This window comes from Cyclospora cayetanensis, unplaced genomic scaffold (genome assembly GCF_002999335.1).
Source record: "Cyclospora cayetanensis isolate NF1_C8 unplaced genomic scaffold, CcayRef3 CcayRef3_contig_2, whole genome shotgun sequence".
NCBI classification, from domain to species: Eukaryota; Apicomplexa; class Conoidasida; order Eucoccidiorida; family Eimeriidae; genus Cyclospora; species Cyclospora cayetanensis.
In genome coordinates, this window is record NW_020312147.1 from 162,085 (window position 1) to 295,873 (window position 133,789).

Sequence of the window (133,789 nt, forward strand, 5' to 3'; positions counted from 1 at the left end):
ATGATTATTCGCAACTGTGCGTGTAAGCCGTGCTGCTATGGCAGTACAGACTGCTTTTTAATATCCAGCAAAGTGCCCCACAGGCCAAGAAAATCAAAACCTTCCCCTCGTTCTTCCACCTGTCCAAATCATACGCGTGGCTGATAAGAGGCCAGGTCGCTGGAGGGCAGACGATAAAGGAGAGAGTTGCTTCCACAACAAGCTGTTTTAATAACTTCTTCACTTTGTTCCTCTGCTGATGCAGTTGTCTCCGGTGTCTATGCAACCAACAAGTGCGCCTCGATACACCCCAATTAGTAGCTGCAATGGGGTAATGTGAATATATCAAATTAATCTTCGACCGATTGGCTGCACGCCGAGGGGGAGTAAAACTGCGTCCATATTTATTCCTTTATCTTGTCCCACTATTTCAGTAGCAATGACCACGTCCCTTTAGTACCACCTCTTGTAGAGCCCCTTGTTTGTTTGCGTGTCCCTGTCTCTCTTTGTCCTTCCCCACGGTTTTGTGCCTACACTGTGTCTCCGGTCCTTCAACCACCTCCCGCTATGCTTGCCATTCCATTTTTCTGCCCAATTCCAACTGGTGTACGTAAACTCTACGGTCTCAAGCTTTCGCCTGGTCTCGATTGTACTTCTCACGGTGCAAACCTGCTCCAAAACGTCCAAGTAATGATACTCTCCTAAGTGGCGGAATCCCTTCGTAGCACTACATTGAGCGTGCATATACTTGGTATTAGGCTGCATACTATGGATGCTCGAAGGTTGCAGCTTTGGAAAAACGCATCAATTCTCTACTCTAGGAGCAGAAAAAGGTATCTGCTCACACATAGAGCCCGAGAAAAATAAAAGCAGACGGCCCCAATAAGCGACAATTCCATACAAGGTGAATTCGTATCTGGGATCTTTTGAAGAATATGAAATACAGTAGAATTAAAATGGAAGACAGAAGCAGGTACAAGCATGCATTCCAAGACTAAATGGAACACGCCACAATAACTCACCGCTGTATGAATAAATAATGTGGAAGACTTCAATTTGCATGAATGAAACGGCAGTGTGCAACCCAACTCGAATGCAAGCACCGTGTGAATCTACCTCAGACCCTGGAAGACGAACGAAGAGACAGCCCTCGTCGCCTGGCTCTGCCTGTTCATTCTATCGTAATTGGGTAAAGATTTCTCAATAGCAGCCATCTTGTGCAGGCTGCCACCTCCTTAGATACCCTCTGACACGCCTGTGTATCCACCTGCCCGCAGTAAGAAATGACGATTCATCAACAAAAGTGCCCGTCTTGCAAACGCTACAAGACTGTCCACTGTCCGTGCTCTTTCCCTCTGCCTCACGGCCGAACAAGACAGCAAAGGTTTCACAAACAGCACAACACAAATAAGAATCTCGGCCGGCTCCTGAAGATAAAATACAGAATGGACAGGCCGGGAACAGCGATCCAAGACATCGATGACATGATGCCTATCCCGTTGTCACATGCAGTGTCCGTACTAACACTGCGGAGCAGTCTTTTCAAGACTTCGCTCTTACTAGACTTCGCCATGCGTCCAACTACTGCGTTTTCACTCATTTGACACTCGTACGTCGGGTGCAGAGAGCGTAACCTTTAGGGCATAATCGTCCGCTTCAGCTGCGGCTGCGGCCGCTGCTAGGTTTTAGTAGGTCGGGTGCTGCTCTCGCCACTTTAGCATACGGCTGATGCCAAACTGGGCAACCGAATCTGGCAAATTACCACCCATCATTAGCTGCTGCTGCTGCTGCTTCTCGTTGTAATCGCCCTTGTTAGTTGCTGGCACCCACTCTGTGCTGCTCAGTCCAATGGGCTCCTCAACCATCTGTGCACTGCTAACAGTTTCGGTGCTGCCAGTGCTTTCTAGTTCCCAGTGTCTCACCTTGGAGTGTTGCTGGTGCAGGGGGCTCAGCAAGGGTCCCTTGAGGAGACCCGTTGAATGCCCCTTCATTAGCTCTGGGTTGGCTGCCGTTTCTCGATGCAGGCGGATTTCTGAAGGTGACTGCTGAATGGGGATTTGCTGAAACACGCCGCACTGGGTTGCTAGTGACTCATCTGCAGCTTGCAAAACATGCAGGAGTGCAGCTGCCACGGCCTCCATGTTCCCAGGTAACGGGTGCAACCCCTGCTGAGGACGCTGCTGCTGCTGCCAGTAAATCCGGCAGCACTCAAAATCCGTTTGTTGTCCGATAAACGCTCCAGTATGCTGCTCTTCATGCGGGTGCAGCACCCGTGTCCTACCTCTGCTGCGCCTGGAGTGGTGCCGAACCCCCGGACCGTGAGCAGCAGAAGCTCCTGCTGCAGCAAGCACGCGTGCAGCCGCAGCTTCTGCTTCGTCAGACAACCCATAGTTCTCGGGCTGTTTTTCAGAGCACACTCTTGCTGGTCTGAAGGGAAGGTTTCCCGTGGTCTGGTGCCGTTGCAAGCGCTGCAGCAGTGTTTGCAAGAGTCGCTCTGACAAGCCATCCGAAGAGCAACGCGGTTGGAGCAACTGTTCGTCTTGCTCCGTCGTGAAGGCGTGGCCCTCTTTAATTCCGCTTGCCTCCAACAGTGCGGAGAAAGGAGGCGCTGGAGGCCGCTGATGCCCCGCTAAATGTGTAGCACGCGACTCAGCCTGTTGCAGTTGCTGCAGGAGCACCAGCAGCTGTTGTTGCTCCTCGAAACCGTCAAGTTCCTGCTTTGCACCAATCTTAGGGGACCTGCTTGTTGTTGTCTCTTTGAGAAAGTCCCGCACTCCGCTTTGCGTAGCTAAAGTTCTGAAGAAGAGTAATTCCCGGATGCCGTGCGCGTGGTTGCAAGTCTCGGGATGCAGGCAGCGCCCCACCAGCCAGTTCCGGCAGATATTCGTCTTAAAAAAAGCGGACGTGTGACGCAATTCTTCGCGACTATGCGCAAAAGAGCATCTATGGCCTGACACAAAAAACATGGTGTACCGGGACATACCAACCCATGACCTTTCTTACTGGAGCAGACACGGGCCCGCCATGGCTGCTGACGGTCCTCCACTACACCCACGCATAAATGACGCTGGCAACGGCTTGCACCTGCCACTAGAGCGACTCCGATGTCGGAGGTTGCTCACAGCGATGAGTACTGGTAGGTAGCTAGCCGCAACTGTCGGTAAAAAAGGTGGCTAATCAACTGCGCAGAAGGGATTCTTACCACGCGTGCAAGGCACCCCGGCCTTTACGAATGCGCACATTCGGGTTTTGTCGAGCCTCGGGGGAGGACGCAGCTCCTCCTCTTTGTGAGCAAAGCGGCACCTAGACCCCAAGCGGCACTGTCCTTTAGGCACATGAGGGCACATCTGCGTTTTGTAAAAGATAACACGGCGATCGGCGACAATGGTCCCTGTAAGCGGGATAGGAGCACCTGGCACCGCTTTTTCTGCACGCTTCTCTTGTTGCCAAACCTGATGATCATCATACTGCAGTAAAGCCCGAACAGGGGCCTCCATAGCAGTACTGGTGTCCAATGGCAGCTGTGGGGGGCAGAGCTGCAGCTGCTGTACGTGTTCCTCCCCCTGTAGATGCTGCTGGTGTTCCTTTGTGATGGACTGCTGCCCGAAGGCGCTTGCAGTTTGCTGTGGAGAGTTCGAACATGAAGCGTTGCCAATGGTCAAAAGGGGGCCCCCCGTGCGTCCTTCTGGAGGAGAGCGGTGCCCCCACTCCGGAAGAGCAGTGGGGCCAGTGAAGCTGGGATAGTTGATGCTGGGGTGTGTGTAGACTTGCTGCGAAGACTGCATCTGCGGCAGCCGCTGGCTTTGTCCGTCTTTGCGGGGTTGTGTCATAGCTGCTCCGCCGTCCCCTCCAAGGAGCCTCGCATCTTCGGCGGATGCGGATCCAGTGAAGGGGGTGGATCGCGAAACCCAGCCGCCAGTGTTCTCGTCAACATGGCCATTCGCGCCATCCAAAGACACTCTAGAGGACACTTTTGGGCAGGATGACCACGTGCCGGAGAGGGGGGGCCCCCAAGTCACCGCTGGGGTACCGTTGGGTGCCCTCGCGCAGCTGGTGGAACGCAGCGTCATGAACTGCCCTTCAGACTTTGTATGAGAACTCCCTTCGTCAGGAACGAAAAAGGCCCCGGAAATAGGCTGGAAACTGCGCATTCCGATTCCTGTCTTTGAAACCGGCCGACGAACCGAAGCACGCTCTACAACCCAGAAATGCAGTCGTGGCGGTACTTAGGCTGCTTGCCAGGAGTGAAGGTAGGCCCCGAGTCGTTTGACAGGATGCGCATGACGCAACAGTCTAACGAACGCGACCAACGTGGCAACCAGGGAGAACGAGCGAGCGTGAAGTTCACGCTGCTAGACAGCCGGTCGGCCTCTAATGCGGTCCAGCGGTAGAGCGCCTTCTGCGCGGAATTCCGAGATTACAGATCAACAAGTATAGCGACAGGGTCGTGGGTCCCAAGAATATGCAAGAGCAGGAAAAGGGATTCAGCTGGGTGCTTGTGGGAGGGCGCAAAGGGAGGTTCAGCCGTAGACCGCGTCGCCGATCTATCAAACGGGCCGGTGGATGCACAGCAAAGATGCAGCTCAAAGACTTGAAAGACAAGCTTCCAGGGACTGTGAGCGGTAGAGCACCCCCACTATGCCCTACACAAACGGCTTAGAAGAAAAAAAAGGTTCTTTGTCCTATATTGCTGCGCGATGAGGGGAGGCGCTCCCGGAGGCAGAGGAGCAACACAAGGACCGTCGAATAGCTTTGCAGCATGCATTCAAGCGAATAAAAACTAGAGTGATACAAACAATCAGACGAGCGAAAAGAGCTCACAAAATGGGTTTACGCTCAAAAGACCGTGGATGTCTGGTAGCACAAATGGACATCAACACTGAGAAAGACAGTCAGCAGGCAGGCGAAAGGAGACCACTCTGGAAACAGAAGGGCGGCAGGCACTCCCTTCTTCTACCGGCCGTAGAAATGGAAAGAATGAGAGCCTAACAAAGTCACTTTTCCAAGAAGCAAGACGCAGGCAAAGCTTGAGCGTCGATAAGAATTGAGTGCCCCCACTTGAGAACGAGACAAAACCCGGGAGGATCGATCCAGCCTGAGGGAAGGCACCAGTTGGAAGGACGCTCCATGCATTGCTGAGCCCCTAATACAGGCTTAAACTATTATCCAGCTGTGAGACTTTGCCTTGTAATCAATTGACACGAGAGGACCCCATGCACTGGCCGAGCACCCACCGCTCAGCAGCTAGCCGAAGCGGGGAGGCTCTTGGTCTCTTGCAAAAAAGAAAGAGCAGCTTATTCATTAGAAACCCGCCATTCGTGCCTTTAGCTGATCCAACGGACAGAGGAGGGAATATTTAGAGGAAAAGGGATAGATGCATTTCTTTCCACACGAGCCATTGGACGAATAAATAGAAGAACAGGCAGTCTGTAGCGCAATATAGTTCCCCAAGTAACACTCCGCTAACTTCTTGCTCTTGCATGTTAATCGCCATTTTATTTGGATCCAAGCTTAATTTATGTGTCTATCTACGTAGAAGGGCGGATTTCACCCCCAAAGTCGGCCCTCTATGCCACCCAATCCAGGGGTGAGGCGTGCACGCAGTAATGGATAGCAGTTTCGGCACAGAACCACGTGTGCACACGCTTAACCTTTTAGAATGAGCCTTTTAGCAATATGAGTATCTAGGCTTCATGACACAATTCTATCAAATGGTCTATCGTCTACATCTACTTGGTGCTGGATGTCCGCGAAGCTCTGTACAATTCCAGAGCACGTAATAAGCTGGTAGCGAGCGAAGACGTCGTTCGAGTAAATTTCTGGAGTCACTGGAAAGCGGCATGACAAAGCTTGTTGCCATGGCTCACATCCAGCATTAAATGCTAATATGGGGTTAGAAAGCCGTATCCTGAAAGTCTGCCAGTACAAGTGTGGCGGAGGAGGGTTTGATGTTTTTCCTCATCTGTAGCCATCAAGAGAGAAATCTATTAAGCTTCCTCTCTATTATGAAGGTGCATGGAACACTTCCCCCTTTCGGGGTATCTTTTGTTCCTGCAATCCCATCGTCGTCTCCCTTCCCCGAAACACTAGAATACAGCTTCGTTGTTCGTGCTTGCAGGAGCGTCTCCGCTGCTGAGGCTGAGTCTTCCAGCGTTGTCATTGCTAAACACGTTCAAGCGAATGTTCCATGCAGTGCAGCCGCAGGAGTCGTATTACAGTTCAATTAGTGACCCCTCTCCCACCCCAGCAAGCTATGCCGCAGCTTATTGCACCTGGAAGGCTCTGAAACGCCTTCATTCCTCTAAATATTATATTAGCCATGAGTCGTTCCAATCATTTCACCAATTTCAGTCCGTTAGACCAAACACACTCGTAGCTCGCAGTATAGTCATCACACCTGAGCAGTACGCGAGTAATAGATCTGCCAGCTAGTTGCAGCCTCGGCTGCCCCTTTAGATAGGCCCACTCTTTTGTGAACTGCCATTTTTTCAAGTACTCGCTCTAGCACATAGTCTCTCGCTTGCACTGCGCCTCTGCCATGAGCATGTGCAAACTGCAGGGTACGAATCTCGCTCCTTTGCATTAATAATTGGCTGCCTTTTTTATTGAACTTGCACCCTACTCACACCGACATATCCATGCCATCTTTTTTCCGGTCATCCAGCCAAATCCGCATGTACGCGGAGAAACAGCTTATCGAGGGCTGAGGGAAAGAGCTCTGGTTATCTTGAGTGAGCTCTGCTGGCTGCACAATGGGATGATGACCTCGAAGCGGCAGATGAGGAGAGTGTTGGAGTTGCTAGGGTTTGTCCACACCATTTGCGATCCTAAGGGGAAGATGCATGCAAAAGGAATCGGGGGAGGAGTCTCCTGAACAAGTACAGGCCATGAAGTAAAAGGGTTCCATACGGCAAGGACAGCACAGAATAACTGGGGGTTGCACGCTCTCACATGCGCCCCCTAGTAATATTCTAGAATTACTGACCGGAGGAGCACCGTCGAAAACCGGCACAGCTTTCATTTCGGACCAAGTGCGCTTCACGCATGCAAAGCGGGAGACACCCTACAGCTCGATCAGCACAGGTGGCCGCCATCGGACATCACCTTTCAACTGAGCAGAATGTACGTGAAGGCAATTCACTACCCCCAGCCATAATTGTCGCAGAATTAAGCGCATTAAACGGAAAAGGTAGGCCAAGAAAGTAGGTCTGTCTTGGTATTGCCCGTGATTCCGACTTGCTCTGCAAAGCCTAGCGTGCATAGGCCCAGGAGCGATGTTGGCACGTAACGTGTTCTCATGGGGTACATACGAAGAAGCCGCAACGTAGACTGGTCGGCAGTACCCAAATCTCACGTAATGAGCACATCTTATGGTCAAGAACACCATACGCCGCTAGACGCACATGAAATGCGCAAATTTAAAAGTTGCATCGAAGACACTCTACGGGAAAAACTGCTGTTGTTCACCGCGGACTCAAGTTCGTTTGTAATGTAATAATTAATGCCGTGAGCTGAGGATATAGTTGCACTCCCTGTCCGCATCAGCAGCCCCGGTTGCCACGCGGAACTGAAGAGGCCCGCTGTTGAGGTAGCTGTCTTTAAGCAGGAATTCCTTCTGCTGCATGTCGCAGTGAACTGCAGAAACTGCCACAGCCTGAGTCGGAGTGTTGAGCTGTAGGTCGAAGGCCCCAGCTGCAGCGCAAGCCGCAATGCCGTTTTCTGAAGTCCTGGTGGAAGCGGTCAGGCCGCAAGTCATCGCCGCGGCGGCCAGAGGCACCACGAGGGGGGCGAAAGAGGCAACTTGAGCTGTGGGGTTGCTGACGAAAACGGCAGAGCTGGAAAGCTGCTTCAGGCTAGGAGAAACAGCCAAGGTACCGCACATGAGACCCAGCGTGTACCCCAGGGCGCAGTCGTAGGCAGAGGGGAACGAACCCCTAACCTGTTGAGCAACAGGAAAGACAGGGACGTCGAGAGCGTCTAGCTGCAACGGTTGCACGAGCATTCACGCATATCATGAGCAACCTTTACGCTGTTCGGCACAGCCACCAAGGGTCAAGAGCGAACTACACAACGACTATTCGGCGTAACAAAACAAATGAGTGCGCCTCGTTGGGGAACCACTGAAACATGCGTCTTGTGGGATAAAGCATTACTTGGTCAGAGAGATCGAAGCAAATAGGAGAGAAACTGCCGCTAAACGATCCAGCAGCCTTGCGGTCCTTTAGGACTTTAGACACCTAAAAAAGGGCAAATTTCCCGAACTCAAATCAGCGCCGAATATGCCACAAGGGGGACCAGCAGCGAATCCACGTGTAACTGAACCACGACTGGAAATGCGTCTACTCATGGCAAAGGCCACCGCTCTCAACCACACAACAAATCATTCAACTGGGTAATCAAAATTTTTAAATGTTAACCGTTCATGATAAAGCATCATACCATGGCAGCAAGGCAATCGAGGATAGGGAAGCTTGCGGCCTTGACTGGGAAGTTGCATGGTGTTCTGAATGTTTTTGTAAGCTTCTCTTGGAAAGTTTGAGGAATTGTCTGGAAGACTGCAGCCTCATTTCCTGATAGAGCTGCGGCGTTTCCTCCGTTGACTGCCAACGCAATGGCCACGGACCTCAGCTGCATGCGCACGTTCAGAACGCTAACTTTGTCTGGTCTCTCGAAATGCACTGATCAATGCAATTAAAATCGTTGGGAAAATAGGACACTTGGAAACGTGAAGTGGAGTACCGCTTTGTTGGTTATGAACATGTCTTCGTTGAGAATCAGAACGCCGAAGTTCTTTTTTTGGGCACAGCGGGCTTCGACGCAAGTTGCGATTTTCTGCAACGAACAAAGAGGCACGTAGACGAAGCATACGACTTGAGTCACCGCAACGGCTAGATGAATGAGCACAAAACACCTATGCCCCTGGAATACACAGTACGTGGGCAAGCCACTGTTCGTGTGGACACTGCGCCTCTCCTGTGCCAGCAGGCTCCAAACAAGATCACAGCAAAGAGCATGCATTATCAAACTGGAATAAAAACGCTTGAGCAACTGACCTCGGCGACCTGCACGGGAGTGAGGTTGGCGCAAACCGTAGACAGAAGGCAGATGTTGGGATGGGTCTGAAGTGCCACTTCAGCCTCTGCGCCGCGTCCGCCGCCAACTTTGCAGAAATAGAAGTATTTTGCCGCACTATTGCTGTCCGTCATCAGGTTCCCTGAAGCATGCACAGCCAGGCACGTTGAGCGCACAACACCACGAACTTGGCTCCTGTTCCCACGTGACGCCCGTTGTCCGATATTGTTCGAGATAAGTGGAAGGACACGGCCCAATTAAAAAAAAAAGAACATGTGCTTTATGGACTAGGCTATAGGTGCGATCAAGCTAGGCTTCCTGGAGATGCCAAGGTTTTTCTGAGGTCGGGGTGTTGCGCATGGCAAGGGACAAGGCGTACCAACAAGCTCAGCTGCAGCCTTGGTTTGCGTGTCGAATCCTAGACCCAGAGCGCCGGATGCATCGCAGATGATATCTTGCGTCTTTTGGCATGCGATGCGCCTCTCATTTCCACAGTTGAAGCCTGGAACAGTAGCAGAAATGCGTTGCAGCTTTTCTAGGGAAGTCGTGGGGTCGAACATGCAGAAGTCGCTGCCTCCGCAGACACTCAGCACCTTGCATTTGTCACCGCGCTGCTCGAGCTGCTCAGCCAGAGTGGCGCAACCCGTGAAAGTGCCACCCAAGACTATCAGCACGTCAAGCCCGGCAGACTTGCACAAGGCTCCACCCTGCCGGAACACAAAACATCTCCAAGAGAGAAATTATGTACAAGTTGCTGAAGACATTCGGTGGGAATAGTGTTTTGCCCACGGTTTGCCTCCCAAAGCCATATTTTGTTGGATCTCCCTTTGAATACCCACGCACAAACACGCGCCGGCGATGGCCCCCATTCTTACATCGGCGAGGAGCTGCTGTTCCTCCAACACAGTGCGGCCCAACAAGGGAAGACCGTTCAGGTTTCTCTGCATCTCGAAATCTTTCTTGAATTGCAGCAAACTGGTGTTGAAGCCACCCTCTTTCCCCGCAACGCCAACCAAATCACCGCCTGCCGCGACGACCCTGAAAACCAAATTTTCGTCCGCAAAAGCCAACGCAATTTCCACAATGCGTGGCGTGAAGCATCCACAACGCGCCTACCACAAAACGTTCTCAGGCAACACGGTTTTTCACCAGGCGCGAACGTGCAAGCGCGTGTTTTGTAAGTGCCGCTCACTTTTCCATGATGCCGAGAGCGACGTTGGACAAGCCGGGAGTAGCTTCGCCAACGAGCACCAACCCCACCTTCGGACTCTCTGTGACTCCTGGAGAAACGGCGAAAAGGCCGCCTTGGGATGCTGCAGTCCGCGGAAATATCTGCCGCATTTGCTGCTGCTGCTGAGGCTGCAACAGCTCAACGACGCTAGCAGGGGTCAGCGTGACGTCGCCCTTCCGCAGCTGCTCGGGTGCCTCGATGGGTGCGGCCTCGCGCGCCTGTTGGAGAGGAGAGCGGAGGTGCTCCAGCAGGTCGAAGTACAGCCGGTATCCCTTCTGTACTTTGGCAGGGTCTCTAAAGGCTGCCAGAGCCGCTGCAGGCAACAGTTTCTCCAGTGGCGGAGGTCCTGTGAGCGTATACGGCAGCTGTGGCTGCTCTTCGTCAAGCTGCATAGGGCCAGGCACCCGGTAAAGATCCAGGATCTTCCAGGCCCCGCGAACCTGATTCCCCACATTAACGGATACACATAAGTACACAAACACGCAAACGTGCACACACAAATACATACATATACAAGTGCAGCGCAGAAGACCCTGCGGTGGGCAACCTCTGGCACGTTTCGACCTCCACCACACTCCTTCCGCCTCCAAACCCATGTCTCCACATGCCTGCTAGCTAGGTCGGCACAGAACCTAAAAGCCGCTCCCTTCGACGGCGAAGGGACGCGCATGCAGATCAAAATGGGCAGCAGGTGTGTCTTCAGGCCCCCCACTGCGGCCCCTGTAGCCAGTAGTGCAGACAGTCACTCTCAAAAGAGCGATCTACCTGTTCGAACGCCTTGAATAGCGGCTTTTCGATGTCGACGAGAAACTTCTTGATGACCGGCACATTGGCCTTCCCCTTGCGATTTTCCAGGTTCATCATTCGAGTCAGGGGGATTCCAGCTGGCTGCCAGCTCTTGATGTCGCTGCTGCAGCTCATGCCCTTCAGCACAGCCATGCAGCTGGTGGCCTGCGCGGCGCAAACCAACAGAACGCACACACGCGGAGGCCTGAAGGCTTCGCAGGTGACTTCAAAGGGGGCAGCACCGCATGCCGCACCTCCCAGCAGCACAGCAACCCTCGCTGCACCGAAGTGCTGGTGCTGCTTCAGGATAAATGTCTCCCGATGGAGAATGAAAATGCCACGCGAAGCACTCGTCAGCCCGCACGCGAGAAGAAGAAAAGCCCCTCAGAGGAGCGCGTTTTCGCCCGACGAAGGTGTCGCGCAATGCCGCAGCGCAGTCTCAAAAGACGCACTTTGTTTTGGATTAGGGCTGCAGCCACGTTGCCGAGACCATAGCAGTACGAGGCGTCGAAATCGCTGGGGAAGCCACTGCGGCCTTCATATCTGCGCCACAAAAATACACGCGGTGCTCGCGTCAGCCGCACGCCCCTAGCCGCCTACACCGTTGCCACGTGGCCTCTCTAGTCCTGCTGCCTCCTCCCCGATGTTTGCGCACCCCAGACGAGCCGGCTAAAAGCGGACTGAGCACGAAGACACTCGAAAACCTAGAGTAGCAAGTTGCTGGTCTAGAGAGGCGCAGAAGCACACTGTGCACGCCTGCTATACACCCTCGGGCTCGATGTATGACGCACCCCAGATACGTGCAGCGGCCTTGAAAGGTGTGCTGAAAGCTCCTGTTTTGCAGTTCCTTCATGGTTAGTTCGAGCAGCAGTTGTTCCGTGTGAATTAGCGCGACCTGAGGGCCCCCACAGAGAGCACACAACACGCGCAGGCGTGCAAAGCGTCGGTTGCACCTCGCATGGCGGTGCAGCCATCCCCGACCAGCCAATGCCACACGCGTTGAATGCTGCAACAGGCCTTCGGCAGTACGCTTAGCCAAGATTCCCAGAGCAGGCACTGGCAGTGCTCGCCACAGAGCCCTCGCTCTTCCCGCGCAACCAAGCGAGAAGCGCACAGGCAACTCGAGATCCAAGGTGACTGTAGAGGCTGGATGTCGCGAGCCAGTGGAAACCATGACTCCGTGTTTTCCCTCCCCCTCCCCCGCATGCCTGCTATTCTTCTGGCGGCATGGACGAAATTTCAGCCAGCGTTATCAAGGCTTCAAGGCAAGGCCCTCAAAACGTACGTCAAGGCTACTGAACAACAGCATCGACTCTGGAAGAATGGCCTCCTTAAATCGAAAAACAATCGTTGAGCTAAGCCTTTACCTGCACGTTGCCGTGGGGATCACGGTCGAGCAGCAGCTGCTGCTGGGTGTGGGCCGGCAGCATTTCCAGAACTGCACGGCTCTCCGGCGTAAGCTTCGCCTTATCGAATTCTCCGACCGCAACGATGGTGTTGATTTCTCCAATTAGCACTCCCACCTGTCCAAGTACACACCCACGACTCACAAGACATGTCAGCATTCCCGCCTCAATAATCGACCCGCACGTAAACCTGCTCCCTGTATCGTTTCCCAAGGCTCTTCTGAGAGTCTTAGCCGGACTGTGAGGCTTTGCTTCGCAGCTCCCACAAGACACGAAGCCGTGGTCTCTTCACAGCACATCCTGTGTAGTGTTATTTTTTTGTCGCAAGACTTTTATTGGGCGATTTTCCCCATTTCGTCTCGCTAGCCCTGTGACATGCGGCACAGGTTGTCTGCAGCACTCTATTTCCTCCGCACCTCTGGAATGAATTCAATGAGTCCTTCTGGCAGGAGGATAACCCCATACAGCTTTCCTATCTTTGCCCTGGCCTCGACGAGGTCGGCAGTCATCGCAACCAGCTGCTTGAGGCTCTGCTTTTTTGCGAGCACTTCCTCTCCAATAAAGGTCATGTTGGGGTGACACCGGAGGGCGCACTCCAGGGTTAGTAGAGATGCACTCCTGCCCATGAGCCGTACGAACTGGTAGACGTTGCCTGTACATTAGGCGGCGCAGCTCACGGAAAACTGCCAAAGATGCAGAACTGCCCCAACCTCCGAAGGCAGCACATGTCTCAAGCAAGCACATGCAAGCGCATCCAATCCGTCTGCAAGCGCCGATTGGGAAGAAAAATAGGAAGAGAGGCACCGGCCATAGCATGCGCAGGGGGCTCTTGCGGCAAAGCAACTCACGCTGCGTCATCGTTTGCATCATGAGGTTGCCGATCGAGCACGAGTACGTGCGGCAGGCAGTGTCGAACCCGAAGGAAATCTCCACAAAGTAATTCTTTAGATCTCCGTCTATGGTCTTAGGGCAGCCCACCACTTGAGTGGCGCTCCCGTGCGCTTTGAAATACTCCGCCAAGATAGCTGCATTCGTGTTCGAGTCGTCGCCTCCAATCACAACAAGGCCATCAAGCTGGAGCTTCTTGCAGACCTAAGGACGCACGGCACACGCAAAAGGCAACAGAACCACTCACAGCGAAGAATCTTCTGAATATGTTTCACCATGAAAAGAACGCCCCTCTTCAGAACCCGACGAACGACGCGTTTCTCGTATGCCGTTTTTTCGGGGAGCGACCAGGAAGCTGTCGAAACCCTCCCGCCTGCTTTCGCCGCTAGGCGCAGCGCATGTGCAGAGGTAGATACATATACCCAGGTGTACAGGCACATGATATATTCATGCACAATGTCACCCGCACTCACTTCAAGAGAAGCCTGCTTCTGCGCGTCCGTCTCGATCTTGTGGCGGCCACTCTTGATCATGTCGAAGCCGCCCATGTTTCTGTACTGGTCAATCGTCTCTCCATCAAGAACTCTGTATTCGCCACTGTATACCCCATGAGGGCCCCCCAAGAAGCCGTAGAGGACGGAGCTGGCATTCACGCGCTTGATGTAGTCGAATACCCCACATATGACATTGTGACCACCTGCCGCCTGCCCTCCACTGAGCACAACTCCAACCTTGAGAGGCTTGTTGGAGTCCGCAGTCGCAGATCCCGAAACGAGTTTCAAAAATGGTGTGTCGATGGTGTTTGGGAAGAGGTCGCGCAGGATCTGAGCGTCTTCGGCCGAGACAGAGAAAGGCGCATTCATCTGTTTGTCTTGCTCGTTCAAAAGCGACTCGCCCTCGACACGCACAGCGCTAAGAGCAGAAGCAGAAAACACTGCAGGAAGAGGAGGCACAAAGGCACGCCGTGCCAGCTGCGGCGCACACATTTAACCCACAAGCACAAAACCAAGGGAAGCACAGAAAGCATGACCGCTCTCCCGAGCCTCTCTCAAGCAAATGCCACCTTCCAGCGACACGCACATGCGCCTGAGTCCAAAAGGGTGCAAAAGAAACTGTCCAGCGTAAGCACCACTAGGGACGCGCCACTGGAAAGTGCCTATACACCGGCCGAAAAATATACACGCGCAAGCGGCCCCTCTCACAAACCTCTATGCGCCGATGATAAACCATCTAGATTCGAGCAATCGCCGATATCCCTTCAAAACCGCATATAGATCCCCATGGCCTACTTGCTTGGAAGAAGCTGTAGCCGTAGGCTCGGGGGGCCCCTTGGGAAGTGGAAGGGAGGACTGCGCAACTCCCGTCATTTTAACAACTGTGTTAGCAGGCCACACGCACACGAATTCTCCGCAAAAGTCCATGAAGCTCAAGTCCGACGCGACAGCGCGTCTTCCAGGCACACACTACAACGAAGAAGTAACGAGCGTCTCCTGTAAGGGGGAGCGGTGGGCGAAGGTACCGAGACCAAAAGGGGCAACTTGTTTAGGAGTTCACACTAAAGCACACGGTGACGAAGAGTATTTTAGGTGCTATGTGGGAGTATAAGACGAAAATGGGGAAGAAATGAGTAACCTTCTAGTGAGCAGAAGGGAAAGCGTCCGCCGGCCGTAGGCCTCACCGATGTACACAAGCAGAAGTACCCGTGTTGCTTATCCCTAATCCCAAATTCTTAACGCAAAGGATGGCGCGGAAACCGGCTTACGCGTAAATGCAAAAAGAAATATGCGACAACGTGTGCCGGGCGCAAAGATTCAACCTAGAGGGGAAGAGGTGTGTGGCTGAGGGCTGCTGCTGCCTGCCTGTAGTTCGGTTCTACGGCAGATCTCACGCGAGACAAAGCATTAAGGCACTAGTTTCTGGAAAATAGCGACAGGAACACAACGCGGCAAACAACGAGGGGAAGCCGCGAGAGAGCGCGTTTACTATCGGGAGGGGCGGAGCCCTTCACTGCCCCTCAGGAGAGACATTTGCCTGGAGTGCCGACACTGGCTGATCTCAAAGCCCCTAAAACAGCATAACTACAACATCAAACAAGATTCTGTGTTAAATAGTTGTGTTTATTGATTTTCTTATCAAAGGTCACCTCGCCTGAGCGGCAGTACACACCCCAGAAACCTGATGTGTGCCGACGGTGAATGCGCACTTGCCCGTCCTCTCTCTAGTACGGCCAAACGACTTAAAAGACACTTCTTCCATCCTCATGGACGTATTTGAGGCACGACTACGTCGGGGTACATTCAAAAAAAGGAGGATGACGCTTTAGAACCAGGGAGTCACGAGGCCTGGTAGCCCATACTTCTACCCTACGAATGCAGATCCGTGTGTTTTAAAAGGAGAGCCCTCAAGTGAGCTTTCAGAAGAGGATCCTCTAAAAGTGCCAAAAAGCCGGTCCCGGTTAACACGGGCTGGTGATACCTGCCTGCACATTGTGTGGGGTGTTGCATCGCTCTACCGTTCTCGCCACCTATGTCGTTCAGTATAGTGTAGCAAGCCAAGCTACAGTCAAACATTTCTACTATATATGCATTCGACTTTGGATCAAAAAAGAATCGACTACTTCGTTTATATGTGTTCTATAACTTATTTATTGCAGGATACTGTCAACACGATACGAGACGCAGTGTTGTACTCCTGCACCTGAGATGCTTTGTGCAGCTAACTATGACTGCTTGGAGTGCTAGAGGTCGTCGTATTTTGCACCCTAGCTGGCCCTTTATCATCGCGTCAGAACCTCTGAGGGTGGGGGAAGGGGAAGGACGGAGCACTTTTGAAAAAAATTCCAGTATCTCTCCAGTAGCTTTACATTGATCTTGGAGATAAGTTTCTCCCAAACGAATCCTTATATGGAGCGGTACAATCAGTAATACCGCTTAGTTTCGACACAGCTGTTCTCCATTCATCCACTGGCTGTGGATGCAGTGGAATATGAGGTGTTCCTACAAGAGTTTTCCTGTCTTGATCACAATATTGGGTCGTTCACTAATATTTTCTTCGACAACAGCATGGGGGGAAAGCCCTGTTAGAATGGAATTCGACGATGACACGACGCTTGGTGGGGCTGCAGAGGCCGGCCTGCAAGCTGATGTTTTAGCAGCAGCTCCACATATGGTGGAACGACATGACTTTTCAGCCGATTATATGTTTGTAGATGCGTCAACGAGATTCTGGCAGCTGCAAAGATGGGCATGTACTCGAAATTTGAATCGATGGATTTGAGATGCGCCTGGTTTGTACGTTCCCACTGAAGAGAACGGAGTGCTCCCTGCGGCATGCCTACCCGATGTAGCAGCACTTCAATGGGAATCCTATCCATAAAAAAATTGTAGGCCTATAGGGATTACTGCAGTTCAATCCTTCGCACATGTCCAGACTCATCGGTTGACGTCAAGATCAAGTCTGCAGTAAGCCTTGGGAAACTTGGGATACATACAGCAGAAGAATTTCACCTCGATCAAGTTACCGAGAAATGTGAGCCTTTTACTCGCAAAAGTCATAAGGTACACGTCTAGCCGAAACGTTAAAAAAGGTGGTTGTTGCATGAGTAGCAGCTTAGTGATTGAGCGACAGACCTGTGAAACCTTTAGAGATGGACTGCTCAAGGTTTCCCGAGCAAATGAGGGCAAGTCTTACGTTTGTGGGTGCAAAGGATGAGGTGTAAGTGTGGCTTAGAATTTAAGAACGTTAGCGTTCTGGCAACCGATCATAGGCTACAATTTAACGCGGTCAAGGGACGAAAGCTAGAGAGAATTGGTGATCCTATAGCAGCCCCCGAACAACAGGAATGAATCAAATAAGAGCACGCTGCCTGGCGGGCAGAGAGCACGCATGAGGAAGGCAGAAAGCCTTCACGCAGGCTGCCGCATAGTGCAGAAGGCCACAGAGGCCAGAGAGAAAACTGCGGACCCACCGCAGGTCTAGTCTGCGCTGACGCACGTACACTGTGTTGGTCGGAAACTGCTGGCGTGAGTTAACAACGGATGCGCAGTAGATCTTTATTCGAGGAGACGGCACAGAAGTGCACTCTGCCTATTCACATGCCTGCGCAGTTCCTAAAACGCACACTTGCCGAAGGAATTCAGAAGGCTGGAATCTGAAAACACGCAGCAGTCGGTTGCTAATTGAAATCGGAACCGGGTCGTATCAGCAGGCCCCTGACTTCTTTGCTGGACCCGTACACTATAACGTAAATCTAGATATGCCTAGGGATCCCAGAGGAAGAGGCTCATGGGGCCATAGTCACGCTCTCTGGACGTTCGTGGGCTAGAAAACACTAGAAATAAATCAGGGTTTCCCGAACATCGGTCATTTGATCTGTGGTGAGCGAAGTAGAGTCTTTGTTTGGACAAGGTGAGGAAGAGTCTTCATAGGGGCGGCTCAAAGTCACAGTAGCAGTTGGCGGTTCAAAGGATGCATACACTTTTACTGGCTCTAGAGAAACAGCAGGAATGGGCGAATATCAAGTATAAATTCGCGGATGAGCTAAATAGTGACGGGCTGCCAGCTGAGTTGCCACATGCGGGTCGTCCAGTGCACCGTTCCTAGCTAATGCCCGAGTCAGCTTCAATCCATGTATCGCACTGTCAGAAGCCCACACAGCACGACGAGGAGACTGAGCGGCAGCAGGATGACTTGATGAAAAAGGCAGAGGTCAGGAAGCAACCAGCGCTGTGGGGTATCACTCGGCGTGGATACTAGTAAAGGAGAAAGGTAGTGTAAGTGGGCTACGTTCAAGTCTGAGTGCAAGACCACTGTGACTCAAAGCTTTTTGACTTCTTGGATTGCCGAATTACATAATAGTCTACATGGATCAACGATTTTTTCGACATTTCACCCAACAATCGCATACTTGCAGATCCACTTTCACCCGTATGACAGGATTAAAGCGGTGGTCCATGCTTGCAATCACAAACTGACGTATAGCTGTGCGTCTTTTGGACTAAATTAAGCCTCAGGTGAACAACAACAAAGGGCTACTCGGAATGGAACGAGACCGCTTAAGAGCGGTGGAAAGCTATCGGCGGGAACACCGCTATCTTCAGCTGAAAGATTCAAGTGCATCTACAGCGCATACGTGAACTTCAGCCGTTGCTGGAAAAGAAGTGAGATATCATGGAGCATACGATGCTTTCTGGCTGATAAAATCGAATTCCTGGGACTCTCTGTTTAGCTGAAGGAATTTATCTACAACCGTCAAATTTTGAAGCAGTCACGGCGTGTCTTTTTTCTGTAGGCATCCGCAAAATCGTTGCAACGCATTGAGGACGTGCATCTTATCATTGATGTTTCGCTCAGGAATTTTCTGGGACTGCTGCGTTCCGGCTTATTTACTCGAGAAAACGCAGTGTAGGATCTGGACGGAGGAGGAGGATGCCGTAGCTCATACGCTGTCAGCCGCCTTACAACTCCTCCCGTACTGAGAATGTCCGGTTATGAGCGTCATTTCGTCTTCATAACTACTGCTAGTGACGAATCGGTGGGTGCTATTGTTCCCCAACAGGCTACGCCCTCGCCCTACACCTGTTTATCGCATGTCATTCTTACCACATCACCGAAGACGAGCAGAAAAGTCCGATGCGGGAAAAAAAGCTGCATGTGGTGTTGTGGGGCACGAAAAACAATTTCGGCACCACTGATTTAGGCGTTATTCCACTGGCACCATAAACAGTATGTCCAAATATTCCAGGTTATTGTCAACGTGCCCTGTGCACTCTTTTTTATGTGCAGGCGTACTCAGTTATGTTTTCACTTTGTTGCATGCATCAACCGTTACAAGGAAATCTATGAAATTAAAGACGCATTCTAGCCAACAACGAATGACGGACCAAACCAACACAATCGCGACGGCGCGATGGCTCGCTGTCGTCTGAGCACTAAGTCATTTTAGCTTGGTGCTACGGAAAAGGAGAAGTAAACTATTTTAAGGGAATCGAAAAACACGCTAGATCAGGACTGCCTCCGCGTCTCCTAATGCTTCATCTGCGTGCAGATAGAGCCGATGCACGCAGCATGGTGGTTTTTGAAGCTCCAGAGAGCATAGGTCATGTAGGTACTCAATAGCTGAGCGTGTTTCTGCATAAATTTGAGCTACAGAACACCTTGGCATCATGTGCATGCACATAGAGCCAGTGAACGTAGCATTGGGGATTTGAACGCTTCGAAAGTTAAAGGAAGAATGTAGATACAAAAAAATGAGAGCGCCAGTCATAAGTAAGTGTACAGGATACTTCCCATAAAGGAAAGCAAGTGTACGCTGTTGAATGACGATTACCCAATAATGAAGGGAATACAGTGCGTAGCAACTAGCCATGTTAATAAAATGCCGCGAATCCACATGCAGACAACGAAGCCAGCAACTCGTTTTGCGTAAACCACTTATTTTGGGGTTACCACTCGCTTTTCCTTCGAGACTCCCTTATTCTGTGTCTTTGATGCTCAACAATCAAAGAATTCAGCATTACTGTGGTCCCCTGGAGGATTTGCCTTCACTCGGGGCAAAGCTGGTGTATTGTTGAGGGAGTTCCAAAATCTGGTCAAGGTTCCAGTTGCAGGGGTTCTGTGGCACCACTGATGTTAGAAAAGTCGATCGAGTAAGCATTGCATTGATAAATGAAAGTATTGCAAATAGTACAAATCACCTGGGTGCAAAAGTCTTCGGTTGATCACCATCTGATGCACCTCGGAAAGCCTGCCTAGCCACCAAAACAAAATCTCCAGGCTCTGACACACAGCCAGCCTCCAATTACCACTATTTCGTTCTTCTCTTGTGTAAACCTTGAGCAAGCGTTTGTGTGCACAAGCTACAGGCTCTCCAAAATCCCTGCTGCTCTAAGAGTGGCTGTTGGGATCATCCAGTTGAGGTCGAGTCTGGAGAGGAGCTCCATAGTGTAGACCAAAGATGCGGCAGCGAAACGGATAAACGCGCCTACTGTTGCAATACAAGCCCCTTTAGCACACGGAAGAATATAACGCAAGCAATTGATTTTTTGCGAGCTCAGAGTCAGAAATACAGTAGTCGGTGCGCGTTGTCTGGCCATCTGCCACAAGGTGAACCACCGTCGTCATATTGTCGTGAATGTGTAGTCAGGTCACAAAGACACGGTATAACGCAGTGACTAACTTTGCAATCCTATCCGTAATTGTACCCCTGGTAAAGCTATGGAGCTCCCAGCCACGAGCGAAGAATAATAAGCGAATTTCTGATTCGTGAGAGAAATAAGCATAGTTCCTGAGTCTGCCGAGAAAAACGCTGATGTTATTTGACCCTTGATATCCCGCAGCCCAAACGTAAAGTTCACTCTCAGCCCAGTTCAAATCCTTCATGCAATCACAAGGCTTTGCAAAGCGGCGGCTTTGGGAGAACTTGGCGCCTTGCAGCGACCGGCAATCTGGGCGAAACGGTGCACACAATTCTGCCACGGTACGCATCCCAGGCCACAAAAACCATCTCGCGCGCTTTTCCGCGGTAGTGTGGACTCTAACATGGCCGAAGCAGCAAACCCATGGGATCTGTGTAAAGCGGCACCCAGAGCAAACTCGGACCGAACAAGCGCAGAGTACATCATGTGTATTAAATCACATCAGGCCATTCTCGAAGTGGTGGAGCTTCACCCCTCGGCCATTCTGGATTTTGACAGTGGTAGCACAGGCATGGGTGTAAAATGCAAAATGCTCACAGAATTTCTACGGAAACCGTGAATCATCACAATCAATAGCAGTTGGGCCCCAACGATATTGAAGTGCTGGGGCGCCTCAAAATCACGTCCGTGAACACGTTGATGGTCTTCGCATGCTTTGCTCGAACGTCGTTGTGCAGGAGGCACCCAAAAATGCGAGCATCTCTACAAATTAAAGAAATGACACTTGCGCCCCACTTGGCACCTAGTGCTCCGTAAGGTACGCCCGTCGGCGTCGCGTTCTATGCAGATTAGCACAGCCTCTGGTGGTCTTGACACCACCAAAGAAGAGCCGATGGAAGCAAATTGAAAGAACGACCCCGAATCCATTGTAAAAGGTTTCCTTGTTTCTTCTTTCTTACGTCGGACACCCTCCTCTCATTAGGGGCACTTACAGCCGGCGAAGCCCGTAAATCTCAAGATAATGGACGGAGGTGTAGAGGGGAGCATCAGAGAGAGCCAACTTATTTCAAGGAATTGTGGATAACGCTAGATGCGGCAGCGTTGCTACGAACCAGAAATTTCCTGCAACGAGACGCCGTTGCACTATATCTCTACAGTTGACTATTTGCGCATGAAGAATGACGGTCGTGTTCCCAAAGCGACGCATACACTGCAGAAAAAGTGCCAGTGCTCAAGTGGAAATACATTAGACGCATACGCATGTATTCTCAAGCTGGTGTGCTTAATAGGTTGATGTGTTCAGATGTGCCAAAAGAGCCTGATGGGAAAGTGCTTAAAGAAATGCGCTACTATCCCCTCCGCATCTTCGCCGATCGTACAAACACAATACGGAAGGAAGGACGCAATTTGGTCAACCAACACTTCTCCTTCGTATCCTCTAAGGTGGACCCACACTGCCCCACAAGTGGCCATTGGGATTTCGTACACCCCATTCATCGCAGCTCTTCGCATCTACACCAGCATTCTTTGCGGACAACGATAGCCTCACGCCATAGGGCTCGCGATTGGCCTTTCTACAACGACACGGCGCAGAAACTGCGTACTGTGTCACCAAACCTCTTCCTTCCTGGAAGCATTTCAAATTCATGAGCACTGACTGGGCGTGTGAGACCTCCATACCATCATGAGACCAACATTCCACAGCCTCTTGACAACTCGGAGGCGCCTCTCCTAACCTGGATCTGTGACAGGAGATGTCCCGCCATTCCTATCTTTCCCATGCTGATTTTAATAACCCGATGGAGAGAAGGAACGCCGAAAGACTGCGCAGCAGGTACGCGCTGCCATGTCAACCTTTGAAGACAGGGAATTGCACCCAGGTGCCGTCGACTGTACAGTGTATGACGTTTTTGTGAACAAACAGCTCTAAGGGTTTGTTCCGTTCGCGTGCCTCTAAAAAACCGTTGTGCAACAGACGGCGCATTGAAAGACATTAAGAGTTCAAGTTTGCAGTTGCCAGTCTGCGGTGTACAGACACCCTAAAAAACGCAGTGGCAACTGCCGAGCCGGAGGGGCTCGAGGAGGCTGGGTGGTGGCCTACAGCCCTGCAGGCCAACATTTTGTAGAATGCCTCTTCTAAATTCAGGCCTTACAAGCACTCCACGCCTTGGAGGTCTTTGGGGGCTGAGTAGAGCGCCACGAGGGAGGCCCCTGCAGCGGCCCCCCCGGAGGTTCCCATAAGGGGCGGCAGGGGGCCCCTTGGGTGCAGCGGCAGCAAGTCCCTCTTCACCGCCCGCAAGTCGGGCAGGGCGGGGCCGACGCGGCTAGGAGGGCCCTTTTCCAGTTGTTGCAAGATTCGTAACGCCCGCATCTCCGCCAAGATGTAGCACACAAGGGCACCGGAATAGGACCTAGGAGGCACACGCAGGCAGCTTCAAACGGGCGCCAGCATCATAGATCTCTGCGCGGCGGGGTGCGAAAACGAAGCAGAATGCATGCAAAGGGCCTCAAGGGCCCAATTCTGCGACCAAAGCCGGTTCAGCCGAAGAGCACGCCGTGGTGGCCGCCTCCACCCTCACAGGACTCTCCGTGCAATAAAACGCCCAAGGATGTGTGCGTGCCACTCAAGCGTGCACTAGAGGGCGCTAAGAAATGCGGATATAGGACGCAGAGCTAACCCCTCAATGTTGCGGAGGTAGTCGAGAGAGAAAATAGGGAACGAGTCATCCACCCGATAGGGGGCTACGCTGCAGCAACGAGCAGGCACGCAGAAAGCGCCAGAGAAAGTGAATAATGCCGTTGAGCCTTCTGCACATGTCCCCGCCCTTCGGTGCCAAGTAGCAAAGTTTAGACTCTCGGCCACACGGCCTAATCCCTTGTTGCATCTTCGCCAATGGCGCCTGCCGCACTCCTCAATGGCTGCCCGAATCGATTCTTCTAGACTTTGCGTGGTAGCCTTGGAGGCGTCCAGAGAATGAATCGCGAAATCAACCGCAGCAGTGACGAGGGCACCATTGGGGTGCAGCAAATCTACCAAGTCAAGTCCCAGTCCTCTGCGATTCAAGAAGCAAGCACACAGCACAGAGATCATGTGTAGCCCGTCCTTCTCTTGCTGCTGCTGCAGGCGGTGCCTCTGGCTGCTGAGGAGACGCCGGTGCTCCCCTCCTCGTAAAGCGTATGCCCCCTAAACTAGGAAATAAGACTCTTGCCCAGCCGCAGCGTAGGCCTTCCCTGCTTACGCTGCCTGCGAGAAGGTAAGGGGGGCCCCTGTCTCCCGGTGTTTAGAGAGGGCCATCAAGAACTGCGGGCGACGCAGAAGTTGCCTGGGAGCAGAATGCGCACACCCCGCCAAAAAGCGTCTTACTAAGGCGACCCAAAGAGCCCGCGGGGGTCGACAAACCCCCACAGCTAGCTGGTGCACCGAAAAAAACGAGGCGATATCGGCTTCACGCCAGCATAACGCGACTTTGCGGTACGGACTCGTGAACAAGCGCGAAGCTCTCATCAAAGTCGAGCAGCCGTTCCGCAACGAAGGCCTTCTGAAGCGCATCAGCACCCCACCCTCTCCACGAAGGCTCGTAGACGGCTAAGGGAGATTCGTGTTGTGTCTCGTAGGGGGAAGGGGGGAAGGGGCGTGTCCTCTCTTGGCAACATAACACGTGCGAACGCTGTGAGGCTGGTACACATGGACCGTGCCTGCAGGAATCCTCTTGCATTCCCCCTTTTCGACGCAGGCGAGAAAGGCCCCAGCTACCTGCCTGCCTACGCTGCCCCACGTTTTTCTGCCTTGTTGCGAGGGTGGCGACTCTCCCGTGCGTGCGTGAGAGCCTCACAGGGTCTTCCTGAAGCATCTCCTTGAAAGCGTGTCCAAGCTCGTGGACAAGAACCTTGAGCTGCATGCGCAAGCGGGCCCCATACCACTCCATGCGTGTAGCGAGGAGACACACGCAGGTTGGCAGCAGGCCACGCCCGTCTCAAGAAAGGTCCCCAACGTCACGCTTTTACACACACGCCTTGGCTCTACGCGCACGCACCGCGCACCTCTTGTACGTCCAGGAGTCTGGCTTGCATGGCCTTCGGAGGCGCTAGGTGTGCATGCACTGCGTGATGGAAAGGCCCCAACTTGACGTGGCATGGGTAGCCAGGCGCCCTTGGGGGCTTCAAGTGGTGAGACAGGCGGAGAGGGAAGAAGGGACTGTAATAGAGGAACCCCCGAAAGGCCTCCGTGCGATAAGGCAGCGCGGCTTTTTTCCCCCCCGAGCCACATGGAGGCGGCCACTTGCCGTAGGGACTGAACAAGTTTTCGACACGACGAACGAAGCCGATGGCAGCGTCTCGCTCGCCAGAGGAGGTGGGAGCTCTGCTCGCTGGAGCAGCGCCCTCGAGGCTTTCACCGGACGCCGAGTCGAACACTGCAAAGACTTCGCTCATGTAGGAGAAGCCGCTGAGCGACCTGCATGCATGCACGCACGCCAGGAGGCACCAACCCCACTAACGTACCTACAGGGAGGCCTCCTTGCCCCGAGTTCGGATGCCTGCGGCATATTAAGAGAGAGGCTATAAGGGGCACGCAAGGGGAAGAGCCTCGCCTATAAACAACACACCTGCCAAACCCCTTCCACGGCTTCTTTAGTAAAGGCTGAAGTGTTAAGCCATACGCCTCCGCTAAGAGAAGGGGCGCACGCTGCACTGCAATTGACTCGGGAAACCAGGCAGCAACCTCCAAATCACGCACGCCTCTCCCATACGCCTAAATACACACATATATACACATATATGTATACATACACCTATACACACATATATGTACACACCTACACACACATATGTATACACCTATACACACATATGTATACACCTACACACACATATGTGTACACCTACACACACATATGTGTACACCTACACACACATATGTATACACCTATACACACATATATGTACACACCTACACACACATATGTATACACCTATACACACATATGTATACACCTATACACACATATGTATACACCTACACACACATATGTATACACCTACACACATATGTATACACCTACACACACATATGTGTACACCTACACACACATATGTATACACCTATACACACATATGTATACACCTACACACACATATGCATACACCTATACACACACATAAATACGCCTCGCGCCTGCCCAAACGTGAAGGCTCCCAGCTGTCCCGACAGGGGAAGCCGCTTCGTATTTGGCGCGAGGCGGTTGCAGACGCAAACTGCGAGCTTCGCATTTTCAGAGCTCTCTTGGAATGCCGCGGAGAGTTTCCGAGGGAGCGTCTTACCCTTAGCGCTGCTGCTAGCCACTGATCCACGCTCAGACGCCCTTGTTGCTGCCCCTGTTGCTGTTGCTGTTGCTGCTGTTTGCGCAGCTCATCTCGGAGCTGCGGGGGGGCTCTATTGGCTGCTGCCTGCCCGATGGATCGCAGCATGCGCGGCACTTCTCTCCAGGAGGATCCCTCTGCAGTCTGTCTCTTGATGCGCATTTCTGCCCAGCAGGTGTAGCCGCACCGAGCTGCTAGCTGCTGCTTCTGCTGCAGCAGCTGCAGAAGCTGCTGCAGCACCAGCGTCTGCTGCGGCTTGCTGGTGGAGTTGCTCCGCAAACACACCCACTGCGCTGCCAAGTCATCGGCAAACGGCGCATGTTGTTGAAACGTTGCGCGCTTCGAACTCCCAGGATTCAGGCTTTGCAGGAGCGCCAGTACAGTCTCGTAGTTCGATCCTTCCTGAGGAACCCGCACACCCCCAGATCGATCTTCCTTGAAGAGCCGCCTGAACACGCCAGCACTAGGCCCCGAGAGGCGATCGGCAGGAATGACAAGTTCCCTGCACACAGACACACGCAGGTTCAGAGAGAGACGCAGGCATCTCTTTGAAGCTGCGCTTTAAAAGAGCAGACTGTGGTGTACCCCGCGCCAACTGAAGGCTCTCGGCATTCGGGGTTGGGAGTTTACGGGATGATCGTGGCCTTCGCGACTGCTTGGCGAAAGCGGGAAGATGCAAGATTGATGGCGAGCTGCTCCTTGGCTCGAAGCCCCCTCCTGCAGGTGTCAGCTGGAGCAGCAGTCGCCGCAGCTGCACGACTCCCTTCCTTCGGCTGCTGGAGCTGCATGGCAGCAAGTTGCTCTAAGAGGCCTTCGAGGGGGCGAAGAGCGAAACGTGCCAGCAAGAATGACGGCTTCAAAAATTCGCAGTACTGCAGCTTTTGCAGCAATTCGCGGGCGTGCATACTCCACTCCTCCACCCACTGCTGGTCTTCCTGTTTTTGTTGCTGCTTTTGTTGCTGCAGGCTGCGGCATGCTACTGCCGCTCGCATGGCCCTCGACGCCCTCACTGCTGAAATCCAATTGAAGTCATACGGAACCAGAGGACCCCGAAGAAAAGCCTGCTTGCGCTGTTCGATTATAGCGTCAGCGGGAGCTGTTGACGCGGGTTGCTGTGGCTTTGCTGATGAGGCCAGCTGCTCGAGCCCTTGTGTGGAGACTGCACCTGCTGAGATCCAGGGGTCTAAGAGCCGCTGCCTCCCCCTGAAGATGGCCATTGCGCCGTGAAGCGCCAAATACAGATGCTCGCGGATCGCCATTTCTCGCTCGCTATGGTTGGTGAGGGCTGCTGCAGGGGAGCTGCAGCACTGGCCCCTTAGGCTTCAACTTTTGCGGCTTAAATCGCATCTACGCAGCTTTCTTCCAAGAACGTCTGCAGTTGCTGCTCTGTGCGGGCTCTTGTGAGCGGGAAAGCCGAGCGCAAAAATGCTCCTTGGGGGGCCCCTTCACAAGGGCCCTTCCAGGGAACGCCTCAGCGGCCTTGCAAATAAAGAATATCGTGTCTCTATTTAGACTGGTTCGAAAAAGAGTAACATAAATGCAGCCACGCAAATGCAAACGGCAGCAGTTTTAATGAAGGATACCTATGCTCGGCGGGGGCACCTGTTCCACAGAGTGTCTGTACAGTGCGCAGGGGGCCCCGCGACTGTTGGGGGCCCCTTCCCTCCCCCCCTCCCCGAGTCGATCCCCAGAAAACGGAAGAAATAAAGGAACGGCCGGAGGAATTCTTGAGACATTTTTTTGCATCCCTGCTGATTCGAACGGCGCATGCGCAATCTCAACTCTCTACGCCCTCCGGTGGGGGCCCTACGCGAAGGGATATTTTTTGACGGAGTTTGGGATGCATGCGTTTACCGAGGCTCTCCTTACGCTGAACGGCAGCAGTTTACCTTCCACTGATCCTTCTCTCTGAGCGCCTTTGGGAGGTGCGAGAGAGGTGTTGGCGTGTGTGTTGCAACCGCAGCCACGCGCCACTGTGCAACTGTGCGCTCAGATTTTCCCCCGGGAAGCGTCGATCTCTCCATCCATTGACACCAGCGAGCTGCACACAGCGTCCGTAGGCTATGGAGGAGAGCACCGATGGGGGCAAGACCCCGAGGCTTCCGAAGTGTCTTCCTCCAGCAGAAGCAGCAGCAGCAAGAGAAGCAGCAGAAGCAGAAGCAGCAAGAGAAGCAGAAGCAGGAAGGGGGGAGGCAAGCCCTGTGAAGACTCCCCTTCGAGGCCGAGCACGAGCCATCGCACTTGCACGTGCGAAGGCGGAGGCTGCAGCAGCGGCAGCAGCTGCCGCAGCGCCAGCTGCATCTTTTCCTGCTGCCTCCGCTGTGGGGGAAGACATCCAGGGAGCTGCCGTCTTCACAGCAGCCGGGGAGGAGCCAGCGTCAGGGCCCTTTGCCACAGCGCGACGCCTTCCTGCCGAGTTCGCGACGGCTGCAGGGGTGCTTGGAGGGAAGCTGCAGCCTGTGCTGTCTCTCGGGTGTGACGAGGGTGTGCTGGAGGACGAAGTGGCAGCTTTCTTGGAGGAATGCTGCAGCAGCAGCAACAGCAGCGGGGAAGATCTCGTTGTAGTAGGAGCTACTGGAACGCTTGTAGGCAGGTATTCTAAGCGGCCTGTTTCCTTGCCCTTTGCCACGTCGTGTCTCCTCTCGTCAGACACCGCCCAGCTGCTCTTCGATGAGGGGTTGCCGCAGCAGCAGCAAGAGCAGCAGCTGCAGCATCTGCTGCAGCAGCTCCTCGGCGCTGAACGCAGGGCATACGGTGCGAGGCAGCTCTCCTCGCGTATTCAGATCGTCGACGTTCTACACGAAAGCCGCGCATCTCCCGCCGCTGCGGGGGAAGGCGTCGCTTCAGACAAGAGCGCGGGATTGAGGAGCGAGGAGGAGGGGTCTGGAGACGGCGTCTTGCAAGACAAGTCTCTGAACTCGCGTAAACTCATCTACAGCATGCAAGACGACGACGACCAGCCCCAGCAACACCAGTCCCCCCTTTGTCAGCATCGCCGAAGAGAGCGCGCTGTTCGTGTTACCCAGCAAGTCTTGCTTGGGCAGAAGCTGATATACAGGCCCCGTGCCTTACGCCACCTCCAAGTGTCGGTTTTCTCTGAGACAGCGCATCTCCTCACGCCTCTACGCGACTCCAACGCAGGCGGCTTGGCACGTGCCGGCAGCAGCGCTGCCCCTCCGGAGGAGGGGGGAGAAGGAGAACTGCCTCTACAGCTTGCCAGCGATCTCCAGCGATTCGGACTCATTCACGAGGCAGCAGCCGCAGCCGCAGCAGCAGCAGCAGCACGGGTGTCTGAGCGCAAGATCATCCGCTCCGAGTCTTGGCTGTTTTCGCCTTTCGCACGCGCGGAACAAGGCTCACCTCAGCAGGGCATGGTCTACCCGGAGTGGATAGTCGAGCTGAGACGGGAGATCGAAGAAGGCGACATAAATAGCCACCCAGAAGTGCTGTTGCAGCAGCTGCAGCATGCCGCTGCAGCCACCAGTACGGGGAGGGGCGCAGACGCAGATCTTCATGACGAGTCGCGTCGGGTGTCTGTACGGTTGTATGCGCCTGCGCGGTGTCTTCAGGTGCAGCAGCAGAAACAGCAGCACCAGCAGCAGCACTTGCTGCTGCAGCAACCCTCAGTCTTCAGCGCTCTTGTCTCCCTTTTCTTACACAATCTGAGAGCCGCCATCGCAGCGCCTTTAGAAGCAGCAGCAGCCGCTGCAGGCACCGGTGCATCAGGAACCAGAACTCTTCCGCTCTACTACCCAGGAGCCTTAGGCGACAACCAACAGGCTATACAGTCGTTCTACGAAAATAGAAAAATCACCGTTGCAGCAGAGTCGCCTATCACCGCTCTGCGACTCCACAACAATCAAGTGCGTCAGATTCGTTGCAGCAGAGCGAAGGGGGGACGAGCAAGGGAGGAGGAACGGGAAACAAGATTAGACCCTAGACTCAGGAATGCATGAGTGTTGCGTTTCTTGGACGCTCTCTTGAGCCGTCCCTGTTGGCCTTTTGCGTATATGTATGTACATGTATGTGTGTATATGTGTATGTGTATATCTGTGTGTATGTGTATATGCAAGTTTATGTATGGAAGTGCATGCATGTGAACGTATGTAGGTACAAACGTATGTGTATGCACAATTGTATTTGTATACGTATTTATATGTCAGTGTATGTATATCCATGTATAAGTGTGGGTATATACATGTACGCGTATGCAAGTACATGCATGTATATGCATGTGTATATACGTATTTATATGTACGTGGATGTAAACGCATGTGTATGTGTATATGTGCATGTGTATATGTGTATGTATACGTATGCATGTATGGCATATATACATATGTAAATATATATATGTGCTTGTTCCTCTACATCGGTCTTTTGATGGTATTTTTGGCACTGTCTCGCATCTCTTCATTCGCTTTTCCTGCTTCTGTATTTCAGGCGAAGCGCATGCTGATACAAATGGAGGTTTTTTTAGGCGCAAGAGTTTTGGATCTCGCTTGTGGTCACGCCCAAGACCTTCTCAAATTCGCGCAAGTTCGAGTTTCCAGGCTGCTTGGTAGGGGACTGCTGCTGGCAAAACTCGAGGCGAGAAAATCTAATTCGGCATTTTTTGTCAAAAGGCCTTAGCGGTGTGCTGGCGTATGAGACAGACAGCGGCACATTATAGCTGGCAGAGAAAAGGATTAGCTTGGGAGGCCAGCTGGTTGTCTGCTGAGGACGGTTGCTCTTAGCACTACGCCGTTTCCATTTGCTGCTTGTTGTTCTGTGCGGGTGTCGCTTGTTATGCTGATACATACATATCTACATATGTATCTACATATGTATATGTGCGCTACCTTCGTGTCCGTTCTAGACGCGTCTTTATATGCGTAGGTTGGCATCTGTCCATTCATTATGGAGCAATGCATTTGGCTGCTGCGGTCAGAGGAGTGTGTGTATATATATACGTCACACTGCACATGCACATGCACATGCACATATCCCTGCTGTGGTCGCTTTTGCCGTTCTCTGTGTACCTTCACAGGCATAGACTTTTCTCGAGATTCCATCTTAGAGGCCCGACATCGCGTGCGGGAGCGAAGCAGCGATCGTTTGCTGCAGCAGCTGCTGACTCCCCCAGAGTACCACGTGGGGAACGCCTTGGAGGAGAAAGCCTGGCAGTATGCTGCCAAGGAGGCATTCGATATCGTGTCTATTCAGCTGGCAATTCATTACATGGTGCCTTCGCAGCAGCAAGCAACAGACTTGCTCTCGCGGTGTGCTGGGAGGCTGGTGCCGGGGGGAAAGCTCATCGGCAGTACGATGTGTTGTAGGGAGATTGTGCGCTACGTTCTAGACTTGAAGCTCCTACAGCAGCCCTCACCAGATGCAGATGAAACCGACGAATTCGTCAGTGTTTGCCTCTCCCGGCTTGATGTAGCGCAGGGGCAGCGCGTATTTTGGGCAGGAAACAGCCTCTGCGCCCTCTTTTTCGAAGAGCAAACTCTCGCGCCTCTCCTACACCCCTTCAGGCTACCGACGGAGGAAGGTACTGTCTATGCACTAACAGGAGTCTCTCCGCCACTGTCCGTTGAACATTTGCTAATGAATGTAGACGCTGTTGCTAGCCAGGGGTGGTGCAGACAGGCTCTTCATTGAAAGTGACGCTCTTGGCAACAGCATCCTCCTGGCTCATGATTACCGTTGCTGCAGCTAGTCGTGCGGGTGCACGACTCCCAGCTGCTTGCTCTTCTCTCTCAGCGATAGCTTGTCACACGAGGTGACCCTGCACCAGAAGTGGCTTATTACTGGTATTAGTACTACTATTACTACCGCTCCCTCTTCGGCGCTGTGTCGGTGATGCTCTCCTTTGGTGTTATCCTACTTGCTTTATTGGTTCTCCATGCGGTGCAGTGGTAAAGGCAGTAGTAACAGCGATAGTAGTAGTAGTAGTGCTACTACTAACAGTAATACTAGTAATAGTTATACTGGGTCAGCCACCAGTGCAGGGGAGGCTGTGGCGGTAAGCTATACCTGAAATCAGCATACAACTGGGATTCCTTTGTGGCTCTTCTGCTTACTGTTTTCTGCCTGCCTCGTAGTCTGTCTGCCAACGGCACGTCGCTCTCAGTGCATCGCCACTCCATTCGGCCCCTTGGGTCCTTGCAGATGGTGCCTTTATTAGATTTTTAGCATATGTGTGTATGTATCTACACGTATATACATATAGGCGTATACACATATAAACATATGTATATATGCGTGTGTCTTATGGCTCTAGAAGCAACTCGAGGCTTGCGTATTCGGGACTGCGTGTCTGGTGCGGCGGTTTCCGAGTTGGCGTTGCATTTGCTGGAGGTCTTTTCGACTCGCTTCGGGATAAAATATCATTTTTGGCTGCGGACTGCAATAGACGCTGAGGAGTTCGTGTTTCCCTTCAAGGCCGTTAGGAACACTGCGAAGGAGCTAGGTCTCGAATGTTGCCTCTCGGTGTCCTTTCCGCGGCTACTAGATGCAGCAGCAAATCATCCGAAGTTGGGGGCTGACGCGAGAGCCTGGGTAAGAGGCCTCAGGAGCAGACGGGGGGCCCTTCTTGACAGGCAGCAGGCGGAAACGTTTGCTCTATATAAGGCGTTCTCTTTTAGAAAAATTGACCCGCATGCGCAGCAGCCGAACCACGCAGAAAATGCGATCGAGTAGGTCAGTCACAGGGGCATTGTGTCGCCGCCTGTCTCTACCATTGGCCGCTAGAGGAGCAGTCGGGTTTGATTGGAAGCATCAGTTCCCTGATGATGCTAGTGGCTGCCGCCTATGCGCCGCTGCTAGAGGCAAGCGCATCGCTGGGGATAGGCTGCCTCAACGCAGAAGCGCCTCGCCGCGTGTAGGTGCTCTTAAGGAAAGGAGCTGCGGAACGGCAGGCTCCTGGTTGTATCTCTTTGTCACTGTAGGGGGCCCCGCAGGCCCAGGTGCAGTTGCTTCTACATGCCATTTGAGGGCCACAGCTGCATCAGTACAGGTGCTGCGATGCTGCACATGGCTGGCACTGCTTAGAAGCGCTGAAAGTGCAAATACAGCGCGAGCTTGGAGTGTGGATGCACCTGACGCATAGCGCGCTGCAAATGCGTGCGTGGCTGTGGCATGGGAGCGACCTGCGGTTTCTCAGACTCAAGGTTGAACGAAGGGGGCTGGGTTTTAGGGGCTGCGTCTGCATGTAAAGCGGTCTAATGAGTGCGTAGATGTCTCTAGGGACTACGAGAGCGCACTGAGTTTTCTTTAGGAGTGGGCCTGGTTAGTGGAGGGGAGCAAATGAAGGATGCGGTCAGGCGGTGCCTGTAGGGATACGCTTCGTTGGAGGCAATACCACGCACCCTGGAGAACAGGCTAAACCGCGACGAATGTTAAGTGGAGGGCGTAAAGTTCGTAAATGCTACATGGCGCCTCTCGGGGCCTGTTTGCAGAATTGTCTAAGCCCTCAGCTTGCAGCGCGTGCCAGCGCCTTCCCTTGTTTACACGGCCAACAGGCCCACAGTGATCGCAAAGTAGCTGTGCTAGAGCTACCTTAAGACAGCTGCAGTAGGCATGGCTCCGCTAGGGAGCCTCACTTGTTACTAAAACTGCCTGCTCCCCGTGTGCGCCATGAAGCTTCACACAATCCTGTCAGCGAATACGCAGAAAATTCAGCCTTCTGGGTTGGGACGACAGTACCCTAAGGCCGTAACTTCTCTCCATATAAACATTGACCCCCAAAGCCTTTTAAACACTTTTTTTGGCTATGGCTACCAATACACCACGAGACCCCCTTTTCTTCGGGGGCCCCATGAGCAGACTCCCGCGGCCGCCTGACGAAGGGACACCTTCATGCGCAGGCAGCGAGATGTTTGGCAGCTGTTAAGGAACATCTGTGCGTTCAAAAGTCTTTTGTTGACGTGCTCTCACTCCTGTGTTGACCAACGACGACTCAGGTGTACAGACAGCTCGGACAACCGGGTGCTCTCTCCAGCGTCATAACGCACCCTGCGAACATCAGCAGTGTTGTTGGCTGTTTGTGGAGACTTCATGAGCACTTTTTGAACCAAAAGGCGTGCAGCACGGAGAGTTACATTCCAGGAAATTATCGCAATAGCCGCCGCTGCATTTGCACACCCAAGGTAGCGCGGGCTGCTGGTGCTCCTCCTCCTCCTGTTGCTGCTTTTTCTGGGGCCACATCGGGGGAGGCAACAGCACGACCCACATGCAGCACAGGAGCGCCCAGCTGCCGCTGCTGCTGTTGCTGCTTTCATCCCTTCGCTCAGCAGCGGCAGCCCATAATTCGTACCTCAGGTGGTATCAACAGCAGCAGCCACTCCGCCAGTCGCTGTTTGTGCCGCTCCGGAACCCACAAGCAGGAGAGCTTCGTCGGCCCAGAGCCTCAACTCTAGGCTTCCTACCAACACATCCGACAGTTTGTGGCGGGCCTGTACTGGGGGGACCACTCCGTTCCCTCCCTCCTTTTCGCATCCCTCCCTGCAAGGCGCCTTCCAGTCTCTGGGTACCCCTGCCCGCAACGCCTCCCGTAGGGGAGCTCGTCCTCCCTTGTGGAGGAGCTCGTGGTCTTTCTTTATGGGCCGTTCCAAAGAAGCGGACTTCACACGCCAAGACACGAAGCCGCCGAGCGTGCTGGAATAGAAGAGCTCCCAAAAATCACTACAAGGTGGGTGGGGATCGCGTGGACATCTTTTGAAGAGTGGAGCTGGAGCATCGTAGGCGACATTGCCATGCGCTTTTTCTCGAGCAGTTCTACGTGTTATCCGCGCGTTCTTTTCCTCGGGCGAAGCGCTCTTTGCGACTCTGTGTGTGTGTGTGTGTGTGTGTGTATGTGTGTGTGTGTGTGTGTTTGTGGTGTGCGCGACGCTTCAGTTCTCCTCCGTGGATCTCATAGGGCCTCACCTCTCCGGAGGCTTCGCTCTGACTGCCCGACGTACAGCCTGTGCGCAGTGGCTAGGTCTCTCTGGCTTTGCGCCTTCTCCGCAGCTGCTGCGCGAAGCTCCCAAGGCTTCTGCAGCTGCAGATGCAAAGGGTTCCCCCTTAGAGAGCCAGGAGCAGGGGCCCCCGGACGAGCCTTCTCAGGGGCCCCCAGAAGGGCCCCCGGAAGGGGCTTTTCAGTACCCCCTTAGCAGCAAGGGGCCACCACAAACCCTCAAATACAAGACAGAGGAGGGAGAAACAGGTCCTTCCTCCCCAGGATGACGCTATGAGGCCCTTGAAGACGCAGCAGAAACGGGCACAGACTGTGCAGCCTCCAGTGCCTCCGTTGCCGACCAGCGATGAGGGGCCCCTTGCGGTCCCTGGAGGGGGCCCTTCCCCCGCTCCCTTGACTGCGAAAGAACGTCGGGAGTTGCTGCTCGGAGGGGCACATCTGATGCTCGCTGAGGCGCCCCCCCGCTTTTCACGAGAGGAGATCAGAGGTCTCTTCTATGCGTTTGGAGCGCTTGTTGGCGAGGGGCTTAGCTTTCCAGGATCCTCGACGGCTGGCTGCTCTAGGCTACCCGCGGGATGCCGCAGCGGAGTCGGCAGTCAAGGAGACAAGAGAGTTTTCATCAAGATGCAGCGGCTAGGGGATGCCGCGTACGCCCAGCAGGTGCTGCAAGGCCGGACGGTCCGCGAAGCAGAGGCCCTCATCCGGGTGTATCGACAGCTCCTAGCGAGCAGGGGCCCCTCCGGGGCCCGTCCTTCTGCTGCCGCCGTGGTTTCCGCTGCTGCAGCAGAAGCCACAAACGCTGCCAATGCGGCCGCTGCTGCTGGGAATACAGCGGTAGCCACGGACGCTGCTGCACTCGCAGCCGCCTTGCAACGTAGCAAGGCAGCAGGCTCAAAAACGGCACTCAATGGCCAGCAAGAGTTCTATCTGAGTATTTCTCTCAGCAGAGAAGACCGCATCAAAGTTGCAGCCCTCCGAGGGCATAGCAGGGCCCTCCTTATGTTGCGTCAACAGCAACAGCAGCAACAGCAGCAACAACAGGATGAGTGGACAACTAGCAGCCTTGGTGAGAATCCTCTATTTGAGGTCGAGGATGCTGAGGAGCAGCCGCAGCCGTCGGCATCTTCCGACCCCAAAGCAGCAGCGGCGCCTTCATCCTCCCATGCAGATGCAACGGCCCCAAAAGAGGTGAAGCTGCTGCCTCTGAAGCGGCGTACTCTAGCAGTCAGTTCCACGTCGGCTCTCAAGAGAAGAGCCGTGCAGCAGCCCTCCTCGCGCAAGGTCCAGGAGCCGTCTCTCATGCTGCGGGAAGGCAGCAGTGGCAGCAGTGCCACTGGCAGCGTGAAGCCCGAGGCAGCTCCCTTGAGTGCTCCGTCGCATGTGAAGCGAAAACAACCGTCCGCTGGAGCAGAGAAGCTCCCCACGAAGGCGGCGAGCAGCAAAAACATAGCCAGCGAGAAGGTGGCCAACTCGCGGCAGCGGCAACAGGAAAGCAGGGCCTTGCTTGACCTTTTGAGTGGGGGCCCCCTAAATTTGAGACCTGCGACTGAAGGCAGTGGCAATGCGGATGAAGTGGAGAGGCAGCAACAGCAGGCGTAAGTATGCCCCCTTCTTGTAGTAGTGCTGCTGGGAGACCGTGCAGTGCTGTTGAAAGGTTGCGGTTAATACTGAGAAACGCTGAGGCTGTGGAGAGCATGCATGCCGGCATGTCTGCAAGCTCTCAAAGAGCGGCCTGCTTGGCCAGCTTCTCGAGGACGTGCGGCGGTGTTTTGTCGAATGGGTGGCTGCTTCTCGTCGTGCTATGTGTCGGATGGGCTGCTGTTGGGGTGTTGTTGCAGGAGGGTGTCAGAGCTGCTGGCCGCAGCAGCAGGAGCGACGGTTGGGGGGTTCATAGAGCAGCAGCAAAACGCGTGGGGCAACTACATAGTCCCCGCACTCCCTTGCCATATCCGGGCATCGGGGGGCCCTCCGGGGGCCCCCAACGGGGATTAGACTGAGCCGCCCACGGCGGCCGCTCTATTCTAGAGGGGTGGTGTTGAAGCGGGTGCCTTGTGTGCAGATGTGGGGTAAACGGGCGTCAGGTGGCCCTGTGGCTCGGAGTTTCAGATTATCGACACGATGGAAAGAGTTGCTAGTGGGCTCTCTTCGCTACGCCTACATAGGGCAGTATAAAAAATTGTAGACAGGGGGAAACGTTGGAAGAGAAGAGCGTGAAATATGTAAAAGGCAGATCGGCGAAGCGCCCATAAAGCACCTGCGCCAGCGGTGCTGCCTCGTGTGTTGCCCTCTCTGCGATATACTTTCCGATAATGCGCGTGGCAATGCTTACATAAAGGGGCAACACACGCAGGGGGAGTCCCTGCACGTACTGGGCAGTCACTTAGGCAACAGGCGTGGCTATCCTTGGCTCGGGGGATCACGCAGAAAAGGCCTCCTTGAGCTGCAGCAGCTGCGGAACCTCCGACGGGGACAAGCCCAAGCGCGAAGCACAGAGATCTGCCAAGCAGTCCATGTCCTATGCAGATGCAAACATGCGGGGATAGGCGCACGTAGACTTGCACACAACGCTATCGCACACCAGGAACGGGGTGTTGAGGGCAAGCAGCAGATGAGGACACATTTAGCGAGCGTCTAGGCAGCAGGGAGCAAGCGCTGGCTCTGCAGTCGCGTGTCTGTGGGAGGGCAAAACTCAACAGCGGCCGCATGAGGCTACGGCGAGCAGCACAGAACAACAAAGGGACACCGCAGAGGGGGTCCATAGAAACTGCACGCCCAGCGAGACCTGGGTGGCGAAGGCTTTCCACTGCCGATACCAAAAGAAAGAGCAAAGAGGAGAGCAGAATAAGCCGACGGAATCGACAGATGCACACGCATGTGTGTTTGTGCCTTACTAGTGTGAGTTGTCTCTTCACCTTGGCAGCCACCGAAAGTTCCTGACACAACAAAACACCCGAACGCAGGATGCTTGAGCCTCAAGGGGCAGCTGACTGCGGAGGCCGTGCACCCCGATGCCCCTACATGCACGTCGCAGTGAAGCGCACACCGGACTGTGTGAGAGTATTTTCGAACCAAAGACGCCACACAATGCTACGCATGCTTCGGTGAGGATGGGAGGGGAGGAAGGGTCCTCCCGAATGCAACCCGTCTATTGGTGCGTCTTGGGGGAGCAACGAGAGACGCTGTGCAGTACGTGAATGCAAGCGATCCGAGATCATCAAGAGACGCCGCCTGTGGGGGCCATGCGAGCCTATGCGTCCACGGACTGCCTGCCTACCTCCTCTGGAGCATGCCCCGCTGGCCTTTGCAGCCGCTGCAGCGCCTTGTCTTTGCGAGACTCCTCTTGCAGCAATTGCTGCGCTTCGCCAAGGCAGCGCGTGGCCAGGCGTTGTACTGACAGCACCACACACCTGTTGGTAAGGACCTGCGCATCGAATGGAAACGGCTCGCAGCGAGAGTGCCGCCCGCGATGAAGCGGAAGAGAACAAAGGACGTGGCAGGAAAGGACGGGAGAGGCAGTAAGCTGCACTTAGCAGGAGGCACTGTGATGCTGCGGACTCTTTGCATGAGCAAAGACGACGCGCAGCAACGGGAAAGCGCACTAGGTGTGGCAGCATGCGCTCTGCGGTGAGGGGCTGCATGAGCAACAGAGAATCCACACAGCCACGGCAGAGAGGCTAAATACGATAGTAGAAGGAGGCAGGGATTGCAGAAGAATCGGACGGACTTGCGGCATGCCTTGTTGCTTTGCCACCTCGCGAAATTCGGCAAGAGGTTCCACCAGGCAGCTCGCGTAAGCAGAGGCAGTCTGCGGAGCCTGAGGGCGCTCAACGAGCAAAAAGGAAATTAAACCCTCGATTTGCCGCGAACGCAGGCGTCAAGCACAGATTCGCAAAAAGCATGCAGCTAAACAGCTCACACAGATCTCTCAGGCTTCCCCAACGCGGCCAAAGTGTTGGCAAAGGGTGCTACTCATCAAAACACTTGCGCGTCTTGTGCAGGGAGGGCATGCATAAAATTTAACTTTTTCTACATAGGTATGCGCCGACAGGTAAATGTATATATACATAATATATATATATATATATATATATATATATATATATATAGACATAAAGCATAGAGCAATAGACACCTACAGAGAGACAAATAACGGCATGCAGATAGATGTGCGCAACACTAGAGACCTTCAGAGAGAGGCAAGGGCACTCTTACATGCACCCTCCTCAAAATGGAAGCCATACGGCTGCAGGAGGGGTGTACATACGGATGCGCACTGCACAGCAGCAGCTACATTGAAAGCGCGCACAATACGTTGGGGTCTTAAGCCAGCTAGCCAGAGAGCTCTCAAGATCGCCAAACGACGATCACTGCAAAGAGCGAAATGCGGGTTGGGGGGCGGAACGGTAGGGAAAGTAGAAAGTCTGCATCCATACATAGCTGGCTATGTGCAGCTAGCGAGGCTTGTTACCTGCCGAACGACAAGCCGGAACTTGGCGGGAAGGGCACGGAGGGCGGCGAGAGGCAAAGCGCACTGAGTAGCTAGCAGTCCTACAAGCAAATCTTCCTGCAAGGAAGCAACCGTGCACACTCCCATGTGTGTGTTTTATTTCTTGAAGAGCGGCTTCAGGTTGCCCTCCAGCAAAACGCGGCAAGACAGGTGGCATGCACAGCTGATAAGGGTAAAAGGCATACTGCCACATCTAAACCCGTGCGTTTGTACTCTGCCACATGGATATCCGAATGCATTGATGCACAAAAGCGGTTAGGCAATTAGGCCCGCTCCTGGGGTCCTTGAGGAAATTATGCAGGGTTGTGGATGCATCTGTGTGAGGATGTACTAATAGGACGCTGTGTGTGTGTGTGTGTGTGTGTGTGCGCGCGCGCGCGCGCGTGTGCGTGAGTGTGTAAGAGTATGCCTGTGTGTGTCGGTATGCGGCTGTGTGCGCAGACGACGTAGAAGCACATGAAGGCGCTATACATGCAGTGCTCCCCCTCCAAACAGATAGAGAAAGGCTCCAAAACTTTATGTCTAGCCCTTTCCTTCCGGATAGCCCGTGATACTCCATCTTTAGAGGGGCCCTTACACCTCAGTTTTTGCTTACAACTACTCGAGTTGCTTCCTCGGCTTCTGTGCGTAAATGGTTGAAACGCCAGTACACATCTTCTCGAATGCGCTGCATGCGGACTTGACAGACTCCAGGGGCAGCTGCTGCTTCCTCGAGAAGCAGCGAGATGGCCTAAGGAGACAGGCGCACACACAGAGGCGAGGCTTCCACAGTCAGTCCACGCAGTCGGTGCTGGAGTGCCGCCACCCCCTCCGCCCCCCCTCAAGGAAGAGCAGCAAGTAGTTCGCAGCGTAGACGCCGCAGCAAGAATAAAGTAGCTGTGTCATTGATTCTGCAGCCTAGCTACTCCACAGGAGAAGGCATTTCGCATCTGCTGCACTGGAGAACGAATCAGCAGACTGCCACCCACCCGTATGATGGGGGGCAGTTGGCTGGGGCCTGTGCTGCTGCCTTGTGAGGCTCCCGTTGTTGCCGCCACAGGTGAGGCTGTTCCTGATGCGGAGTCGCAAGTCCACTCTTTGGGAGCTGCCAGCTGAGCAGCGAGCTCCTCGACGTCTGCGCAGATGGACGCGAGAAGCAGAGCTGTCTCTAGGAAGCTGCTGCTGGTGGAAATTCCTCCGCGAGCGTCGCCTGCACGCATGCGGGCAGACCGGGTGCAGCGCGAAGCACCAGGGCCTTACAATCGCATAACAAAACTCGAACAAGAACGCTGACGACTTGCAGCCGCCAGCAGATGCACAAGAAGAAGACGCCATCCTAAAGAAAAAAACGGCCTCTCACCAGGCACGCCCTCCTGCAGATGGTAACTTGCCGCTGCCGCCGCAGCCCGTGATGCATGCTCTGCCGCCGACTCTCGCAGCACGCGGAGAAGCTGCCGCAGCAGCTCAGCAAAGAGTTTCAAGCTGCTGGGGAGGAGAGGCCGCGAGAAGAGCAGGGTGCGAGGGTCCTTGGGGAGAGGGGCTGAAGCCAGCATAGCCGCGCTGACGTTTTGTTGAGGTGGGGTGGCAGCAACAGTAGCAGGAGAACTTTTAGAGGTCATGAGATCTCTCGGGTCCTCATAGCCAAAGAGGAGATTCGCCGTGCTGAACAACTCGGCGGTCGAAGAGAGCCGGAGCTGCAAATCGCCAACAACGCAGAGCTGGTGGAATTCTCCCGAATCAAATAGAAGTGCGGAATGGGGGCTTACACGCAGTTCGCCGCACGTGTGGCCAAATACGTATGGTTAACGCATTCACATATATGCCGCCCTGCCTGTCTGTATGTGTGTCTGTATCTGTGTATGTACTCTGTGTGAATGCATGTATGTACATATATGTATGTATATGTATGTATGTATGTGTACATATATGTGTGTATATATATGTGTTTGTATACAAATATATATATACATATGTGTGTATGTGTATATATGTATGTATACATATATATGTGTATGTAAATATATGTATGCATGTATACATATATATACATATGTATGGGGGTATGCGATGGAGGAGTCCGTGTAGTAGCGCATGCGGTGCTGGGGCCATGTTTAGCAAAGCCGTCTGTTCCTTACGCATTCGTTTACGATGCCAGGTAGTCGTTTAGGAGAGGGGGCGAGCGGCTGCCTTGTCAGCAGGAGGGAAAACGAGGCAGCAATCTCTCCGGCCTGTAGCTGCCCCCACAGCCGCAAGTCGAATGCAGCAGCGGCTGTAGACAGGCATTCGCTTTGCAGCAGTGCGCGCTGCTGCAGTGATCCGGCAGGCAGCAAGCCGTCCAAGCAGCCGACGAACCTGAAAGCAGCTCATCGCCAGACACCACCAACACTTGAGCGGCCTTCCAAATGCTAACGCAGATACCCGCATGCGTGCCGCATGGGAGGCGCGCACACAGACGTTCCTCAGTTTCTGCTTTTGCCGTTGGACAAAACATGCACGCTGCAGGTGCAGACAACAAACGACGTGGCTTAAAACGAGCCGGAAAGAGCACTCAAAGCCTTGGAAACTTCCCCAACCGAGACGAAATGAGGCTGCAAACGGACCGCTGCAACGCGAGAACGTTCCATAGAAATGCATCGCCATACGCCGGTTCTCCAGCGGAGGGGCAACAGAGGGACAGACACTGCAGCAGCAAGAGCAGCCGCAACAGCACACATCACAGTGCACAGATCCTGTGCAGGCTCCGGCATTTACATCTGACGGCAAGGCTGCTGCAGCCGCCCCTATCCAGGGGGAGGGATGTGCGAAGCAATAACCCTCCTGCCTCCTCGCCGTTGAACAAACTTCTAACACGCCTGCCGGAGCAGCTTCTGCAGCAGCTGCCCCAGCAAGTGCATTTGGCCTTGACAGTTTACCTGCAGCGTTTCCTTCAGCAGCAGGTGCAGCAAATTAATAGGCGGCGATTTCCCAGGATCATCGAGGGGGCCTTCCCACGGCGATTGCATCCACGAGAGCTTCAAGGCAAGAGGCAGCAGCAGCAACGGGGCAGTGCCCAGAGACGCAGATATGGCATGCAGAAAACAGCGGAGCAGCTGCAGCAAACAGCAGCCGCATGACTATCGGCCTCATGAGGACTACAGGTGCCGCCTTCCGATCGGGAAGCTCAACAAAAGTGCCTCGTGCAAAGCTCGAAAACGAAATATCACGATGCCCACAAGTTGCAGGCGCAGGGGCTAAAGAGTTGAATACGAAGACGGACTACTGCCTCGTCGTTGGTGGATAGCTGCTTGGGGAGTTGCGACAGCAGCTGCTGCAGGTGCTGATTGCTTGGAGTCAAAGGCTGCTTCGCACCGCAGACCGCTCCTGCAGCGGCAACCGCTGCTGCAGAGACTATCGGGCGAATAAGAGTTTCCACGAAGACACCCTCCGCTGCAGCAGCAATAGTTCCATGCACACATATATATATATATATATATATACCCGCAAGTACACACAGATAGACATACGCATACGTGTGCCCATACATACGTACACATCCAGATGCACATACAGACATACAGATGCACATACAGACATACAGATGCACATACAGACATACAGATGCACATACAGACATACACCCACATACATCCACATGCACATACAGGCATACATACACATGCACATACATACAGATGCACATACAGACATACATCCACATGCACATACAGACATACATGCACATACAGACATACGTCCACATGCAGATACATCCACAAGCACAAACAGACATACATGCAGATACATACACAAGCACATACAGACATACATCCACATACATACACATGCACATACATCCACATACACATACAGACATACATACACATGCACATATATACATACACATGCACGTGCATCCATCCACATGCACATACAGACATGGATACACAACCACACACGTACATACAGATAGATACGTGCAGAGATACATCCGGACGAATCCAAAAACACTTCTATAAACGCATTTTCCTTGCACGAAGGATCCAAAGGAGTCGTTGAAAACACGCAGCACAGGGGGCATCGCCGCCAACAGCAGCAGAAATCGTGAGCCCACCCGCCTCCGTCCCTGTCTGCGAAGCGAGGAGAGGGCGCACAACTCTTCCTAAGGCTACGAGCCATTCAGTTTCTGCAGCCATGAGAAGCTCAGCAGGAGCTGCTGGTGGCTCGGCGCTGTCTGTCGCTGTTGCGGGTGCTAGAGGAGTCGACGTTTTTGCTGACACACTGCCCTTTAGTTGCAGCAGCAAAGTCTTTAGTTCCAGCAACAAACGCTGAGCGAGCGCCTCCTTGAGATCCGCTGCAGCCACCACAAACAGCAGCAGCAGCTGCCGCACCGCTTCGGCGGATGCTTCCATTTCTTGTTGACGATGATGAAGCGGTTCAGTAATGCAGCTCCTGCTGTTGCTGCGGCTGTTTGCGCTGTGAGAAAAGGTCAGAAGATCTCTTAGAGCCATTTCCTCCTGAAGGGGTGTCGAGACGAGCAAGAAGGCATCAGCAGCTGCCGTATCTGCAGATGGCGGTGTATTTAGTTCTGTGGCTCCAGCGGCAGGAGCTGCAGAGTCTGCTCCCTCAGTTAGTGTCACTGCGGCGCCTTGCTGCTGATCTTGCTGCTGATCTTGCTGCTGATCTTGCTGCTGATCCTGTGGGCTCTCTAGATCGTAAAATTCTGCTGCTGCTGCCACGGTTTGCTGCAAGCGTTGTAGTTCATCGTACGTCTGCTGCAGCAGCAAACATCTGGAAGTGGCAGCCGGCGAAAGCGACACTTGCAGCAGTTGCAGATGCTGCTGCGAGGGCTGCTCTTGTCCATTTTCCGTGAACGCTGCCTTTTTTACTGCCTCCAGAAGCTGTAAAAGTGCCTGATGCGCAGCTGGAGGGTCTAGCTTAGCCGCTGCTGTTGCCGCTGCTATTGCTACTGGCATCCAGACACTGTCTTTCGGCGTGTCGCTCCTAGTTGTGCTGCGCTGTTGCAACGAGGGAGGCAGCAACAGCGCTTTCACGTCTTGAACGAGCTTTCTCACGGCAGCAGTAGCAGCAGCAGCAGCTGTTGCTGTCTTCGGTAGGCTCTTCTGCGTCAAGGGCTCATCACACGAGACATCTGTTTGTACCAGCACCTGACCACCGTTGTTGCTGCTACTACCACTGTTGTTGCTGCTACTACTACTGTTCTTGTCGCTGCTGTAACTACTACTACTGTTGTTGCTGCTGGTGAAGGTGCTAGTGCTGCCGAGCGACTCCTGGAGAGTATGAGCAACGGCCTGAAGTGCTTTGTACGCCTGCAGTCCAAGCCGTGAGAGCTGCTGCCGTCTTGCAGCCTCGCGTTTTTGTTGCAGCAGAGTCAGCGCGACTTTCCGCGTGCGGCGAAGATCGGCGTGCTGTTGCTGCACCTCAATTGTCGCCGCTGCCTGCTGCTGCTGGAAGCAAAGACCCCCCAAGTCTTTTTCTGCTGCATCGAGCGTATCCTGGAGAGCTGCGATCTCGTTCCTGCTGAGATACAGCTGCGACAGCAGCTGCTCCTGCACCAGCAGCGCATCCCTCTCCAGATCGGCCCCTAAGGCATCGAGGTTTTGACTCCTAAAGCAGCAAACGCAAGAGTGAAATCGAGAGGAAAGCAGTGAGAAGCAGCACCACGTGCTGATGGAGAGTTCGCCTCGACAGGCAGCCGCTACGCTTTCGCCACGCTGCCCTCAGTGTGTATCCTCGTGGGTGCCCTTTGTTCCCCTCTATCCATCTGCCACTCGTCTGCCTCCGTCTCTAAAATGCCTCTTCAGAGCATTTGCCGCTTCCAGTCAGTCAGAGTGACGATACTTTACCTGCTCGCCTGCAGCACGAACTCCAGAGGGCTCGCTGCTGCAGTGGCTGCGGCAGCGGCAGCAGACAGTGGAAGGCCTCTCGCGGAGGCGGAGGCAGCAGTTGCTGAGCCTCCGTTCTCTCTGCATGCCTCAACACTGACCATGTTGAGTGACTGCTCGCGTCTTGAGACGTTCTCAAGGGGGCACTGTAGGCGCGGCAACAGCAGCAGCTAAAGCTGCAAAGGTGACTCTCAGCGTCTGCCGCAAAAAGAGACACGAAAGCGCATATCCGCGCGACTCCAAATAAGCCTCCTCCGCGTGAGGCTTCGGAAGGGTACCCCAGCCTTTTACGAGTGGAAGCCTGGCTGATCTCCGCTATATACCCCCATTGCGTGACTCCTCGTCTCGACTGTCCCTTCAAGAACGCCCGTCCCCTGCACCCCAGGAGGTTGCCAGTACTTTCTGCGCACAAGACAAGTCAATTTACTGCCTCAAAACTACACAACGCCCAGGAAAAGGGTTTTGGGCATCTTCCGCTGAGGCTGGAAGGGCCCCCTAATGTCGGCGGCTACTGCTCGGGGGGGCCCCCCTTGGGCGTACTACGTACCCAAACCACCAGCGGTGCAGCTGCAACTTGAATAAGAAGACAGAACCTCCTTGCGCCTTCGCATAAACGAAAAAGCCGTTCCAAGAGCCATACTGTATTTTGTGTGTACTTCCCTTGACGGTGGCTGCAAGCGTCTCTTCGTGCTCCCATGCTCTCGCCTTTTACGCGGGGCCCTCGGCTCACTGCCCCCCCGGCACCGGTCGAATTCCCCAAAGAAGATGCGCGTTCCTCCGGCTCCTACACGGCTGTCCAACTGAAATTTCGGCTTTTAGCGGTGTGCTTTGATGAGGAAGAGACGGAGAGGAGGGGGGGGAACAGGGGCGAGGGAAACCAACGTCTGTGGCACGCCGCCTCGCACATGGCGGGCGTTGCACACTGCTCATATGGCCTACTGCAAAGTGGCAGCTGCGCTGTATATACAGGGCCCTTGCACTCCTACAAAAAGAAACTGGCTACGAAAAGTGCTATTCGGCCATTTCCGGCGATCTACGGGCTCCGACACTGCAACAATTTTAACCCCCTTTAGGCGTGATGCCCTAAAAGTTGGCTCGCAATGTGTCTTGAAGACGTGAGCCTCCGTGAGCAAATGCAATCCTGTATATCCTCAGTTCAGGCTTCGAAAGATGCTGTGGGGGTGGTCTTTTTGTGCGCCTTGCGTATATCCCACCCTTATAGGCAAGCGGGTGACCTTCCCTTCAGCGTGCTGTACGGGGGGGCCCCTCGGAAATTTGCTACTAGGGGATGCTGATCTTGGTTGCTCCATTGCTTAGTCCTCTTATGAAGGCACAGATAGAAGTCTTACACTGCAGGCTCTCACTAGAGCAGGGTCCGCTTCCCATGCAGCGCAAACAGATCTCCTGCTAACACCGCTGCCATCGCAGCTGTTGGAGACGCGACGTGCGAGTTTCTTGCATTCCAGCGTGCACACGCCTTTTCATCAAGATGTACGAATCTCTTGCAGCACCCCTCTCGCACCTGTACATGAATGGGCGCATTTGTGTGGCATGAGCCGTATTCACGTAGCTGAGTGGGGCACCAGGAAAGGGGGGGACAAGTGAAGTGCCACGGGAGCAGTCAGTTCTCCGTCATCTCCCTCGAAGATGAACGGCTTACACTATACCTCTTCGCACTCTTCGCTACACTCATGGCAACGAAACGCGAATGTGTCAAGAATTTACCATTCATTTGACCGCCCGAAGATACCACAACAGAGTAGCGTTTGCTAAGTATTTCACGACGAAATGTTGTAGGCGTCGTCGTGCATGCCACATCCGATGTGCAACGTGCTGCGCATGCCCCCTGTGCTTAAAGGGAGCAGATTTGCTGGACCCGACTGGCTCTTTTCCCTCATCAGAAACACACAGGAGCGCGTGCAGGGGACGGCGAGAATTCTTCTGGAAGGCACTCAATAACTTGCTACTAAGTTTATGAGGTGTCTCGAGTTCAGGGTCTCTCTAGGAACACTTTAGAAGAAGCGCTACAGCTACGCCCAATCGGACAATCTCGATTGTTGTGTACGAATACGTATATATATATACATTTTTATATGTAGATACAGCTGCTCGGATATTGTATTGCATCTGAAAACCGATCTCAAATCCAAAAGTTGCTCTCTTGAACCTGCTCGGTGCATGCATCAGCACGCTCTCAATGAATGCTCTTTGCACCGGAGAGTCGCTTGAAATATGCTTTGCGACAAAAAGGAAGGTACAAGCATTCGATGATGTCAAGCGCAGGGGTCTCTCTGTGTACGAAGGAAGCCGCAGGTGACCTTTGGAAGGATGATGCTCCTTCCAGCATTAAAACCCCGGATTTATCATCAAGACAAGAGCTGTGTCTTAACCTAAAGGCCGACTGAGAGAGACCAGCGTAGCATGCGCTCCGAAAATTCCATCGGGTAGCCCTATGCCTTGCAAACAGTCCTGCACTGTGCAGTCCTGTGAAGGAGTCGTGGACTTGGCGTCCCTTTAAGAAAAGGCGGGCGAGAAAGTACGCCGGTTTCAAAATAACATGCGCCTTAAAAACTGAGACATTCAACCAGAAGGTACCGCATCCTGAGGGGTAGCAACGCTGTTTTTTTGGGCATGCTATGATTAGCAACTTGCGCGAGAGTGTGCGCTGGCAGCGTCTCTGGCCAGCGCTCTGCTGGATAAAATCGTATAATTGTTCTTGTCGCAAGCAGGCGCACTAGGAGAGCCACGCGGTCGTAAAAGATTCCCTGAACTGGGGGCTGCTGCCTTCGCTGTGCTGGTGGCTGCTGCCCGCGTTCCCGCCTAAGCCTCCGTTAAGCGCTTCCGTCGTTTGTCTTCCCCCTTCTTCTCCGCTGCGTCTTATCTATCGGTCAGTCTGCATACGCAGAGGCTCTTCAGCTCTTTCAACTACGAAAAAGGCGCTGGCTCAAGAAACACTTGTCCTAGCCATCAGGAGGCATCAGTCCTGGAGTCTCCCGAGTTAAGCGCGTTTTGTGTCTGAGTCTGATTGGTGAGATGCTGTAGGCTCCTCCTCTGCTCGTAAGCGATGCACCTCCAAAGGAGAACGCCCTCCAGAGACTGACGAACTGCTGCAAAGGCATGCCGACTTTGGAAAGCGGTGAAGATAGTGCCTCGTAGTGAGGCCATCAGCGGAATGCAGCGAGGAAGAGGAGAAAGGAGGAGAAGACCGCAGGCACTCACTGACAAGGGAGACAGAGCAAGCAGCCGCTTTAACAAGGCCCCTACAGAAAAATTATCTACGTCCTCTAGACTTTTGTAGAATACAAGTGGCTATTGAGATTCCTCCGTTGTTCCCTGCAAGTTCTCGGCACCGGCTTCTTCAAGCGTCTGCCTCATCATCTCGTACGCAGCGTTCTGCAGAAATGTCAGAGCGCAGCCACACGCCAAGCCTTGGAATGAGTTGTGTCACGCATGAAGGAAGGCGTCGATCAACTGCACAGGCCGCCTCAGAGGAAGAGTCTCGACAGCGCATGACGGGATCACCCCCCGCGGAGATGGCTAACAAACAGGAGAGGTGCAAAGAAGCGTAGATATATTCGCATAGAAGCACGTAATGAAAACAATGCGTATAGAAGTACGAAGGGCGAGAGCCAGGAGAGCACGAAGGCATGCGTGTCGAAGGAAGGGAAAAAGGCGCAGCAATTATTTCCACGAACGTGCATGGGGAATGCGAAGGGCGGAGGAAGAAGGTGTCAACAAAACGCAGCATATACATATGTATATACCAAATGCCCATATACGTCTACATCTTTGCAAAAAAACCCTTCCGCGCACAGCGCTTACACAGCACTGCTGCAAGCGAGCACACATATCGTCCGCTTGCAGCTTTTCTGCTCGCAGAAGCAGGCAGCGAGAATGCGTGCGAGGGAGTTAGTCAGCGAGAGGAGAAGAACAAAAACAAGAAGCTGCACTCCACGAACCAACCGGAAGAGATGCAACTGTGTGCGTCGCTCTTACCCGTGACAGCGCGATTCCCAAAAAGCCCGTGGCATGGCAGAAAACAAAATCTTTCGGAGTCAGTTGGAGCTCGGCGCGTCTCGTTTCTGGAGTTCCCGCAAGAACAGCTTTCCCCAGCGCCTGATCTCGAAGGCCTCGCCAGCTCTGTCGAAGAGGGAGACGGCTAACAAACGGTTCGCCTTCCACAGGGATGCAGCGCACAGTCCATGCGGTGTACGTACTGGCGTCGGGTCCGCTGCGTTCTGACGGATATACCTGGAATTTCAAGGGGGTTGAAAGCCCCAACTCGCGCTCCAAAGCGTAGATATGACCCTGTGTACGTACACCACAAAAGGCAGCAACAATACAAGCCTTACAGACGAAATCTTCCCGAATCCCGGCGGTCTGCCGTACAGCCCCTTTTCTCATGCAACGGATTTCGACGTCATGATGATGCACAGGTTCGATCTCGATATCTTCACAAAAACAAAAGCGCTTTCATGCAAGACTGCCCGTTTCTTGGAGCGTCACATCCATTCATGCATCGCTCTACGTAGATCCACGGCAACACACAGCACGAGCATCTACTACGTGCATGTATGTAGATGCACATGTATGTGGATATATGTGTGCACACACCTATCCACATATTTACTCACATCTATACACATATTTACACATACTGACATACAGATCTATCCAGATACTTACACACACAGACATGCAGATCTATCCACATATTAACACACGTCATTCCACATATTTACACACACAGACACACATACAGATACAGACCTATTCACATATTCATACACACCTGTCCACATATTTACACACACACACACATATACAGACCTATCCACATATTAACACACACAGACATACAGACTTATCCACATGTTTACACACACCTATGTACATATTTACACACACAGACACACATACATATACAGACCTATCCACGTATTCACACACAGAAATGCAGATCTATCCACATATTTACACACACCTATATACGTACCTATGCACATTTACACACACAGACACACATGCCTATCCACATTCACACACACAGGCACACATGCCTATCCACACATTAACACACACACACACACAAACAGATGTACACGCGCACATACACAGACAGGTAGGCCTTGTTGTAGTTAGCCCCCCCAATCCTTAGAGGTCTTGACAAGGCACATCTCTCCCTCTGTGTCTAATCGCCCGCCTGTTTGGTCAAACGGGTTCTGTTGCGCAGTTCGATTTGCACACCTCCGTCGGAGACCACTTGGGGAGCTCAACGACATGCGTCTTGAGGATTCCAGCGGCTCCCTCCGTTAGCGCTTGCTTGAGAACTGGACGCCCGGGAAGCCAAGAGTCTCTGAGAAAGCTCACGGCAGCAGCGAAAGCCTCGTCTGCTAATTTGAGGCCTTTCCTAAAGGCCCAGACATCGAGAGGCTCCCCGCCGTAAATCGGCACGTGCAGCCAATTGAATGGAGAGACGCAGCCTCTCCCCAAGGCCTCTTTTGCAGCGGCATATTGAGGCGCATGAGTCTCAGCGCAGGCTTCTGCCGCAAGGGCTTGCTGCATTTCCCACGCCGCCACCGTCTGCTGCTGCCGCTGCTTTGCCGCATCCTCACCCCCGAATGGAAAGAGAGCCGCAATGCGATGCGGCAGAGACGTCTTGTCAACATACATCGGGGGACCTCCGCGGGAGATCCCTACGCCGTTGTCGTGTGCGTCTACTGCCTCGACGAACTGCGTGTACACCTCAAGCATCATGGCGCGCAGCGATCCCTCATCTTCTATGCCTGCAAAAAGCACATTTCAGCGGTCCCCTCTCCCGCCTTCAGAAACAGGTGTCTGCTTCAAAGCCACGCCACCCTCCAGCAGCATACAGAGAAAACGCATGCATACATGCATGCATGCACGCTAGCCGTGCGCTACTTACTAACTGACGGGAACCTTCATCTACACAAAAGGATTAAACACACGCCTTTCCTTCCCTCCCCGCGTTCCCGCAACTTACCAAAGCGTTCCCGCAGAAGACGAATTCCAAAGTGCACGTAAACGAGGCCAGCGCTACTGAGCTTCGTAACCGCCTCTCTCAGGCGCGGAGGATTTTCCAGTTGGCAAGGTTCGAGAAGACTCTCCGGAGGCGCAGCCTCATATTTGGCGAAATCAAACGTCGTCGTAAAGCCCCGCTGGTGATGATCAAAACGCTTCGTCTCGGCATCATGAACGCCTCCGACATCAACGAGAATCTCACACTTCTCGTGCAGCGCCGGATCCCTCGTCCTAAGAATCTTGGCATTCGAAAACTCCGGCAGGGATAAGAGCATAGCACATGCCAAAATTTCATCCAAGTGGAAGCTGCAAACAAAATGAACGCAAGCGCAGGCAGCAACACAAGGCAAAAAACCGTCGAAAGCGCGCAAGAGCCGACGGTGAAAGCATGCAAACAAAGAGAGAGAGAGAGAGCAAGAAGGCAGCGTGGAAGAGGCAGACAGATATATAGCACAGATATACACATACACGCAAATACACATACAAACATGTACACAGCCACACATACTACATACATACAGCCACACATACACACAGAGCTGGCCAGAAATCTCTTTCGTGACGGCTTTGACGCTTGTCTCTAGACTAGTGTGCGAGTTCATTTACGGAGGAGCATTTTGAGCACGTCTGCATGCAGAACTAAGTAAACACAGAGAAATATCCATCCTTTCACGGGCAGAAAGAAGAAAATCCAAAAGAAACTCCAGGGGGAGGAAGGGGAAAAGGCCGCAGCGCAGCCGAATCACACACGACGATCCTCGTAAGTGCTACAAAAATACTCGCATTTCTGCTATACGGTAGCGCCATACCGTCCATCGTGAGTGCCGATTGTGGGACCTTCATGTTGCCAGAAAGTCTCTAAAGAGGTTTGCTGCTGCTGCAGCAGCAAGGGTGTAGAGGAGGGGGCCTCTTCGTGGCGGCAGTGCTCCATTGCGGTTGGTGTGCTCTGCAGCAGCAAGTCGCATAAATACGGCTGGCGACAGGTGGGCATTTCAAAGAGACAGGCATGCATGCAGGCACCATTCAAGGGCTTGTTCGTGCTGTCCAGCAGCTGTGGCGCCTTCGTAAGAATTTTTCAGCCGTGCATGTACTGAGAAGCTGCGAGGTGTGGGGGTGAGGGGCTTTGGTCAAGGCTTCTCACGAAAAATCGAGGATGCGGCGGGAAGGGGAGCAGTGAACGTCTGTCGAGAAAAGTCAGACGTCGGAAGGCAGACGTGTTCAGTAGCAAAAAGAGGGGAGTTGGAGAGGAAGTTGCCAACCGCATAGAACTGGGCCTTTAGCATATGCGGCTTCGGCCCTTCTTCCTGGTCCTTGTGTCGATTTTTCTGCTTTTCCTGATTTTTCTGCTTTTCCTGACTTCGCTGCTCAAGACTACGGTCAGACGGATGTGCGCTGATGTCGGCTACTCTGAAAAACGGTTCAAGGAAGCCGCTGAGCCGCAAGGACACGTGGTCGGTGAGTGAGGGATCAAGGCTTTAAAAGGTTGGCAGAGGAGTCGTCAACTTGATTGTTGCATTTCCAAAACATGCAACAGATTTGTTTTTCCCGTAGTGTGCGAAGGAGTCTCCCGCCTGTGAGGGCAAGCCCCACAACGGGTGACACTCGAGGGGAGGAGGGGCCTCCTGCAGAGCCAGCAGCTGCAGGGTGGTGAACAAGCTTTATCCGAAAGGCATCTCCTTTGAATTATGGTGGCGAAACTGTTTTCGGGGAGTCTCTGTATGCGCAGACATCTCAGAGTTTTCGGGGGGGAGAGCTGCAGTGAGCGGTCCCCTGTGGCGACAGCGACAGCAGTGCCACCCCAGGTGGATGGACCGCTGCGCGTCTGAGACTCTAACGGCTAGAACGACGGCGTATTCTTCTCCTTTTTACTTAAAAACGCAAGCAATGCACACAGACTCGGCCTGCGATGCCGAAGCTGCTGCTGCTACTGCACACTGCAGCACTAGCAAGGGGAAGAGCCTGAACGACCATGGAGGCGACACCAGCAGCAGCGCCGGCGACGACCCCAAGAAGAACGGCTACCCCCTCGATGAAAGCGTCAGCAACAGCAAAACACGCCCCTGTGTGATGTCTGCCGAGTCTTTTCTTCTGAGGAGACTGCACCCACATTTTGCAGTCGGAGACAGGGTTCGCACGGTGGAGAGCCTTGAAGGAGTAGTTCGGTATGTAGGCTTGCTTCGATTAAACTCGGCTGAAGGAGATCTCCCCTCAGCAGTCTCTCAGAAAGGCACTTTTACCACGCCGGAGCTGGCTACGGGGGAAAAAGGAGATGCCGAGAAGGAGGATTTGTGGATCGGTGTACAGTGGGACGATCCCGCCCATGGCAAACACGACGGCTGCACACACGGCATACGCTACTTCTGCTGCTGCTGCCCTATCCAGGAGCAGCAGCAGCTTCTCGCACGCGAGCCGCTCCAGCAGGATGCTGCGGCGTGTCTGTACACCCCCGGGAAGCACAGTCCTTGTGTGATCCCCAGCAGAAGGCAGGGAGCCTCGTTTGTACGCCCTCAGAAGCTGCAGCAGCCTCTGACCTTTCGAGAGGCGCTTCTCCTGCGATACACCACAAAACTCACTGCAGGCAAGACGGGGGGGCGTTCCCAATGGGGTGAAGGGCTGTGGATTGTCGCGTTCCGTCTGTCTCTTTGAACTGTTGCTTTTGAAGGCCACTTGACACTCTCAGAATGTTTAAAAGCACTGTTGCACGCAGTGCATCCAGGAGCTTCTTCCGCCTCCTCCTGAGGCAGCGTGTCTCTGGCTCATGAATGATTCTTCCCGTCCAGCGGCTTCGGCTGCTGCTCCCCCTGCTGTGGCTACTGCTGCTCTTCAGAGGAGGTTGCTGCGATGCGCGTTGCGGATGCAAAGACACTCAGGGAAAAGCCTGTACAATTCTGCGGCTGGCAAGAGGTCTGCTCCGCGTGGAGTCGCATCCCACGCAGACACGCAGAGGCTCTCCACGCAGCAGCAACAACAGCCTTGTTGGCAACAATGCTCCTTCTTGTCCCCATAGTGCCACTAGCCCTTGGTCGTCTGCTTCTCGCGATCGCATCGTTTCAGACGCTCCCTGGTAGCGGCTGTGCGTTTCTGGGAACTTCATGGTGTGCTGCTGCAGGCTCAGCAACACTTTGAGAAGATTAAAGAACTCGAAGCCATTACCCTCTCCACGCTTCCAATCACATCTGCCGGATTGGACGCCCTCTGCCTCCCGCGTAAGGCACCTCTTCGAAAATTCGCTTGCCTCATCAAGTCCGACACATGAAGAACTTTCTGCAAGATGCACGGCTGTAGGGCTGCTGTGCAGGAGATTCAGCGCTCTGAGCTGAAAGCAGCCGCCTCGCTAGGTTTGATGTCGAGTTTATGGCTAGCTAGCCAGCTAGCTAGCTAGCTAGCCAGCCCTAACCGGGTTTCTGGCTGTGTCCACGCCTTCGACGGGGGAACGAGGGGCAGGGAGGAGGGAATCTTTCTGCAAAAATCCTGTCTTTCCGCGTCTCTTGTCTGTTGCTGTGCGCTTGTCGATGCGTCGGGGAGTGGCGATGGAGAACCACGGCTGGGCATGCAGGCCGTTGCTGTTCTTTTCAGGAGAGTGGTGCATGCTGCGGTATGATGGCGTGCTTAGGGCTTTGCACGCTGTCGATGAGCGGAAGCTTGTTGAGAGACTGGGGGGAACTTTTGCTCATTTTGAGGAGCTGCCCGAGCCTAAAGGCACTCAGTCTCGCACATACCCGCATGGATCTATGGTTTAAGAGGCTGTTGCTGAAATGCGCTGCTCCGCCTGGCGCTGCTGCTTCAGCAGATGCGCATGCCTCGGCTTCCGCAGAAGAGGCCTCCAACGGCAGCTGCCGCATCGCCAGCGTGATTGCGCAAGTTCTGTTGAGGCAGAATTCCAAAGAGCTGCCTGATGCGTCTGCCGACGGTGCTGCTCCGGAAGTTGCGGACGGAAATTGCTGCTGCGCCTCCTCCTCTCTGGAGAGTCTATGTCTGGACGGCACTTTTGTCTCCTGGGGGGATGTACGTATGCTCGCATGCGCTTGACACGCGCATTTCAGAATCTTTTCCCGCAAACTTCCAGTTAGACTTTCACAAACGCGAGTGTACATACGCGCTTCGGTCTGTGGATTTGTGTGTATGGGTATATGTGTGCGTGTGTGTATATGTGTGTGTATTTGTGTGTATGTGTGTATTTGTGTGTGTATTTGTGTGTATGTGTGTGTGTGTACGTGTATATGTGTGTGTATTTGTGTGTATGTGTGTGTGTACGTGTATATGTGTGTATGTGTGTGTGTACGTGTATATGTGTGTGTATGTGTGTATTTCTCTTCTTCTGGTGGGTGCACTGCAGTTGTTGTGTTTCAATCACTTCGCGCCGAACCTGAAGAAGCTCTCCTTGAGGGCTAACGGCCTTGGCTCGAGAAGTCGCTTCCCCCTTTTCCGCCTTCAGTCAGCGGCGAAAAGGTCTTTGGAAGCATGTGTTGCCGAGCCGACTCAACAGCAACAGCAGGAAGAGGATCAGGACGGCGTGTTTTTTTGCGCTTGTACACGGTGCTCCCACCCCTTCGCAGAGCTAGAGGCACTCGATGTGAGCAGCAACGCTCTGAACTGCTGCTTGTCTGTGCTGGCTGCAATTGGCCACTTGCCGCGTCTTCAGCGGATGAGTGCAGCAGACAACGGCATCTCGGCGTTCTGTCTGCCACCTAGCCTGGTACGAGAGCTACAGCAGAAGGAGCAGAAGGAGTTGCAAGCGACGGGATCTTGGAGTTTGCTCGAATTTTACGAGGCACTGTGTGGTGCTCGGAGAGACACTCTTCGGAACGTCGTTGAGCTCTGCTTAGACGGCAACCCCCTTCACGACCAGTAGGAAATAGGGGGGAGAGGGGCTGAACTGGTAGCCTTTGCTGAATGTTGTGCGATTAGCCAAGTCAAGGCAAATAAATATGCATTTTTCGCTCTGAGAAAGCGACGTAAATCCTGAACTGCACTGCACTCTGTGTGTTAGCGCACCGCAGAAAAAATGGAGTGTGTGCGAGTGCAAGCTGCTGCGCGTGCCTTGCTGGCAGGTGGACGTGGGGAGCCTTGGCGATTCTGTTTCCATCGCTAGTACGGCTCGTTTCTCCCTTGTCCTTTCGTGCGCAGCAGCGGGAGGAGCAGCAAGCAGAAGTGCAACTCCAGCAACGCGTGCAGCATGAGGAAGGGGAGGGGGGGGAGGGGAAACTTCGGAACGTTCCAGGCTTCCATGACAGTGCACAGCGCGCTGTAAGTTGCCTTCACGCCGTTTGTGCAGCCCTCGCTTCTTCTGAAGGTATTTGTGCATGCTTGAGGTGTGCATAGCCTGCTATTTGAAATGTGGTGCTGGCCTGCGGGAGCTTTAAGGTCTGAGAGCAGTGGCGTCTGCATCAACAAGCTCAGCAAGCATGCTCATTGAATGGCTTGCTCTGGCAGTGCCGCTGACGACGGTTGTGGCAAGGGAAGATTGGTGTTGGTGGAGGTGCCGCTGCTGCTGCTTTGCTGCTGCTTGTGCTTGCTGCTGCTGCTTTGCTGCAGGTAGTCGTGAGTCTTTTCCCGCGCTTAGCGTGGTTAAATGGCAGCGAAGTTAGCAAAGAGGACCGATGCGCTTGCGAGCGATACGCACTGTCCATCTGCAATCGAGGCGCTCTAGGGCCTCTCTTGACCCTCTTCTCTGCCCTTCGTGACACCGTGAGCAGCGCGGCTGCGCACAGACACACGCCTCCCTTAGCTCTCCTTTATAGCTAGCCGACAGCAATGCAGCAGAAGCTTCTACAGCTTCACTGGCAGCTGCTGCGGTGTGTGTCTGCAGGAAGCCCGTCTCTTCGATGTGCTCAGGGAGCGTCACGGCACTGCGGCTGCGGGTAATCTCCCTCTTTCCAGACCGTTTTTTCGCATTCCAGCTAGCTGAGCAGACACCCGCTAGCTTCCTGCTGTCTTAGTAGTAGTGCTGGCAAGTGAGCGGCAGGTCCCTTTGTGTCTGCCGGCGAGCGCTAGCTACGCCATGCGCCACAGGTAGCGAAGCCGTACGGCAGACGGGCGTGCCACTGGTGATAATCTGCTCGTTTTCCAGCAGCCTTCCGCAACTCACGGGGTTGTTTCTCCTTGCGTTCTGTGTTGCTGCGTTGCTTAGCCTCTGCAGGAGGGAGTGCTGCTGCTGCTGCTGCTGCTTCACTGTGTGGGAATCTGGTGTCGGTGCAGCTGCAGCCGGACGCTCCCCAGTGTCTTCGGCAAACAACGGTTAGCAAACGACTTCCAAGAGGCCTCACGATAAGGTGGGTAATGAAGGGCGCTGTCTCTTGAACAGCTAAAACGCAGTTTTTCCATGGCCTACCACAAAGCAGGAACAAAATCGGCGTCGTGGCCTTTGTGGCAGGGCAGGAGAGGAGAGAAGGTGGTGGTAGGGGTGAAGCAGCAAGGGGCGTTGTGCAGTTAAACTGGCAAGGCGGAGGCAGCAAGGGGTTGGAGAAGGGGTATATCTGCGTATGTGTTTTGGAGAGCCTCTCTGTGCGTGTATGGCTTGCTCCTCGAAGGGATCTAAAGGTTGTTTGCATGAGAATCTTTGGAATCCCAGTCCACACTATGCGTCTCCTCTGCAATGATCGGGTACGTGCGTTGCTCCTACGGCCTCTGCTCTTGCAAGCACACCTCCTGCTGGTGCCTCTTCTGGCAAAGCTCCCGTGGTGTACCCTACAGCAGCAGAGCGCTCTAAAGTTTCCCTGTCGAATGGAACCCGTGCGCTGCCTCCTCCCCTGGATGGCTGCAGGGGTCTCCGGTGTCTGAAGAGATGTGCGACGAGGCGCTGACTCTCGAGCTCTATGGCGTGCAAGATAACTCCATAATCAGAGTTCAGGCCACGCAATAGCCTAGGGTGCACCCAGTATATTGGCATCTACAGAGGTGCACATGGCAAAATACAGTGAACGCACTAGCGAGCAGCAGACATCGAGCCTTCATAAACGTGCCATCCCGAAGGTTCGATTTTAGAAAGATTTCGGGTGTGGAAGATGTACGGAACCTTTATCTCTACGTCTTTGGTGTCCGAGGGGTTACCAGGGGCTTGTCTTGGAGAACGGGTGCAAGTGATATCTCTGAACTCCTAAAGAAGCCGCCGCAATATGCATGTGGCTGCCTTACGCGGTGGGGGGCCTCAGCATACGGAATAAGGGGGCCCCCTCAAGAGAGGCGCAGCACCGCTAGCCAGTCGCTGAGCGCCCCCCACCTAGCCCCCTCTTGGGTCGTGTGCGTGTGTGTGTGTGTGTGAACACTTGCATAGCTCTGGGCATAACTGTTGGTAAAGCTTCAAAATTAAATGCTTAACTGCCACAGCTCCTATTTGGCTGTTTGCTACGTCCCCCCTGCCCCTTCGGGGGGCCCCGAGGTCGCCAAACACGAAGGACTCTTCGAAACACCAGACTTCTTACGGATCGTTAGCTACGTTAAACATCGATCTTATCCTATTCCCCGCTTTAGCTGCAGTTTGGGGGTCCCCATGTGCCGCAGTTCGCTGGACCCTTTTAGGTGCCATCGCTGTGGTTGCTGCCTCTTTGCCGAGGCGAGAGAGAGAGAGACGTTAGTATCAGCGCTGCTCTCCGCTCTGACAGAGGGCAAAAGTCTTTTTGGCTCAAATTAGAATTGCCTCCGGATGTTCCCCGTCAATTGCTTCGCAGCGCTTCCCCATACCCCCCCTGCAGGAAGTGTTACCTGACCAGCCCTAATCCCCCGTCGAACACAGCCCCGAGTGTGGCTGTACGCCGCTGGACTCCTTGTCTTCTCCCTCCAATTTTATATGTGTTAAGAGATTGTCTTAAAATCGAATTTCTGGCATCGAGAAACCACTTGTAGCGAAACTGCCGTCTGTGGCTGCCGCTGCCACTGCGGGCTTCACCCTCCAGCAGAGCCGCATCAGATCCTCTCAACGATACAAACGGCCGGCACATCCCTTGAATTCTTAGCCCGTCGGCCGTCCCCGCTGCATTTTGACCATTGGAAGGCGAGGTATTGACGCTTTTATCGTAACACGGGGCCCCCAGTACCCTGGCAGCTGGCGGGGGGCCCCCCTCGTAGATAAGCCAGCCACCCCTCTGAATGCGAGCACACCGACCACATACGAGCAGGACTGCCAGCAGCAGCAGGCGCTGTCGCAGCAGCAGCCGCAGCAGCAGCAGCGGTAGCATGGCTTCGCTCACAGGATCAGGTGCTCCTCTTGGATTCGCTGAGGCTCTGCATGCTGCTGACGCTCCCTTTGACGCAAAACGCGCGTGCGGGGGATCAACATCCGACACTCTGCTTGCGGGAGATGCGGCTTCTGCTCGTGGCGAGACGGCTGTTCTTGCAGATACTGTTGCCTCGAAGCGCGCAAGACCCGCCTGTGGTTTTCCAGCCATGGGATACACGGCAGGATTTCCTGCAGCACTCGAAAGAGAGGCAGCAACAGCAACAACAGCCGCAGCAACAGCAGTAGCAGCTGCTGCTGCAGGGGCAGCTGCAGCAGAGGCAGCTGCTTTTTCGTCTTCAAGAAGAGAGCTGCAGCAGCAGCACACTGAGAGTTGGCAAGCCTCTTCTGCTGCAGCCTCCATGGCCATGCCTGCAGCAAAGCACACAGCAACGACAGCGTCTGACGCTGGAAATCCAACCAATTCTTCTCATGAACAATCTCCAGAAGCCTCTGCGAGTCTGCGGGTAACAGGTGCGTCTTGAAATCGTGGACCGCAAATCCACACTTGCTCCATGCAGCGCCGAAGAGTTCTTGATTAGAATAGCTAGAGCAGAATAGCAGAAACAGCCGAAGCAGCGGTGGAGGGAAACCAATTTGGAGCAGCAGAAGCATCGTTGAAAGGAAAACAATCTGAAATAGCAGAAGCATCGCTGGGAGGAAAATTCAATTTGAAACAGCAGAAGCATCGTTGGAAGGAAAATTCAATTTGAAACAGCAGAAGCATCGCTGGGAGGAAAATTCAATTTGCAACAGCAGAAGCATCGCTGAAAGGAAAACGATTTGAAACAGCAGAAGCAGCGTTGAGAGGAAAATTCAATTTGAAACAGCAGAGGCATCGTTGAAAGGAAAACAATTTGAAACAGCAGAAGCATCGTTGGAAGGAAAATTCAATTTGAAACAGCAGAAGCATCGCTGAAAGGAAAACGATTTGAAATAGCAGAAGCATCGCTGGGAGGAAAATTCAATTTGAAACAGCAGAAGCATCGCTGGAAGGAAAATTCAATTTGAAACAGCAGAGGCAGAGGTGGGAGGAAAACAATTCTTGATGTGGGGTGTTATCTGCTGCAGTCCGTATTCGCCCTCTCCCAGAGCCAGTAGATCCACGTTGTCTCTCTGTGCGTATTCTGAATCATCAGACTCTCCAGGTATGCCTCTCTATGGGAGCGGAGCACGGGGGGGAAGGAGGAGCTTTGCTGCCTTTGTTGTAAACGTGTGCATGTTGCGGGCCAGAGGAAGCAGAGAAAGAAATAAATTTCTCTCTTTCTCGTCCTCTGCCCTTTAAGCGTTGACGCGGCTACGTGTGTTTTTCTGCTGGCACGTGCGCTGCTGCGCTTTCTGTTGCAGCTGCAACGCCCTGCTGGATTCTCTTCTGCTTCCAGAGGGAGTATCCAGACAGGAGTTCCCATCATCTACCTCTCGAGTCAGAAGGGCTGGCGGCAAGAGTTCATGTTTGATAGGGTGTTTGGACCTGAAGTAAGCTTGCCACTCCGAGAGAGTCGTAGTGTCTATTGAGGCCACACTAGGAGGCTGTATTTTAGGGGATCTCGAGCCTCATGTGGAGGGGTAGAGCTGCACTTGCTGCACTGCAGTGTAATGCAGTGCAACGCAATGCAACGAGCCATGGCTCCGATATTTCGACAACGTGTGTAAAAGCGTGCAAACTTGTTCTCGGATGCCCCTCAGGCGACTCAGGACGAGGTGTATTTCCACTCTGCTAGGAAAATCATTCCGCATGTTCTTGCCGGCCTCAACGGTAGGACTCACTGATGGAAGAATTCGTAGCGAAAATTAGAGGGCAGGTGTACATGTTTACTTGAAGATGTAGAGATACATAGATGCATATATACACACCGCAGCCATCAAAAGGCCCTTCTGGCCACCTGTGGTGGGTTTCTTGCAATCTACTGGAGATGTATGCATAGATGAAGTTGCGGATCTTTGCGATGGAATTCACGGCAGATGTGTGCAGGTAAAAGGAGGTTCCATGCTTTGGCAGAACCGAGCAAAGGCAAAGGAGATCCCACATACATACATATCTACACACATAAATACATATATGCATGAATACATGCATAAATGCATACATACATGCATAAATGCATACATGCATACATACACACACAAATACATACATAAATGCGTAAATACATGCATACATACATAGATACGTACATACATAAATACGTACATACATACGTACATAAATGCATAAGAACATACATAAATACATATATAAATACGCTCACACGTAGAGGCAGAGAGGCGGAGGATCTCTACAGGATCCGGCTGTTTGAATCTCATGGCCTCGCTCTTGTGTGTGCTCTATAGGCACGGTCTTTGCCTATGGAGCCACTGGTGCTGGCAAGACATACACCATGCAGGGTTCTTCTGAGCAGCCGGGTATCATTTCTCGAGCTGTATCGGATCTTTTTGCGCTCCTGAGGGAGCAGCAGCAGCAACAGCAGCAGCAGGCCCCGCTGCAGCAGCAGCAGCCGCAGTGTCAGCTCAACTGCTGCTGCTGGAAGTGCTGCGTCCTCCAGGAATACCAAGTCGCCGTATCTTACCTCGAAGTGTACAATGAGAAGATCAGGCACGTTCTCTCTGCATTCATTCAAGGGGGGAGGGGAGGGAAAGAGGGCGAAGAAATCGCATGCGGGAAGGGCCTTCGAGCTGCTGCTCGCTACGGCGAGGTAGTTGTTCATGCGTTTTGCCGCATGGCTTCGCTGTGTGGAGTTTTTTGCCGTCTTGGTGCAGAGATTTACTCGAGCCTAGCCGAACGAACCTTGAGATTCAGGAAGACGCCAGCAAGGTGCCCTAAATTTCGCATTTTCCTTTTTTGTTTTTTGACTGTATTGTTGCTGGCGGCAGTTCTCTTCTTCTTCCTGCGACAGGCTGCCACGGAGATAAAAACTTGGGGGGGAGGGAGGGGCCTGCGTGAATACCACTCCTGTGGTAAGGCAACGCTTCGACTGACTGCCTGCTCGCTGCTGCTGCTGCTGCTGCAGATACGAGTTCAAAATCTTTCTTTGCATCCTGTCAGCTGTGCTGAGGAGGCTTTGCGTCTTCTCGATCTCGGCAACAAGAACCGCAACACAGCGGCAACGGCGGCAAACCTCTCCAGCAGCAGATCGCATGCGATATTTCAGGTGTGGGCTGAATGCTGCTGTTGCTGCTGCTGCTGCTAGTGTCTGGCTGGTATGGAATGTCGAACGCTCTCTGCTGCTGCTACGATGGAGGTTTGTGATACGGCCTTAGCGGCAGCAGCAGCAACGACAGCAGACTTGGTGACAGTTGCCTGCCGGGGGTGAGAAGAACTGCTTGTGCGCTGCAGCTGGTGTTAAAGGCCTCCCTTGTGCAAGCGTCAAGGGGAACCTTTTTGAAGAGAGAAGCCAAGCTGTCACTCATCGACTTAGCAGGTGCGGGCACGGCTCTCTTTTTCCAGATGCCAACGCACACCCCGCAGCAGCAAGGCAGAAATAACGCATGCGCAGCAAACACACCTGCCGCATATCTACATGTGCATGTGTGTGTATGTTTGTGTGTGTGTGTGTATGTGTATATGTGTATGTTTGTGTGTGTATGTGTGTTTGTGTGTATGTGTATGTTTGTGTGTGTATGTGTGTTTGTGTGTATGTGTATGTGTATGTGTGTGTGCATGTGTTTGTGTATGTGTGCGTGTGCGTGTGTTTGTTTGCGTATCGGATATGAGCAGGCTCTGAGCGTGCCTCAGCTACGCTGAATCGGGGGGAACGCCTTAAGGAAGGGTGTCGCATCAATCAATCCCTACTTGCTCTTGCCAACTGTATCAACGCCCTACACATCAGACAAACCGCAGCTGCAGCAGCGCAACAGCAGCCGCAGCAGCAGCGGCTTGCTGGCATTTTTGTTAATTACAGGAATTCCAAGTTGACGCACTTGCTAAAGGACTCTCTCGAGGGCCAGTGCCTCGTCGTGATGATTGCAAACGTTCATCCTAACGCCCATGCATTTCCAGGTGAGGCGTCGGCGAACGCTGCAGCGGCTGTTTAGATGGTGCGTATAATACTCCTGCGCAGCTGTACGCCATAAGTGTGGTGTGGACAGAGGCTGCTTGGCAGGTTAGACGCCGTTGCCTTCTGCCCAATTCGCTTCTGGCTGTTGCTTCGTCTCGGCTGCATTTCCTCCTGCAGAGAGCAGCAACACTCTCAAATATGCGAATCGCGCGAAGAATCTCAAGGTGCCACTTTGCTTGCTGAGAGCGGCAGCAGCGCAGCAGAATCCGGAGATCGACCGAGCGCGTTTGTTGCTGCTGCTCCAGCAGCAGCAGCAGCAGCTCCAGCAGCAGCAGCTACTGCTCCACGCGCAGCAGCAGCAACTGTCCGCTCAGGAGGAGCAACTGAAGCATCACAAGCAGCTCGTCAAGACGCAGCAGCAACAGCTGCAGCTCCTGTGGCAGCAGAAAGCAGACTTAGAGGATTTGCTCGCGGGGGTTTCGTGCTCTCACTCGAAGGGGGCAAAGTCACGCGCGAAAAGCCTCGAGCCTTCCGAAGAGACGCATTTCCAGCCTTCCCCATCCCCTGCACAAGCAGCAGATCCCTCAGTAGCTGCAGCTGCGGCTGCCGCGGCAGCTGTTGTTGCAGCAGCAGCTAAACATCGCGCAGCCCACACACCGCAACGCAGCAAGAAATCTGCGGAGGGGCATCGGGATCTTTCCACTCTCCCCGACGCAGTTGCAGAAGACTTCTCGCAGCCTGAGGCTGCAGCAGCGTCGGCTGCAGCAGCGTCGGCTGCAGCAGCGTCGGCTGCAGCAGCAGCTCCGGAGTGCTACGCCTTACCCTCTTCAGCGGGGACGACCTCTCTGCGGCGATCTCGGCGGTTGGCTAGTGGGGGAACCCCTAAGATCTGCCTTTGCGAGCAATGCCACGACGGAGAGCCTACAGCAGCGGCAGCGGCAGAAGCAGCAGCCGCCGTGGCGGAGGTGGCTGCTGCTTCTGCTGCTGTTGAGGGCTTCGCGGAAAGCGACCCCACAGGGCAAGAGACGGGAGTGCTGCCTGCATGCAGCAGCAGCAGCAGCACCTTCAGTGTAAGCGCTGGATATTGCAGCACCAGCCGCAGCACCAGCAACAATAGCCGCAGCAGCAGCCGCAGTCAGACGTTTGGCTGCAGGAAAAGAGGCTCGTGTGGCGACGCTTCAGCACGCAGCCGGGATGGCGCTGTATCTCCGCCCCTGCCTGCTGTCGATACACCGCCATCCCGTCCTGCTGCTGTTGTTGCAGCAGCAGCAGCAGCACAACAACGGCAACAGCAGCAGAAACAGAAACAACAACAGGAAGAGGACCAGGAAGCGATGGCGGTGCAGGAAGAAAGCTCGTCGAGTATGGATACTGCTGATGACGCGGGAGTCGGGGGTTTCGACCTGCCTGTTGCCACCGCTTCCTCTCAAGCGCCACCCCTCTGGCTGGAGTGCTGCAGCAGCAAATCGAATAAGAGAAGGCGCCGCATCCGCAACGACGAGCAGCAGCGGGGGCAGCAGGTGGGCAGCAACAGCAACAGCCTCAGCAACAGCACGAGTGGGACTGAAGAGGAGCTTGCAGTTGCAGCTTCACGAACCGCAGACGCAGCGGACGCTGCGGAAGGGCGAGAGAGTAGTCACAAAAGGAATGTCAGCACAGGCATGCTGCAGGACCTCTCGTGCGACGAGGCAACAGCCTATGCGAGCAGCATAAGCAGCGGCAGCAGCAGCTTCTGCAAGCGGCCGAACAGCATCAGCGGCGATCTGGCGCAAGTCGTGAAGACGAACGAACCTATGCATACACCCGGAGGGTTCCTGCGCAGCGAAAAGGTGTCGCCTGCCTTCTGGACGCCACAGGAGACCCCCGTGGCAGCTCTGAAAGCCACAGAAAGAGCCTCAGAAAGGACAGCTCCCGACGCGGCAGCAGCAGACTCATTCGCCGATCCATCTGCAGCGGTGAGATCTGCGAGAGATCCAACAGCCCCCCCAGAAGCCGCTGAGGATTCAGCGGCTTCCTCACACGCGTCCGTAGCGGGGACTAGTGCAGGCACAGCCAAGGAAGAAGCAGCCGAACAAGCGGCGAGATCAGCAGGAGGAGGAGGCCCTGCTGCTACCAGTGCTACTGCTACTACTGCTGCTGCTGCTGCTGCTGTTTCGGCTGCATTGTTAGGGGAAACAATAGTGAAACCGACCACGGCAAACGCTAGGGCAGTAGTTAAACCAGTTATAGAATCAGCAGCGCCGTCATCGGTAGCACCGAAGTCGCAGGCTGCTGCAGAGGCAGCACAAGGCCTTGTCGCCACAGCCTCCCGCCGTCTTACAGCGTTGCCAACGACCAGCGCATCATGGGGGCTGCAGCCGTTTAAGCAGCGACAGCAGCAGCAGCGCGCTGCTGCTGCTGCAGAGCTGTTCGGCGTACCTGCAGCTGTAGGCGCCGAGCCAACAGGACGGCTGCTGCAACGCAGGATCGAGGACCTCCCGCAGCAGCAACAGCTCCCCCCCCACAGGGGGCGAGGATGGGGCCTTAGAGGCCTTGAGCATCGTCGCATCACTAAACTTGCAGGCGAAAGAGAGAGCCAGAGCAGCAAGAGGGCCCCCCAGGGGGCCCTAATGAAGTCGCACAAAGGCACGAGCGGCGTGCGCCCTCTTAGTGGCAAGTGCAGCGGCGTTGGCAGCTGCAAGAACGCCAGCGGCAGCGGCTGCAGCAGCAGCAGCATTCAAAGCACCGGTGGATGTCAGAGCCTCTCCAGCAGCAACAGCAGCATCCCGGAGGGGGGGAGTCGCTTGGCAACAGGCAGCAGCAGCAGCACAGCTGGTGGTAAGGTTACGACTAATAACCCCCATAACGCTAATGGCAGCCGCACAGTGCAGGTACACCGCGTGACGACTACGCACTAGACTGAGCAGCTTCAGTGGCAGCAGGTGTTGCTGCTGCAGCTGCACACCCGATGACCTTCTGGGGAGGCGCACAGATGCTGCTGCCTTTCCCCCGTGTCAAAAAAATGCGCCTGCTGCCGTTGCCGCAACGGGTTGCCGCCTCAGCAGCAGCAGTGCAAGCATGTAGTGGCAGCAACCCTACACAGCTCAGGTTTAAATGAACGTTGGGGTGTTTGTAGAGGGAGCTTGTTACGGTATAGGGCGTTTAAATCCGCGCACAATAAAAGGGAAGCTACTTCTTCTATCTGCTCGGGATTTCGACCGACGCCTACAGGATAATCTGTGCAGCCTTGCAGGGTCAGATACCACAGCTCGTTCCTGCCCCTTAGCATGCTCCGTTAGAAGACCGTTTGGGGTACTCCTGTTACTTCCAGTACTCCCACGACGATCCGTGATCTGCACTGTATAGGCTTCCCCGATTCACTGCGTAGGCTTGTGCGGGGAGGCCCTCCGGCCTCTCGGGTGCAGAGAGCCGTGGTCAAGTGCTCTTCAGGAAGGCACAGAGGGGGGTTTAGAAGTCATTTCAGACGCATGCGTCCCAGTGTATCTCGTGGACGGGGGGGTAGTTGGCTCTTGAACGCACAGCGCTGCACTGACAAATCGAGGAGCTGCGCCATAAAGAGGTGCAGCGAGAAGAGTGAGGGATTCGGGAGATAGCGGAAAGCCAGGCAGCCTCGCTCTCCGCTATCTCCCCAAGCAATAGGTGTTCCCTGGAGGGGCCCCCTGGGGCCCCCCTTCCCTGCTCGTGGAGAAGGGGGCCCCATTGGCGTGGGCAGATAGAGGGCGTACTATTCTGTCGGTTCTGCCTATTTTTACAAAGAATTCCACGAATAAGAGGGGGTTCCGACATGAGAGGCCTCTGAGAAGTCGCCTTGCATTGCTTGCCTTCTGCTGCATGGATCTCCAGCTGCTGCGGTGCCTACAAGCGGTGTAGCAGCAGCGGCTACCTCGGAGATGCAGGCAGTCGAAGAGAGCAACAGGACTGGCCGCTGCTGAATCAGCAGAAGCTCTGGAAGTGCTGGAAGCGGAAGCCTTCCGAGTGCGTCTTGCCGCTTTTCCCGTGCATTCTCGAGGATTCCTCAGCCCTCCCCCGACAAAGACCCCAAGAAGAAGCTGCAGCAGACAGCGCCTTGCGTCAGAAACAGTCTGCCGAGCTGTACATACACCTGCGCAGGGTGTCGATGCCGCCGCGCATGCGCCGTCGTGCGCGCTGCACCCTGCAGCAGCGGCACTTAGGAGAGCAAAAACAGAAAACAGTTGAACAATGCCACGTACGTCTGGAGCCACCATCCTCCAAACTGGAGAATTCACGAGAGCAAGAGCACCCTCCGCCGCAACAGAGGCGGCAGTCCGTTACCCCCCTTAGCTGCAGCTGCAATTGCAATTGCAACTGCAACTGCAGCAAAAACTGCAACAACAACAGCAACAACTGCAGCAGCAACTGCAGCTGCAGCATCGACTGCAACAGCAACTGCATTAGCAACTGCAACTGCAGCAGCATGACGTACACGCCATCATGTAGCCGCAGCAGATCAGTACCGGGTTCTACGACGCATATTGCGCTGTCTGCTGCTGACAGACGCCGCTGCAAGAGTGCAAGAAGGCAGAGCGATGGTGCCTCTAGTGGAGCAGAGGGTGCAACAGCATCTGCTGCTGGTATTGCACGGTCAGCAGCAGGCTCGTTAGAAGCTTCATTGACAGCAGCTAAAGAAGGCGCTATTGCTGTGCCTCATTCTCTTTCGGCTGGCACTTGTAGCGTAAATCTGCCATCGCAGAAAAGCACGATCACCGAACGCCACATGATACTCGAGCTTAGCATCGGAGCCGTCGCAACGGCAGCTACCACGCCAGTTGCTGCTGCTGCTGCTGCTGCTGTAGAAACACCCCTAGGAAGCTCACAGCAGCAGCAGCAGCAGCCACAGCAGCAGCAGCAGTACAACGGCCGGTTAAAGCATCCCACGCGTTCCTTTCGATCTGATGATGCGCCCTCTAGGCAACAGCAGTGCCTGACAGAACTGCAGCCACAGCTCTTATCCTCCCCAACACAGAGGCAGCCACAGCAGCAAAGGCAGCAGCAGTCACAGCCACAGCAGCAAAGGCAGCAGCAGTCACAGCCACAGCAGCAAAGGCAGCAGCAGTCACAGCCACAGCAGCAAAGGCAGCAGCAGTCACAGCCACAGCAGCAAAGGCAGCAGCAGCTTTCTTTGAGCTTTCCGGAGTTTCCGCGAGATTATATGAATGTTCACGAATTGGCGAGAGCAGCTCTACTGGTGAATGCTGCTCCTGGTTCTGTTGCTGCTGGGGGGGAGGCATCTGTTGCAGCTGCGTCTGGAGCTTCTGCGCGTTCTGTGTCCGTAAGGGAGCTGCTGCGTGAGAATGCATGTAGTGTATGCGGAGGTGGCTCCCCCTGTAGCTGCAGGAGGAGGCAGCCGCAAGGCTTTACGGGAAAAGAGGGGGTATCTCAAGGTGACTGGAAGATTATCCAGAGCTATGAAGACGCCGCTAGCGCTATCTCGAGGACGCCTTTTTTCGTGCTCAATGGAGTGCCTTTAGTGTGGGGTGGGAAGGCGTTCGATGCGCTTGGCGAGACGAATGCGGATACGGCAGCAGCGGCAGCTGCTCGTTTCTTGAACTCCGCGGCTGCCTCTGTTCATGCGCAGCTCGTGCAGCGACACCGAGTGCGACAGGAGCTGCGCATGCAGCTGCTTGAGCTGCGGCAGGCGATAGCGGAAACGGATCGCGTTTGTTGCGTCAAGCAGCAGGAGCTGCTGCTTCTGCAAGAGACAGCAGCCGATTCTGCGGCTTTGGAAAGCATGGCTTGCACCCGCAGAAAGGGGGCCAGAAGGCGTGGAGAGGCGACAAGCGGTGAAGCTGCAGAACACATGCCAGCAGACTATTTCGAAGACTTGCTGTCTCTGCTGCGGCAGCAGCAGAATGCGCGCGAGCAGCAGCTGCAGCGGCTAAAGGCGGCGGAAAGCAGACTCCTGCTGCTGAAGCGGCAGGAAGCTCGTTCGCGCAAAGAGCATGCAGCCATGCAGTGCAGTCACATTCTCTGGCCGGTAGGAGGATACAGGGAAAGGGCAGAAAAGAAAAGGGGGAGAAAGCGCGATTCTGCCATTTCTGCTGCTCGTTCCTTCGAGCTGCCGCTCTTCATGCTGTGCGTGGAGCCTCCTCGCTGCCTTGTTTGGGGGTTCTGTAGGCAGCTCCACGATCACAATCGCTTGCTGCTGCTCGAGCTGTTGCTGCCGCACTATTTTGTGTGGACTGAATAGAGGAGGAGACGCTGGGCGTGCTGATACTTTTGCAAACACGCATTCCTGCGGTTTTTTTTGCCGTTGTTTCGTTGCTGCATACGGCCTGCAGGTGCTCTCTCTCGTGTCTGGGATTTTTGCAACTGCTGCCACTCCGCCAAGCTCAGAAGCGCTTCTTGTGAGGATCTCTCCCAACCAACCCTGGCAACACCTCCCCCGCACTGACAGCATCTGTGGCTCAGCCTTGACTACGCAGTGGAACCTCCTCTTTTGTCTGCAGCCGTGCTTTTGCTGCCTCCGCCTCCGCTTCAGAACCGCTGTACTGCCTTGTGTGCTAGCTAGACGAGTATTATACTGCACAGGCAGCAGACACTTGCCAGTCCGCTGCACTGTGGTTGCTTCTCCTCTCGCTGATGCAGAGGGCTTTTTTCCATATATAAATATATATACAGCGTCACGTGAGCGTGAGCTAGTGGTCGTCATGCCTCCTGTGTTTGCCTCTTCCTGGGTGTGCGTGTGTGTAGGGCCTGCTTTCTGCCTTGGGGAAGCAACGTCTGCTGCTGAAACTGAATTCTGCGGAGTATCCGACTCTAAACACCGCTCTACAAAGCCTTAGCTGCCTCTTCGCCTCATCAGCGCAGCAGCGCCTCATGTGCGTCTTCCGACACTTTCCGTATAGCCTCTACGGCTGTGTAACTCTGCTGTACTTCATCGCACTCTGCTGTCGATTGGCGTCTTTATGTGTACATACATACATATTGACACATAGGTATAGAGAGATATATATATATACATAGAGCGCTTGCTTTGTGCATGCCCTTTAATGCCTAAAAAGGGGGCACCACGCACTCCTGCTTGCTACTTTCCTTCGTTGTTCTTTTGCACCGCCTTCTTTCGTCGCTTTCCCTCTTTTGGTCAGCACCGTCCAGCCTGCAACCGCAGCCTATGCCTCGGTTCCGTGCGTGCAGGGCGGAGCTACAGCAGCTGCTGCAGCGGCTGCAACGACAGCAGCTGCCGTTGCTGCTGCGATTCAAGGAAGCGCACGAAAGGTTCGAGGGACGCCACCGCCAGAAGCAGCAACGATCTGCTGCTGCCGCTGAGGCTGCTCCTGCCTCGTGTCTCTCTTCAGGCGTAGCAGAGGCTTTGCAGCGCCTCCTTTCTCCGCTGTTGCAGCATGCCGTCGAATTCCAAGTCGAGGCACTCCCGCTGCAGCTGCTCCAGGTGTTCAAGGCTGCACTGCGTTCCACAGTGAAGGCTCTTCACAGGCAAAGCTCGTCTGCCACTGCCGTGGCATCCGACCGCGATGCGTCTGCAGCAGCTGCAGCAGCAGCAGCTTCGCCTGTCGTGGCTCTGTCCGTTGCGGAGGCTGCAGGTGCCGCTGCGTTGCATGCGCGGTTTGTTAGGGCCTTGCAGCTGGATGCCCACTTCAGCAGCAGCAGCAACAGAAGCGGAGGCAGCAGCAGCAGCAGCGAGGCACTCGACAGCATCATGGCGCTTCATGCAGCAACAGCCGTGGCAGCCGCAGCTGCCTCCGCTGCGGCTGCAGAGAGGCAGCAAGACGCGCTGCTGGGGGAGCCCCCCAGGGGGGCCCCCTCCCGCGGCAGTCCAATGCAAACTGCAGCAGCAGCTGCTGCGGCTGCTGTGACTGCAGCAGCGACACGCAGCACATTCTGCTTCCTTGGCGCTCTCTACAAATTGAAGCCTCTGCCAAAGGGCTCATTCCCCTGGCGCAGACAGCTCGACGAACTCCTGCACTTCCCGCAGTGGGTGCAGGATCAGAGCATTGATTCGCGAGTTTTCTTGGAGGCTTCTGCTTTGGACGTGCTCTGCGCTGGAGCCAACGACGCTACGTTGTTACTGCTGCTGTGCATGCAAATCGAAAACGCCTTGAAGCGGGCTGGAGCAACGCAGTCGGTGCTACCGCAGCTGCTGCCCAAGAGCAGCAGCTGCAGCAGCCGCTGCAGCAGCAGCAGCCATCATGCACTGCGTGCCCTTGCTGCATGCGACCAAGAACTCCCGATCCGAAACGCATGCAGTCCAAAGCTTGGGCAGCTCCAACCCAGAGAAGCTGGCGCAGGGCAGCTGCAGCGAGAGCAGGCTCCAGCTGCTGCCGAGAAACAGCAGCCGCAACAACAACAGCAGCAGCAGCAGCAGCAGCAAAGTACTCGGTGGCATGAATTGCTATCCTCAGTGCGTGGACGCCTTTCGAGTCTGCAGCAGCTGAGCGTTCGCGTGCCGGGGCGTCTGTACACTCCGAAGGCAACACCGACGACGGATGGGCAGCTGGGGTGCAGCAGCAGCACCAGCAGCAGCAACACCAGCAGCACCAGCAACAACAGCAATCACAGCGGCAGCTCACCTTGCTCTAAAGTAGGAGCAGCATCTGCAGTGTCTCCGGCAGACGTGGCGCCTCTGTCTGCTGACTGCTCTTCTCTGGTGTGGGGGGAAAAGCATTTCGCGGAGCACAGCGGTCTGTCTGCTCGCTCCGGAGGCTTGCACGCAGCCGCTGCTGCAAACGCAGCCTCCCCAGGCGCGGCAGCAGCAGCAGCAGAAAGACACCTCGTGCGAAAGGAGCAGCGCTTTCTGCAGCAACAGGCAGCAGCACTTCGCGAGGGGCTTAGCGTTGGCTGTGCGGGGGAGGCTGTTGTCTGCGCTAGCTTCCTGAGACGGTTGCAAAGAAAAATAAGTGCTGCAGCTGCAAGACCTTTCGAGGAGACTCTCAATAAGCAGTGCGTAGGAGCTGCTGCTGCTGCCGATTTCCAGCATGCAGCGTCGCTTCTAATGGCGGTATATTACGTCTTTTGTCACGCCGAAGGGCTTGCTGCTGTGGCTTTTCTGTCGCAGATCAAGTATTCTGGATGTCGATCTGAAAGAAGCCTTGAGACTGTTGGTCGCTCCAGAAGGCGGTCTGCTGCTGCAGGTGCATCTGCGCCTGCTGCCTGCAGCAGCAGCAGCTGCACTCGCTGGAATCATGCGAAAGGCGTTTCACTGCTACATGCGTTGCATTTGGAAGACAAAGCCAAATCGGAGGTACTGGGGGGTGGCGATATTCTCGCTGATGCTGTTCATCATGCGCGTGCAGCGTCTCAGATGTCGCTGCTGCTTGTGATGCTGCTTGTGGTGCTGCTCGTGCTGCTGTTGCTGCCGCTTCTGTTGCTGCCACTGCTTCTGTTGCTGCTGCTGCTCGCATTCTCGTGCAGGGGATATCAGCGCTTCGTGATGGGGGTGTTGCTGCTTCTGTTGCTGCTGCTGTGTGTGCAACCCCAGGCATCGCCGCGAGACGTTCGTGTGCAGCCTCTTGTCGCAGCTGCAGCGAGACAGTGGGCTTTTCTTTAAGGCGTTTGCTCCCTTTGTTGAATCCCATGAAGCAGCACCTGAGCGACAGCAGCAAAGCGCAGCAGCAGCCGCAGCAAGGACCCTTGGGCATCACCTGCTGCTGCTGCATCTGCTGCAGCAGTTTCTCATAGCCCCCGCTGCTTCCCGCCAGGACCGACTGCTGCAGCTCGTCGACTGTCTCGCCAACATTGGTGCTGCTTCTGCCTCTGCTGCTGCTGCTGCACCAAGCGACGCCGCCGCTGCTGCAGTGGGAAGGGTTGTCTCGACGGCTTGCAGACTTGCTGCTGGCTTCGCAGCGCTCCGCGTGGATATCTCGCCGCAGCAGCAGCTGCTGCTGCTTGCTGCTGTTTGTCAGAGGCTGCAGCAAACGGCCTTACGGCAACTGCAGACTCGACCAAGACGCCAGCATCTCCACCCCGAGCCGCAGCAGCAGGACGACAACGCGAGCTTCAAGAGTCTTGTGTGGCGGTGTGGGGTACTCCCTCCAGGCTGTGGCACGGTGCTTCTAGCAGCACAGCAGCAGCAGCAGCAACAGGTGCAGCAGCAGATGCAGCAGCAGCAACAGATGCAGCAGCAGCAGCAGCAGATGCAGCAACAGATGCAGCAGCAGCAGATGCAGCAGCAGCAACAGATGCAGCAGCAACAGGCACAGAGCGGCGGCATGTGTGTGCCAGAGGCAGCGGCAGCAGAAACTCCTGTGCTTGCAGCATCACCCAAGACGACGTTTTTCGAACACCCATGGTCACTGGTGGATTTAGAGCAGCAACAGCTGTCTCCGAAGAGGCCCTCTGGTTGCGAGCTGCTGTCTCAGCAGGGACCTTACTGCCTCTTGAAGCGCGAAATCTGCGAAATTCGGGGGAGCAGTCTCTATCTGCGAGTGCAAGACAGCAGCGGCAGCGCCGTCGCAGAGACACGCCTCCCCCTCACCGAGTTTTGCTGCATTCGAGCACCCAGACGAGCCGTTGCACCCCCCCCCCACAAGCGCAACGGAGGCAGCCGTGGGAGCAGATGGCACTGCCAGCAAGAGGGGCATCGCGGCTGCTGCCAGGATGATACACTGGAGAACGAGGAGGAGCTGCGGCGGCTCTTCCCCGGGGTGTCTAGGATGCAGCAACTCACTTTTGTATGCCTTGCCTTGGCTGTATTCTTGCTGCTGGCCCTCCTGCTACGTGGCTCCTTCTTGGTTGTGCAGCTTTCCTGCGCAGCTGCTGCATGCTTACGACTGCTGTTGCTGATGCACAGCCGCTGCTCGCCGTTTCGAGGTGTGCAGAAAACACCTGAATATAGAGCGAGTGCCGTTGCATGCGCTTGTTTGCGTCTTGTGCAGTTCTTTCGCGACGGCGTGAGGGCCCCCTTGAGGCTCTTCTTTGCTGCAGCAGCCGACCGCAGCGCGTTCCTTCAGTTTATTAGGAGGACCCAGGCTACGCTGGAGGCAAAGCGCAGCAGCAGCAGCAGCAGTAGCAGCGCTTCTGGCAGTAGACTTGTCGTGAGAGACACATTGAGTATGGAGGCAGGGGCCGTTTGCTTCTTCCTAGGACCGCAGGTTCACGAGGAAGTGCGATCTGTCGCGTTTGCTGCTGCTGCGGGGGGGGTTAAGGCTAGAAAGCGTAGCGATACAAGGCCTACGAACTGTGACAGTAGTGGCTGCTCGCTGCAAGCCTCGATGTCGGTGCTGCAGCCGCTGTTTCCCATAGAGAAAGGCCGAGCGCGTCAGCTCTACCTGCTGCAGCAGCAGCGGCTCCTCCAAGCTGCAGCAGCTGCTGCTGTAGCTGCAGACTTGCCAAGCGTGCAGACGGCCTGGACGGCCCCTACGCGAACATTCACAGCAACAGCAGGGAGTCAGACGTCGTCGCTGTGGTGGCTTCGTCTGAAGAGCTTCTTTGGTGCGGATTCTCCCCCAGCTCGCACAGAGGCGAAAGGCGCTTCAACGCCTCCAGAAGCACGCGGCAGTTCTCACTGGCTGCTGTTGCAGGAGGAGGAAGAGGCTCTGAGCAGCAGCAGCAGCAGCAGCCTTTCGGATTCTGAGGGAGACATCTGCACTGAGGCTTCTCAAAAAAGGAAGCGCAAGCCTGGAGGACATAAAGGGCATTCCTCAGTTGCAGTGGCAGCTGCAGTTGCTGCTGCGGCTGCCGAGTTGATGCTCTTCCCAGCGTAATCGAAGCGCAGGGGGGCACCAGTGCTGGCAGTTGCCGCAGCAGCAGAACCGCGCGCTTCTCAAATTTTTGTTGACCCTTGAGGCTTCCTTATGTGCACAGTCCTGCTCCCATCTTCCGTAGAGGGTGTTGGTGCACGAGGAAAAGCAGCAACGCCAGCGACAGCGGATCGACTTCCCATGCGGTCCTGGCAGCTGCCACCTCCTGCTTTACGTTTTTTACACGCCACTGGCCTTGGCGAGCCACGCGTTAGAGGGTGCTAGTGTGGAAGCCATACTCCGCTGGCTGTATCAGACGGCTAGCCAGCTCCTTCCTAGTATTGGGACGTGCAGATTCTCCCTTACAATCCAGCTTTCCCACCTAGTACAAAATACCCCAGGAGCATATGTTGCAGGAGAGGCGGCACGCAGAGGTGGATTTTCGACAGGCCTGCTACTGCCGCAAACTGCTGCGCGGTACACTCTGAGATGTTCGAACCACCCATAGAAGAAGCTCTGTGCATTTAAGAGACGTGATTGGCTGGCGCACTCATCGTCGGACACTCACATGCCATGCCATGTCTCACAGCCCCCAGCAAGCAAGCCTTCGACTACTACTGTGTCTGCAGGAACGCCTTGAGAAAGGAAATTGCCAAATGTGTATGCTATTTAACCCTTAGGACAGCAGGCTGGTGGTGCGCTCATCTGTATAAGGCTCCGCAGGTATTTGATGTGCGCATCAATTGTGCCACCGTCAACGACCTGACCATAAGTTTGTCTAACCTATGCAAATCGACGTTTTTTCCTGTTTATAGAAAAGCCTTTTGATGCTCGGTGCACGGCGCTTGCTATGACCCTGCACCGCATGTGGAATTGCACGAGCTCGAGTTTCTTTCAAATCCCCCCTCGGACAAATTAAAACACTTTATAGGCAGACTTTAGCAGGCAAGCGCCGATCTCTGCGCGTGTCTGGCTGCCTGCGAAATACATCCTACACACACTCCCGCAATAATCTCTCAAAGACTCGAATATGTGTTGCGGCCGGCAAAACATGGTACCCCGTAGAGGGTTCTAGGCCGTCCATAAAATAAAAATAAAGAAGACTCGGCGGCTAGTGCTGCTGCAATTTAGGAGCTGCATGCGCTCGGAGTGCAGACTTTGCATCTCCTGCTGCGGGTGCCTCACAGCACCATCACGCAGCTCAACGTTGCGCTGCTGCCGCACGGTTCGCTGCTGAATGCCACAGCGACGAGTTGCGTCAATGCCTTGAAACTGCCGGTATGGCTGCACTCGGATCGGGCCCCTTCTAGTGAGCCGTCCAGCGCGCCTTCTCTACTGCTGCTGCCGGTACAGTGAGTCAGCGTGTCTTGCTGACAAGGCTGCCGCGGCAGGTAGCTAGCTTCATGAATATGGGGGTTGTGGCACGGCGTGCACACCTTGGTGCCACCACAAGAGCAGCACCCTGGTCCTGTAGGTCCAGCGGCCCCTTGCGGATCATTAGTTTACTGCAAATGCTGCTACGCAGCTCCTCTATCGCGGGAGCAGCGGCAGTCAGAAAACTCCAAAGATGAGGTTGGTTCCACCCTCAGGCATTCCCACGATGAAAAAATACAAGTAGAACAGTCAATTCTAAAGGCATCCCTCGGGTGCCTCCACACGGTCCTCCGCGCCCTTTTGGGGGTTCGCACTTTCCCATTCAGGCGTCTTGGAGAAGCTCTAATTCCTACTTTCGAAAGCGTCTTGGTAGAGCCAAGCGTGGTGGTGATGGTGCTATATAATTTTGCGCCGTCAGTGGCGGCTGCAAACTTCCCTGTATAGATATATAAACACTAATAGGAGCCGACAAGCCCCCAATGAAAACAACATGCTGCACGAGGGGGCCCATTAAGGGGCCTCTGGAATCCTCGAGCTGTACCGCAGCAAAAGGGCGAAAAATGTAAATTTGACATTAAAGAGAGACCTCAGCGGAATGAGCGCGTAGCACGCGCCTCGTCAAAAAATGAGGCGCTGAAGATCTTCTTCCCACAGGCGTGCTTTTCTCTTGCGGGTCACGACTATCCCCTCCCTCTTTCATTCTTCTTCTGGAGACTGTTCTGTTTTGCCACTCTTAGACACAGGTAATCCCACTGAATCGGCAGCAGCAGCACTCAAAGCAGCACGCCCTGTGTCGGTTGCGAGTGCTGCTGCTGGTAAGTTCCCTCGGTAGTCCATGCTGACTGAAGCGGCTCGCCAGGAGTGGGGATTCGCCGCTGGTAAGGGGTTGTTTCTCTGGTGCAGATGCTGGGTGTCTTCGCTCGACACTTGTTGCTGCAGAAGCTGCAGCAAGGGGCCCCATAGGGGAGGATCTGCTTGCGCCTTCGGCTGGGGGGAGGCAGCTGCCGTGGATCGTACGAGCGAGGGACCCCTGGCCGCGGCTAGCTGGCTAGCCACCGCGTCTTCTGCCGCTGCCACTGCCCCCTTTGGAGTGGGCATTGAAGGCACGCCTATCGGAGCAGCAAGTGGCTGCTCAGGTCGGCTGCTCAGCTCACCAGCAGTCGGCTTCTCTAGCCTTGCGAAAGACGCTCCGTCAGATAGTGCACGAGACTCTTTCTGCGCGGAGCCGCCGTTGGCGCTGCCGCTGGGCCTTAGGCTCCTGGTCGCTGCTGCGACGGTCTCTGCCAATAGGAGAAGCAGCTGTTTCTGCTGCTCAGATCCGCTGGCTAGTAGAGAGGCGAGCTCCAGGAGGGATGGCACGCCCGTCTGCTGCTGTTGCTGCAACGGCTGCTGCATGCGTCCATGCTGTTGCGCGTCTAACGCGCATCGCAGCGAGGCTGGGCCAGCTGCAGCAGCAGCGGGAGGCACACACTGCCGCTGCAGTGCAGGATGCTGCTCTGGAGCTAAGCCATCCAGCTGCGACTCCCCAAGGGAGCTGCTGCAGTCCTGTTGAGCAGAGTCAGCAGCAGCCACGCGACGCCTCTTTGCTTCCAGGATCCCTTCTTTGATTTCAGCCCGCCTCCCCTGGTCGAGCTGCACGCGAGACGGCGGATGGAGGCCTTCTGCCGCATGGCTTGCAGCCCTCAACGGGAGCGCTGCAGGAGCCGTCACTCCCTTTCCTGAGGAGCCTAGTGCACTCCCCTTCGCGTTGGCAGCTGTGTCAGCAGCAGACACGGCGTGCAGGAGGGCATCCATGTGCTCGCGGCTCTCCAGTGAGACGCAAGACGCAGCCTTAGCGCCCGTCAGAAATCGATTTCCTCTTGCTGCCTCTGAAAGCGGCGAGCGCGATGAAGACCCTCCACAAGCAGCACCAGCAGCAGCAGCTGCCGCGATCAAATCCTCGTAGCGGCCCTCGCCTGCTTCTGCAGAAGAAGAATGAAGCGACAGCAGCGCCGCTTCCGCCCTTCTTTGAAGCCGCGCATGGGAGTCCTCCTTGGCCTCGCTCTCGCTCGCTGAGACTGGAGCACAGCTGTTGCTGCTGCTGGAGAGAGGGTTTGCAGGAGCCATCGAGAGGCGTTGAGACAACTCTGACACCCCCCCCAGAGCTCTGCCAAGAGGCCCTCGCAGCAGCAAAGCTCCTAGCTGTTGCATCCGCTGAAGATGCGGCAGCTGCTCGCCGTCTCCGACTCCTGCAAGCGCCTCAGCGGCAGCAGTAGCAGTAAGAGCAGCAGCCGCAGCAGGAGGAGGAAGAGGAGGAGGCACCCTCCCGTCGCTGTGCAGCCTCTTCGCTGCGGAGTGAGAGCTTCCGAAGGCGCTCTTTCCATTCGTCGCTGCAGCTGCTGCAAGCGCAGCCGCAGCGCGCCCTCTTTCGGCTGCAGCCGCAGCAACGACAGCCGCTGCAGTCGCCGCTGCAACAGTCGCTGTGTGGCTCTGAGGTCCCGATATATCCCGCTGAGTGCCTCGTCCTCCTCTGTGCATCCCCCCAAGCTCCCCATTGTGCTCCAGTGCATAAGGTTCGCTCCTCGTCCGCTGTTTCTGCCCGCCTCTCCTCTTTCCCTGCAGTGCGTCGTGCGCGTCGAGCGGGGAGGCCTCCTTGCCAGTTGCTTCGTTGAGCTGCAAATGTCGCCCGACGGCTCCAGCGTGGACGTCGACGGGCGCCCCTTTGCAGGCAGAATGCACATCCCTTTCCATTTGCCTTCTGCTTGCGATGGCCTCGCTGTATGCCTTCTGAACGCTGCCGTGCTTCTTCACCTTGAAATGTCTGCACTGTCTGCGGCCCTTGTGCTGAAGCTGAGCCATGAACGAGCAGTTTTGCTTGTCGAAGCAAACGCCGTGCACCTTGGGGAGACGCAGGACGGCTTCCAAGATGCTCTCCGTGGAGCTGGGGAGCGCAGAGCCAGCGCTCTGTGTAGGCCCTCCACACTTTGCATCTCCGGCAGCCGCAACAACGGGCAAGGGAGGCAAGACACGGTGGGCGACATCCGCCGCACCGCCTGCAGCAGGAGGCTGCACGCATTCTCCTCTGAAAAATGCGCAGCTCTCAATACTCCGCGAGCCGTTGCCATGCAGATCGGGAGAGCGAGGAAACTTGGAGGCAGAGGAGGGCCGTGTTGAGGCAGACATGGACGACGGCAAGAGAGCGGCAGGAGTGTGAAGCAGCAAGCTTTCGATGCTGGAAACGGCCGTGGCAGAGCGTGCATTTGCTGCTGCCACTTCGGCGCTTGCAGGCATTGCGGGGCAGCTCCGCCTGGGACTGGAGGATAGACGCCGTGGGGAGTACTTTTCGTGCAGGACGGAGTGGAGACTAGGATCTCCGCCTCGCGGAACTGCACCTGTTGTGTGTGTCTTTCCACTTCCTTCGGGCTCCCTTGGCTTTTGCTGCCCTGACTTGCCTCCCCAGCTGCTGGCGATAGCCACGGCAAGCGTTGAGAGCATTCCTGCCGTCTCTGCGGTCGCGTACTTCTTAGGAGGCGCTCCTTTGGGGGGGGCGGCATTCGTCGCAAAACTTCTCGTGCTGGCAGCGGTGTTGGCGCAGCCTCGCATGTCAGACTCGGCTGGTGTGGCCTCTTGCTGCTGCTGGCGCAGTTGCTCCGACTGGCGTTGCTGCTGGAGCAAGAAGGCGCTTGCAGTGGCTTCCCTCTCCTCATAATCCCGTCTCACCGTAGGGGCCTCCTGTTCCCTGCCGTGGGGGACCGGCTTGCTCGACGCCTCGCGAACGGTTTGCTGGAGCTTTCGCAGTCCGTGCGGCACTGCGAAAGCTCCGACGACGCCTTCCGCCGAAGCAGAGGCGGCAGCTGCATTCGCCGCGGCGTGCGTAGTTGCAACTCGAATGTCGAGACAGCGCTGCAGCTCGTGTGCGCGTCGCCAGAGAACGGCGCGCCAAAAGGCTCTGCAGAATCCAGCGGGAGACGAAAACGAGAAGCGCTTGCTGCAGCGCCCCCTTCCTCTTCCTGAGGGGGAGAGGCCTCTGCGAACTCTCCTCTCAGCCCGTTGGCATTGAAAGTAGGACAGAAACGAAAGCCTCTGCGTGTCTAGAGAGACGCCGCACACCTTGGGGGCCTTCTCCGCCAGCAAATACAAAGAATTGGACTCCAAGGGAGTCTCGCGCAGCAAAAACTCCGCCTCTTCATCTGCTGCTTGAGGTGCTCCCGCGAGCGACGCTTCCTTCCGCGCAGAGGAAGAGGCAGGGGCAGGGGCAGAGCTCCTGTCAGTCTGGCTCCTCCCCAGCTGCTGCTCCTTCTTCTGCCTGACGGGGGAGTCATCGGAGGCGAGACTTCCAATGAGGTCCCTTAGGCCTGCGACTCCTTCCATTGTTGTGGCGCCCAAAAACACTTGCGTACAAAGGTGCCTCAGTGCAGCGAGACAAACAGCTGCCGGCATTTTCGTGCCAGAATGCGACAGCGCGCGAAAGCCGCAAGCAAGCAGCTGCAAAGAATCAGACGGCGCAACACCTCCTTCAGGAACCCCTACCCTACTCTCACAAGTCCATTGTTTGATTGCACTTGGTAGCTGCTGCTGCTCCTCCTCCTCGTCAGGCTGAGGCCGCTTCTGCTGCTCCTCCTCCTGCTGCTCTTCCTGCTCCAGCTGCTGCTCCTGCTTTTTCTCATCAAGTTGCTGCTCCTGCTCTTCCTGCTGCTCTTCCTGCTGCTCTTCCTGCTGCTCTTCCTGCTGCATTTTTTCGTCTTGCTGCTCCTGCTCCTTCGGTATCTCTCTCGCTTGGCTCTCCAGCAGCGCTTGCTGCGGCTTTTGAGGGGAGCCTCTAAGTTCTTGTGGTGTCTGAGGCAGCGTGTTGCCCTCGTTGTTGCGCTCCTCCTCCTGACGAGCTTCTGCTTCTGTGACTGCAGTGCGCTCGGAGGCACACGCGTCTGGCGTTTGCGCCTCCTGGAAGAGATCGGCAACGAGCAACATGAAGGGACTAGGAGCATCCTTGGGGAGCAAGCCGCCTGCAGCCACTTTAGCAGCGGCTTCCGCTGCTGCTGCGTCTTGCGCTTCGGCGTCCTCTGTCACAATAGTGACGCCCGTCGACACGGCACGGTCTGCTGCTGCGGCAGCGTACAGGAAGATAAATTTGTCCCCTGAGCAGCACAGGCTGCAGAAGGGGCCTCCTCTATGCCTGGAGGGGCCCCCTGGGTGCTTAGGAACGCCTGCAGCTTTGCCTCGTCCACGCGGAAGACTCCGCGGTGCTGCAGCTGCAGTCGCCTTCTTGACGAGGCCCTTGTTGTTGACGCTGCCGCAGACAACCCCATGTTGCAACAATTTCTCTTGCATTTGCTGCCCGCAGTGAGGCGCTTCTTGCAGCTCCTCTTCGTATTCGAGGGCCTCTTCTGAGGAATCAACTGCGCCTGCCGCGTTGGCAGTAGTGGCTGCTGCAGAGTCTATGGAAGCCGTCAGCGAGGCGAACTGCCAAGGAGCTTCGGAAGCCTCTTCTTCCAGTCCCCCGATCCGCTGCTGCTGCATCAGGGGGTGTTGCTCCTCCTCGAAAGCCGGACTGCTTCTCGTCGAGGGGTCCCCTGGAGGTTTGTGAGCATGCGAAGGACTGACGAGAAGCGAGCCGAAATTCGATGGGATCGGGAGAATGAGCCGCTCAAGAGACAAGCCACTCAGAGGCACTGCAGCCTCAGGAAGGGGGTCCTCGCCCTCCGCTCTGCGTGTTGCTGCTAAGACTGAAGCGTTGTCTGCGCGCTGGCATCCGTGGAAAGAGTTCTCGAGTGGAGCACCGGGAAGCGTGTCGGTTCCCCCGGAGGGAAACCTCCCGGCAAGGGACTGGGCAGCAACAACTGCAGCAGCAGCAGCAGCTGCTGCTGCAGAACGGCCTTCCTGCGCGTGCTGCTGCTTTTCTTCTGCCCCCGCAGCTGGAGGCGGCAGGAACGGCTGCTGCTGCTGCTGCGAAATCCGCAAAGAGGATACGCTAGACGTCAGAAGCGTCGGGCTGCCTTGCGGATCTGCAGGAACAAAGCCTCCGTCAAGCGCTGGCGAGACTGCTGGCGAGTCAGAAGACGAAGAGCTGCTGCAGCAACGGGGTCCTCCAAATAGGGGTGGCAGCAGCAACGCCTTTAGCTGTTGCGCTACAGAAGGCGGGTACGAAGGATCTTTGCTGTCTGGACTCCTGGAGCAGTTTCTCATATCGGCGCACCTAGCGGGCTCCAACGTCGCTTGCGGGAGCTGCTGTGCAGCAGTCCTTCCTGCCACCACCTGCACAGGCAATAATTGCTCCCCAGCTGAAGGAGGAGCCAGGCGTTCCCTGCTGTCGCCCTTCATGGCGAGAAAGTCGTCTATTCTGGATCGTTGGGGGTCCTTCGGATGGGCTGTTGCTCCACGCGAGGAGCGAGCCGAGAGGATGCGCTGCGCCTCCTCCCAGCCGCAGGCTTGAGCTGCGATCGAGCACTCTTCCGGTGCTGCTGAAGCTGTTGCTCGTGCGTTGTGAGGCACACTTTCCGAGTAGAGAAGGCGGCTCTGCCCGCCGCGGCGTCTCTAGATCCCCTGCTCCATGCTCTTGGAGCAGTGTCTGTGTGGACAAACGGTGAAGCACAGCAAGAGGGGTGTGACGCCTGTGCATGCACAGCAAGCAGAATCCTGAAAAAAGCCGAGGCTGCTGACGCCGCTGCGGTGTATCTGGCTGGCCTTCTCCTGTCAAAGGCGCGAAATCCCACAGAAATTGACCGTTTGGGGCCAGTGCGTCGGTTCCCTCTGCGGAGAGCTACTTCCCTCCTGCTTGAAGAGGCGGGAGAACAAAGCGAAGGATCTACCCTCGTCTTCGCCTCGGATCGTTCCTGCAAGGTCTGCTACCCAGATGTACGAGCTACCTTTGCACATCCCTTCGAGCCTTTTCGGAGCCCTCTACTTCCCAGTAGTGTCCCCTCGGGGACAGAGAAACGTCCAGCGCGCGAAAGCCTTTGGCCAGCTGCGCATTTATGCGGAGGCAAGCCCTTTTATGCTGATGGGGAGGGAGCCTTGTGTCGCTTGCCTCGCTTGCTGCATGCCGTCTGCTGTTCAGCATAAATCCCCTCCGGGGAGGACTCGACGAATGGCTCCGGCGATCGATATCCACGAAAAGCATAAAAATAGTGACAGCTTAGAGCTACGACAATTTAGCAGCCAAAGAACGGGACTGCACTGTGTAAATGGCGACCAGAGTCTCTGGATACACCGCAAGTAAGCATACATACACTGCGGGTGATGCTTGCGCACGACCCACTGGGCGACGAAGGGGCACGTTGTAGGCGGGCAAGTGGTGCTGCTCCTCGAAAGCCCCCCTATTTCTGCAGTTGAAACTTAGCACTCGACAATACAAGAGTCTGGTTCCACTTTGATGCCGTTTACGCAGTAGCAGCGTCGGCACCGCATTGGCAGAAAAAGGCACCTGCACACCCTCCCGCGCAGCGGACGGAGGAGACAGTCGCCTGGGAAGATTTGCACCCTAATGGAGGAAGAAAGGAAAGAAGCACGGAGGAGTCCCGCCGTTTGGCACACAAAGCCAAGCATAAAAAAGAAAACCAGAGAAGGGAAGTGCTCCCGCTCAGTGCAACTGATCAGCTAGAGAGACAAGTGCACGCCGAGACGGGCATATGACGATGTACATGCAGGAGCGGCTGCTGCTGAGTGCAGGGACCCTGTTGCCGCTGCGCCTGCAGTTGCTGCAGTGCTCTAGACTGCGGAATCTTTACTTCTGGTACACTAGAGCAGCACTAAACAAGAGAGTGCAGCATGGGTCACATTGATCCCTTTCTCAATTGGTGTAGCGACGACGCCAACTGCACTGCGGGAGAGACACACTGTGTGGAGGGCAGCACGAAGGTGCAGATACGCCTGGGAAATGCGGTCATAGACACAGTCTTGGTCGCCACTCTACTTTGGATGAATTTATTTTTCACGTGAAAACTAAAAGGATTTGGTGTATGGAGAGCCTAAATCCCATTTTTTGTGGTGCATGGTGATATCTCCGTAGATCCTGCACGGGAGGTGGCGTGAGCAGCACAGGTAGCTGATGCCTCATCATTAGTCAATGAAGCTCTCAAATTACTGGGTGAACAGCCATTAAATTGCGTTACTTTTACTATTGGCTGTCTTCTCTGCACATGAAATACAATTCCGTGTCTGAAGAAGCAGATCATGGCCCCCTCGTGCTGCACCACACGCCGGAGGGCAGAGTCCGTCTCGCTGCTTGCAGCACCTCGACAAAGAAATACATGACATGAATGGTTTAAAAGGTAAGAGAAGGGCTACAATGTATCCAAGGTGCCCATGAAATGGGTGTTCCCCCCTGTTTATAACCACAATCTGCAGACCTCGGCAGGAAAACGTGTCGCTTTCGTGGCTCCAGCTCCCTGAATTCCATATTCGACCCCTGCGCCACACTACTGAGGCTGAGAGAAAAGGGAATTTAGAGTGCAGCCGTTGCACTGTTACATCAGTTTACGGAGTGAAGCACACATAGGCAGAAAACTCAGCAAAGTACGACCAGACAATAGATCACAGAAAGTTGTACACTGCGTGAAGGTCCTCCAAGCTACCTGTTTTAGTACAGAAAATATCATCCAGGCACTACAACCCTGATCCTGAACCTGTCAAGTCGGGTATATAGGCTGCTGGGCGCAATTTCGCGTCTTCGCAGATGCCCCGCCAATTTTGCGTTGATGCAATGGCGGAGGACAGCTGTCTCCCAGCCATCTCCACTAGGGGCGCTGCCTCCGAACAAAAGGCGAGTAGCAGAGCCCCCAAGTCGAAGAAAAATTAAAGATGGGAAGGGCTTAGTAGAAAAGGAGGTAGCTGTGTGGCCATGCTCTCGACTGTGGTCTGCTTTCTTTCATGGGTGACAATGTGAGGGGTCGCCAAAAAGAGGTCAAGTGAAGAACAGAGTTGATTGCGCAATAGCTGCCTTGCGCTCCCACTGAGTGACTGGTTTCTGACCTGGCAAATCTAGATTAGGCTTTTTACTTGGAGCGTGGACATGCTACTGCCGCGTGCCGATCCCGAACGTGACGCTCCAAGCCAGACTCAACGCATTACGCACTGCGTCAGTGATATTAATTAAGAACTAGCAAAAAACTGACTGTTCAGTTGGGCTGTTTCGATGTGTCATTTGTTGTAGGGTAGCATTTTCTCAATACAATAAGCCGCAGATGTGTGCGTGGAAACGCTAGATACTCTAGGCAACTAGTTGTGAACGCTTCGCGCACGCACGCACACCGTAGATGTCCCCCTGCCCTCGTACCGGAGCTCTATATAGCCTAATCAGGGAAAAGGAGGCCAGTTTGGAGGAAAGCTCAAGAACTTTTGCTTCAAGTTGACACTGGGTCTGGACTTTCCGTGCCCCCTTAAGCATAACTTAGATGGAGCGTTACAAAAATTCTGTTGGCATTTGGCAATTAATGAAAACAAGAGACGAGAAGAATCGTAAAGGCTTTTTGATTTTCCGCCCAGGCTTACCAGCATCGTGAACAGCCGCCCCTGCTGTAGTGGGCTAACTCTACTATCGCGCCTGCAACTGCGTTTTTCACAGTTGAATGCGCTCTCTGAACACGAAGACCACACAAACTAGGGGCCTGCACAGCCATAGTCTACCAGGGCTCTCAGCCCATGCATTTTGCTTCAGACGCATGATCGCCTTTGTTTTAGCTAAAATGGATTTTGCATGACTACACTGATTGTGAAGGGAATTATTCCTGACTTTGATATGCTGCATGAAATTCCCCATAGTTAATCTTTACGCAGATAGTCAGCCGTACTGAATTGCAGGTTTGAAGAGTGATTAAAAACTAGATACTTGTTTCCCAGCTATCTATGTGTGCCTGAAGCGACACTGGCATCCACAGGGCAAAGCTATCATACCTAAACCACAAGTTGGCCTGCACACAACAGTGCATGCAGAGGTTACCTTCTATGGCCGAATCGTTCTTTAATTCTGATTTCATATTGATTTAGCTTTTCGTCTGAAGATTACTCTCGTTTCTAGTAACTAAAATCCTTGCTTTGGGTGATGAGATCTGACGTGCACGCGTGCTGCATCCGTCCCAGTGAACGTGAAAGTGTGGAAAAGATATTTTATTCCTGTAGTGCCATTGGAAAGTACTTGCATTGATTACTAAAAAACAAAAGGTTTCTAGGAAGCTTTTGCTGAGTAGGTATTTTGGGGGCGTTGGATCATTATAAGCCCACTTGTAGTGTATTCGGGACCCATGCTACTTCATCGGGGTGAGGAGGTTTAAAACAGCCCTAAAACTCATCGTTAAGCGCACTTTCGGTGAAAGATTGCCGTTGGGTCCGGAAATCGTGTGGAATGAAGTACTAGAATGACAGAGTAGGTACCTTGACGAGCTGTGGCGCCTGTTGTGGGTATAGTTGGGGTTCGAAAGGCCACTATGTGATTAGTAAATCCCACAAGCTTGTCTAACCGTGGCTATTGAACAAATAAAGCTCCGATAATATTCTTTATCAATCGGAACATCCCCAACCTTTCCTAGAAAATGATAAAAATAGCTATACTGTTAATCAGGAAACTTGTAGGTACAACTCCAAAAACAATATAATTTTCGACTCTTCCGTTAAGGCCGTCACACTTCCGCAGTGTAAATAGCCTCATGTATTATTACTTAAACTTTCTACTGACGAAAAAACCGTGATCTTCTGCATGTTTAAGGCCACGGAATTCGCCACTGCGTGCCGATCTTACTCTGCTAGCTCACTGGATCGTGCATGTGCGTCAATTTCGACAGGCTCAGGTCTTCAAGCTTTGAAAATTAGCAATACAGTTCAACCGTTAGGAGCTGCCAATGCCTTTATATGAAAAAACGCTCGCATAAACTGTGTGACTCACGTGAATTGTCTCATGGTGAGTGAAGGAGTGCCTGCATCGAGACGCATAATGTTATCATGCATGTCGCTCTTTCCAGCGCCACCATAGTATACTTCTAAATCTCCAACACCATGTAGGGGCAATGAGAGAAAGTAGCTATCAGGAGCGTGGCATATTCACTTTCCGTTCTGTTTACCGTACATCGCTCGGACCGAGGAGCCTGAACGAGAGTACGCGTAAAAGGAGCTAAACTCTAGAATAGTGGCGGCTCGAGCAACACTGAAGCATTTCTGCAGAAGAATTTGTATTTGGCGTATTCATTGTGAAGAACTTACAGTGTGATGTGGCTGCTCGTATATGATTTTTCAACAGATTCCCGTCAGGTCAACGTTGATACTTATAGTATTGGATGCCTCTCCCCAAGTCGGTATGTCCAACTAGATGGGTGTAAATGCTTGGAGAGCTAAGAGCATGCATCACACCGCACTCTAGATCTCTTTCCTTCTCGTCTCACGCTGTACACCACAAGGCACTTACCAATACACTAGCTATAATAGTCAAGAATTAACAACGAATTGACTATTTGGCTTAGCTGCTGCTTTAGCTTGGGTGTTTTAGACTGGCACTCGCTCGATACAAAAAGCGACTCAACATTTAATGTGCGCTATATGGTGTCCGTAACTAGAGGTGGACGCTCAGATCGCCGAGAGGGTGGGGCAAAGCGCGCTCAGCGGTTGTGCACTGCGTTTTAAAGCATAACCCTGCCCACGCAGGTTTATATCAGAAAAATGACTACGTAAATGTGCCCAAGACGAACAGAAGAGAGCCTTAAGATTATCCAAAAGCCTTGCATGTAAGTCCGACATGTAGTTACCATCCTAATGGGGCCATGCGGGTTGGCTGCACTAGTGGAATTGGACAGAAGACTCAATCAGGGGTCCAGTCGATTAAAATCGCTTTAAAAGGCTAGCTGCTCTTTAACGACGGGGTATAGTGCTAGTTGTATTATGACTTTTACACAGCTGCAGCTGAGCGTATCACCTGTCTCACGGGACAATTTAAGTTATGGTAGTAGTTCCCTCACGCATTTTTATGCAGTGGAATCCATGTAGGCTAGTCTATAGTAGCCGTTCAGTTGCAACCAAATTGTTCGAAGATCCAAAAGCTTGACTCTTGTTGACAATAGTGTGCAAAACACCTTTTGGTGATGAAAGTAAATTGTGGAGCAACGCCTGTTGGGGCAGCAAAATCCAGCTGGCAAGCCAAAAAAAATCTGGTGGCTCAACAGCTGGCAGAGGCGCATGATCAGTCAGCCCTTTAAATGTTTATGGAAGAGTTATTGAAGATATGAATATCAGGAAAGCATGTCTCACTAAACTACCGAAGCATTCAAAGGTACCCACATCACGTAGGCCTGTCCTTCCGCTGTTACGGGTCAAGCAGTCCTACAACAGGGCACACAAATGTTCGTGTTTCCTGCGAAAAATTCCCTGCTTGATTCAGTGATTTCACTGCAGGGATTGAGCCAGCTCGGGCAAAATTGAATGTCACGCAGTGACCTTTACCTTTGCGCACCCGCAAGAACGTTGCACACTTCTATGAACTTTCATCTTCCTTCCAAAAATCCGCTGCTGGGTCTGATCGGAACTCTTATCCATTAACAGTCTCTTTTCAAGAAAGAGCAGCCTACGACTTCGATCGAGGAAGCTGATGCCGCCAAACGCACTCTTATCGGCTGCATACAACTCCTGCGGTACTTGCACTGCCCGATAAGAAGTGGCATTCCTTCCAAACAACCGACGCACGTGATGTAACGATGGGTGCAAGCCGCTCCCAACGAAATACGATTTCTTCAGTGCACCAACCTAGTGTTTTTCTTTTCTATGGTTTCACCGAAACCGAGCAGCGGTATCCCGCGCGAAAAAAGAACTCTAATTCCTGTGGTGGGGCGCAGGAAATGCCCGCACTGTTTATATGAGCGTCAATTTGCTGCTCAGACCAAACATCATTTTTTTAGTGCAGCTAAAGAAGAAATTTTCAGAGCTTTAACGACATTTGAATTGTTCTCCGTCTCACGCGCCTCAGGCAGTACGACTTGACAGTGAAGTGTTCCTACAGGCATCACCAGCATGGTCGCCAACGCCCTCTAGCGGTGCTTCAGCGCTTCACTCCTCTGTAGCGTGAACGCTCTTGCCTGTGACCAATTACCGTTTCTCTCAACACTGCATGGATCTCATGGTTCACGACACCCATGCATCAGCAACTTTTGCCAAAATCCAGAATGTCAAACAACAAGTGAACCATTACTATTTCGAGCACGACCTGCCGTGGTTCATAACAAAGCAGATTCTCCGTTGCCTGTACATACCGACTTCATTCCGCAAAGCTGTTGTACAAAGTCCATGATAACGTTTTTTGGGCCATGATGGGATTCATAATGCAATCAAAGAGCTCTCATTTTCCTGCTTGTGGTCTAGCGTCCCGCGGCATAGGAGAGTGCAGGATCATGCACAGTTTGTCAGCAGCTGAAGCCACGAAATTCTCCGAAGATGGTGTTTTCGCAAAATCTCTGGGCTCTCCAAACAATTTAACTCATCTAATTATGGACTTGATTGTTCAACTGCCTGACATCAAGGGCCAATACATGACTACCGTTCTCGACATACCTTGCAAATATGCTGCTTTCAGTCCTCGGTGCAGCTCTCTCCCGGCTTATAAAAGTGCTCGACTACTCTCAGCTCATGCCTGGAGGTATTACACACGCCCCAGAAGTACAAGTTTGCGAATTGGAAGTCTGTTAGTGCGTTCCGGCGCGCCTCAATGACCCACCTACTTAGTAGTCGTACTATGGCCACTACCAACAGGCTTAAGGCAAATGGACAGACCGACCACACCAGCTGCACTCCTGTAGAGTATGCGCGGCTCTATGCAAGCAAACGCGTAATTTCTTGGCCTGAGTTTCTTACTTCTCTGCCATGTGCTGAATGGGTTTATTTGACGCCAGTAGAGTCTTATGCCCATTACTCTCCTTCATTGCTGGTCTACACGGCGGGGCCGTTTGCTTTTCTCTCGCGAATTCATGCGCTTCCTCAGTCTATCGATTGACATAACAGGTGCCGGCGCCGCAGAACTATCAATATTGGCTCTCTAAACTTCAAAGTTACCTGAGTTTTTTGTGGATCCTGCAGCGCAGACACGCGACCCGTGTGGGGAAGTAGGATCCACAGGAAGCCTTAGCGGTGGTGAGTTCTAGGGTGAATGAGCGTTGAGGACATGCCAGACTGGAATTCGTAGTGAAATGAAGTGGGGGACGCCAACCTCCGTGGCTAACCAAGGAGCAGTTGCTGACTTTTTGGGTGCGGGAGACTCTGCGGCTCTATTTGTTAACAGCGCTAGTCGCCATTGACGCCTTTCCTCACGTTGCATGGTAAGTGTCCTTCTCCGGCGCATGCCCCGCCTGAAATATTTATCTTTACATACGGTATTGCTTGAGAAGTTCTTAGACACTACTGTCAAGATGTCCTGTACTTTCATTCACGCTCTGGCACCCTCAGCTATGTAATCCCTGCATTCTTCCTTGTTCCTCTTGAGGCCTTTAAAATCGAGTCTGCTGCATGCCTCGGCTGTAATTGTATTTAGCCATTGCTCTGCGAGACGCGGAGGCACTGCTGAAGTAGTGTGTAATTTGATCCCCTTCACACACTTGAGGTATTTTCGTGTTCTCGTAGCAGGATGCTCTCGGCCATTTCAGCGCTCCAATGACTGCAAGCCAGCGCTTTCCCGCTGTCGCACTAGCTTGGCCCTTCGTTCCTTGTTGGCTATTGTGTATCTTCCCCCTTGTTTATTTCACTTTAGCGGTTTACACGCACATTGTGATTCCTGCTTTGCACTGTTTTGGCGCTTTTGCCTGACTTGGGAATGATGATAGATGGGGAATGTTCCCGCTGGCCTGCATGGCTCTGGTCTCGAAAAACAAGGGAGGAGCATGTGGAGCTTAGCTCTGCATTCGAGGAAAGATGGAGTGGGTCAATCTACAGTTAAACCTATTCTACTGCGCCGCCTGTCAGTACCTAGAACTAGCAGGGGATTGGCTGAGTAGTTTGACTGTTCGTGTATGTTCTTTCGAAGTACTGCTAGCTTGATACAAAAAGACCCATCTTTATCTTCAAGTACGCTAGATATCATGTGCAGCGACTTGCAAGTGTTCGCAATCCTTGTAGGGTGCCGCAGCTCGCGTTGTACTGTCCCTCTTCCCCCATGTAGGGGGCTTTAAGCGTTGCGGACAAAAAAAGATCGAGTCCTTTTTGGTAAAGAATTACTATCGATCAGATTTGTATTGAGTCTCGAGCTGAGTCTCCCCCAACGAAGGCCTTCGACAGAGAGTTACCCTTGCAGAAGGCTAGCCCGCAACAGCAAAACTCGCCGCGCACACATACAACGTTTACAAAATATGACAATACCCCTGCTTTGCACCAATTCGAATATTTTTATGGCAAAGACCTACAGTAGCTGCCTTGCGAAATTAAAATCCAGAATAAGTAGCGCAATTACGCCTTCCAGGTGTTGCTCGGCCAGCTACACACACTGCTTCGGACTATGAAGGCAATTTCTCGACTCAAGAACAAACTCAGAAGCTACTGCCTCAGCCTGGCACGGAAGAAGTGAGCTGCCACTCAGTACAATGAGAGTCTTTTAGAATAAAGCGCTGTGATCGGCATGCCTGCGGTGTGGACGCCATTCGCAGGGCTGGGATGGCATTGAGGCACCACTACAGGACTCCTGCAAGCGGTTTAATTGCTCATATGTCAACTCATGCAAAAAGTAGTTGTATGCAGGTCTTACAATGTGCTTGGGGTGTATTTTAAAGCTAGGGAATGCTAGAGCTGCGGCAATTAACAAGCCATCGCTGGTTGCCCCTCGCTGCCTCAGAACTGTAGCTGCGCTACAGTTGGGCTGCACAGCTACGGCAGCACCAGGAAATGCCGTTTTATGAGGGTTTCCTACACTGGAAATTTAGAAGAAAGGGGGATGTATACACATGATGAATGCAGTAGTATGAGGTGTGTGGCGAATGTGCGCGCAGTAGTCGTAGCAGCAGCCAGGCGAGGGTGCTTGCTGCTGCTTGCAGCAGCAGCCGCAGGCTAGGGGCCCAAGGCGGGGCGTAGAGCTGCAGTCTGCTGCTGGTTCGGGGGGTCCTTTGTCTCCTCTACGTACTTTTCCTTTCACATCCTGCTGTGTAGTGAGCAGCAGACAGGGCAAGGCGCTGCGGGCAGGCTTGGCAGCAGTAGCCGCAGCAGCAGCCACACCTGGGTGGCAATCGGCACGCGCAGCAGCAGCAGCAGCACGGGAGTCTCCGGTTGCGTGCAGCGCAGCATTGACTGCCTGCGGCTTTACCTTGGAACGGCTTTGTCTGCTTGTACCTCCCCAGCAGCGCGGGTATACTGTCCAGCATAGCAGCAGCCTCCTTGCCCTTGCCGCCGCACTGGCAGTAGCGGCTTCTTGCGGGTCCTCTAAGCAGCAGCAACACCAGCAGTAGCTCCGTATGTGGCATAGAGCCGTAATTTCCGCTATATCGGCCTTTTAGCTTCACCATGCTACCGCGTATCGAGGCCGGCGTGCTCCTGCGAATCAACAGCACACGACTCACACCGTTCATTCTCTTATTGCAACAGCGGCAGTAATTGAGTGGTTAATCATATTTCCAGCAGCAGTATCCAAGTGAACTGAAGAAAAGATCGAGTGGCCGCAAGAGGTGTCGGCTAGACTGTGTTCGCACGTCCTGGCCTTCGCAGCGAGCAGACAATTACTGCAGGAAGGCGCTGCTGCAGAAGACGCATGCAGCCGTGTAGCACGTCGATCTGCTCTGAGCAAGTTCAGAAGCTGGTGTGGCTTGCTCAGAGTTGCTCAGAAGTGCGGGCTGAAGTCACCCTATAGCAGTCCTTGCTGCGCCACATCCCTATATATATATATATATATATATATATATATATATATATATATATATATATATATATATATATGCACAATACAGCGGCTGTGTGCTCGTCGTCTCTATACACAGGAAAGGCCGCGATAGAACGGTCAAGGGCTTGTGGACAGGGTGTAGGGGTATACAGTCAGTGACGCTGCTGCGCATTCTAGAGGTCGGCATTACCATATCTGCGTGCGTGCATGGGGGTATGGTCAGCAGGATAGGGCCCTAGTGCTTCTGTATCTTCTTTTCGATACTGCGGGGACTATATCGGCTTGTTTGGCTGAAGTCGTTTCCCCGCAGTTGTGCTTTCTCTCCCTCAGCGGCTTTGGGGTCAGTTCGTAGGGGTGAGCTTGTGCGTGATTCTGACTCCTGCGCGGCCGCTGTTTTGTTTCCCTGTCGGGGGCGCATGCTCTGCGGCTCCTGTGTGTTCTATTCATCTCTGTGTCTTTGCCTCTCCTCCGTTCGCGGCAATGGCGGCAACAACGGATGTGGACGTGGATGCAGTCATCAGCAAGCTGCTAGAGGTGCGGGGAAGCCGACCAGGCAAGCCGGTGCAACTCACTGAAGCTGAGATTAGGGGGCTGTGTCAGAAGAGTCGAGAAATATTTATAGCCCAGCCGATTCTGCTGGAACTGGAAGCCCCCATAAAGATTTGTGGGGATATCCATGGGCAGTACTATGACCTCCTGCGCCTCTTCGAGTATGGCGGATTTCCACCGGAGGCCAATTACCTCTTCCTAGGGGATTATGTGGACCGTGGCAAGCAGAGCCTGGAAACGATTTGTCTGCTTCTCGCTTACAAAATCAAGTATCCAGAAAACTTCTTTCTGCTTCGAGGCAATCATGAATGCGCGTCCATTAACCGCATTTACGGATTTTACGATGAATGTAAGGCAGGCAGGCGGGCGAATATGCACGCGTACTTTAGAGTGCGAGAAGGGAGAAACTACTTCCCAAGAAAAAAATCGTCTTATTCTTTCTGCTCTTTTGGCATATGCATGCTTTGGTTACCAGCTGTCCCCCAGACGGCTATTGTGGCGTGTAGAGCTGGCGGGAGGAAGGGGGGTGGCTTGCATGTGCGTGCGCTGCTATAGGACCGGCTAGGGGGGAGGGGGGATGTGGTAGCTGGGGAGGCGTGTTGAGGGTTCTGTTGACTGATTTGTACGGAGCTGGTGTTGGTGTGTGGGTATTTGGAGAGGGGGCGGCGAATGGAGAGGGAGAGCGACAGAGAGAGGGAAAAAATGAGAGAAAGAGGGAATGGGGGGGCAAAAGAGCACAAAGGGTATGGTTAAAAGCAGATGGGCTGCTTACAGTGTGGGGGAGGATCCTTTATGTGCCTGTGGAGCCATCTGGGGATGCGCTTTTCACCTGTAGACGCAGCGAAGTGGCCACAGTAAAAGCTGCCTCATCTTGTGTTGCACATACATGCGCATGGCTTTTGGAGTTTTGTTGACCTCCTCGGTCTATTGGTGTGCAGATTCTCCGTTGTTTGTATCCTGCATTTGAACTTTTCGCTGTGTGGATCTGCAATTTCTCCGCTGTTTGTGCGTGGCGCGCAGGCAAGCGCCGGTACAACATCAAGCTGTGGAAGACCTTTACAGATTGTTTCAACTGCCTCCCGGTGGCTGCCATTATTGATGAGAAGATCCTCTGCATGCATGGGGGGCTGTCTCCTGAACTGAACTCTATGGATCAGGTCAGGCGAATCGTTCGCCCCACTGACGTCCCTGATACCGGTGAGCGAATTATCAACTTCTCTGCTTTGAGCTTTCTCTGTTGTATTTTGAGTTGGTTTCTTTGAGTGTATTCCTGCCCTTATCCCCACACTTCTCCTTGGTTCTTTTCAAGATATCTCGAGGGGTCACCTCCATGGTCAATTTCCAGCATACAATAGCTCGTAGCTGTGCACCGCATGAACAGAAAGGCGTTTTCGCCCTTTTGATTGGCGTTGAAGGACCCTTTCTTCTCCCATTTCAGTTTTTAAATGCTATTCCCCCTCCGTTTTCTCCCTGGCAGTCGCAGTACCTTCCGTGTGGGGTAGTGTCCTTTGGCATTGGCTTTCTTCATGAGGGCCGTAGAGCTAAACGCAAGCAAAGGGACTACTCATGGACAGGAGGGAGGCGGGAGTTTTGCGCCAGCCGGTTGTCTTTGCGGCTTCTTCTTTTAGAGCCTTGTTGTGTGCGGTAGTCCGGCCTTGCGTGCAAAAAGCGTTAAAGATGATGTTTGTCTTTCTGTGTGCTTGGTTCATGCGTTAATGCGGCTTTTTCCGATGTTGCTTGTCGATCTCGTTCTCTGCTTTGCACGTGTCTTTCTCGGTGTGCGGGTGCACAGGCCTTCTGTGCGACTTGTTGTGGTCTGATCCTGAAAAGGAAATAGCGGGGTGGGGGGAAAACGACCGAGGCGTTTCCTTCACCTTTGGACAAGATGTCGTCCACAACTTCCTCCGCAAACACGACTTAGATCTCATTTGCCGCGCCCACCAGGTTGGTTGTGCAACCCTGGCATGAGCGCATGCATAATATATATATATATATATATATGTGTAAACATGTGTGTGTGTACATATGTGCGTGTACACGTATGTGGACATATATGTATGTCTATATATATATGTGTGTGCGTACCTGTCGAATTAAAGTGTAGTATTCACCGAGCGCCTTTACTGAGCTTTCGCAGTCTTCTTTCGATAGGTGTCTCTTCAGTCCTGCAGTCTTTATTAGACTCTCTTTAATTTGCCGCATCGTGGAACTCCGGTGCGAAGTCCAATAGGCTTATTGGGGTGTCGGTGTTTTGCGCGTGTTTGTAGGTGGTGGAGGACGGCTATGAGTTCTTTGCCAAGAGGCAGCTGGTGACTCTCTTCAGCGCCCCCAACTATTGTGGCGAATTCGATAACGCCGGTGCCATGATGTCCGTGGACGAGACCCTCATGTGTTCATTTCAGGTGAGCCGAAGTTTTTCTTCTTCCCATCACTGGCGTGCTTGTAGGAATGCAGGTGTTTTCACCATGCAGTCGTGCGTGCTTGGGTGGGTGCGTGTTAATCGTTCAATATGCTTTGGTAATAAGGGGACAATCTCCCGTGGAATGTTACTTGGAACTGCTATTAGAGTGCGTCCATGCGCGGGGTGGCGGGTGTTCGTATGGGTATGTTGAGTGCGCTGCCGTTGCGCTCGTTTCTGGCCTCCGCTGTCGCAGATCTTAAAGCCCGTGGAAAAGAAGAAGGGAATCAACAAATAAAGGCGAGTAACAAGCTTGAAGTGATATTTTCCAGCGGGAGGGACGCGAGGACGATGGGGGAGAGACGACCGCCGCTCCCTCTCCCTTGGCTTTGGGGAAGTGTGCATACGGAGTGCAACATGGTGATTACGACGTATTCCTCCCTTTGCTGCAAACGTGGCCAGCTAGCCAGCCATCTGAATGTTGAGTTGGCAAGGTAGTAGAGGCTGCATGGTTTGCTCGCTAGCCAGAAGGGCAAGGCAGTCGTTTAAGCAGTTGTTCTTTGCTGCACAGCTGCGTAGCTGCATGCTCAAGAGGGACGCAAGACGGAGGCCGCAACAAGCGAACGCAACCTTGTTCGCCTTCGGCCGAATCTACCTCAGTCCGTCGCTTCTGCTCCTTGCATAGAGACCGACCCCTTGTTGTTGGCCGCTGCTGCTGCAAACCTGTTGGTTGCATGTGGCTTGCCGATGGCATGGAGGGTGTAAGGGCCGCTTCCAGTAATTGCGGCAGGCTGCTGGTTTGGTGCTGACGTGCGGGTGCCTCGGGGAAGTCGGTGGCGACGCACTGAGGCGGCGCATGCTGCAGCTGCATGCCACGGGGCAGTGTGGGCCTGTCTTGGCAGCTGCAGTCCCTGCTTGAAGTGTGTAGGTAGCACGCGCATGCCTCGCTAGTTGGCACCGGGGTATCTGTCCTGGTTGCTGTTACACCAGCAAGGAAGCAGCTGTGTTGGAGTGGTCGGGCGACACAAACGCAAAGCAGCCTCACTGCATGCGGGCAGTTTTGAGTGCACATGCGCAAGCCTGCCTGTAAGCACGCAGCTAACAACAAACGGCAGCACAGCCTCCAGGCCAACCCATCTCGGGGTCAGCCTCTCTGGCGACGGCTCCAGGGCCTCCTTGGGAGGTTGGAGTGCGGCAGTGTCGCGCGAGTGCGCGTTTGTATGCCGAGCCGCCTCCCACCAAAAATGCAAGAGGAGAGTATACTACGCTGGCCTTTCCGCGGGGTCCTTAAGGGGCTTTACAGGGCATCTTTAGTCAGAGCCAGGGTGGGTGGGTGGTAGTTGATGGTTAAGGCAAAGTAAACGTGCGGTGATTTGCATATGTGCAGGGAGGAAGCGTGCAGGCACCGGGGCACGTGGGGGCAACAGCGGGGGAGGGGAGTGGCAAACAGGGTTGTTGGTTAGCGGAGTCTGCTGCAAGTCAAGTTTTAGTGGCCTTTAGCGGCTGGGTGCAATATAGCGACGCAGTTGGTATCGCCGTTTGCACATTTTTGTACGTGGGATAGCACAGGCAAGCGCCTACGCGCGTGCGTCCATAGGGCCGGTTCGTGGCTCCCCGTGCTCAGCTAAATAGTGATATACCTGTAAAGGCACGTGGGTTGTGAAATATTCGAGACACAAGCCAGCAGGCTCTATCTACTGTTTGTCAGCTGCCCGGTGCCGTTAAGGATAGGAGTGCCCCCTCCCCCCACCACCCCTCTGGTATCCTCAGCTGCTACAGCTGAGGCCTGTGAACCTAGACAGAACAGAATACGATGCACATTATGTGTTGTAGCGCAAGACATGGCCCCTGCCCGAACCTGCTCTACCCGAGCTTCCGCGCTGAGTGTGTTCATTCTGCATCGCCCTAATCGCAAAATTTTATGACTGTTTCTGCCAGACGCATGCTTCCTGTGGACGAAAACTGAGAAACTGCGCCGTTGCGCATATCATCTGTCTTATGAAAAGAGGCCGCCCCGAACAAAAACAATGGGGGCCACGTAATAGGTGCTTAATGCACTGCAATGAAGGCAGGCAGCCCTTCTTTCTCCCTCTCGGCTTCGCGAGTGGCGTTAAACAATACCCCCAAAGTCCCTAAACGTTTAACGGACTGGTCGAGACTGCTGTCACATTTCTCACTCTGTTCTTGCCTCTCTGAAGTCGTAGCCCGCACTGCTGCTGCTTAAGTCTTCTTGCGAGCTCTCCTATGCTGCAGCTTCCACCTCTAATCGTTTCTTCTGCTTCTTTTTCCTGACCTGAACTGGTGCCTGCTCGGTCTGCTCTTCCGCTTCTGCGTTCGCTCGCTTCTTCTTCTTGTTCCGGAGCTCCTCCGCCTCGATCTCTTCTGCTTCTGCTTCTGGTTCTGCTGCTGCCGCCTTCTTGGCCTTCTTCTTAGCCTTCCTCAATGCCTTCGCCTCCGCAGCGCGTTGTAGTTCCACCTCCGCAGCGGCTTCCCGCATCACGTCCAGATTCTTGCGGGGCACAATACCGTCGGCCAAGTACCTGAGTCGCAACAGCGGTAGCAGACGAATGCGTGAATAAGGGGCAGCGCAGAGGCCATAAGAAACCTTCCCTCAAACAAGAGGAGCTGCAAGGACACACACCCCCAAGGGGACCCCGCCGCGCGACATCCAGCAACTCTTGCCTTACCTGAGCCTCTCCTCTAGCTGATCCCTCAGCTTATCTCCGAAAATGTGGCTCCGCTGCACGTTTCCACTGGGCCGTTCAGCCTCCTCGCTGAACGCGTCAATGCGTGCAGCCAGCGCGCACTTCGAGGCCAAGTACCTGCAAGTGAGGGCAGGCATGCGCGAAAACTTGAGTGGAAAGGGGACCGTCGCGAGTATGGAAGCATCGAGGGAGGAAATGCGCGCTAGGAGAAGCAGAGAGAACGGAAGCAGCGAGTAACAATGCACACAGAGAGAAAGAGAGACAGAGAATGACATAGAATGTTGGGAACGACGCGATAAAACGAAACAACGGAATGCGAGTTTTCCATCTTCGAAACGGTCACATGCCGCGCAAAACCCCACCCCTCCAAGCACCGACACAAATTTTAAGGGGGGAAGGGAAGTGAATCCTTCTCTCCTAGCTGCAAGGCAGAGCGAGGAGGCATGCCTGCATCTAAAAGCGTAGTACTAAAAAAGCGCCTTTGCACCAAGAAAAGAAATTCCACTCGCACTGCACCGCCAGACAAGGCGAAAAAAGCTGCCTGTACACAGCCTCATTTCAAGGAGTCGCACCTGCTCATTCTACCTCGGTGCTTCTGCTGCTGCACCCTTCCGATAAAGGAGGAGTGGAAAAGCAAGCCGTATTTAGGAGTCCGCCCACTGCGAGCCTTCAATGCGCGGAAGAGTGCCTGCACACCGCACACGAACAACGTGCCACGAAGTCCGACACTCAACTAGCGCTCTGAGAAGTACGAAAAGGCATCGCTCTGAGAAGCAGGGAAAGGCACCAGCGTTGGTTGCTGCTGGCTGCTGCCTTTTCCTGCTTCTCGGAGAAGCAACATGCATGCTGTCTGCCTAGCGACACTCTGCTATCCGCAGGAGGATCCGTCGAAGGAGAAGACGCCTAGAGGCATTGCCCACGCGCCAACGGCCGTACTGCTACTGCAGAACAAAACACCCTAAAGGGAAGCGACAGCGGCGTCGCAGCGTCGCACGCAAGAGCGGCCGCTGAGATCGCGCACCTTCTCAGCCCCCAAAATTTGGATTGTGGATGCAGGATACTTTGCAAGCGAGACGAGCGCGCCTGCATGCGAAATGAGTCTGGCTCCGAGAACCTCTCCCACCACAGCCTTCAGGTTGGGGGAAACGACGTCCATCTTTCCGCTCAGGTACTCCTGGAGCGCCTTGCGCTGCTCGCACAGCCGCAGCAGCTGAGAAAAAAAAGCAGCCGCAAGCACAGAACTCAATCCGATTCGTGCAGGCACACAAAGCAAACCTGCCCTCTGCTTTCTTGAGAGGCTGCTGTCTCAACACCGCACCCGACACTGCCCCCAACCTCTACCGGCTTTGCGCGTGTCTCTTGAAACGCATGCACGAGAAGTACAACAAAAGCCGCGAGCAGCTGAGCCGACGGAATCGGCGTACCTGCTGTGCGAATCGCTCAATGTTGGCGAAGTCCTCTTCCGAAATCTCCTGGCCCATAGAATGCTTGATGGAAGTAAGCACCTCGGCTGCAACCTCTTCACTGTTGCCTACAGCCTCCAGCAATTTCTGCCCATTTTCCTGCACACGCGCAGCAACGCAGCGCAGGCTTGCCAGATGTGCTCGGAAGGCGAAGTGCGTGCGAACGAGCAAAAACGCACTCACACACAGTTGTTGCGCTACAAAAAACCAGCGCTGCACTTGCCTGACGCTAGACGTAAAACGTGCCCCAGTGCTGTTAGGCCCACGATGGTAAAAGACTAAAGGCCTCTCTGCCGCAGCACCACTCCACTCCCAACAGCGTTCATCGGTGCAGAAAGCAGCAGCAGCAACAGCTCGCGTTCTGCCAGCCGCCTGGAGCTGTCGTGATACCTGCTCATCGAACTCTTCTTTCTGCTTGATAATGAGGACGGCCTTGCAATAAGCCTCCGTGTCGGTGACGATTTTAATAAGTTCCGGGAAGTGCCACCCATACCACTCCTTAAGCTTCATCGAAAAGCTGTTTATGGTTTTGTCCAATGAGTCAATCAGCGCAACCGACTGCATGATGGGCTTGTCTTGCTTCCTAGGATCCACCTGCATGAGCTCCCTGCTGTAGCTATGCCCCAACCCCACCTGAAACTTTGCCAAAGGAAGAGTCCTTAGTGGCTTTGCCAAGGCACGCAGATGCATGCGGACGCCACGGTGCAGCTCAAGCATGGAGGGGCTGTAAATGACTTTGTAGCCCAACTCGCTCAAAGCCTTCCCCAAAGCAGCGTCGCAGACTCCTAAGGCGCAATCGGCATGCTCTCCCGAAACATGCTTTTTCTTCCTCGAGGCTCCGCCGCTGCGGGCTGCCTCGGGCATGTGTAACTCCAAAAACTTCTGCATGGACGGGGGAACTATGCCACTGGCCACTCCCATGAGGGTCTCCAGCGCTTCTGCTGCGTCGGCAAAGGGATAAAAGGCCTCTGAAGAGATGAGCTGCTTGAAACGCTGAGCGTCTGTGCAAGCCTCCTGCACCGCCTCTGTGTCCTGAGCGACTGCATCCCACTGCTTCACACGTAACAGCAGCAGCCCTGGGGCAGACTCAAACAGGAGGAACGTCTCTCCTGACATCCTGCCGCTTCAACTCATACACCGCAACGAGAAAAGCCTACTGGCAAGTACGTGGGACGCTGAGGCGCTGCAGCGAAATCCGAAGAAGCCGCTGCGCAGCGATGCACGAAAGAGGACCTGATGAAGGATTGAGAGCCACAATGTACACTGGGAGACAAATTGGAACGGGAGAAAAAATGGCCAAGAGATGTTCCAAATCACAAGAAGATGCAGCAATTTCGTGTGCCCCGTGTGGGGGGTCCAAGGCTGCAGGGGGAACCTGCCCTTGCGAAGGCGCGATTGGCCTCTCCTTTAAGCAAAACTAAGATTTATGCAGCGGAATCTACCATATTTGTGCCTAGATCCTAACATCACAGGGCAAGAAAGCTGTCCTGAAGGCGCGCTGAGGCTGCGCGCGCGCAGCTGCTGTTGCTGCAGTCCCACAGTTGGCTCATCTCTATCGAGACTTCCGAGTCATTGAAGAGCAGGACAGGGAGAGGTTCTATTTTGAACGAATCTTGCTCGGGTAATTCTTTAGACGAAACAGAAAGCAAATGTCTAGAAGTGAGGAAGGACGCGAACACAATATTCGGCATTCCTCGCTGGCAAGTTTCATAGTGAACCAACCTGCAAATATGCAATTACTTCGTGCTGATTTACTGGATTACTCCATAGCGCGTAATCCTGCTTGTGTGATCTGGCCTTTCGTACACTGCATTTATTCAGAAGCAGGGGCAGCAAACAAACTGTGAGAGCACTTGCTGCAATTCGGTGCTCTCCGTTACTCTGTACATCGGTGTGCAAATGCTCTGGAGGAACCTGGGAGTGCAGCCACACTTCGCACTCCAGCCCACACTCTCTCCTCGCCTCTGGCCGGTGCATGTGAAGAAGAGGCAAAGAGAGGAAGGAACTCATGGGGAGAAAGCATAAAACTTCCCGATAGTCTTTCTGGGAACGTTACATAGAGAGTTTCTGGAGGCAGATACTTGGGCCCATTCAGAACACGGAACCTGAGTGAAACTTACTAACGGCACCTTCAAAATAGCGTCCCCCCTTGCCTTCCCCCACCTTCAGGGTCGTGGCAAAGGTGGACCGCTCCTTCTAAGGGAGCGCGATAAGCAACAACGACGCATTTTCCACCGCACTACCGACAACTAATTAAGTATTAGCAAAGGAATAATTAATTGGTTTGGTTGTTTGTATGCACTGCTTAGTGTAGTGTGCGGTTAGCTTCATGCAAGAAGATGCAGTGTTGTGCGCGCGTGCGCTAGACGCTTCGTGGATCTACCTGTGAATGCTTTGGAGTGCTTGTAGGTACAGCTAAGAGTGCCGTTTCTCTTTGGGGTGCTTGCAGAGTTGGAAAAAGTAATTTTGAGAAGCACTCAACAGCCTTCCATTTAGCTCCTACTGACTCCGAAGTTAAGTGTCTCCTGTCAAAGTCCTTGAATCAAGCTTTCCATTCGGGTGTGCCATATAATTCGGTGCAGCTATCTCCCTGTTCTTTCGCTGGCTTTGGATGCACTGAAAACTCAAGTTCCCTAACACAGCTGTCAGGAATCCAACAATTTTTTTGGTAATACAATACCATTTTTTTGGCAATAGTCTGAGTAATACATTTTATGAAGGTAGAGCTTGACGGTAATACAACGCCTGTTGGGGCAGCAGAGGCTGGGGGCAAGCTAAGCAGCTCTCCAGCTGGTAGAAAAGCACGAATTTTCAGCCAATACAATCCCAGTGGATGGGGCAATGGGATCATGCTGACCAGAAAAGTCTGAGGACTGTCACGTTGGTCAAATTTTTGAATATTTTACCGTCCAGTTAAAGATGTACTTTGCTTTGTACCCCGCAAACGAAGAGAAACGAGAGCTCATGATGGTATCTCTATTGGAGAGAGACGCACGCTACCGGAGGCAACGAGTAGTCTTTGGTACATGTTTATTGGGTGCAGAAGCGCATCAATGGGGGCTCTTTTAATGCAGAGGAAGTCACCTTCCTTCAGGAACTACTACAGCTTTGGCCTTCATACAAGCCCAGACCTATCGGTTGATACCAACATCTGCTCAATGGCAACTTTCCGAAAAATTGAGAAAGCTTAAGCAGTGAAATCAATCAACAGATCTGTATGCCATAAAATATGAAAATTTTGTCTGCAAGAGCCACAACGTAGGCGAACAGCTGCTTTATCAGTGGCTCAGCTTAGGTCTTTCTAAAGAGTCATATCTGATGGCCCCGGGGTGAGCGGCGACTCAGCCCTTGAAACCGACCGATCACGCTCCCACAGAGGGTGCCCTCTTATTTTAGGAACAAACAAGCATAACATTCGTCACTCTGGCCAAAAGCAAAGAGTCGAATCATGATTTAGAAACTAAGGATGTTGGGGTTGTGTCAGCGGGCCCTAGCGTGACGTCTAGGGAGAACGAGAAACGAAAGTCAGAGCGAACCCCTCTTGCTGAAAATCAACTCCAGACAGGCCTCCAACACATCCCCTGCTTCTATTATGAAAAATCAGGCCACATAACCCCAAATTGCAAGAGCGTACAAAAGGCCAAAGAACTTGAACACCGGTACTGGACCAGCAGTATTATTGGCTGCTTGGCGAGCACAGGAGGCACATCGAGAAAACAAAAAGAGACATCAAGCAAGCTGCGGTGCGGTGAAGGGGGCTTGAGAGAAAGAGCCGCAGTCGTGGTGTACAACGGGTCAATTGCGCGCTGTAACAAGCTTACGTTAATGGTCGAGAATCGCTAGCGCTTGACACTGGATGTGAGGTGGATGTATCTGGTATGCGAGGAGACGGCGCACAAATGCAATATGCCTGTTCTCTTCACTCGCCCGCACAGTCCCCGATACTCAGGTTAGCTGAAAGGCGGCGGAACGCAAGAATTGGCAAAAGTACGGAAGGTTAATGCTATTGGAAATCATCAGAATCCGGTCTTATCAGCATAGTCTGTTATGCTGATCGGTCCCGTGCACCATAACGTAGTCCTAGGTAAGCCATGAGTAACCTCATGGGATGCGCTTGCAGCTACAGCTGCGTGCTATGTGGGTAATTGCGCCAGGGAGCGCTAAGCATAGGAAGCTTGTTAGCTCCTCAACAACGATCATTTAATCTGTTCTGAGCGGTGGATATTCCGATCCTCAAACAAGTGAGGCATAGCTTCACGCGGGCAGCTCAGTAACGCTGCAAGGGAAGACGGTTCTGAGCATGCATACCTTCTTAGCGGCTCTGTTTCTGGCTTTGTATCAGGAAATTCGAGCGAGATTTAAGCCAAGCAACAGCAGGAAGGGGCACATAGTAAGGTGCTCGCGCATGTACTAAATAATGACGACCCGCAAGCAGGCTGGCCACCTGCTGGTCTACTGGCGCACCGTACTCAGCTGATCTACAGATCAGCTGCAAGCTGCTTTTATATATATCAGAAGATCTCATAACACAAAGAAGATTGAGTGGTAGGCGGATAAGTTGGCTGGAAAATGCAAGGTGCAGAACCCGACCAGCACTTTCGGGCACAACCCCAACCTATTTTTGGTCCCGACAAACGACGGAAGATGGCATATGTGCTTCAACTTCAGCTCCTGAACAAGGTTGCTAGGATAAAGTCGTTCATGTTGCCTCATCTTGGAGAGGTACTTGACAGATTGCACGGGGCGCCAGTGTGCTAAACATTATACTTTACAGGCGCTTTCTGACAAGTCCCCCTTCACCTTGATAACAGGTACAAGATAACGTTCCATACTTGCATTCATACGCTTGAATACACCTGTATACTTGTCGGAGTTGTAAGTGACCCAGCTGACGTGAAATGAAAATTTAATCAAAGTTCCCATGAGTCTATGAAGGATGGGTGGATGGTTGTCGACATGGAAAACGCCTGTCTTCAACAGACTTTCAGTAGTGCCTACAGCACACCCAACATGCCTTTCAGCTATTACGGATAAAGCAGTGGCAAGGAAAGGCACGCAGGTGTTCGTGGCTTCCGAGAACAATTTTTAGTGTAATTCAGTGATTTCGCTGCAGGGATTGAGCCAGCTGGGGCAAAATTGAACGTCGCGGAGTGACCTTTACCTTTGCGCACCCACAAGAACGTTGCGAAGCTCCATGAGTGTACATTTACTTCCGAGAATCCATAAATGGGTTTGATCGGGACTCTTATCCATTAGCAGAATCCATTCAAGAAAGAGCAGCCTATGACTCCGATCGGAAGCTGATGCCGCCAAACGCATGCTTACCGGCTGCCTACAACTCCTTCGGTACTTGGACTGCCCGAGTATACGCGAAACTCCTTCCTAACAACCGATGAACGTGATGTAGCGATGGGTGCAAGTCGCTCTCAACAAAATACGAGCTCTTCAGAGCACCAACCTAATGTTTTTTTTCCATCGTTTCACCGAAACCGAGTAGCAGTATCCAGCGTGAAAAAGAGCCCTGATTCCTAAGTAAGGACGCGGAAAATCCCGGGGACTGCTTATACGAGCCTCAATTGACTGCTCAGACCGACCGTCGACTTTTAATGAAGCTTGGTTGAAGTTTTCAGAGCTTGGACAGCATACAGTATTTGAGTCGCTCTCCGTCTGAGGCGCCTCGTGCACTACGACTTGACAAAGTAGTATTTTGAAGGTATCACCAGCATTGCCACCAACGCCCTCTCGTGGTGCTTCAGTGCTTCACTTCTCCATAGCGTGACCGCTCTTGCCGGCGACCAATTACGGTTTTCTCAACGTTGCTTGAGTCTCATGGTTTTGACACCCATGCGTCACCTACATTTGCCAAAATTCAGAATGCCAAACACATAAACAACATTGTGGGTTCTCCTTCACATATTTTATTGTCTTCATGTTCTCATAGCAGGGTGCTCGGATATTTCAACGCTCCGATCCCTGCAAGCCAACACTCTTCTGCTGTTGTACTGTGTGCCCCTCGTTTGATGTTGGCTATTGTATGCCTTTCTGCTTGTTGATTTCACTTTAGCGGTTGACACACACATTTGCTTGCATTGTTTTCGCGCATCTGCCTGCCTTAGGAAAGGTGAAAGATCAGGTGCTTTTTCGCTGACCTGCATGGTGTTGATTATGAAGTCCAGCTACATAACGCGAGGCTATGTGGTTCGAAAACGAAGGCAGATTTTAGGAGCATTAGCCACGAGTCAAAATCATCTTCTGAAGTAGCTTATCTTTAGTTAAGAAGAAGAAGAGCATTTTCTATTTTGTTTGACGGTTTGATATATCGTCTTTATTTTGGAGTACTATAGGCTCGATATGGCAGGACTCAATGTTGTGTGCGTGTGCACTAGACGCTTCGTGCAGTTAGCTGTTAATGATCTGAGTGTTTGAAGGGTGCAACAACTCGCGCATCCTTGCTGCCTCGCTCCCCCAATGTCGAACCTCTAAGGGGCGCTTGCGGGGGTGGAGAGGCTTTTCTGAAAAGCTCGCTACTTTTCTTTAGCTTGCCTAGGGTTTGCTCTCAAATGTCTACTACCGAAGACCCGACATAACGTTCCATCTGAGGTATCCGTGGGATGCTAATGCCAATATCTGTGCGAACTTAATAGAAACTTATTAAGCGCTTCCTAGAAGAACTCCTTCCTTCCTCTTGCCCCGCTTCTCACGATTCCAGCATGGAGATAGAGGAGCAGATGGGGTTCGCGTAGCTTAACCCTCTAATCCCGAACTTCATTCTCCACTACTCGCACTCAACTTCCAGTGCACAGGCACCCAGCATGGAAGGTCATTAAATCAAGCCAACCATTTTCTACAATACATACAGTATTCAAAGAGCCAGACAAAATAGTCCACCTTTAAGCAGATTCTTAGACATACCTGGTGTAGTGTAGAGGGCCACTGTGTAGACTGGCTGGGTAAAAGTAGGATGCTGTACTCCTTGAAGTCAGGCCCCATCACCGGTATCGAGAGTTTCGCTACTACCAAACGATTCAGCACTTCAAGCAAACAACCAACTGGAAGTAGCACCAGTACCATCGAGGACATATCTGCATGTTCTGCTGAGCGGAAGCCAAGTTGGGGTTCCGGGGTGATAGCCTCCACACTGACCCAGCTGGCATCAGTGCCATTTCACGAGTAAGCAGCTAGCTAATAAATAACTTTGTTATCTGCTTACTCTCGAGCCCCGCCAGAATCCTATATCATTTTCCTTGCTAGCTTAGCTATGGTGACATTAAAAGCAATCATAACACTTTGAAATAGCATCTTTCCCCATCAGCAGCTAGGTCATGCAATGCCTGTGAAGTTTGCAATATAAACTGCCATGCATTTGCACTAGCGTTAACAAATTGAGGATCCCGATATACCATGGATGTGCAAGAGACTTGATCCTCTATGTGTGCTTGATCCGCGCCTTCAATGGCGAAGCCAGCAGCTGGAGGCACAATTATAATGCTAGTACAATACAACCAACATTCCAATAGTTAGATCCCCAACCTAGACTAAACAAAGCATGATCTGAAGTTCTGTTTGTTATATCAGCCTCTTAAAGTCCTACAATCTTTCATGATGATGCAGCCTACCATCCTCAAAGCAGGCCGGTTTGCTCTTCTGCAGTTGTCAAATAACGCAAAGGGAAGCTGACGCATGTCTTATTGAAGAGACCGCACTTAAAGCCACAATCGTAGTGAATAGTTCACCGCAAATAAGCGTCTACTGAAGCTGGATATATTTGAGGGTTTTTACGGCGTGTTGGGACAGGGAGCTCCACTACTTGGTGAGAATTCGTAGTGTTCCGTTGTAATGAATTCTTTATACATAAATGAGGGAACATTTTTCTGTTATCCTTTTTAGGCGAAAATGATACTTCATCCCTCGGCTCTCTGGGCTTGCTTCTACCGGTAATGGAAAAGCGACTAGTCTATGCGGAAGCCCTTTGGGCGACTGGTTAGCGAGTGATGTGCACCGCTTCACGGCCAATACAGTATTTGAGGGCATGCCTTTGCGAAAGATAGGTTAACAAGTTTCACTGGCTTAGGTATGGATCCCCGCAATAGAGTAATTAACCACATTATTACATGATGGTGGTGTTAATCATTATTTGAAAAAATGATCACGTCGTCTTCATCTGCCCCAAGCTCACCAGGCCTGCGCTAGCAGGGACACTGCAAAAAGTGCAGGTAGGTGTACTATCAGAGAATTTTCACACGTATACGCGCATGAGTTTTTTTGTTGGAACCACAGAAAGCATATACGTCATAGGAGATAGCTAAGCATGCTCCGCCAAGTATCTACTTACTGAACACTCACGCCACACACCTAGCCATCGTAGATCAAAAAAGCACAAGCTACCTTAGTTACTATTTGCCTCGCTACAAGACGAAATACGCTGCGTGAAAAACCACTTGTACGTCGGTGGCACTGATGAAGTAGGTTCATGTTGAGGCAAAATTGGCGATGTGCATGTAGCTCAGGTGTTGAATCTGTCGCATGGCATATCGAGGCCAACGCTATATGGAGCTAAGGAACAGGCGAGTGAGGTAAATCTGATTTCGCATACACAGGTGCTCGATAGAGTCTTCTGGTGCAGCTAGGTAAAGCTATTCTGCAAGGGAATGGTAATGTATCTTCAAGTTTTAAAGCATTGGTCGTTAAGAGGGCAGGATAGCCCTTTAGTCTAGAAACCTGTGATCTTGCGGCAATACTGTGGTGCAGTCGTTTTCGAAGAGTGAAAAAACCTTTAGCTTAGATAGCTTCTAGGATTTCCACCTTTTGTGTCGTATTGTGGTGGCTCGATGATTTACGTTGGAAACTGCAACGTAAGTGTTGGACTGAGCATTTTTTGCAATGGTAGCGAGGCACTTTGCCGCCAGGCTCGTTTCACGACCTTTTTGTACACGAAGTGCAGGTACTTTACGGCGATTCGCTCGCTCGGTGCACAATGTGTAGGGGGAGACACAGTTCCCGCACAGGCGGCGGCCGGCTCGAGGGGGATCGCGCTTTTGAGGCAGACTATGGATCGTTCTGTTGCCCAGTAGTAATTCAGTTGGTGGCTTCCGCACAGCCATCACAAGCAAGCAATTTGTTTAGTGTATTTAGCTGTATGTCTGTCTGCAAGCAGGGGTCGGCTGCCCTAGGATTACGGGCAGGTCGCGGTCGCATTGCAAGCCGTTGCACCTTGTTGGCGTAGGTGTCCTGCGTATCCGAACAACGCAATACTCCGTACAGAGGCTATTATGGCCGTTGAAAAGAAGCAGCAGACTTTAGTCAGAACTTTGTGAGGGAGCATGAGCTCTGCAGGTGTGCCGAACTGGGCCGGCCCTCTCACTGTTACGTAGAGCGGCGCTGCAGCCGACCGCCGAGGGGGCTTCAGGCCTCTTCCGTATGCCCCTTTCTGCTTTGCCCCGTTTTGATGCCTTCTGCTTGAAATTTCAAAGGCTTGACTGCTTCCCCTTTGGTCTACGGCTTTGGCATCGGTTTGCTGCTGCTGCAGCTCATATGCTGCAGCAGCTCATGTGCTGCAGCAGCAGCTCACTGACCAACGCCACCACTCATTTCGTATGTTCGCCGCCCCGTACAAAGCGTAGAAAGGGATTTACACCCTTTATTTCCTTCTACTAGGCCAAGGCAGCTAATAGACACTTGCAGTGGAGTCTACCGTTCTCCAGGATCTTCTTAGCCATATCACCTGAAGGGGGTCGCGGTGGCAGCTTCGGCTGCAGCTGCAAGAGAGGGGAAGCGCCCCAACTTCTACCTGTGCCTCACAAGATACACCAGCAGCCGATTCGCAGCTAAGTGGAAGACGCCACGGCAGAGACGGTCCGCCATCCGCCTCAGTCTCGCCTGTGCGGGCGTCGGCAGCGGTCTGTGCGAGCTTTTCACAGTGAGCCTAAAGGGCTCCTCCTTGGTGAAAGCGCTGATAGACCTTTTTGGCCTGGTAAGACTCACGATTTTCGAGGTTTGCCCTCCGCTGCAGCTGCGACCAGCAGCTCCACAGCAGCAGAGCTCTGTGACCAATTGAGCGGCCGTTTCCGCGTGGAAAACTCCATGACATTCTGGGGATTCGGAAGCAGTGCATTGCAACCATAGCACACAGGGGCCTTTGAGGTTTGGCTGTGGTACCACGGATGACTGGGGAAATGACGCAGCTGCCGAACACTCAGGCTGCTCTCCAGCAGCAACTGCTGCTGCAGCAGCAGCAGCAGCAGCCCTATGCCAATGCGCAGAGACCCATCAGGGTTGGCCATTTGGGCTCTGGCTACCAAAGGATCCCTCAACAAACGGGTAGGCTGTCCTTTTATTGACTGCTCCGCCTTGAGGGATTCAGGTTCTGACTCTCTAGTGGCGGCTCACAAAGACACCAGGCGGGCTCCAAATTGTACGTGTCGCGGTTGCTAATGATAGCCTGACCGTCGGCTTTTATTTTTTGCTGCAGCTACCGACATGGGAACTCGTGGATATGACCGAATGGAGGGTGCTTCAGCACACTACGCCTCTTCCAGTGTTCACATGTCAGGCCCCCAATCTAGCGGGGCGTCTGTTGCATTTGGGGGAGAACCAGACGTACCGTCTGCTGCGGTGTACAGAAGAAACAGAAGAAAGGCCACTCTAAAGATGGTTTTAGTTTCCGTTATACTGGTCTCCTTTCTGTGCAACTTTGACCACGGCGTGATCCCCGCAATCCTCAGCGAAATACAAAAGAACTTCAACAACCAGATAAAATTCGTGGAACAAAGCCTCTTCGGATCTCTCGTCTACTTCGGGCTTATCATCGGCAGTCTCTTTGCAGGTGAACAAGCCTAGTTTGATGCGCTCTACACTCTACATTGCCCTGCTCCGTACTGCCATCGTACATGAGTGACATCCAAAAAGCATGTGCGTGTGCAGATATGCATCTTGCTCTTGCTCAGTGTTGTTCGATCGGACCACTGTGAATACATATGTGAATGTGCACATATGGACTTCAGTTGTATTCTACTACTTCTGCAGGTCAAACAGCCTGCTTCCCATCTACTTCACAAGACCTATCACTGGCTTGCTGTGGGCTTGTGTATGTGCGTGCTCAGGCATTGCTCTGCAAAGCTATGGAGCCAAATGGCTTCTAGTGGGAAGCTTGCTTTGCCTTTCGTCTTCCCTATTTTTCTTTTCTAGTTCGAACAGCCTTCTGCTCATGTACTTCACGCGGTTCATCACGGGCTTGTGTCAGGTAACCTCGCGCGTTCAAGCATCGCAGCGTCTCCCTTGCACAGTGCTGAAGTGGCTTTGCATCAATATAGACCAGGATCTCACGAAATGTATAATAATGATTTATTCGCTGTTTATATTGCACAGGCAGTGCCTGTGGTTTATTTACCCGTTTGGGTTGACGACTACGCACCCGAGGGTCAAGTGACTCGGTGGATGTCTTACACCCAATTGGCAGGCATCGGAGGTAAACCGCATAAGCACCACTTCTGCACAAGACCTCTTTTTTCTGAAGCAACTGTGCATTTGTTTTGGAATGGTGCACCTGCTCTTGCTCAGCCGTTTCAACCTGGGCCATAAAGATAATGATAAGCATACACCAGCGCGTTCACCGGGACTTAGCGAACCATAACAATTCGTAATTGAGTGTCGCTTCCGAGGTGTATTTCTCGAATATTTTGCGTATACCTCTCTTCTTACACCCTCTGTGACTACTTATCAGGAACTGTCAGCGGTTATTTCATTGGCGGTGTTGTTTCGCGTTTCACTGTACCCAGCGGCGAAAGTGGATGGCGAACTCCTTTCTTCGTTCAAGTAAGGCTTCTCCCGTTGAAGACAAAAACATAATGAAAAAGATGCCCACAAGAAATTCGACATTGTCTGATCGGATACATGACCTAGATTTCAAGGCGTTCTTGTGTTGAGGCTTTTACTTTGTGCTTTGCAGTCCGTGGCTCTTATTCCGGTTGTTCTGCTTCTTGCTGCCTTGCCTGCAAGCCTCGTGAATCTTCCTGATAGAAGCCAAACTCGTCCAGAAAGACAGAGGTGGGGATCCATATGTTAGTTCCAGTTTCTTATTGGTTTCATGCACCAAACGTTAACGCTCCTACTAATTAGGCAAGCACATGACCAACGCCTGACGTACTTGCACAGAAGTGCACCAGCTTTTGAGAACGCTAGAAGAATGACATCAATCTGTCCTGCCAAAGCATCTAAAGATGTTTTTCAGTTACGAAGAACACGCCACGTTTGTATGCCACACAGCTGCACGTTTCTGTCATCAGGACCGGTTTGAGTACGATTGGCGAGACTGATTCATCTGGCCAGTCCTGCATGCACAACTTCTCTACTGCCTGGACTGAGGTCAAGTCTCTGCTCAAAAATCCTCTCTACTTGGTGGTTACCATGGGAATGAGTGCGCTTTACTTCGTAGTAACTGGTGGGTCACACACATTGGAACTTTCGAGAGATTGTTCCTTGGACAACCACGAAATTCCCAGTACAAACCAGAAAATGAAACTGCGTGAATACCAAGTTGTGGATCAAAAAGCTTTACGGGAAGGGTTCTCTTCCGCGTTTTTTCAGGCATTCAGTTCTGGGTTACAGAGTTCCTGGTTTCAGTGCTTCACTTTCAAAAGCTCTCAGTGGTTGCTTTAAGCACATTCTGCTTCCTAACCGCCCCGACATCTGGGTAGGTCATATACGGGCTTGTTCTGCTCAGTGGCCATTTGCTACTGCACTACAATACGTTGCCTTTCTTAAAGACAATTTTAGAGGTTTACAGATTTGAAGCACCTTGCATGTCTTCATGATGCTATTGGTTGTCATACGTTTTGGCGTCGCTTTCAGAGTCTGGTTTGGTGGATACGTCTGCGATCTCTGCGGAGGATACCGAGGTGGCGGGCAGCAGCGAGTGGCAGTTAGAGTCACAACCCTTTTTGCGGGTCAGTTGATCAGATTGGTATTTTCCGCATTACTGAGATCATGTCTTATAATGGCATGCACACATACTCTGCCAAGTGGGTAAATAGCCAACGGAAGTAGGCGCTGCTGCACAATCGCGGCCATGGATTGCTCTGATGAGTTTGCTCTCGTTTTTGTTGTAGGTATCGGAGCATCATTGGCAGTGACTTGCATCTATGTGGAATCTTTTATCCTCTTCGCTCTTCTTCTTTGGGGCTGTCTGTTTTTCGGAGCTGCTTTGGTTCCCGTTGCTGTGGGCATTCAACTCGCCAGCGTTCCGCTCCACCAGCGTAGCATTTCTTCTGCCCTTAGCCAATTCGCGTAAGCGCATCTTTCTGCCATCATTTTCGATAGATATCATGCGCCACTACGGCACACTGTTTTTGCGTATCCCTCCTAGGATAAGTAGTGCAGTTCCGACTATGCTTTGACAGCTCTACTTGTACTGCTTGCAGAACGTATCGCAGACACAGTGTTCATTTTTCTGCGTTTTTGTTACAGGTACAACATGTTCGGCTGGTTTAGTGCCCCACTTGTCTCTGGTGTGGTGATGGATTTCATTGACTGGTGCCACCCAGCTGGAGGCAAAGAACTTGCGCTGCGGTATGCCCTTTAAGAGTTGATAGCACTATTTCAGGAGGGAACTGCGGAAACACTTGGCACAATAGCTCATTCTACCATTTCCCCTGTGGTTTCTAATGCGCAGATTTGGATTTGAGATGATTCTTTGGATTTCTGTTGTTGGCTTTGTTCTTTTCGCTGTTGCAAACACACTTGTCCGGCCTGTAAGTCAGTACAATCGTTTATGCGAAAGATTGCAGGCATCCTGGTTCCCCGTTTTCTTGACGTATATGTAAGTGTGTTAGCCGCAGCAGCAACTAATCAGGCACACAATGTCGAAACGCTTCTCAGTCCTTTTGCTCTCCTTTTCAGACATTTCCTTCCGAAGACATCGAGAAGGAAGAGCTGGAGCTACAGCTCGCGCGTACACGAATGCCAACATTGTCTTTTTAATTGTTTGAGGGAGAACTCGCCAATACTTGCGGGGCTTAGGGTTTTCTTCCATCAGCTCTAGTAGGCCAGCCTGCAAAGCAATGCATGCTGCAAACATTTCGGTCTTTAAAACCCGTTTAACTCTTTCACTCAAAAATTCATTCCTTCGTACATCCGAGTTCGTCAAGCGCAGTTTATATTTTAGCGAGGAGAGCGAATTTTCTTGTATGTACAGGTTACGTCCATATGGATTATTCAGAGTAACTATCATAACATTTAAGCACCTGTAGGGGCATCTGATTTGAAGCCCGCAGTCACGGCCAGGAGAAACCCAAATATAAACTTTTTGGAATTTACGCAAACGACGAAAATACGTGTGATTAGGCCAGCTTACAGATGTACACATCTCAAAGCTATCAATGGCAGCAGAATTCTCTGCGGCTGCTTGCCCTATTCTAATGGGCGCTTAGTTGTTTGCCTCGGCGTATCTATCTTCATTAGTACTCGGCTCGAGAACATAGAGCACACGACCTGGGGGGATCACCGGCGGATTTGGCGTAACACACCTAATGGCTTGACGCTCTTGCATTTGCACTGAACAGTCAGTCAAAGCAATATCTAGAAGGCTGAGCATTTCATTCCGCGTAGCCAATCTGTCAAAACATCTCAACCCGTGTCGCGGCAGTAGTCAGTGCAGGCGTCCAACTGCGGAAACCGCGTTTTCGCCGCAGAAACAAAAGCTTTCCAATCAATGCCTTCTTCACACAAAGAGGGAGATGGACGCGAAAACTCTGTTTTCCCGCGTAGGGCAATGTAGTTCCTGCCTGTCATGGCATTGCGTGTGGTGGGATACGTGGGGACTCCTTTCAACTTCCCTGTCGAAATAGTACGCAGATGCAATTCAATCGTATGATAACTGTTTAGAAGCTTAATTCCGCCTTCTATTTTTATTTTGTATGCTTTTCCCAGGTGGCGCGCCTGTCTTGGATACGACCATGGTGGGCGCTGCCACCGGCAGTTTCTCAGCAACCCTTGAGCTGAAGCACAGCAAATTCTGTTTGGCAGAGCAAAACGAGGCATCCAGGAAATTGCCTTACCATTAGGGGCTTTGCTATGCAAAGTGGGGTGAGAGCATACGCGGTGGTTATGGTGGTGGTGGGGGGTCGTACTTTGGTACAGAAGAGCCCCATAAACACCCCGACCTGAGGATCGCACACGTTCTTTTTTGTTTAATACCGTCGTCCAAGCCTCCGCGTTATCCCTGTGGGCCTTCTATAGTCAAAGCACCGTCCCGGTTCCCTGAGCGCCCTGTGCCTTCGGTGTCGTCCCTTTTTGTTGAGCGCTCTCCAGCCCGTCCCGACCGTTTCTCTTTCTTCCTGTCGATGCCTTGAACTCGCCCCTTCTGAGCTGTGTGGGCACCGCAGTAGTTCAGCATTTCATATACAGCCCCCTGTTCACCGTTCCCCTCGCTGTCAACAACAGCCATGAGGGCGACTCCCGCCACCCCCGAGGATGCCCCTCACCAGCCGCCTGCACATGCGAAGCTACAGGCCCACGACATGGAGCACGACGGGCTCACTCCGTGTGAAAACAATGGGGCTTTGGCAAACATGGCGACCGTAGAAGGGGCGGTGTCTTTCGGGGGAGCACCCTTCTTCGCGGGAGCAGACAGTACCTCCACCCCAGAGAAAGAAGCCCAAGGAGCGCCACAAGAAGAAAGGAGCGCGCATGAAGAACGCAGACCAAGGGCCTCCACCTCTTCCGTAGTCTCTCTGATGTCGCAAGATGGCGAGGGGGCAGAGAGTTCTTCCACCCCAGGCGAGGGAGAAAAGCGCCTTTCAGCCCGCCCCCGCAGAGCAGCATCCTTCAGAAGCAAACGGGCAACAGCAGCAGAAGCGGCGGCAGCGGCTGCTTCAACACCGCCCCCTGTGCCAGCAAGGTATCGAGAGGAGCTCCAAAAAGTCGACGAAAGCATCACAGAAATACTCGATAAAGGACTTCCTGTAAGAAGAAGGGCTGACAGCTCTCGCTTCCTGCTTGTTGACGCTGCTGCTGCAGACATCTTTTGCTCAGGCATTCCTCCAGGTGCCAACTGTCTGCATCTTGCCCTGCAAGAACTGAGATTTCTCCGAGTAGCACCTCTCACTAGCACATGGAAGCCTCTTCAACGCCTATGACGAGTGGCTCGTGCGCATGGTTACCAAGTCGAAATTCTTGAACTGTGTGGTGATGCAGGATACCGGCCTACTCTCTCATCGTGAAGCGTATTTAAAGATAAAAAGGGAGATCGGATTCCCCGAAGGGGAGGAAGAAAAGGAAGGGGAAGAAGAACAGCCCCCAGGTTCGCCTCTGCACGATTTCTACCGACCCCCGCTGCTGTCTGTAGCTTGCATGAAAGGAAGACTTCTAAGCCCATCCTAAATGGCCGTGCCTCGGCGTGTCTCTACAGCATAGCGCGGCTTGCTTCCTTGCTTCCTGCTTCGCTCCCTCCTCTCTGCACGAGTTCTCAAGGCCCCTTCAAACATTCCACAGCGCCTTTGTGTGTGTGTGTATATATATATGTGTATGTGTGCGTGTGTGTGTCATGGATGGATGGTCAGGAAGCGGACTCGTGCTGTCTCTGCAGCGGCTCTTACGGATACTGTGCGAGGGTTCTCCCCTCCCCCTATCTGCCCTTGCAGAGGCCGCTACCAAAGCCCTTGCAGACCCTGGGCCGAATGAAGATGCTCCCGTGTTCAATGTGGATCCTCAGAGCCTCAAAGTTGAATTGCCCATCCTGTTGAACCGCCGACGGTACGGACGGCAGCGAGATGAGAAGCTGCGCGCCACCGCAGGGATGCGGTTGAAGAAAGCGACCTCCTAGTCGCGGGGAAGCCGTCGATAACGGCCTCCAAGTACCCGCGAGAGCAGCGCTTCGACTCGCGTGTTGATCTGGGAAGGGTATGTTGGGGTCTGCATATGCGGCGTGGTTTCTTTGCCCTCAGCTTCGGGCTGGTGCGCCCCCTGAACGCCGAAGGCGCTCCCCAAGGGGCCTCCCGGGGGCCCCCGCAGGGGCCTCTGGAGGATACAGCGCCTCACAAATTTTGGGTTTGGGAGTGCGTGGTTTTGGACGGACTGCCTGCAGCCTTCAAAGAGGCAGCCCGTAAGGAGAGAGAGGGCAGACAGGTGTGTCTGAGCGCCGACGGCCTCCTTTCGCTAGAGGCCTCCCTGCTGCCGCCGTGCATCCGCCTGGAGTTGATTCCTCACAAGGCAGTCTCCTGGGAAGCGCTGTCTGCATGTTGCGCTCGTCGCTCGCGAGAAGGCTGCCCCCGCCATTGCTCTCGACCGGCCTCAAAGTCTCCTTCCAGACTCCTGTGGGGTGTGTGTGTGGTCTTCAGAACTTGAATCGTCGGTTGCGAGCTTTTGAGAAACTCAGAGACGCGCTGTGCGGAGGCGTCGAAACCGAGCTTGCGGCAGCCAGAGAGCGCGTGCAGCAGCAGCTGGAGAGGGAGGCCGCTGCGGCGGAGAGGAAGCAGCAGCAGGAGCACAAGCGACGGCAAATCGAGTATGCCAGACAGGAGAGGGAGCGTGGCAGGAGGCAGCGAGAGGAGCAGAGGGAGGAGCAGAAGAGGCTGAAGGAGGCTGAGCGCGAGAAGCGGGAACGCGAGCGACTCGAGAAGGAGAAGGAAAAGGAGGAGCAGCGGTTGGTAAGGCTTCTAGAGCTTGAATGCTTTGGGAGGAGCCTCCCTCCTGGCAGCGCGGGGGGGAGTGTGAGCGGGAGAAGGCGAGCTCACGCCTAGGCGCGGCTCTCGGCTGTGAGCGTATTTTTGGTGCCTTGCGGAGGGATGATGACGCCCTGCTGCTGCCGCGAGTAAGGGCCCCTCGGAGCAGGCGTGCAGATCCTCCGTGCGCACTTCGTGTGTTGCTCAGCAAAAGCTGCAACAGCAAGCAGAAAAGCAAAAAGAGAAGAAAGCAGACCCCAGCGTCAACAGGCAGCAGAGCTTGATGGCTTCGTGGCTTCGGCGTCCTGCGCCGTCGCTCGCGGGGAGCCTTCAGAGACTCGCTGCTGGGGTGGAAGTTCAGGCTGGCGATAAGAACAAGCGAGGCTGCTCGCTTGCCGCGCGTGGGCAGGCGGGGATAAACGGGGAAGGAGGGGCAGCAGTTGTTGTCGTGCTTGACGAGCAGGAGCAAGCGGCAATGCGAGAGAAGGCGGCGCTGCGTAAAGCGGCCGAATCGGAGGCTGCCTCCTGGCGAGCCAGCAGTGACGAACGCGATGGATTTATTGCAGCTGTTGAGGGCCTGGCTAGATGTAAGTATCCCAAAGTTCTCTCCCCCTTCCCCTTCTAGCTCCACAAGAATGCACTGCCTCGCCTGCTGCCGTGGACGAAACGCAGAGAGGAGGCCCCTGTGTCACGACGTCGAGCCGTGTAAAACGGAGCCTTCCATGCGCGATTTCCTCGCGCATGCGTTGGAGTGCCTTGAAGGCATCATTGCAGAAACTTGCCAACAAAAAGCTGCCAAAGAAGTGTGTATGTGTGTGTGTGGGTGCGACCCCGCAGGCGCAATGCAGCGGCACCGCCACGTGAACGCAAGCGATCTTCCGCAGCTGCCAGAGGGTAAATTTTTTCGCGTTGGTGGGGAGTGGAGGTAGAGAACCTATTTGCAGTTTGTCTGTGTGTGACATACAGTCAGCGAAAGGACCGCACGCGCCTTCTTTTCACGCATGTTTTCGTAGATCTGGCGGCTGTTTCCGCGGATCCTCCCGCTTCGTTCTGTGGCCAAGGGCGAAGGGAGCTGCTTGCGGTAATGCCTCTGCAGGTACAGCGTCGCTAGAGCAGGAGGGTGAGCCCTCCTGTCTGCTGCGGCAGTTTTTGCATAAGCATGCGATGCCTGCGCGTGAACGTCTTCGCGAGTTTCTCTCCTTTTGCGGTGCGTCCCTTCCTGCCTTCCCAGCCCAATCTTCACTGTTTGCTCGTGTCTCGTCCTGCCTGTTGCCATCTCGGGGAAGGGGAGAAACGAAAAGGGAAAAGGTGGCGAGAGGAGACGTGTCTTTCTCGGCTGGCTTTTCCGGTGAACGGTTTTGTCGAGTCTCTGCGCGCGCTGGGTGCGTCGTTGTATTTCTATGCCCTCAGCGGAGCATCGCCGTTTCGTGCATAAAATTTCTCTGCAACAGACCTCTAGCGGCTCTGCGGGGCTGTCCACTGAAGCAGACGGCAGCAGCAGCAGCAGCGGCAGCGGTGGGGGGTACAGACAGACGGCAGCAGACGTGAGGAGAGGCCTCACGCTGACGGATTACTGCGCGGAGTCTTTGCCTGACGCGCCATTTCTTCGACCGACATGGATTGCCCTTGATGAGTGGAAGAGGCCTGTGCGGAGGCTTTTGATGGCGAAACAGGCAAAGGTAGGCCGTCCCTTGACTGCTCGGCAGATGCCACGGAAGAGCGAGAGCAGAGGACGGCTGCTGTCGCGTCTGCATGTGCGCGTGCTCTGGCAAGGTGCTTCGACTGCCTAGCCTGAGTCTAATTTCGAGAGATCAACTTCACAGGTGGCGGAGGCTGAAAGCTGCGCAGTGTGCATTACTGCCATAAACGGCAGGAAGCGCCACAGACGAGGATTCAGAGAGGCACTTGTAGAGACATCTGAGCTCTTCCCCTTCTAATGACGCAAAGAAGAAAAGGGGGGCAGGGGTCGGACGTGCTTCTGTCTCTGTGACAAGGGGTGCTGGCGTGTGTAGCGAAGCGATTTTTCCTTTGCCGCAAGGTTTTCAAGGAATCGCCCTGTTCCGATGTCGCTGTTGTTGCGTGCTGCGTCGTGAAGTGTTCAACAGGGCGCGTGTGCAAGAAAGGCTGGCTATACGTATAAATGTGTATATATATGAATATATATATTTATCTGGCGTGTGCTTTTGCGCTGAGCAGACAGCAAGTTCGTGCGAGCAGTGGGCAGAGGAGAGTTGCATCGATTATGAACGAGACAGCGACGATGAATGGTTCGAATGTTTCGACGCGGATGATCTCGAGGACGCTAAGGAGGAGGAGGAGGAGGAGGAAGTAGAGGGGGAAGATGACAGAGACTGGCTGGAAGAAGACGAGGAGGCCAAAGAAAAACTCCTTGTTACGCCCGCTATGAAATTTGAGTCCTTCCTACAGTGGAGCTTCACGTTCGACGGGGAGCCGAAGGCGAATGAGTCAGACCGTAAGCAGGCCGGAAGACAGGGTGTCTACTGCGCTTGCATCTTATGCAGCCTCTAAGAGCGCTTTGCACGGCTGCCTACTGAGTACCCTTGCTTCCCGTTCAGAAAATGGCGTTGATTGCGTGCGTAGAGCCTCTCTTTCAGCGGCGGGGGAAATGCAGCAAGTATCTGCCCGCGTCTCCGCTTGCGTGTTGTACCTCTCAGTTTCGCTACCGCTCCTACCCATTCCAACGTTGAAGGACCGCAATTGGTGTTCTGCCTATGGCTGTATCGGCGACGATTGGGGTGAGGAGCATCCGCTCTGCTAGGGCGTGCCTACCCATGCGTGTGCATCTTCAAAAGGGCGCTTGGGCAGTCCGTGTGGCAGCAGCATAGGGGTAGCGGAGTCAGGAGGAGGCATACATTGTAGCCTCAAGGCACCTCTCATCAAGGCTCACAATTCATGCCAGAGGCACACGATTGCACGGGATTGGGGAGCTTTGAAGAACGGACGGTGCCTTTGTTTTTTGCGTGCTGACTTCAAGGAGGCAACCCCTTCTCCCGACTCGATGCCCTTCCAACGCATGCGCGTCGCAAGTGGTCAGATGAAGACAGCATTAATCTACTCAAGGTGAGTAAAAGGGCCTCCACTGTGCAGCTGCACTGTAATGCTCCGGTGGCAGGAGGTTCACAGCTTTGGAGCGTGCGGGAGTTGACACCTTCTGTGCTACGGCGGCTTGCACTTCTTCGCACATACGTGTAGAGTATAGTACCACGCATACATGCAGCATGGCCTGACCTCCAGGTGCCAGCTGGGGGGCGATCGAAAGCGCGAGGCGCTTTGGTTTTTGATTCAGTTTTTCCATGGCAAAACCGTCGGAAAGCTCAAGAACATCCCGGAGTTTCAGAGAGCGTACGTCTTCTTCTCTCCCTCCCTCCATGCTGCGTTCGCTAGCTCTCGCCGTGGTGGTGTTGGTGCTGCTGCTGCAATATTTGAGGGTCCGCAGAAAGTAGTGCGTTTTGTCTCCAGGAACCGTCATGTGACGAAAGCTGAGGTTGAGCGGCAGCTGAAGCAGTGCATGGTCTACGAGCGGCGGCCTGAAGATAAACAAAGAGTGAGCCTTATTATTCTTCTTCTCTGCTGCCTGCTTTTCAGAAGTGGGATGCATGTTGGTGGATAGCACAGGGAGAGTCAGCAGCGGAATTGCTGCTGGCACCCTTTGCGTCACGGGGGCAGACACGGTTACTTGGAAATGCAGGGTCTGTTTCATGGATTGTCTGTGTCTCAGCGTTGGTATGCAAAAGAGGGTGCCGCACGGGCGTTCAGTTTGGTTGAACAACTGGAGAGCATTCTGCAGGCTATACGCACAGAGGAGCGCCTGGCCGAGGCAAAGCAGCAGGAGTTGACGGAGCAGCTGAAAGCTCAGCTGGCGGCTAATAATGCGCTCGTTGAAACCAACGAGAAGAAAGAACAGAATTGCATTGCCGCAGCATCAGTGCCAGATGCAGCCACCCCGGCAGCAACGCCAGCAGCAGGGCAGACAAAGGATAGGGGTGAGGCAGTGGGTAACCCGTCACCGCCAAGCGCCAACGGCAAATTACATGCCTTCTTCGCAAAATGGTCTGAATCGGTGGGAGAGTCTCAGCAGCAACACACGCATGCGGCACCAGCAGCAGATGCAGCGACGGTGAGTGAAGGTGCAGAGCTTCGCCTCAACTCGAACGTTCAGCAGAGGAGGTCTCTCTCTGTTTCTCCTAGTTCTATTTTATGGCCAAGCGGGGTAGACACTGCCTCGGAAGCAGCAGCTGCTGCTGGTATCGCTGCAACATCTGCCGCCGCAGCAGCTGCTGCTGCCGCTGGCGAAACCAATCCGAAAGATGCTGCACTTGCTGCCCATGTCGCGGCAGCAGCCCTCCTCGCTGCGAAGCTGGCAAGGGGGGCAGCTGAGCGTAGCGAGGCTACAGAAGCGGCGACTCTAAGTGGCCAGGAAGGTGGATCTGCCTCATACAGCACGGAAAACAAGACATCTCACCAGAAAACACCCACAGTTGCTCCTATGCTGTGTGGCGCTACAGTATCTCGCACGACGGCTTCCAGGCGCAGGTCTGCACCCGGAGACTCAAAGGGTGCAGAACTCGCACCGAGTGAGCGATGCAGTCCAGCAGCTGTCGTGCCGAGCTGCGTTGTGGATGACGCAGACAAAGTGTCATCTGGGAAGAGAATGCGGAAGAGCGCTGTGCCGCATGACTCAGAGGTGGATCTGCCGGGAAATGCAGTGCCGAAACGCGTCAAGCGTCGGCAGTCAGCGGTGACAGCCTCGATTGCAGTCTCACGAAACAATTCAACATGAAAAGTCACGCCGTGTAGTCGTGCAGCACAGCGCCTCGTGATTTTGTAAGCGTGTGTGGTGTTGGCATCTGGCCAACTGCGGCCTTGTAGGCTCGTGGTTAATTCGATTTGACGCTACGTTAATGCTTTACAATCGTCACTAGGCAAATATTGAACAACGTTTCCATTACGCGGAAAAATACAGTTTTTTGTGTTAAGACCAGGACGCTGCCGTGTTGTCATAATTTTACAGGGGTCGCATAAAACCATAAACCGTACTAAATTGAAGGCGTTTCGGTACGGCTGGTTCTCGCCGGGATTGGGGAGGGGCGGGGAGGCACAGGCGAGGATGGCAGCGAAAGACAAATTCTGAAAGCTGCAGGCAGTGACACGAGCATCTGCAAAATGCTGGCCATCAGTTCATTGGCAAAAGCGCTACGCGCTTACCTAAGTCGTTTGCTTTCATGACGCTACAGCAAAGCTGAAAACGAATCCTGTGTCTAGCTGTGTGTACACCCTGCACATGACGTAGTCTGAATATCAATGCTGCTGGCACACTGCACTGCTTGCTGATCGTGGTAGAAATGTTGGGCACGCCTTTCATTTACAAAAGCTCTTTCACTAAGCAATAATGTGCGGTGCAGCTGGAAGCAGCCATGGCTTCCGAGTTGGGGATTGCCTTCATGTTTATGTTTCAGATGGGGTGTGCTTTGTTGACTGTTATGGGCGCATGCTTTTGTGTTGCATCACACTTCTTCTTCCAGCCTTCATCAGAGCCGCATCAACCCCAATTCCATGATTCTGAATGGCGGCAACACAGAATCCAATCTCACAGGGGCCCAGCACAGCCTGTGGAGAAAAGGTCGTCCAAAACGGTGTACTGTCATCAAGGTGAAGTCTGTGAAAAAGAAGCGGTCAGCTTGGTTTCTTTGTGACTTATTCTAGAATACATACTCATCACTCGCGTTCTGGGCTCAGGGAGGGGTAGAGGACCAGAAGCAAAGTACTGGCACAGGTGGCTGCAGTGACAAAAAGGCAGCCAGGCGAGACTCAGTAAGTCGTAAGAAGGGACGCATGCTTCACTTCAGCTGCGCACTTACTACAGATTAGAGAAAATTCTGACCATAAGCTTCTGCCCAATGTGTGGGCAAATGCCTCAATCGAGTCGCGGAAGAATGATACACGGCCTAATAACAAAAACGTAAAGCAGTTATTCTGTGTAGTTTGCTTTCTTCTGTTCGAACCACCTTATCCAGCACCCAAGATATTGGCTTTCGCCCCACACACATCACGCGGGGAAAACTGGCTTGCTGAGTGAATGGACCGATGGAAGACATGCCATCGACCAATATAATACGCAAAAGCTACACAGCGAGCAAACTGTGCCTAGCGCGAACTATATGCATAGCAAGCAGTATCCCGAATCTCGGATTTGTAAATTTTCCTTCCCGCCCAGTGTTCAAGTTACTCATCATGAAAATCTGAAATCACACCGCTACAGCGCCATGGAATCTTCGGCGCTAACAAGGCACTCACCGCCTTTACTCAGTTCAGCTTCGCAGTATCAAACACTGCCTGTATTTCCGCATTTCTCTGGGCCTCTGAGGAAGACAGGCAATGTGAACTCTCAGGCACACCTTTTCCATTCAGTTTGCCGTGCAGCATCTTGTTCGGCAGAACCAGCCACCTTAAAAGGGAACGGCCTCCGGAATGACTATGATGCTGCATGCGCAACGGAATGGCACACGAGCTCCCACCCAAGTGCACTGTGCCGTCAAGGCTCTCAACGCCTGTTGGCTGATACAAAACAGCACTCAGGTGTCAACGGGGGGCATGCCACAGCACGGTATACACCTCTGCTGAGAAAAACCTCTCGCGCTTCAGACCCGACTCAATCGCACATCTCACGGCTATCCTGCTTTGCTGACGCAGCTTGCTTTTCCCAGCCCAACCGGCATTCGGTAGATCTGTCTGCCTGCGCACGCGTTCAAACTAGCTCAACAATGCCTGCCTTCAGCGCTTTGGGGTCTCGTGGATTTTACAGCCAAGATATTTTAGAGTTACCGCGTGTGGCTAATGCTAGTGAACCATTGCTCAACACATCGGGAAACCAAGTGGCACCAGAGAGTGTCTCTAATTTACCAGAGAATGCGCAGCCAATTGTTGAAGGTTGTGCTGTAGCTGAAAGCGGTAAGCGGCATGATTTCACTTTTCAAGGCTGAATTTCGCTGCACCCCAAATCAGGCGTGTGCTCCAGCACAGCAACAGTTGCAGAATGTGGCACACCTGAAGAAGTATCCGTGCAGCGATCATGCTCAACAATAGAAAATTCATCAGCTAAAAGCCCCAGCAGCAGCCCTCGCCGCACAGCTAAACGCAATCTGAGTTCACTTGAGACAAATTCTCGTGTGCGAGTGGGTTCCCGTGGGAGTGGATCAAGGCTCTCGTTGCCCTGTGAAGTCATGAAGAAACCGAGGATTAGCATCATGACGAACATATTGCTGCTTGTGTGCAGGTAGACCACGTAGTTTTTGAGACATGAAAATCATTAGAGCGTGCCACAGCCATCAGAACAAGGAGTACACCGCAGGCAGAGAGCGCCTCCGCCAGTGGTGCAGGAGACACGCAGGAAGCCTGTCACCAGACCACTGCGCATCGGCGACGGCTAATTACTTCGGTAGGCAAATTAAGCGGCTCCAAGTGAAAACTCGGCACCGCATGTATTTCACATAGCTGCCCGGAAAGGCGCCTTATGCACAGATTTCGAGTCATCAAAAGAAGCAGTCCGGCAAATTAGAACCATCTTCTGTCCAAAGTAACAATGCAATATGAGTCTTAGTGGGCCTATCTTCATGCTTCTTTTTGTTTCCAGCGTTTCCAACTTCTTCGAAGTGTGTCTGATAGGAGCTCTACTCGGCGAATCAGACTTAGTGCGCCTAATCATTTTACGCTCTCCGATCGTATGAGCCACGGATGGCTTTTCAGACCCTCTTCCCCATTCCCGCCTGGCTTCTTACACTTTTTGCTGCCGGTCAGTAGCAGGCTTTGCTGTGCTGTTTCGAAGTCATCGAGAAGTGCAAAATTCATATTAAAGCTGATGACGAACCTGGCGAGATTCGTCTCGCGAAAGCGATATCGGTAATCTGATGACACGAATGCCGGAGAAGTATCCCGGAGACGTCTCGATATGCTGTAGAGTCTGAAGCTAGATGGACAGCTGCTCCTCAAAGTTGCTGTCTGTAGGTTTCATCATGCCGTCTTGCCCAGATGCCACGAGCACATGCATCTCTGATTGCAGGTTTTTCTTCTAGAAAGTCTAATCCGGAGCTTTCAGATTTGGTGGGCCGCGAATAGTCGGGTGTAGTGGGACCTAAGGAGTTTCCAGATGTGTGTTTCAGGAATTTGAACGAGTTCTGGCCCAGCTGACCAATGCAGTGATAAGGAGGTAGAGGCGTAAATTTCTTACAGAAATTCGCATTTACTGGAGTATTCAGGGCCTGGCAGGTCGAGTAGAATACGACTGACGAAGAAGTCGGAAGATGAAACCAGGAGAGAACAACGGAGCGAAGGTTCCGTAGCCGTAGAATACGGTTCGTCTTGGCAACCCCTTTTGGTAGGGCTCACCATTTCCTTCGCTATGCGAGTTCTTCTGTTTGCCTAAATTAACACTGGATCTTTAGAAGGAACTGCGTGTAAACTCTGGCACCCAGAGAAGTCAAGGGGAATCTCGCACCCAGCAGAAGCCTTGGTGTACTCGTGCGGAGCTCTTAGCAGAAGCTCGAGTTGCATGCATTTCTAGCCCGAGTAGCCCTTTGGGCCAGAACGGGACGGCTGGGATCATCGAAAGCAGCTGCAAATGCGAGAATTCAAGCTGCCCCTCAAGAAAGGTCAACAAAAGTCAAGCGCCAAGGCGAGCTCAAGATCCCCCGATGATGACATCCTTGCTGTCCAGCACTCAAGAACCCCAGACGCGAAGGCGTGATGTCAAAACGTTGCAATGCACCCAGCCGCTAGCGGCCCACGTGAAACCCGAGCCACTGCCACGTGCTTCCAGTGAAGCTGCAGAGAGTGTGGGCGAAGAAGGGAAAAAGCACAAACAGACACTCGACGATGAAGCAGCCTCAAGCTCTTCTCAAAAACAAGATTTGCCGGAGTTTCGCACTGGACGTGGATATGAGCCCGAAATTGAGATCCCTGGATCAGAGTTTACTAGTAGACAAGAGGCCACAAAAAACGAAGGGGATGTTCCTTCTTTGAAGCCCAGCAGAGCGCGCCAAGCTCATCGAGATGCAGTACAGTGCAAGCCACCGCTCTCCCCCAGTGCCAGTTTTGCCTCCCTTGCAGTTCAACCTGCTGGGCACAGCCCGGAGCGGCTGCACTCTAACAAAACTGCAGATTCTGTGTCTACACATGTACAACAGTGGCCGAAAAGGAAAGCAAGGGGGCCTAAGCTGGCTCAGGACTCACAAGACGGAGGCAGGCGGTACAATACAAGACAGAAAGGAGTTGTCAAGAAGGAAGTTTGAGGGTGACCAAGAACGCACAGACGTTGCACTTCAAAATCTGAAATTCGATCCAAGACTGAGACAGATAGACACCCAGTTTCACTGTAAAATTACGCACCAGAGCTCCGTACAGGAGAGTAGGACCTTAAAAGTTTCGAGTTTGCGTGAGCAAGGGCAAAAGACTTACAGGGTGTGACATATGTCTGCAGTGCGCCCTTCGATTTCCTCAGCGGTTGGTGCTGTGCATTATCCCTAATGATTGAACAAGATGCATTTCGATATCTTATTAGCGCCCACAGATTTTATATGATCAGACAAAGTGAAGGCGTGTAAAGCAAGAGGTGCATCTTGTCGGTACTGCTATCAGTACGCATGTGCTTCGTGCTACGCTATCTCGGGCAGTAGCTTGGTGAACGTCGAGTGCACTCCTCTTCAATCATATCCTATGCATCTGGTTACGATATGCGCTAGCTCGCATGAAGAATAATATAACACATTGCATGCATTACCAATGGATACACTACTTTCAATCCCTGTCATGACGCAAGGGACCCTCACACGCGTATTGAGGAAGAGAAAGCCACGCTTTAGTTCGGAGAGTTACAAAGGGTTTGATTAACATGCGTAACTTAGTGGTAAAAAGTAATATCGTCTTGCTATGAGAGGATACTGGACTCTAAACATGACATGGCATTGGTAAGTGTCCAGTGGTGCAACAAAAGCTGCGCAGGGTCAGCGATCAGAGCAAGTGATGAAGGGGAGATTATCCCTATTGCCCAAAATATGCTTAGCAAAAGTCAATAACTAGTATTACAGGGTGCTATACATACAAAAAACTGAATTCTGGCACATTGGACTAGGCGCATTCCAGCGGAACTAGTCAGGACCCTTGCAGGGCTGGATCACACAACAAGGGGGTGAATTTCGAACAGAATACCCTCCTCTTTAGCAGATGCACTAAGATTAAGGAATTATTCTCTCTTGGTATCTGGAACAGAGCTTTCCGATGGAGTATTTATTCCATGATGAAACCTCGGTTCAGCTGTGATGCCCTCGACCGCCTCAGACAAATTCTGTGAGCTAAGCGGGGGATGTGAAGGTGCTTGCAGTTAGCATTCTTGGGTGCGTTTCCTTCCAAAATAATGTTCTTTTCAAACTCAGGCATTTTATCTCCCCTGTTTGCCGACACACGCAAGTAGTTTCCAGGGTTGTCGCCGCTCCGCGGGCGCCCTTGTCGTCCGGTCTTGACGCCGCGGTCGAGCAAGTTACCCTACAGTAAAAAAAATAGTGCCTTCCTCATCGCATTTCCTCCTTTGACTACTGAGTGTGTCAACGGAGCCGCAATGGAGGCAAGAGACACCCTCTAACCCGGGCACTGCACCTCCGAATGCCGGACAGGTTGGCGCGCGTCAGCCAAGCCAGACAGTCCTGCTCATGGTGGCATGAACTTCCTCAAGAGAGCCAAAAAGGTTCAATACGCATTTCGCTGCTGAGGCGCACACAAAGCGAGGCGCCAAGAGGGCTCACACTGAATCTCTAGGCATTGGCACTTTCGAAAATGGAGCTTTCCGGCCCCTTGCACCGCACGCCAAGGCACCTCTCGGAAGCAGAACCGCCGAGAGCTGATGATTCGTGCTCGCCTGGAGGGGCTCCGCGCACCAATTTAGGATGCTCCGGGAGCACCACACCCGACAGGAGCTCGGTGAACACAGTGCGCCTCCTTACGAGACATGGACAGCATGGCGAACGAAGCCCCTTTGCCTTCCTTTTAGACAACTATCGCCCCTTTCATGAGGACGCGACGCCGTCTTCTGGAGGGCAGTGCCACCCCCGCAGAAACAAAAAGGCGCCTGCGATGGAGGACCCTACCGGCAGCAAGAGCGGCTCCAGTGAGATGCATCCCCCTGCAGACGCACCAGCCACCGAAGGAAGCAGCCAGCATGAGCAGGTGAGCGTCTCACTCTCAGAAAACGGAGCCGCGGGGACGGACAGGGGGAGCTCAGGACGCCACCAGCAGCAGCAACTGCAACAGGCGCAAGAGGGAGAGAGAGGCATGCAGCGCAGAACAACGAATTTAGACAAGCGACGGCTCAAGGATATGAGAGCCCAGATGAAGGCTATTTTCAAGTGAGCTGCGAAGGCTCTGGGTGCAGCGGCAGCGTCACTGCGTCGCGGCAGTCCATCCGATCTCCCCTATCTTGCGTGTCGTGCGCCTCAGGGAGCTGGCTCGTGATAGTGAGGGCTCTCTCCGCCCCTGGTCGTTGGGGTGTCTGGACAGGACGGCTCTGCAGGAATTCGTGTCAAACGTTCCTGGTCTTTTGGGGGAGCGCCTTTTCCAGCTGTTCGACTCTAACGGCGACGATAAAATATCATTTGACGAATTTGTTGGCGGCCTTCAGGCCGTCTATTCTCCAGACACGGAAATGCGCATGAAGTTTCTCTTCAATCTGTAAATAGTGCCAGGCTGAGTGGTCGAGCGGCTAGCCATATAGGGCTACAGACTTTCCCCGAAAGCGTCCTCCCCTTTCTGCCGTGCAGTTAGCACTAGAACGCCCTAGCGGCGCCGTGCAGCAGGAGGGGCTGCTGCCTTGGGTGTTGGTGGCTGTCTTAGCCTCCGGAATTTCTGCAGCGCGTTTGCCGGCCGGCTGTCACTGTGTGTTTTCGCTTCTGTAGATACGATCTAGACGGCAACGGCGTCATTGAAAGGCCAGAGCTCTTCGCCATGCTGTACAATATCCCTGCACACTTGTGGCTGCGTCCTCCTGACGGTAGGGCGGCTCCCAGGGAGCCTCCTGCTGCCTGGGCTCCGTCTGAAGACACCTCGGCGCTTCTCTCGGGGAGCTCGTGGAGAATGACGGATGCAGAAAAGATACGCAGAGTGCACGATATCGTGAGCCTCGCGTTTGCAGCCAAGGAAGACGCTTGCGAGCAGCAGGGGCAGACGCAGCAGCCGGAGCGACATCCCTCAGCGTGTGAAGAAGATCACCCATGGCCATGTGTCTCGAGGCGGAGGAAAAGCGACGCTTTCTATGGCAGCTTTTTGAGTCCTCGGAGCTCCCAAGAGAGAAGGACGGCTCCAGCGTCTTCTGCGACGGCGAGAGCCGCAGCAGCGGCAGCAGCTTCGGCAGCAGGAGGACTCACTTTCGAGGATTTTCTTGGAGTAGCTGCCACTGTGCCGGAGCTGACAGCGGTGCGCCACTGTGGACCCCTCTCTACCGAGCTGCGTTGTTAAATAGGCCCCCTTGGCTGCCTGCCTGCCTGCCCAGGGGATATATATATATATATATATATATATATATATATATATATATATATATATATATGGGGTTCTGCCTGTTGTTGGTGTCGAAGGTTGCTGTTGTTGTTGTTGCTGCTGTAGTTGCTGCTGTTGTTGCTGTTCTTGTTGCTGTTGTTGTTGCTGTTGTTAAAGGTTGTCAAAGGTTGTTGTTGCTGTTGTTGTTGCTGTTGTTGTTGCTGTTCTTGTTGCTGTTGTTGCTGTTGAAGGTTGTTGTTGCTGTTGTTGCTGTTGAAGGTTGTTGTTGCTGTTGTTGCTGTTGTTGTTGCTGTTGTTAAAGGTTGTTGTTGCTGCTGTTGTTGCTGTTGAAGGTTACTGTTGCTGTTGCTGCTGCTGTTGCTGTTGTTAAAGGTTGTTGTTGCTGTTGTTGTTGCTCTTGTTGTTGCTGTTGTTACTGTTGTTGCTGCTGTTGTTGCTGCTGCTTTCTGCTGCGCCTCCTAATTTGCGGCCGGCTGCAGCATACGGGGGCATCACACGATGATTGGCGAGGCTCCCGAGAGCTCTTCATCTTCCTCCAGCTGCATGCATTCGCCGTGTCTCCTTTCTGCGCACTTTGCTGTTTCTGCTTCTGCAGCTGCTGCAGCTCTTCGATAATCATGCGCTGCGTCCCTTGTTAGCGCATTACACGGGCCTGGAGGATAGCATCAGCCCTTCGCGTGCGACTCCATGTGCGTGTGTCTCCCTGGGCGTTGACTCAGGAGTCTCTCACTCTCGCAGCAGCAAGCACTGACAGTAGTGCTGCTGACCCCTGCATGCAGTGCAGTGGGCTGTCAGGCGTTCCCGGAAGGCGTGTTCTCTTTTAAATCGCGTGCGAGTGCGGCAGCAGCAGCAGCTTCTGATGCTGCTTCTGCGTCTGCTTCTGCGCCTGCATCTGCTGCTGCTGTTTGTGCTGTGCCCTTTTTACAGCTCCGGAGAGTTCGCTGTGCTGTACCAACAGCTGCACCAACACAAGTAGCGCGCACAAGCAGACGCTCCCGGTTGGTCTTAACGCAAGCACGCACATGATGCTACACATTTTAGCCCGGTTTTAGCACTTTGAAAAGGCGTTTATTGTGCCTGAAACGACGAGTCTGAGAGCCGCTGGCTGCAGACGAGAGGGATTTTTCCCCCCCCTCCCCCCTCCCTCGCACTGGGGTGTTGCGTTTTCCAGCAGCAGCAGCAACGGCGGGATTATTTTGTAGCTTTTTTCCTGTGTGGAGACATATAGGGCCCCACACGTCTTCTACGTGCATGCGGCGCTTAAAAGTCTGCGTGCGCGTTTGTGCCGCTGTTGCTGCTGCCCGCCAGGGGTCTTCCAACGCTGTCTCTCCCGCCTCTTCGCCGCTCGCTGCGTCGAGCGGCTTCCCCACAGCTGCAGGCAGCACCAGTGGAGCGGCTAAGCGTGCAGGCAGCCGCACCAGCAGCAGCAATGTCAGCTGCGTGAGGAATCAACAAGGCGCTTTCGATGCCACTCATCAGCCCTCTCCTGCTGCCGTGCGCAGTCCCCAGCTGCTGCATCCCTCTTCTGCCCAGCGAAAGCTCCCAGGAGCAGCAGCCTCGGCAGCCTCGGCAGAAGCTCAAGCGGAGGAAATCTGCACACCGACTGCCCTCGTGCTGCAAACTTCCCAGCCTGAGGGGTGTCACTCCCCCAGCAGCAGCAGCAAGCGCGGCAGCGGGGGAAGGATCTGTCCGACAGCTCTTTCCAGCAACCCCACAGCACTTGACCCCAGCAGCAGCGTCTCCCCCCGCCTCCCCGGGAGCAGCGTTGCTACCACGGCACCCCCTTCGTCTGCGAACTCTGTCTGCGCGGCTGTTGCGTCGATTCTCTCGAATCACGCCTGCTGCGCCGGATGGCTTTGGAAGCGTGCGCTCGCCACACCCGCCTGCACCCCGAATGCTAGCTCTTCAATCGTGTCACGAGCGAAATCACACCCCTGCACTTGGCGAGCCCCCTTCTCGCTCCCAGCCTCCGTGCATGCCCTCTCCCCCCTGCTTTACGCTTTCCATGCATCCGCATGCATGCGCCTTGCTGCCAGAGGGACGCCACTTCAGCCTCTGGACAAAAAGATACTTCGTACTGAAAGAACGCGTTCTTTACTGTAAGGGCTTTCTTGAGTCACGGCTCTCCGAGTGCTGGGCAGCCGTCCAAAGGTGTTTCTGGGATTTTTTTTGGAGGCGCCAAATGTTCAGCTTGGTCGCCCTCTGCTGCTGCTCGAGCATGCGTGGGTTGGGTGTGTCTCGTGCGCCTTCAGCGTTCCGATCGCTTTCCCACGAGAGCTCGACAAGCACGATTCTGCTGCGCGACTGCTTTGTGTCGGCCCACAGTGAGGACTTACACCCGCCCCACAGGCGAAGCCACTTCTTGACTTCGAGGGGTTGGCGTGAGGAGCCGCATGCGGCAGGTTCTTGAGGCTTTTCAAGGGGATTGCCTGCCTTGTTCGCAGACGTCCCTCCACTTGCACGGAATGCGCTGCCTCTCCGAGAGATGCATGCGTCTGTCTCCTTTCAGGTGTTTATATACATATATATATATATACATATATATATATATCTGTAGATGTGTATCTTAGGGGAATGCCTGTGTTTCTGCTGGTGCACAGAAACTCCGACTCTCCGTGGACTTAGGGCAAGCAACAAGCCAGGCGCCGTTTTGTTTGGATTCTCGATCAAGGCGAACGACAACAAGCTGATAAAGACGCTTTACGCAGAAACTGCTGAAGACCGCCAGAGGTTAGACACACAGGGGGCATCTCAGGAGTTGCGTCTGCTCTTGCTGCTGCTCTTGCTGCTGCTACCGTGGCGTTAGGCGTCTTGCATGCGTTTGGAGCTTCAGGAAGGCGGATGAGGCATTTTTCTGCGCCTTGCAGACGCACAGAGGGCACCTGCAGCGGCCTTGTTGCAGAGCCTCTCTACTGGCGTCCTCCAGTGTCACCCATGTGTTGTGCCGCGCAGATGGCTGGAGGCTCTGAAGCAGCAAAATAGTGCACCCAGCTTTCATGACGCATTCTCGCTGGTAGGGGGCCCCCCGCTGGGGGTTGGCCGCTTTGGCTCGGTGCGGCTTGCGATTGAAAGAAAGACGCAGCAGAAAGTGGCTGTGAAGATCGTAAGCAAGCAGGCTTTGAATAATCGAACCAAGCGGTACGTCTCGGTTTTTGCAGTCAGAGCAGTTTGCGGCGTTCCTCGTGCTCTTGCGAGCGTCGCTGCACACGCTCGCCAGAAGCCTCC

At 53.6% G+C, this 133,789-nt stretch overlaps 15 protein-coding genes across 15 annotated transcripts; 7 read left to right on the plus strand and 8 right to left on the minus strand.

The window, feature by feature from the left end:
- Positions 1 to 1,664: 1,664 nt before the first annotated feature.
- LOC34617666 lies at positions 1,665 to 4,130 on the minus strand. Its single transcript, XM_026337721.1, has 3 exons — positions 3,182 to 4,130; positions 2,333 to 2,929; positions 1,665 to 2,080 (listed from the first exon to the last, which is right to left on the minus strand). Exons 1-3 carry the CDS (start codon positions 4,128 to 4,130, stop codon positions 1,665 to 1,667), a joined length of 1,962 nt encoding a protein of 653 aa, XP_026193506.1.
- A 3,347-nt stretch (positions 4,131 to 7,477) lies between these two features.
- Positions 7,478 to 14,729, minus strand: LOC34617665. Its single transcript, XM_026337691.1, has 16 exons — positions 14,652 to 14,729; positions 13,836 to 14,333; positions 13,323 to 13,566; positions 12,891 to 13,126; positions 12,436 to 12,591; positions 11,860 to 11,963; positions 11,521 to 11,611; positions 11,048 to 11,233; positions 10,244 to 10,722; positions 9,927 to 10,089; positions 9,431 to 9,758; positions 9,033 to 9,193; positions 8,719 to 8,811; positions 8,419 to 8,607; positions 8,133 to 8,216; positions 7,478 to 7,918 (listed from the first exon to the last, which is right to left on the minus strand). Exons 1-16 carry the CDS (start codon positions 14,727 to 14,729, stop codon positions 7,478 to 7,480), a joined length of 3,531 nt encoding a protein of 1,176 aa, XP_026193476.1.
- Positions 14,730 to 21,936: 7,207 nt separating this feature from the next.
- Positions 21,937 to 24,569, minus strand: LOC34617664. Its single transcript, XM_026337722.1, has 7 exons — positions 24,540 to 24,569; positions 24,332 to 24,391; positions 23,979 to 24,037; positions 23,738 to 23,821; positions 23,408 to 23,551; positions 22,652 to 22,909; positions 21,937 to 22,234 (listed from the first exon to the last, which is right to left on the minus strand). The coding sequence occupies exons 1-7, from the start codon at positions 24,567 to 24,569 to the stop codon at positions 21,937 to 21,939; spliced, it is 933 nt and encodes a 310-aa protein (XP_026193507.1).
- A 356-nt stretch (positions 24,570 to 24,925) lies between these two features.
- Positions 24,926 to 27,115, minus strand: LOC34624487. Its single transcript, XM_026337723.1, has 4 exons — positions 26,487 to 27,115; positions 25,818 to 26,358; positions 25,088 to 25,248; positions 24,926 to 25,055 (listed from the first exon to the last, which is right to left on the minus strand). The coding sequence occupies exons 1-4, from the start codon at positions 27,113 to 27,115 to the stop codon at positions 24,926 to 24,928; spliced, it is 1,461 nt and encodes a 486-aa protein (XP_026193508.1).
- Positions 27,116 to 27,919: 804 nt separating this feature from the next.
- Positions 27,920 to 36,305, plus strand: LOC34624406. Its single transcript, XM_026337724.1, has 7 exons — positions 27,920 to 27,941; positions 28,038 to 29,719; positions 30,300 to 30,417; positions 30,886 to 31,467; positions 32,122 to 32,497; positions 35,812 to 35,883; positions 35,966 to 36,305. The coding sequence occupies exons 1-7, from the start codon at positions 27,920 to 27,922 to the stop codon at positions 36,303 to 36,305; spliced, it is 3,192 nt and encodes a 1,063-aa protein (XP_026193509.1).
- A 5,089-nt stretch (positions 36,306 to 41,394) lies between these two features.
- Positions 41,395 to 45,269, minus strand: LOC34622770 (protein bunched, class 2/F/G isoform). Its single transcript, XM_026337725.1, has 6 exons — positions 45,127 to 45,269; positions 43,374 to 44,887; positions 42,540 to 42,709; positions 42,196 to 42,372; positions 41,884 to 41,963; positions 41,395 to 41,635 (listed from the first exon to the last, which is right to left on the minus strand). The coding sequence occupies exons 1-6, from the start codon at positions 45,267 to 45,269 to the stop codon at positions 41,395 to 41,397; spliced, it is 2,325 nt and encodes a 774-aa protein (XP_026193510.1).
- Positions 45,270 to 48,474: 3,205 nt separating this feature from the next.
- Positions 48,475 to 52,230, minus strand: LOC34622768 (UPF0160 protein MYG1, mitochondrial). The gene is made up of 6 exons (XM_026337726.1): positions 52,179 to 52,230; positions 52,017 to 52,044; positions 51,170 to 51,513; positions 50,413 to 50,951; positions 49,162 to 49,473; positions 48,475 to 48,558 (listed from the first exon to the last, which is right to left on the minus strand). The coding sequence occupies exons 1-6, from the start codon at positions 52,228 to 52,230 to the stop codon at positions 48,475 to 48,477; spliced, it is 1,359 nt and encodes a 452-aa protein (XP_026193511.1).
- A 362-nt stretch (positions 52,231 to 52,592) lies between these two features.
- Positions 52,593 to 58,781, plus strand: LOC34622767. The gene is given in 14 exon segments (XM_026337727.1): positions 52,593 to 52,662; positions 52,934 to 53,577; positions 53,579 to 53,634; positions 53,685 to 53,785; positions 54,035 to 54,111; positions 54,317 to 54,413; positions 54,821 to 55,212; positions 55,544 to 56,036; positions 56,747 to 56,895; positions 56,949 to 57,068; positions 57,412 to 57,479; positions 57,738 to 57,810; positions 57,971 to 58,062; positions 58,505 to 58,781. Coding segments are annotated over 14 exon segments (2,709 nt in total).
- Positions 58,782 to 59,379: 598 nt separating this feature from the next.
- LOC113147379 (kinesin-like protein KIP3) lies at positions 59,380 to 63,399 on the plus strand. Its single transcript, XM_026337728.1, has 6 exons — positions 59,380 to 59,601; positions 60,767 to 60,895; positions 61,106 to 61,175; positions 61,751 to 61,839; positions 62,428 to 62,568; positions 63,319 to 63,399. The coding sequence occupies exons 1-6, from the start codon at positions 59,380 to 59,382 to the stop codon at positions 63,397 to 63,399; spliced, it is 732 nt and encodes a 243-aa protein (XP_026193513.1).
- Positions 63,400 to 65,207: 1,808 nt separating this feature from the next.
- Positions 65,208 to 71,388, plus strand: LOC34624457 (Holliday junction resolvase MOC1, chloroplastic). The gene is made up of 7 exons (XM_026337731.1): positions 65,208 to 65,514; positions 66,782 to 66,893; positions 67,305 to 67,606; positions 67,717 to 67,823; positions 67,943 to 68,283; positions 70,867 to 70,990; positions 71,335 to 71,388. The coding sequence occupies exons 1-7, from the start codon at positions 65,208 to 65,210 to the stop codon at positions 71,386 to 71,388; spliced, it is 1,347 nt and encodes a 448-aa protein (XP_026193516.1).
- Positions 71,389 to 72,730: 1,342 nt separating this feature from the next.
- Positions 72,731 to 82,739, minus strand: LOC34623954 (the record flags this gene model as incomplete). The annotated part of the gene is made up of 6 exons (XM_026337732.1): positions 82,380 to 82,739; positions 81,447 to 82,283; positions 81,216 to 81,362; positions 78,015 to 81,074; positions 77,370 to 77,903; positions 72,731 to 72,781 (listed from the first exon to the last, which is right to left on the minus strand). Coding segments are annotated over exons 1-6 (4,989 nt in total), but the record flags the coding sequence as incomplete, so codon positions are not given.
- Positions 82,740 to 93,717: 10,978 nt separating this feature from the next.
- On the plus strand, positions 93,718 to 96,482 carry LOC34623381 (serine/threonine-protein phosphatase PP1). Its single transcript, XM_026337694.1, has 5 exons — positions 93,718 to 94,135; positions 94,807 to 94,983; positions 95,579 to 95,730; positions 96,054 to 96,188; positions 96,441 to 96,482. The coding sequence occupies exons 1-5, from the start codon at positions 93,718 to 93,720 to the stop codon at positions 96,480 to 96,482; spliced, it is 924 nt and encodes a 307-aa protein (XP_026193479.1).
- Positions 96,483 to 98,426: 1,944 nt separating this feature from the next.
- Positions 98,427 to 101,468, minus strand: LOC34623380 (nucleolar protein 56). The gene is made up of 6 exons (XM_026337695.1): positions 100,743 to 101,468; positions 100,314 to 100,451; positions 99,911 to 100,099; positions 99,462 to 99,577; positions 98,872 to 99,006; positions 98,427 to 98,724 (listed from the first exon to the last, which is right to left on the minus strand). The coding sequence occupies exons 1-6, from the start codon at positions 101,466 to 101,468 to the stop codon at positions 98,427 to 98,429; spliced, it is 1,602 nt and encodes a 533-aa protein (XP_026193480.1).
- Positions 101,469 to 110,828: 9,360 nt separating this feature from the next.
- On the plus strand, positions 110,829 to 114,326 carry LOC34623379 (putative metabolite transport protein YncC). The gene is given in 12 exon segments (XM_026337733.1): positions 110,829 to 111,174; positions 111,452 to 111,591; positions 111,717 to 111,816; positions 112,072 to 112,163; positions 112,297 to 112,412; positions 112,634 to 112,788; positions 112,935 to 113,040; positions 113,199 to 113,293; positions 113,456 to 113,633; positions 113,814 to 113,915; positions 114,019 to 114,088; positions 114,246 to 114,326. Coding segments are annotated over 12 exon segments (1,581 nt in total).
- A 1,463-nt stretch (positions 114,327 to 115,789) lies between these two features.
- Positions 115,790 to 122,807, plus strand: LOC34623378. The gene is given in 15 exon segments (XM_026337735.1): positions 115,790 to 116,308; positions 116,541 to 116,646; positions 116,906 to 117,098; positions 117,290 to 117,470; positions 117,683 to 117,991; positions 118,215 to 118,593; positions 118,844 to 118,953; positions 119,120 to 119,213; positions 119,417 to 119,685; positions 120,203 to 120,479; positions 120,682 to 120,762; positions 121,002 to 121,087; positions 121,314 to 121,369; positions 121,487 to 121,571; positions 121,746 to 122,807. Coding segments are annotated over 15 exon segments (3,807 nt in total).
- Positions 122,808 to 133,789: the final 10,982 nt, after the last annotated feature.

Excerpts from the sequence above, each read along its gene's own strand:
- LOC34624457 (XM_026337731.1), top strand. The coding sequence starts at position 65,208 with ATGCATACACCCGGAGGGTTCCTGCGCAGCGAAAAGGTGTCGCCTGCC. Across the intron at positions 67,607-67,716 it reads GAGAGCAAAAACAGAAAACA|CTGCAGCTGCAATTGCAATT; the intron begins GTTGAACAATGC and ends TACCCCCCTTAG. Across the intron at positions 68,284-70,866 it reads CAGCCACAGCAGCAGCAGCA|GCAAAGCTCGTCTGCCACTG; the intron begins GTACAACGGCCG and ends GGCTCTTCACAG.
- LOC34623381 (XM_026337694.1), top strand. The coding sequence starts at position 93,718 with ATGGCGGCAACAACGGATGTGGACGTGGATGCAGTCATCAGCAAGCTG. Across the intron at positions 94,984-95,578 it reads CACTGACGTCCCTGATACCG|GCCTTCTGTGCGACTTGTTG; the intron begins GTGAGCGAATTA and ends GCGGGTGCACAG. Across the intron at positions 96,189-96,440 it reads CCCTCATGTGTTCATTTCAG|ATCTTAAAGCCCGTGGAAAA; the intron begins GTGAGCCGAAGT and ends CCGCTGTCGCAG.
- LOC113147379 (XM_026337728.1), top strand. The coding sequence starts at position 59,380 with ATGGCTTCGCTCACAGGATCAGGTGCTCCTCTTGGATTCGCTGAGGCT. Across the intron at positions 60,896-61,105 it reads ATAGGGTGTTTGGACCTGAA|GCGACTCAGGACGAGGTGTA; the intron begins GTAAGCTTGCCA and ends GATGCCCCTCAG. Across the intron at positions 61,176-61,750 it reads TGTTCTTGCCGGCCTCAACG|GCACGGTCTTTGCCTATGGA; the intron begins GTAGGACTCACT and ends TGTGCTCTATAG.
- LOC34623380 (XM_026337695.1), bottom strand. The coding sequence starts at position 101,468 with ATGTCAGGAGAGACGTTCCTCCTGTTTGAGTCTGCCCCAGGGCTGCTG. Across the intron at positions 100,452-100,742 it reads AAGAAGAGTTCGATGAGCAG|GAAAATGGGCAGAAATTGCT; the intron begins GTATCACGACAG and ends GCGCGTGTGCAG. Across the intron at positions 100,100-100,313 it reads TTGAGCGATTCGCACAGCAG|CTGCTGCGGCTGTGCGAGCA; the intron begins GTACGCCGATTC and ends TTTTTTTCTCAG.
- LOC34622770 (XM_026337725.1), bottom strand. The coding sequence starts at position 45,269 with ATGGTCAGTGTTGAGGCATGCAGAGAGAACGGAGGCTCAGCAACTGCT. Across the intron at positions 42,373-42,539 it reads CCACCAACGACGAGGCAGTA|CTGCTCCGCTGTTTTCTGCA; the intron begins GTCCGTCTTCGT and ends TGTTTGCTGCAG. Across the intron at positions 41,636-41,883 it reads AACGTTCTCGCGTTGCAGCG|GTTCGTCGGCTGCTTGGACG; the intron begins GTCCGTTTGCAG and ends AGCTGCTTTCAG.
- LOC34624406 (XM_026337724.1), top strand. The coding sequence starts at position 27,920 with ATGGAGGAGAGCACCGATGGGG. Across the intron at positions 27,942-28,037 it reads GGAGGAGAGCACCGATGGGG|GAAGGGGGGAGGCAAGCCCT; the intron begins GCAAGACCCCGA and ends AAGCAGAAGCAG. Across the intron at positions 29,720-30,299 it reads TGCGACTCCACAACAATCAA|GCGAAGCGCATGCTGATACA; the intron begins GTGCGTCAGATT and ends TCTGTATTTCAG.
- LOC34617666 (XM_026337721.1), bottom strand. The coding sequence starts at position 4,130 with ATGCGCAGTTTCCAGCCTATTTCCGGGGCCTTTTTCGTTCCTGACGAA. Across the intron at positions 2,930-3,181 it reads CGGGGTGCCTTGCACGCGTG|GCCATAGATGCTCTTTTGCG; the intron begins GTAAGAATCCCT and ends TTTTTGTGTCAG. Across the intron at positions 2,081-2,332 it reads AGCAGAAGCTGCGGCTGCAC|CTGCAGATGAGTCACTAGCA; the intron begins GCGTGCTTGCTG and ends ATGTTTTGCAAG.
- LOC34617664 (XM_026337722.1), bottom strand. The coding sequence starts at position 24,569 with ATGCAAGCCAGACTCCTGGACGTACAAGAG. Across the intron at positions 23,822-23,978 it reads AGCTTCGCGCTTGTTCACGA|GCAACTTCTGCGTCGCCCGC; the intron begins GTCCGTACCGCA and ends TTCTGCTCCCAG. Across the intron at positions 23,552-23,737 it reads CTTACCTTCTCGCAGGCAGC|AGGACTGGGACTTGACTTGG; the intron begins GTAAGCAGGGAA and ends CTTGAATCGCAG.
- LOC34624487 (XM_026337723.1), bottom strand. The coding sequence starts at position 27,115 with ATGGCGATCCGCGAGCATCTGTATTTGGCGCTTCACGGCGCAATGGCC. Across the intron at positions 25,249-25,817 it reads GGCTAGCAGCAGCGCTAAGG|GCGTATGGGAGAGGCGTGCG; the intron begins GTAAGACGCTCC and ends GTGTGTATTTAG. Across the intron at positions 25,056-25,087 it reads GGCAGGTGTGTTGTTTATAG|CCTCTCTCTTAATATGCCGC; the intron begins GCGAGGCTCTTC and ends TGCCCCTTATAG.
- LOC34622768 (XM_026337726.1), bottom strand. The coding sequence starts at position 52,230 with ATGGTGCCTGCATGCATGCCTGTCTCTTTGAAATGCCCACCTGTCGCC. Across the intron at positions 51,514-52,016 it reads ATCGGCACTCACGATGGACG|CTTCCACTTGGATGAAATTT; the intron begins GTATGGCGCTAC and ends TTTTGTTTGCAG. Across the intron at positions 49,474-50,412 it reads CCAAGTGGTCTCCGACGGAG|GGTCATATCTACGCTTTGGA; the intron begins GTGTGCAAATCG and ends GTACGTACACAG.
- LOC34617665 (XM_026337691.1), bottom strand. The coding sequence starts at position 14,729 with ATGACGGGAGTTGCGCAGTCCTCCCTTCCACTTCCCAAGGGGCCCCCC. Across the intron at positions 12,592-12,890 it reads TCATTGAATTCATTCCAGAG|GTGGGAGTGCTAATTGGAGA; the intron begins GTGCGGAGGAAA and ends GTACTTGGACAG. Across the intron at positions 8,217-8,418 it reads TCGATTGCCTTGCTGCCATG|GTGTCTAAAGTCCTAAAGGA; the intron begins GTATGATGCTTT and ends GCCCTTTTTTAG.